The following is a 144179-nucleotide window of genomic DNA, read 5'->3' as shown; positions in this document are numbered from 1 at the left end:
AAAGTTAACCAACTATATCCATGCCAAAAAAACTACCCAAAATCTAGTTGAGTAAAATAAGATTCATGGTTTTGGTTGTTGTTACCATTATTATCTAACTTAAGAACAAGACACTTTTTTTTCTTCTTTCTATTCTTTAAAATAGAGAAGAGTTTTCTTATTTTTAATTACAAATATTTTTTTAAGAATTTATTTTCGAAACAAGTTGTATTTGAGGATAAAATTGAAGGGTTTTTTTTTTTTTTTTTTTTTTTTTTTTAACCCTTTTTTTTAAAAATAATTTAAAATAGACATAATATTTTGAGAAGTTTTTCATTTATTAAAAAAATTATAATACTTTCATAGGGAATAAATCAACAAAACTGTTTTTTATTTGAGTTTTTAAATAGACTTTTATTTCTAAATATAATTGAAAATTGTTTTTAAGAATTATTCCTAAAAATTATTTTTCCGAGAATTTTGAGCACGACTCATATGACGTGTAACCTTTGTTTGGTTATCTCTCTCTCTTTTCTTTTATTTTTTCCTTTTGGGTTTCAGTAGATATATCCAATTAAAAAGCGTTTCTAATTAAATTATTAATTATATATAATATTAAATATTTTAATTACTACTAATAATATCATTAATGAATTTCCATTTTAGTTTGAGGGTATACTATAAGGAAAGCATTCTAAAAGTTAAAGTAGAATGATTTAAAACCAAGATAAAGGGAAAAAAAAATGGATCACTCAAAGTATTCCAAATTGTATGAGAAGGATGAAAGGAAGGGAATCATACATATATGTGTGGCATATATCCCTTGCAATATATGGTCCCAATAGAGATAAGATTAATGAAGTTAAAGAGGCAAGAGTCAAGACGAAAGAAATAGGAGGAAATACAAAGCAAAAATATTCTCGAAAGTACAACCACGAGGCCGACACCCTATGGAAAATTGGCTTGGGAGATAGAAATAATCCTAAATCATTGGCAGCTAGAAGGAATGACATCAAATCATACACATCCATTCATTGAATTAGCTTTCAAATATGACAAAAACAAAAGGGTTATACTATAATATATTATTCATTGTCTTTATCATGAAAGCCAATGCATGCTGGTCCCTACAATCTATCATTTTTGTTGACGTGACTTCTTGGCAAATGTAAGAGAAATATGAAAGATGTGTGGCTTCTTCCCCACTTCCAGCATTAATGGCTGTGTGGCTTGGCTTGCTTCCATATGTTAGCTTATTATCCTACTATTGTGGTGCCACTTCAAGCTCTTGAATCTTGATAAGGTAGACACTAAATAGGGAGTTTGAAAAAAAAAATACAATATTTTATAAATATATTTGAAAGTATGATAGTTCAAATATTATTTTTTGAAAAAAAAAAAGTTTAAATATAGGGAATTATATGGCATTATTTAAAAATAAATAAAAATAATTTTCATTTAAATATTAAATTTTGATTAGAAACAATTTATCATCATTTAAGTATAATAAAATTATCTTTTGAAAGAATAATTTCAACATAAATTTTAAAATTTAAAGTTGTTTTTTAAAATATAACTCCAAAATTAAGTGCTTAAATTAATTTTTTTTAATTGATTCATTTGGAATGTCCTAAATTTAAAAATATTTTTTGAATTATCTTATATTAAAAAATATTTAAATTTTTTTTTTTTGAAAACTACATATTTGTCAACATGATATATCTCATTATTATTGTGTGGCTGAAGGGAAAAACATTACATGTACATTAGCTTTCTCTTACTATCCAAATCAAATTTAGAACAGGGGTGGAGCCGTCCAAGGTAGGCACCACTTCTCACAAGGGAAATTGAACCAGACCAATTTAAATTTCAAATTTACATTAAAACAATTTATCATAATTTAAGTATAGTAAAATTATCTTTTGAAAGAATAATTTTAATGTAAATTTTAAAATTTAAAGTTGTTTTATTAAGTATAACTCTAAAATTAAGTGCTTAAATTAAAATTGTAATTTCTAATTGATTCATTTGGAATCTCATAAATTTTAATATATATATATATATATATATATATATATTATATATATATATATATATATATATATATATATATATATATTTAATTATCTTATTTTAAAAAATATTTTTAAAAATTTTCAAAACTGCGTATTATACTACCATTCATATTTTATTTTATTTTTAAATTAAAAAATAATAATACAAGCAGAATCTCTTGGTACAAAAGGCATAAATTTACCTTATTTTTTAAAAAAATTATTTAATTTTTTTTTTTAAAATTTGAGGTGATAAAAATATTTTGATAATTCAATTTTTTAAAATCATTATTTTTTAATATATAGTTTCAAGAATTTTTATATTTTATATAAAATTTATTAGTATTTTTTATTTTAAAAATAGGAAACAAAAAGTGTATCCAAATGATGAATTGCTTTACCAATTTCTTTTACGAACTATTTTATATGAATAAATTGAGGGCTTGGATATACATTTCCCTCAATGAAAGCCACCCCATTGCCAGCAGGAATTGGGCCTGTGGATCCGGGCCCATCTACAAATTTTGATGCACCTGTGAGGGTCATTTGCAATTCCTTTGGACAATTGTTGGGCTTCTAAATTTGAGAGGTTTGCACGTGGAAAGCATATGATGGGCTCTTTCCTAATAAGTTCAGCTCCTAGTAAAGCGTTTTCTCATTATTTAGTCTGGGAAATTATTAGAAAAAGGAAAATAATAAAAACTTAAAACTCAAATTCTCATGTTTATATACATTTGAAAACATAAAAGTACTAAATTATGAATGTTTTGGATGTAACACCCCAAAATAAACTTTAGGGGTAAAATAGTAAATTATAAATTAATTAATTAATTAAACTAATTAAAGATAAAAAAAAGTCCTTTTAAAATTAATAATCCTTAGTATAAATTAGATTTTCCTCATGTTTTCTTTATTTAGAAAACTCAATTAACAAAAAAATCAGAGAATTTGAAAACGTAAAGCTAAATGTTTGAAGATCTAGAGTTTGCAGTTCAGATTTTTTTCAAGTAAATTCTAACCATAGATTAATATATTATATTTGTTAGTTAGTTTTGAACACATTAGATATTCTTTAGAAAATTTTAGTTTAGATTAGGGTTAGTTTAGTTAATTTATTTTAAGATCAAAAAATTGAAATTATGAATATAGGTGTTTCATTGATGAAAATAGGGAAATTCGAAATTTTTTTTTTAGATCAAGAGATCTAAACAATGAAATTTTAAAAATTAAATGAGTAAATAAATATATGATTATATGTGGTTTAAGAGATTGAAAAATAATAAGAAAAAAAATTGCATGTTTTTCGATTTTGGATTTGAGGCACTGTGTTGGGGTGATTAAAAAAAAAAAAAAATGTAACGGTAAGAGGCAAAGGGTGATAGTGGAATGAATTAAAATAATAATAATGAGTAGAGTTGGTGGGGTTGTTAAAAGTACATGGGGCATTTATAATAATAATAATAAGATGAGCATTTTGTTAAGTAAGAGGGGACATTGGGATTAATAAGAATAATGATGATGATAATGATGATGATGATGATGATGATAATAATAATAATAATTGTGTGATTTGGATGCTTGTGAGTAAGGTACAGTAGAACTGTTTGGATGTTGTGGTGTATCGAAAAATATAGTAATAATAATAGTAATTGTTTTTAATAAAAGTTGTAATTTAGTTTAAGTATACAAAATAAATAAATGATTAGAATAGGATTTGTAAGAAATATGAGTCTATAAAAAATTTGGAAATTCATTAAATTATATTATTATTGTTTAAGAAGTTGAAAATAATATTGGGTAGTAATAATATTAGCATGAGAAAATAATTAGGATCCCTAATACTAAATAAAACATTTTTAAGATTGTCAAATTTTTACCTTTAGATAAATATGTATGATATTATGTTAGGTGATGAGTAAATTCGTCAAGCTAAATACTTCAAGTTTTTGAGCGCTTCTTCAAGGTAAGAGAAATTAATATAGATTTTTATAAAAGAAAATAATTTTCTTTTTATATTGTATTTTGAAATGTGGAAAAAATATTATTTTTATCTTTACGCATGGATCAAATATGTGTTTCGTATGGAAAGTATATTTGAGAATTTTCTTTGTTTATGAAAAATGAAAAATTGAGGAGATATGATATTTTGTTTTGTAAGTTTGAATTAATGAAATAAAGTATTTCACTCTGAATTATATGACCCTAATCAATGGGTTATAATTGTTAACATTTTTTGCCATAACCAACGGGTTATAATAGTTGATATTATATGACCCTAGTCAATGGGTTATAATTGTTGACATTTGGTTTGTTCACCTTAAATGGAACAAATTTGAAACTAGTTACTCAATTGTGAAGTCTCACCTAATTGGGCACCATTTGTCATATGATAACCAAAGTAAAGATATTTTGAATGTATTTGATTTAGTTTTGATGAGAAATTGTTTTGAAATGGATATGAGAAAGTTTTGTTGAAAAGTTTGAATGTATTGGTATTTTGAACTCAAAAGTTTTTATGAAAATAAGTATATGTTATATTTCCTATTTGCAAGCACGATTGAAAATGTTTGATCCATGAAACTGTATTAATGTTCCTTATTAGGCTTTGAGCTTATCCCCCTTTGTTGATAATCTTTTAGGTAATCTCAGTTCGGGCGAGGAGTGACCGTTAGGAGGAAAATTTGGCTTTATTAGAACATTTGCTTAAACTCTTTTTATTTTGGACATTTTTTAGATGTTAAAACTTAATTCTCGTTTGAATTATTTTTGAGTTTGGAGTTATTTAGACAATAACACTTTTGTTGATGTATTAGTTTTTTTATTTATTTAAAGTTGATACTTGGAGATTTTAGAATTTTGTCCTACTACTCTAAACAAGAATTTGGTAATTGGTAAATTTTCAGCTACAATACAAATATTTATGTTGTTTCCACTTTGAGCCTTTGGGCTTGAGGTGTGAAATGACCATCATGCCCTTAGAGTCGGTTTTGGGGCGTGACATTGCATCCATTGATCTAGCCATGATAGATGGTAATTGAAGTAGTCCAAACTAATTAGATTACCCAACAAAAGAAACCAATGACTTACAAAATTAATAAGGGAGATATTGTAATTATCTTAAAGAACAATGTCTTATATTTTAAGAACTTATTTGGATAAATTAAGGATGACAATAGGAAGAGTTACTCCCATCCTGATCCTGTCTCGATTATTTAGAACAATTCACATCCCTATCCAAAAATAAAAAAAAAAAAAAAAAGAAAGAAAGAAAAAGAAAAACTTGGATGGAATGAGCCAACAAATATTCCATACATGTTTCACCGTGTTTAGTTTTTTAATATATTTTTTATTAATTTTTTTAATTAAAATAAATATAAAAAATATTATACTTTTTTATAACTTATTTTTATGAGAAAAAAATTCAAAAAATGAAAAAAAATTAAATCAACTTATTATATATATAAATAATTAGTTAAGGTATGTGGAAAAGGTAATATCCAAATCCACTTGAACCAAGTTTTATTTTTTAAAAAGAAAACATTTCAAACTTATCATATCAGGGAAGAGATAGAATGGATATTTACAAAACAACTCCATTATCATTCAAAAAACAAATTTTCTAAAATTTAACACATGAAATATTTTTATGGGAAAATTGTGTTTTAATTAAGCTTTGGTCCATATAAGTTGCATAATTGATGGAGAGGATATAAAATATGAAGAGACCTATATACCATTCAAATTTCTAACTCAAATTCTTTTATATTAATGGGTATCATACTTGTTAAATAAAAAATGCCATGTCACTAATCTTTAAAATCTGAAATAAAGACCGGTCACCACCCCTTACCCCTTTCTCTCCCTCAGCTCCGACGTCTTCTAATTTGTTTCTTTAGCAGCCGAGGATTGTAAGCAACTCAGAAATGGAGAAGATCTCCTCAAAAGTGGCATGTCATATGTCTTAAAAATCTGAATTTAGAATCTACTTGTTGGGTCAATCGTCCAGAGAGAACAAATGGGTATGGTCGACAGAGAGAGACGGTGAGCTTGGGGAAGAAGATTCTCTGATGATGATGCAATTTCTCCAGAATAGCTGTTCTTCGGATCAAACGTATCTTGAAAGTAGAGAAGATGGTTGTCATGATTGTGAGGTTGGTCCACCACACGAAATGGAGAAAATGAAGAACTCGGATAAAGATCTAAAGCAACTACAAGTGTGGTCGTGATGATGGCAGTGACCTAGTAACATCCTATGAAGATGAAAATATGCTAAATAGGGTATATGGCCTTTTGGAGTAGATATGTGGAGTAAGTATATTTTCTAGAATTCCAACCTAGGTTTATGGAGGATTGAGTGCGTTTTTATTAGGTTTAGGGATGAATTGTGACATTCATATTTGTGAAAATTATTCTTTTATGATCCAAAGCACAACCCCATTAATTGTATGATTGAAACTCCTTTATGTTTGAGTAGAAAATTAATAATATGATGACCTAGTAGTTATTTTTTAATAATATAATGACTAGTAGTTGAGGAATAAATTTAGACTTTAGTTTTTCCCCATTCTATTAACCAAAACATTGCAAATATGGTTAACCCATGTATGAGCAGACGTTTAGGTGTTGTTATGTCCAATTTTTTTCACTGTACAAGCTATTTACACTAAGTGTACGAGGGAAATATGGTAACTATACAAGGTTGTACAAGGGTACCTATGTTAATGGATTTTATTTATTTTTTAATTAAAAATTGGCTTGCTCATTTCCCTTTTGTAAGGATGGGGAACATTCCTCACAAACATTCCTTGATCACACACTCATCCCATTCAATTTTTTTTATTTTATTTTTTTTACCTCATACATGTTGATTGGATGACCTACCACACTAATGATGAATATGAAGCTAATTTGGGTTTAACTTTTCTTCTTTTCCCTTAGGCATCACTTTGGCACATGGTTAACCCACCCAAATGCACATGTTCAGTTCTAGCTATGTCGAATTTTTGCCACTATACAAGGCATTTATAATAAGCGTACAAGGAAAATATGCTAATTTTATAAGGGTGTAGAAGGGTACCTATCTTGAAGGATTTCAAATCTTCATTTTCCATGGATCAGAGACATTCGTCACACATATTGGTTGATCAAGTGCAACTTATGCATTTATTTGACCTCATACATATTCATTTTACCACCTTGCATTCATAAACGATGATTAGGGATACATGGTTAGGTTCGATTAAAACATTTTTACCTCTTTTCCTGAGGTGTGACAATGAAATCAGAGTTAAACCACCCATATGCACACATCGCATTAAAGGTGAATGTAAATGTGCAAGTGTACAAGACATTTACACTAAGTGTACAAGGTACGTGTGTTAATTGTATAAGGTATACAAGGTATCTATCCATAAGGATTTCAAAGGTGTAGACCCTCAATTTTGTCCCTCGACACTGACATTTATCCTTTGGGTGTCACTTGCACCCATCGTTCTCATATGGCACCACTAGGGCCCCTTTTGGGCTTAGTCGATGTCCGAGCCTTGTGTGGGCTTGTCTGTGGTCCATTATGGTGCGTATGTGGTTCATTTTGGAGGTTCATAGTGGCCATTTTCCTAGTCGTTCACATCACTCTATAGGAAGGAAGTGGGGTCATCCCGATGTTTTAGCTTAGTTGGAGTTTATAGGGGCATGTTGAGGTTCAGAGCACTTGGGCTTGTTTTGATCATATCTCCCTTTTCCGAACTCAGAATTGCATACCATTTTTTTTCATGGATTCCTCACTCTTCCAGGAACATTTTGTCAAATTTTCAAAATTTTTTGCAACCTGTTCGACCAGTTGACATCCGGTTCAGCCGGTTCATTGAGTCAGCCGGTGTAAAACACTGATTTTGGTAATTTTGGGACCCAAATCCTACATGGCTCAGGCCCATAAGCTCCATATCGGTTTTTGGAAATGTTGTGGGCTCATTTTGGGCCTTGGTTTGGGTTCCTTTAAGCCCACCACGAATCCATATGGATTCTTGGTGGTGAAGCAAGCTGAAAACTAAAGGGAGTGGGTTGGCCTCGTAAGTGCAAGAGAAATAATGGGGGGTGTGTTTTCCATGCTGATGGAGGGGATTTCGGTGCTGAAGGGGAAGGAACCCAGGAGGCTCAAATGCTGAGAGGGGTATGAGTATAAAAGGTGAAAAGATAGGAGAAAAATAAAAAGGAAAATGAGGGCACTTTGGAGAGGGGATATTTTGGTTGGTGAGAAAAACAGAAGGTCAAGGCACTTTCTGAGTTAAGAGCGTGGGGGAAAGCTTCAGCACTGTGGTTATTTTGAAGAGGAGAGCTACAACATCTCATTTTTTGGAGGTCATCATCGGCATACACGGATCATATCTGGTGGAGATTCTGAGGTAAGTAGGCTGAATTTTTTTTTACCTGCAGTTTATTTTCATTTTCTTCATATGCGTTTTCTCCTTCTGCATCATCTTTTATTTCCTTTGATATGAAGATTGTATCGCTTGGGTGTGGGTAATAAAGGCCACACATGATTGTTGTTGATTGGTTATGAATGGTTTAGAAACTTTCTGACCAAATTTAAGATTTTTCATCAACCGGCTAAACCGGTTCAACCAGTTCAGCGCCATAGCTGGCTGCCTCTATCAGCCATGAGGAACCCCTAACCTTTCTTTGTCCGGTTCTCACTTATCCGGGCTCGGAATTGAGAACCATTTCTTTTGATTGTTTCCTTATTCAGTTAGAAACTTCCTAGCCAAATTTGATATTTTTTATCAACCATCTGTACCAGTTAGGAACCGGTTCAATCGGTTCAGCGCCATAGCTGGCTGCTTCTGTCAGCCATGAGGAACCCTTGACCTTTCTTTGTCTGGTTCTCACTCATCCGGGCTCGGAATTGAGAACCGTTTCTTTTGTTTATTTTCTTATTCAGTTAGAAACTTCCTGGCTAAATTTGGGATTTTTTTTTATCAACTGTCTGAACCGGTTGGGAACCGGTTCAATCGGTTTAGTACCATTGCTGGCTGCCTCTGTCAGCCATGAGGAACCCCTAACCTTTCTTTGTCTAGTTCTCAGTCATCCGGGCTTGGAATTGAGAACCGTTTCTTTTGTTTGAATCCTCACTCATTTAGGAGTTTTCTAGAAAAATTTGGGAATTCTTCTCAATAGGTTGTACCAGTTGAGAACTAGTTCAACTTGTTCTCCAGACTTTAGGTAGCCCTCGATTTTGGCATTTTTCGAGCCCTTATCCATTGGGGATCAAACCCATTTGCTATAAGGCACTTATGAGCCATCTTGAAGGTTTGAGTCAGTGTTTGATTTAAGTTAGTATGGGAAATTTTGAAGTTATGGGTGGTGTGGTCTAGATGAGTCTAGTTCGATTTGTATGACATTTGGGGAGTCCCTTACCTCATTTCAACCAGCTATCTTCCTTTTTGGCACAAGCTTTGATGCTTGATTTTTGAATACATGTTGCATGGCTGACTCACCCTCTGCTGTAGCACATGGCTAGGGACCACATGTATGCATCATTGGTTTTGATTGTTGAATCATATGCATGCATGGTGCTTAATCTTGAATGTTTGTTATGTGTTTATCTGTGTTTGGCTGACCTTTTATGTAGCGCATGGCTGGGGACCACAGGTACGCACCCATTGTTTTGGTTGGTTGAATTTATATGCATGCCAAATACCAATTAGGATTGTGTGATTCATGACATCTATTTAGCCTAGGGTTTCATCTTTGACCCATATGCTCCCACATACCCAATTCATTAGTAGAGACCGAGTTCCGGGCCTAGAGGGGTGCTACCTCGCATGAGGTACCTTCCCAATAGGTAACCTAATCCCCGGACCTAGAATCTAGTTTTCGTAGACCGCTTTTTCCATACTAGGGTCATTAGGGGTTTTTGTTCTTACTTAATTTTCCCCATTTTAAAAATAAAAATAAAAAGTAAGTGGCGACTCCATACAACACCGTTCCTCACCGGGGGCGGGTTTTTCAAAATTGGAAAACTCAACTTTTTCATTATTTCTTTTCATTTAAAAGTGAGTTGCGCCGGTCAGGTGGATCGGGTGAGGGTCCACAAAAGGTATATGAAGAAGTCGCTTGCTCATTTCCATTTTCCAACAATGAGGGACATTCATCACACACATTACTTGATCACACACTCATCCCATTCATTTTTTTGAATTCGTACATGCTCATCATAATACTTACCACAGTAATGATGAAGAGGAATGTAATTTAGTAGCAATTTTTTCAAATTTTGTTAACTCATGCCATTGGAACATTGTTCGCCCACCCATATGGATTTATGTGTTGTAGGTGTACGGAATTTCTACCATTGTACAAGGCATTTACACTAAGTGTACAAGGCAAATATACTAATTGTACGAGGGTGCATAAGGGTACTTGTCTCGAAGTTTTTCAAATGATTTTGAGGAACTGACATGCTCATTTTCTTCTTCGGAGGATGAGAGACATTCCTCACACATATTAATTGATCATGTGCAACCCTTCTATTTATTTGACCTCATATATGTTCATTCCATCACCTTGTATTCATAAATGATGATTAAGGATAAATGATTGGGTTTGATTTCATTTTTTATCTCTTTTCCTGAGCAATGACAATGGAATCATAGTTAACCCACCCATATGCACACATTGTATTATAACTGTATGTAAATTGTGCAGGTGTACAAGGCATTTACACTAAGTGTACAAGGAACGTGAGCTAACTGTACAAAGTAGATCTTGAAGGATTTTAAAGAATTTAAAAAAACTCGCTTTGTCATTTCCCCCTTAAATTTCATTATCAACAATTCATAACTTCTTATTTTGTTTTATGTTGTTTTAGTATTGTTTTAAAACTAAAATAGCTTGCAAAATTAAAGACCAGAGTACCATTGCATTCAAGACACGTAAAATAAGTACAATGTGTAGCTTAGTCGCACCACATTTCAGCATACCTAAAATATATTCGATATGGCATGGCATGCAATATGTCAATGTTATTTATAATTGATTGTAAGACTAACAATATGTAATGCTAATTTCAATGTTATTCCTTACATAATTCAAATGACAATAGTTCCTTATCCAATCAATATGTTTTTTTTTTTTAAAAAAAAAACACTTCAACCAAAATCCCTGTACAATTTCCATATAATTACATTCAGTTTTGAACAATAGCTTGCCTATTAGATGACACTGTTAACCTCCACACCTATCTGCACATTACAAGTAACACCGTGTTACCTAAAAAATCAAGTCCCTATAGTTGAGGTAGTAATATATGACATACTTCTATTATTCAACTTCATTTTAGTTGTGATTATCTCCATAATCAGTCTGAAGTCCCAATCTTCCCAAAAAGTGGCCAATTTTAATTTAAATCAGTCTTAACTTATAATCTATGTATTCTGCATAAATACTACCAAATAACACATGTAAAAATTTTACATCAATTTGTTTGTCTTAAATAATGTACAACCATCTGAAATTAGCCTTGTCATATCCAATTTAACAATCCCTATCATTCCGCCATAAATCGATGTTGATATGCATTATGTGTGGAAAACAACAATCTGCCCATTATCTTCAGTCTATACTTCTTCAACTTGCCCTGCATTCATTCAAGTTTAAAAGACATATAAACAAATGTTAATTAATTTGGCCATGTAATGCTAATTTTATATAAATGAGATTATAATACTTTCGTGCATCTACATACCACATCAATGGATTTGGATAATCCCCCCATTGACCAATAGTCCATGAATTTCATAATAAATATTCTACACCCATGGCTAACACACAATATTACGATAAATTATTCATTATGTCTAGAATGACAATTATAATATACTTAAAATACGTTGCAATCAATTTAAACATAATTCCGAACTGCAACCTAAACACTCACTCATTTGGCTAGGCTGGTACGTTTGGTGTCACAAAATTGAACGCCTTGAAGACTATATCCACTACTTCCTTCTTGTAGCCAACAAGCCATAGAACAACCTTCACCTGAAACAATCAAACAAATTAGATTCAAACTTTCCTTCTTATGTACAATGCAACGAAGTATATGCAACTACAAGCTACTTTACCAAAATTTGTTGTATTCCACTCATATAGCTCATTTTCCTTCTTGGCCGAGAATCTAGGAGCTGGACTCTCTTGTTCTATAGGTCATATACATATAGTGTCCAATGGTTCTTTACAAGAATTGATAGGTAGACCTGTATTATTCGACTTACAATGAATTACAAAAAATATTGAGTTAATGAGATTACAATATTACAAACATTAAACAATGCAATCCACCTCACCTCATTAACATTCTGGTATGAAACATCTAGGGGAAACAAATGTGGCTCAAAATGGGATATTAATGTTTTTCGCGTCAAATGTTTGGCATTGAAGCGCATGACCATTTCTTGCATATCATATGAAAATAGTTAAAGCTTTCAAATTTAGCAAAACTTGTGTACATGTTAAAACAACTAATCATTGAAATTCAGTCCCCATAAAAATTCTTTATTACAGCTATGTATGGCAAAAAAAACAGTTTTGTCTTTGATACATCTTTGAATTGCAGCATCCTACAATATGCATCCACGACCTAAGACAAAAAATTATTAATATGTAAGCAATATTAACAATCACCAATGATAAGTTGTTATGTGAATATGAAACTTAAAATAATGCAAAATCATGCAAAAATTGTGATATTAACATCATTTCCAATCCAGTTGTCTCATTCAAAAGAGACGAGGTTGCCTCTACTTAAACTCATGTCATGCATTGCCACTAGTTCCTCACTGCCACTAGAAACATATATGTTAGGGTAATACAAATTTTTTTAGGTTCATACAATTGAAATTGGAGTCATATATGGTTCAACATACCTTAGCTCTAAATCCCCATCAAATACAACTGCAATTGCTTGTTTTAGGTCCATCTTTATGGCAGACTGTCCGGTTTGTGGTTGGGCTATGAATGGTGACAATAGATTGGGAGCCATCTAATGCACTCTTCTTTGCCTTTCACTCCTCTCAGATGGGGCCAGAATCGCATAACACAAATGAAAGTGGTCATGGACGACTAATTCTTCATCGTCTGTTAGTTTGGACTAACAACCAATTAGTTTAATGAAGGACACTATAATATTAGTTATTTTGTAAGAACTGTTGCAATTATGAATGTCCCCTAGAATGTTACCATTAAGTTTTGACTTTGACCCTCTGACCTCCATATGAAAATTTGGGGTTGGCTATCGAATTGATGTGTCTGATACATCTTTTGTGCCATACCATGCCATGTCATACTGGGAAGAGTTTGCATGTTGCTTAGCCATGGGAAAGGCATCGGATGCATACCCAGAGTGACCAGCAGCACTCGAAGGTACACTTCTTTCCCTTCGGGTCCCCAATTTATGCATCAGCCCATGCATGACACCAAGTTGCTGTTGTATACCCTTCTAATATGCCATTATTGCTCATTTTGCTTCATGGTGCTGCTCCCAGATTTCCTGTCACATGTCAACCAAAGTCCACCAGACTATTCAATGTAAAACTCTTCAAAAAAAATCTTTAAAACCCCCAATTTACAATATTTCGACTAGTAAACCCAATTATAATTCCATTGAGACAAATTGAACTCATAAAATAACAAAAAAAAAATCATGCGTCTAATACTACTTGTGGGCCTACTCTCGACATCCACATGTGTAGGTGGCAATGATGATTCATTGAACCCCTACAATTGAGAACATGACGCTTGTTTAGAACACATAAACCTTTACGGTGTTCAACTTGCATGTCATAAAATTACATTTCTGCATGCATATAGACTATATGGCTACTAGCCATGTCTAAAAGTGTCAAACTCCCTAATCTCAGTAGCTAGTCGTTGCTTTATCAACTCATCTGACCATGCCGAGAAGTGGGGCATTGTCATAGGAACATGGACGGAAGGAATCTTGAATTTCATGACATAATGAAGTTGTACCATGGAAATAAACATATGTGCAATCGTAACTTGGGGCTACTGATGTTAACAATTAAAAAGTTACCAAGTAACACATGTAAAAGAAGTGCAATACCTGTAGAAAAAGGGTGCAACCATGTACCCAGACACTATTACTTTGCTTATATCATCTTATACCCTCTACAAGCTGGTCAATAACAAATTAGTCCCAGTTAACATCGTTTCTAAAACCATCTTCATGGATGGTATGTCACTAGTTTCGGCATCCATCAATCCTTGAGGTGGGCACCAATATTGTCGCACAAGCATTGTAAATGAAGTATATTTGAAACTCCTCCCTGACAAGTAAGTTAAGGAGTCTCTCCTCACATGTGCAGAGTGTATTGAATGGATTATCAGATGGGGTTGATGAAATTTATAGAATTCGTTTGGTTGTCGGGAGGCCGAAGACAAGCCCCACATCAGTAGAGGTAAGATCATATCTTTTGTCAGCGAGATGTCTATGTGTTTGAATCCAATGTTAAAATGATGGATCAACCATAGACATATATTGTGTCATATCTCCTTACATTTTATGTTAAGAAGACCTCCAAACTGGAGATCTCAAACCACTTCCAATTTCTCATAAGGTAAGCTGTTGCATAGTTTGAGGAATCTTGAAAATGAACATCGTGTTAACAACCTGGTGTCCTGCATTAAAATTGTTGGAGATCATTAGTCTCAACTTCCATTAACTTAACTACAGTTTCTAATTGAGTACTATGAAGAAATAGTATAGGTTTGAATTGTAGTGGATATTTTACTCTTATGTTAAAATCAGATGGTGACAAACTCTACCTCTTCTATGCAACCACTATGTGATGATAATGAGAGCAATGTTGGAGTGGTTCCTATGAGAAAAAACCTAGGATTGTGTGGAAATCCTTTGATAAGGAAATGTGGAAATCCTAAACAAGCATCACCACAAACATCAACCTCTGAACAGGGTCAAGACTTGGAGCGTGCCAAAGGGTTTGATAGGAAAGTGGTGTTAATGGGATATAGAAGTAGGCTAGTCTTTGGACTGATTATTGGATACATCTTTACCACAAGGAAACATGAATGGTTTGTCAAGACTTTTGGAAGAAGGCAACAAAAAAGAAAAAAAAAAAAAAAAAAGAAAAAAAAGGGAAATTGAATTAGTGTTACTATATTATTTCATTCCCTTTTTATTTCTTTCAAATGTGGAAGAATCAGTGGGCTAGTATTAATATATTTGGAATGGTTAAAAAGCTATGGTGATTTGCATGTAAGAAGTAATGTAACTAGCTTGTCATTTTAAAGTATTATTTGTAAAGTGTTGTTGTGACACTAGTAGCTTAGACATGAATTTTACTAATCAACAAAAAAATATAAACATCAATATGAATACATATTAATGCTCAAGAAAGCAATACAATTGAATGAAAAAACAAACAATACCAACTATGAGAAACTAGAGCGCAAAGAAGTAATTAAGGTGCTACTGAAACTTCAATAATGCAGTGAAGCTAAATCCTCAATAACAACCAACAACATTAATACCATCACAAACAGTACTTAAAGAACCAACAATATAATTAAAGAAGAGTTTCATTTTATTGACCTTTGTATACCAAGAATATATAATAATTTTACAGATAAAATTGCCTAAGTGTTTGAAGTCTTTTTTACTAGACATGTGATTCAACCGCAAGATTATATCGTGTAGTTATCATATTTAATCTTACTTCAAAGAACTCTGAATAAACAAGAGTATATAAGTTTTGCAAAGTCATGGAATTAAATTTTGAACCATATGTTCTAACAAATTACAGAATAGATGTCTCCTTACAGTTTGTCCTGATAATAAGGAAATATATATTTTTTTGTTTACACATGCTTGAAATAGCTTACAAAGGTAACCAATAAATTGAAGTTGCGCTACAAACTTGAATTAAACATGAACACTTTTATATAAATTCAGGTGCTCCCCTTGTTTTTCTCACCATCCACAAAAGCTAATGGAAAAGGAGACAACTAACAAACATGTTCATGTGGATCAATAATTTATTAGTGAATGCTCATGTAATACACAATCCTTAACAGCCAACAAAAGCAAGTGTCTTAAGTAGGTTAAAATCTCAAGTTCTTACAAAATTGATTACATAAAAAACATGAAAGAGTGCATTACCTCCGTAAAGGCCATTGAAAAATGAAATTAGCCCTGTAGGCTTCAACCTTGCAACAACTGCTTACTTGAAATCTAGTCTATTGTAGTTATCTCCCACTTGGAAGAACTCATAATAAAGGGAATGGTCATTTAAACAATTGTACCATTCATCAGTCTGACAAATTTGGTAATGACACACCATATTAAGATTTCTAAGGAAAAAATAAATGAATAAAAAAAATGACAATTTAGGATAGAACTTCCACTTTGAAAGCAAACACTTGTATGAACTACTATCCCCTTGGCAACTTACCATAATTCGCATAATGAATAAATTACTATAGAATAACCATAGGGGCAAATTGCGTAACAAGTATATCTCATTGAAGAGACCTTGAAAGACAGTTTTTATTACATGTTAAGACTTTGTGACAACTTCGAATAGTTGTAAGCAGAACGTGATGCGATAAGAAGCAAAAACCAAAATGTGGAAATAATAAAGGACATCGTGTCTCAATGTGTGGATGACATCATATACATGTGAACATGACAATCCGGACATTTGCCATGTCATACATGTACACGTACGTTGATGCATATCCACAACCAAATAAACCTTCCCAATAAACACCTTAAACGTCCCCCCTAAATAGGACAACACACTAATCAAACCAGACCTCATGATATTTGACATTAGTTTTTCTTCTGTTTTCGGTCCAACCACGCTCTTCCATTTTTTTATACTACGCATATGGGTGTCCAACATGCCTATAAGCTTATCCATGTGCATTAATAATAACATATAAATTGTTTGGTGGTACTCATCTTTTAACCACACATTGAAGGACTCTACAATACTAGTTGTCATTTTATCCCAAGGTTTTTAAGGAACTTTGACATCGCCCAATGCTCAGGATTGTTTTCCGCAACCCATTTTGCTAAGTTATCATTGAAGCGCACAAGTTTTTCAAATGCCTCGTTGTAGTCTACATCTAACCTAGCATACACAATGTTGTCCAAAAGCAACAAAACATCTTCTTTCTCTTTGTTTCCTCTAATGTTTTGCCTATTTAAGAAGCTAGAAAACTTTTCCTTCACACGTCGATAACAATATGCATGATTTTCTGTCCCGAAGAACTCGGAAACACTATACAAGATTCCTTGATGTCTACTTGATATAACAACTACTTCTTTACCATTTAAGGCCCCCTTTAATTTTTCCAAGAACCAATACCAGTCCTTATAATTTTCTAAACTGACCATACCAAGGGCTAGAGGGAACATTCCATTGTCTACATCATATGCTATGGTGGATAAAAGAGCTCCCTTATATGGACTGCTTAGGTGGTAAGAATCAATAGCCAATACCGATCAACACCCCATGTTGAGCCCTTGAATTGAAAATGCATGGACAATGAACAATTGCATGAAGTGACCTTCATGGGAAGTGTACACCGCAATAGTTCTATCACACCCCAAAACCCACTCCAAGGGCATGGCGATCATTTTAGAGCTCAAGCCCAAAGACTCAAAGTGGAAATGACACAACATTCGTATTGTAACTAGAAATTTACCAATTACCAAATTCATGTTCAGAGTAGTAGGACAAAATTCTAAAATCTCCAAGCATCAACTTTTAAAAAAACTAATACATCAACTAAAGTGTTATTGTCCAAATAACTCCAAACTCAAAATAATTCAAATGAGAATTAAGTTTTAACATCTAAACAATGTCCAAAATAAAGAGAGTTTAAACAAATGTCCTAATAAAGCCAAATTCTCCTATTAACAGTCACTCCTCGCCTGAACTAAGGTTACCTAAAAGATTATCAACAAAAAGGATGAGCTCAAAGCCCAATAAGGAACATTAATACAGTATCATGGATCAAACATTTTCAATCATGCTTGCAAATAGGATATATAACATATACTTATTTTCATAAAAACTTTTGAGTTCAAAATACTAATACATTCAAACTTTTCAATAAAACTTTCTCATATCCATTTCAAAACAATTTCTCATCAAAACCAAATCAAATACATTCAAAATATCTTTTACTTTGGTTATCATATGACAAATGGTGCCCAATTAGGTGGGACTTCACAACTGAGTAACTAGTTTCAAATTTGTTCCATTTAAGGTGAACAAAACCAAATGTCAACAATTATAACCCATTGACTAGGACCATATAATATCAACTATTATAACCCGTTGACTAGGGCCGAAAATGTAAGCAATTATAACCAGTTGACTAGGGCCATATAATCCAGAGTCAAACACTTTATTTCATTAATTCAAACTTACAAAACAAAATATCATATCTCCTCAAATTTTCATTTTTCATAAACAAAGAAAATTCTCAAATATACTTTCCATACAAAAACATATTTGATCCATGTGTAAAGATAAAAATAATATTTTTACACATTTCAAAATACAATATAAAAAAAAAATATTTTTTTTTATAAAAATCTGCATTAATTTCCCTTACCTTGAAGAAGTGCTAAAAATTTTGAAGTATTTAGCTTGATGAATTTACTCCTCACCTAACATAATATCATACACAATTATCTAAAGGTAAAAATTTGACAATCCTAATAATATTTTATTTAGTATTAAGGATCCTAATTAATTTCTTATGCTAATATTATTACTACCCAATATTATTTTCAATTTACTAAATAATAATAAATTAATTTAGTGAGTTTCCAAATTATTGTAAAATTCATTTTCTTTCCTAATCTTACCCTTACTATTTATTTCTTTATATACTTAAATTAAATTAAAACCTATACAAGGAACTATTATTATTATTATTATTATTATAGTTCCCATAATCCAACAATCACTTAACCACAATTCCATCCCCATACCTCATTATATATTATTATTATTATTATTACTTTCAAAGACCCTGCAACACCATTACTCCAAGCCACCAACTACACCCATTATTATTATTATAATAATAACACTTTTTTCTTCTTCTTTTGTTTCTTCTTTCCTGGACATCCACACTCATCCTTGGTTTTTTTTTCTTTTTCTTTTTTCTTTTAAACCATTTGCTACACGACACAGATCTCCATTGTTGTTATTATTATTTTCTTTTCACCATTCCAGAAAATCATGCTACTCTTATTTTATTTTTTTATTTATTTTCTAGATCTATTCATTTGAGTAATCAAAATCTATCAATCTTCATTAATAAATCAAATTATTTTCATAAAATTTTAATATTTTTGACCTATAAATTAAATTAAACAAACTCTAATCAAAATTGAGATACTCCAAATAATATCTAAAGTGTTCAAAACTAATTAATGAATATAAAATAATAATTTAAGGATTAAAAATCTTACTTGAAAATTTGATCTTCAAAACCTAAACCTCCAAATCTTCAATCTTATGCTCTTTAATATTTCTAATCTCTATGTAAAAGGGTTTTCTAAATAGAGAAGGTAGGAAAAATCTAATTTATATCTAGGGGTTTTAAATATGATTTTTTTTTTTACCCTTATTAAATTACTTTAATTAATTAATAATTTCTAAATTACGATTTTACCCCTAAATTGGGTTTGGGGCATTATAAGTTCTAGGGTTTATTTCCCCCAGCCTATGGCATAACCAAGGCAAAAACGCGTAGGACTCATGTGGAGCTCCATATATGCACTCTTTTGCCTTCTCTTTAGGGTGTTGTGCTTGGTTATATGTCAATTGAACTCCATGATCACGCTCAAAATCCTTGCAAATTTGAAGGGGAAAATATTCTGGAGTGGTTCTAAACACATCTTCAACAACAACATCACCTCTCTTTGAAGAAACCCTTACCTTAGATGAACACTCATCTTGAGCTATATGATTATGATTCACTTGGTAAGTATGAACTCGCAAGATTACATTCCCCTAAACAGCGTGAGCTGTTATCTTCCAAGGACAACCTTCAACCGAAAACTTTATGAACATGTGTAGGTAAAATTTTCTTATACTTGTATTCAATCCTTCCACCTAATGACATCTGGTATATTGCATTTTGAAACTCCTCAGCATTTTTAAATGTATGTCCTGACCCTAATATTGCCTCACGAAACTGATTCGATTCCAAAGGAGTGTACTCACTATTTGCACAACATGATGCAAAACCTCTTGATAGCATCATAGTATTAGGAATTGCATCGCATGATGCATTAGAGGAAGGAAACGTGAGAGGTGGACCTCTACATTTACATACATTAACAAAATTAGACTACATCATGCGTAAAAATGATATTCACAATATTTTAAATAGACATTCATGTTAAAGTTCATTACCTAAATGCCAACTGTGTATTCGGTATATTTGTCTCAGTGGCTTCCACACAAGGCAACTCTACTATATATACATTTGCAAAGTCATCACTGTGGGAAATCATGTTATCCAAGTCATCCTCATCTTCTAAATCTTGGATGACTATGGGGTTGAACTTGAGGGTGTAGTGCATCTTCATCACATCAAGGGAGATGTCGAATTTCTCTAAGACTTTTTGAGTGAATTCTTCAAATGGCATTCCTTTATATATGTGAATACCTTTGCTTCTTCAACCCACATATTCCCATTGCCCATCATTTTTTTAGACAAGTTTGCCTCCCATAAAAATGTAACAATATGTCGTATTTGTTGCATCCATCAACCTATTCAAACAAAGTACAAATTTCATATTGTTGAACAAACAATTATGCATATTCAATGTTATCCAAAAAGTTTTTTCGTCTCATAAGAGGTATTGTTCCTATATGAATTGCTACCACCAACAATTAATCACCAAGATTTATTGTTCAAACAAAGTGTGAGGCCTATTTTTTTTTCATTCCTTTAACTTGAAGCCAACGACAAGTAATTAAGAAGAAACATGTGAAATGGAAGGTTGAAAAGAAAAGGATGCAAGTCAAGTGGGGATGCTGCTGGTGATCATGATAAAATGAAGATGTCATTTGTCTGTACCTGCATATGCACCTATCTTTAATATGAGTTTATAGGGTTTTTTAGGCGGATGATGAAGCAAGTAGTGGCACTAAAAAGGAAAGTGGGTAAGGTGCAAGTGCAAATGTAGAGAAATGAGAAACTTCAATCTTGACTGCCAACACCTTCCACCACAAAGCATAACCTTATACACAAAGGAAATAGTAGAGAGTGTAGAGAGCAGGGTCACTCTCTTTCTAAAAATTAATGAATAATGCATTAAAAAAACTTATATTAAAAACAACAATTTATATATACAAAGATTTAACTTTAGCTTATGTCTTGAAAAATCATTTTTTTAGTGATGAGAAATTTTGAACTATTTAAAGTTTTATAATACCTTAAATTTGCCCACAAAAATTTCTATATAATCTTAAAGAGTTTTTGCATCTTTTATAAAAATTCTTACTATGCTCTGATTTATGATTTTAAACACAAAAAATAGCTAATAAATATATCCAAACAAACCCTAAGTAATCAACATTTATTCATATCAACCATAAATTATGAAAGTCAGGAAAATGCATGCCTTTAATTTATTTCTTGTGGAATTGCACATAGCTTCAATAAATAGGGAAAATAAACAATATAGTGAAGTTTGAACTTATGACTTCCTAACAACTTGGCCCTTGATACAAAGTTAAGCTACAAGGTTGATTCAAAAGTTTGTCGATGTTAGGTAATGATGGGGTAATAATGCACATCAAGCTGATTTGAGCCAATTCCATAGCTTAAAATGCTATTAGAGCCTTAGTTGTAAGGAGGTCATGAGTTCGAACCTCAACATGTTTTTTTAATATGCTAACCTCCCCAATTCTGCATTCCATGCTGCTTTCACCTCAAAGGAATCTAAACAAAGCATTTCCAATGACCCATTCCCGTAACCAAACAACTTTGCTAGGTTTTATACCCCCTCCTTCCACATCCCAAATAAGCAACTGTTCAGTCTTCTTTACATTGATCATAGTAGTGATAGAAAAGGTTAAGAGATAGACAACCTCTTAGAGGAAGGGACTTTTATCAAAAGCAAGGAATCTTGTGTTAGTGAGAGCTTTATTTGAAATGCTTCTATCCCTTGCATCCATCCCAATTTTGTTGACTTGTATTCATAAATGATTTAATGGGTGGAAGGACGAGAAGTTAAAGTTTTGAATGAGGGCATGGACACAAGATATATTAATGTGATAAAGAATCGATATATTGAAAAACATAATTATTGAAAGAGAGATAGGCAAATCAATTCCAAATCATGGTTATGTTAAGGTTCACATTAGATACTTATTTTTTTTTTTCCTATGTGGTCTTTAAATCGTTTGGATTTTATTTAAGTTATAACTATGAAAATGAGTCTTTCAATCTAGGGATTTAAAATTAAACAGAATTTAAATTTTATAAAGTATAACTTCACTAACTATAGTAGAATTATCCCATGTACTTGCAGTGTTCTTTGATTGACATCTTTTATATATTCTTGTTTGCCTATAAATAAAAAAAAAAAAACAAATAAACCTAGAGTAGAATTTTAAAATATTGATAGGAGTAGAAGTGGAGGAATTGTAAGAATTGAGGCACAAGTGCATATTTGGTTATCTTTGAACTGATCACTGATATATGAAGAATCAAGTGAACATTAGCTCCAAAATTAGAGTAGGAAAGTTGTTGTGGGGAAGTGGTTTGGGGTTGTTAGGTTAACATTAAAGGGCAGTTTTGCTAGATAAAGGCCTTGTACTAATGATGCCCGCCCACATCAAATAAGCATGCTGAAATGGAGATGTTAAGATGGATAAATGACTAGAAAATGAATATGTTAGTTGAAACCTAGATGCATGCATCTATTCAGGACAAGATGAAAGAAGATCATATGACCCTAAATTTAGAGAGGACATGACCCTCAATCTAGTTTGATGGATAAACATGATTTGTATAGCAGAACAATTATAATTGATAGATAAACACTTGCTGGAGTTCAGTGCCTAACTTTTCATTAGAACTTTATTTTCATATTCACATGTTTGTCTCTAAAAGTTGTTTGAAGTTTGTTTTAGTTTGCACTATTATGTTTATTTTAATGAAGAAATGTCAATTCTGCCAATTAAATTTGTTGTGTGCGGTGTAGTTACAAATTAGTGTTGATGAGTCATGTAAGTTATCTATTCCTTCACACAGGACATAGGTTTATGCTCATATTCAAGTAAATGTGAGCTAATGTTGATTGAATTTAATCCCATGACCCTAGTTGCCAAGGTTGAAGGGTAAAATGGTTATTTTTATTTTTATTTTTATTTTTTATTTTTAAAGAATATTGGCACATTGTATTTCTTGGTGCCATCATAGAATTCCATTTACATACTCACTATATTCACGCGCATAAATAGTTTCAATTTATGTCATGAGGAGAATGATTCATAACCACTCATAAAAGACAAATAACAACTAAGCCTGATTATCTTGGAATAGAAAACGAGGCAAGCTAGAGAGTATCACCAATAAAACAGGGTACAGATTAATACTACTATCCAAAAATTAAGTAGGGATAGTGCATAATTTTGAAACATTCCATCCCCAAAATTTTGTTGACCCATTTGGAAAAATCCATCAGTGTAAAAAAGAGGAAAGCCAAGCACCCAAAATTCACAAGTCACCTATCTATCCCAGCATAAAAAACACTACAATAAATAAGAACTATTTCCATTTAGAGATGGGTTTGCAAAAAATATTAATAGCACCCTAAATTGACTTTGTAAACTGAAGGTTAACAGAAAACAAGAATCTCTCTCCTCATACCAACGACGATTAAACAAAATGTAGGATTAAACAAATCTAGGGTGAGATTTAGAGAACCTATTGACCTCAAATATCCAACAACGGTTAGCACGGAGGGCAACACCGATGGGGATCAACAAGGGAACGATAGACGACGAATTGAAATCGGGAGAGAGATTAGGGCAATGTATTTGGGTTGAAATCAAATGGTCGGAAGAGACGAAATGAAGCATAAAACGAAATTGAAGAACCTACTACCTCAAATATCCAACTACTTTGGCATAGAGGGCAACGCCGGTGGGGATCGACGAGGGCAATGTATCGATAGGGATGAAAAATGCCACTATCTACACTTGAAATCAAATGGCCAAGAGAGACGAAATTGAGAGATAAGGAAATCGCTACAGAGATTAGGGCATTCTTTGGGCCTCAAATGAAATGAAAGTGAGGGAGGAAATCGGGAGAGATGAAAAACACCACTGTCTGAAATGAAATGTTGGATAGAGTAAAATTAGGGCAACATAAATGGAATTCCAATGTGGATTTTTCTGATTTTTTTTTTTTAATAGCCAACAAAGGGCATTTTCAAAAAGTTAAAAATTTCTTATCCTTCTCAATTTTCACACTTTCTTTGGGTCTTGAGCTTAAATTTAGAACTTATATAGACCAAAGCTTAATTTTTTGGCCCAAAACACATTTTTCCTTATTTTTATTATGAGCAAATGCAACGCACAATCTTTCCTTCCTTTGTTTACAAAATATTGACTTGTTAAGGGAAACTTTTTTTTTTTTTATCATCAAGAAATAATATTGTTGTTAACTCTATCACTTATTAGAGAAAGAGTAGGAAAATAATTTCACAATTACTTGCAATTTTTTCTTATTTTCCTTTGTATATATTTTCCTGTCCCAATCCATACTTTTTTAGTCTATTTTCTTTTTTATTTTCTCTTTCATATTTTTTTAAGTTTTTAAATAGAACATAATTAATTATGTTTATTAATTACATGAGAATGAAACTTTAAATATTCATAATTTTTTATGAATATTTAAATTTGTTAAAAATTAATTTTTAAGTGTTAAAGTTGATTTTTTTTTTAAATATTTATTTGAACCCAAATTTTTCTCTCCGAGCGATGGAAGGCAATACGTGTTCGAGAATGGTGACCTGTTTTTTCCATGAAAAAAAAAACAGAAAAAAAAATTAGAAGTTAGAAAGGAGAGAGAACCAAAAAGAAAGTTGGAGAACTTCAAAAAAGAAAAAAGAAAAAATAGAAAGAAACGTGATATATACACGCATATATCCAATATTGCCACTAATTGTTGCTCCACGCGTCCCCATGGCATCATGCTCCATTGCCTATTCTAATATATATATATTCAAGACTCCACAAACCATATGCTGCACCCATTTTTGTTCACTAAAATTCTCATGGAGGGCATCCGTCCCACAACACACCGTACGGGACTCAACATTGTGACACACTCCATGTCATACATCTCCATGACATCTTCCCAAAAACAATGAAAGCTAACTTCAACATCCACCCCTGCACATGACAATGTATTTACGTGTTGCCCCCTAAAATGGGGATAGTAGATTAATAGTTCAATAAAATTTGGGTTTGGTTGGATAAGTGACATGTAAACTCAAAGGTAATACCTAGCACAATTTGGAACACCAAGAAATTACTTCAAATCAAAAGAGAATTAAAAAATAGCTTATTGATAAGTTTAGTAGAAGGGGAAACAAATCTCTAACTATAAAAAAATAATAAAAGAAATAATAAATAATATTGTTTGGAAAAAAACTTTTAAGATAAAAGTTGTTAAATTTAAGGAACCAAATTTCTTGAATTAAGTAACTAAATATTGAGATTTCAAAATTCAATTCTCTATCTTCACTTATAAATAATGGTGACTTTCTTTGACAAAGGGAATTAGTAAAACGAGACCAACAAAATGACTCACACAAGAAAGGAGATTTCACACAAAAAAAAAAAAAAAAATGATTTTATAAAATCTCTCTACAAGTCTAACAAATAGGGCAAAAGTATTACACACTTATTCTTCCCTATTTAATAAGTTTATTTTGGAAAAGTCATTTTAAGGTCTGGATTGATTTTGAAATCCAAGAAAACACTTTTGTTATCTATCTTCAAATTGTGATTAAAATAAAAGAATAAGAGAAAAGAAAAATTCTTTTATAAAGAATAATATATTTGAATCATTATCCCATGATGATAAATTTTGATAAAATTTTAATTCATATTTTTTTTTATTGTTTTTTGTTAATTTTACAAGACTTCACAAAATTTGTAAGTAAAGTTTCTCCAACGTTTGTTAAGGTTGTGTTCAACATATAATAAGGTTGTTGGACTTATGTCAAGGTTGACTTATGCTTCTATTAAGGCTATTTCTCTATTTTATGTCAAGGTTGTATATAAAATATATATAACAATTTACAATTTAACTTGTTGCCAAAATTAATCCTCATCCAAGTTGAACCCAATTGAATCCAAAACCAAATCAAATCTAAAAATCTAAATCCTTTTTTTTTTTTTTTGTTTAAAATTATAAAGTAATTTCAATTAGATGGATACATTATATATATAGATATATAATAGCCTATACATGATCTCATACTTTTCAAATTGTTGTTCCTACGTGCATGTCACCCAACTTATTGCAAGTAGAAAAAAAAGAAGCAATATTAGTTTTAACTTTATGTTTAAAAATTTATAAGAAAAAAGAGAATAATAATAAGATTGTTATTTCCTAAATACTAACAAATAAATCTATAAAATATCTCTCAAAAAATAATCAATCATTTTGTTGAAATAACAATTTTTTTTTAAAAAATTATAGATTAATTTTTTATTTATTTAATTTTTACTAGTTGGACTCTTTAATGGGTTTAGTTGTCATTGTTGTAGAATTTAAACACCCATTAAACTGAGTGTATATCAGTCATTACATAGAGCATGAAATAGAAAATCTAGACTACAAAATTATTTTAAAAAGAAAATATAGAAATAATTATTCAAATTTCTCTCTAATTTTTCTCATAAATTAGCAATAGTAGTAAACATGGTGGGTTTTATCAAATATGAGTATCCACCTTTCTTCAGAATTTATATCGAGTCATTTATACTTTGATTTTGGTGCCTAGGTTTTTAAAACATGAAATAGCATAAATAACCTGTTCATATCTTACTTTTATAAGGATAAAAAATAAATAGATTACTATAACAATCTATGATAAATTAGTTGATGATTAGAGTTAACACCACGCTTAACATCTATTACCTCATGTTGCAATGGTATCACTACCTCATGTTGAAAGGGCAAGGAAGGCTGCAAACCTCTCAAAAATAATCACAATAAGGTTTAGAAAATTTATACTTGAAATAGAAATCAAACTCTTTTGGGAAGAAGATGCTACAACCTAGATAATGCAACAAAAAAAAAAAAAAATGCACTTCCTCTTTTCTCTATTCAACTATTTTGACTAATATGTGTATGGTTATTTTAATGTTCTTTGGAGAATATTAAAGAAGTAAAGCTCCAAGTTAAAGTTGCTCTTCCTATAAACTATAATTTTCTAAGACATCATTTTATTTTCAACCATCTCATGCACCTACCATCTATTTATAGTATAAATTTTTAAGAAAAGAAAAAATATATATTATATAACTAGGAAGAGTCAAAATTAGATTCAAAACATAGGCATGAATAGAAAAAGCAAGAGATTGCTAAACATCAAAATACATATTCAAAACGACTGGGTCTTCCCTTCGATTTTTCCGTGACGTCAAGGTCATACTTTTTTTCTTAAGCTATATTTCTTTGTGCTATTTTTCAAAATACAACCAATGACTAAGAAGAAAGAGAACTTTTTCCTAAGAAAGTTACAATTGCTATGAGGATGTGAAATTATGTCTCCAACCTATGATAGGAAATCAAGTATTCAACAAAACAAGTTATTACAATAACTCATATTTGAAAAAACCCGAAAATCCAATAGGGTAACACCTAGGGGAGAATAGGTGTATTTAAAAATTAAAGAATAAAAAATTTATTTGTATATTGTAACTAACTTTTTCCTTACAAGAAGTTATGGATTATCAATTTATTCAATAACTGACAATACAATCAAGATAATAAAAAAATAAGTAACAAGACATAAGGATTTTTTACATGGAAAACCTTCACACTAATTATGGAAAGAAAAAACCATGAGGTTTAAGACTGTTAATTTGAATCCATTATATAAGATCAAATTATACAGATTTACCTAGTCGTTTTACCCTAAAGACTTACTCTCTAGTACTTATAACTTGATCTATGTTTGCGATGTAATAACCTTTGATTGCTCTAGTGATTACACTTCAACCTCGTTGAAGGGATGAAGATCTTTAACCCAAAATTCAAAGCTTGAATCCTTTGAATGAGAGATCATGACTTATGTGGCACGTTAGGATTTCTCCTTTATGAAACATTTTCTAAAGAAAATAAGATCTCTAACCCTTGAAGGGTAATAGGGAGGTGTTTATAGGCAAATAATTTGAAAAGGTTTGGTATTAATAGGTTTCTCAATGAGATTTGCATGAAATTCTAAAAAATAGCTTTCAAACCTCGATATAAAATACATAAGCGCTTGAGCTCACTTAACCACTGCTTGAGTGCACTTAACCGTTGCTCGAGCGCCTCAGGTGCTTGAGCTGTGCTAAGCGCTTAAGCGATCACAATGCTTGAGTGCTACTGCCTACTCAAACGTCTACTATTTCATTTAAAATCCATAAAAAGTCAATTTTCATTAATTCAAAAGATATCGTTCAGGGCTCTTTATATCTTTTAAGGGCTTAACTTGCCACAAGTTAAACCTTTTTAGAAGTACCTATGGTTTCCTAGTTAGGCGAACAACACCCCTTGATCTTTAATGGAGAGCAAGTCATCATCTAAAAAGACTTCTATGACCAAATATTAAAAAGAATAAAATTGCCAACAAATAAATAAGACTCGTTGTCCTAATAGTATTAAAACTAAGAATCATACAGAATAATAAATCAATAAGATATAATAGTTTAAAGTGAAACCTAGATAGAGATAAAATGGTCTATATCAAAAATCCCAAAACGAGAATTAAGAGAATAAAAAATTCTAAAGAGAATTACCCATAAAAAAATATAGATTCTAGAAAGAGAAAATTGAAGGAAAAATAAAGAAATAGGATAACAATGGATGCAAAGAGCTAAGAATATTGGTAGCCAGATGAAGGCAGCCATGGATTTTAAGGTTTGAAAGAGGATATGGAAAAGAGATAAAGTATCAGGCTTGAAAAGTGTAAAGAGGGTCTATGATTTACTTTGTTGAATGGTAACAAGGCTAGAGGCATTTCATACCAAAATTTATTAACCAGTTGTGGTGACATTCTTCTTCCATAAGTTGCAAAACCATGAACCAATATCATTAATGACAAATTTGATTACACTAAAACTCACACTGCATGGTCTAATTGTATTGAACTAAAAGTTAGACCGCATGGTTCTAATTGTTCACCATGGAGGTAGAAAAATAAAAGAAAAAAGTCTGAGAACAAGAAATAGTTGGTTGTAATGAAAAGAAGTAAGGGATGTAATATAATGCATATAATATTTATAGATCTTATAACATCAAGTGAAGAATTGGCCACTTCCTAAACATGCATGGTAACTCATGTAGCCTGCAGAATATTCAAAGCCTAAGTACATGGGAACCTTTCTTCAAATTTAAATTTATACGTAGCAATGCTAGGAAAATGTGGAAGCATAAAATATAACTGGAACAAATAACTTTAAGCAGGAAGATAAGTAAACATTTTCTATGAATTTGATACTAAGTGCAACTCATAAACCTCACACTAATTTTTAAACCTCACATGCACATTCCTTCGAGAATACCAACACCAAAGTAACATAAAGATGAATTTGTGCCAAAATTACATGTCGTGAGTATAACTATATATACGCACAGAATCTTTCACATCCCACATTACTATGAAAACTAAACTAGTTGCTGCACCAAAGCATATGACACCTTTGCTTACCCCACCTGCTCTGTTCATGAGCTAAAAATGAAAAAAACCACTACAAGAATTCACTTAAAATGCATTTATTATTTTTTGCAGCCAACTACTATTTCTTATAAGAGTATACAAATATAACTTATCAGTGATAGTAGAATCAGAAATATGAACAGTTTGAAGCAAAAGAGGTAACTCAATTAGTACATTTTGACAGTTTTTTCCCCGAAAATTTTGCTCAATTTTTACAAGATAGGAAAAACCACTGTCTCAATATCTTATCTAACAAGATTGTAACTAGAATGTTAAATTCTAATAGTGAATTGTAACCAAAGGGGGTTTGGTTTGACAGGAAATAATTCAAATATTTGAAAGAATGCAAAACCAGTATGGGAAACTTAATGAGTTTCTTAATTTTTACCCTTGTTCCTTCTTCCTATTACTGACTGCTTTGTTAGGGAGAGTTTCTCGAGTTTAGGCCAACATAGCAAGGAAGCATAATGCAACATTAGTCAAAGAACAAGATGATGTACACTTGTATTCTGGTGTTGGTGCATGCATAATACACACATTTGGCTTTTTTCCCCCTACAAACAAAATAATGTGATAGAAGAAAAAGAATAAATGTCCATTACTATATATTTTATTCTTTCTTACATTCTTTTGATATTTGGGGCCATGATGTGGCACCTTTGCAAATTTGGGTAAATAGACTAACAAATAAGGATAAAAAATACAACTTTCTACTACTCAAAGTTGAAAGCCATGGCTGATATATCACAAGTAATCCAAGGAATTCTTTAGACCTCTGAATTCTACCCACTAATATCTTGGAGTTGGTAGAACACAAATTCAAACCAAACAGTTGTATGCATTCTTAGCGAAGGTTGTCCTATCAATGACACCTTCAGAGTCCTCTCATTCAACACCTAAGATAGCCTCATTCTCTACCAACATAGCCTTAGAAAAATGGCAGAGTTGATAACAAATCCCAAAACTTACAGTGGCTAAGATACACAAAAGTATACTAGTAAAATTTTATTTTTAATACACATAACTAGGAAAAATGCTACTTTTATGGAAATGAATATGTTGATTTTTCTAATATAGAAAAAACTGAAATGGGTCAAATGATCCAAGACTCTGACATCTATTTCTCTCAACAAAACTTAACGTTTAAAAGAAAATACTAGATTCACACGTTTGTTTCCTAAAAATACCATTTCAAGTGATTATCACTAGTCCATGGATTCTTGTTAAGCCATGGTAATATGGTTGTGAAACAACATCAAGTTTTCTAAGGCTTAGTTTTAGAGCCACAAAGATGAGGTAGAGAAAAAGAAAATACACAAATCTTAAGTTCCAATAACATAGAACATTGAAATCCTTTTGCTTGGACAGTGGAGTTGCAATTCAGATCTCATCTATATGAGAGGAGTAATTGTTGAATGAGAAAAAACATCAGGCTTATGTTGACAACCCCTTGTTCTTATGAAACACTGACACCATTCTTGCATTAATACCTAAGACTGGTCTCCAAACTCTCGTCCACAAACATTTCGGTGCCATTGATGACACCTGATCACATTTATAAAAGTTCAAAGAAATTTATAATGCCCTTTACAAGATGTATACAACCTAAACAAACTCTAGATCTACAAACCAGGGTTTCATACCTTGAGTTTGGAGAGCATTTGGTGTAGATGTTGAACTTTCTTCTCAAAGATACCACTTTGAAGCACTTGTTTTCTGAATCTTTGAAGCTTTCTCAATTAAACCCTGGATCAATCAACCTTTGTGACACTCCTTTCCACTTTAAAGTTTTATAAACCTTTCTAAATACCTTGAAGAACTCATTGTCAAGAAAGGAGTCATTACTGACTCACCACCATGGTAACATAATGCAGTGTGAATTTCGAAGTGAAATGCTCTCAAGAAGGGGTGTCAAGTTCTTGTTGAAGTTTAGAAAGAAAATAGATGAGTGCATTTTACATAGAAATAATTGATTAAAAGGGATAAAAAGATCCCAGATCCCATATATGGAAATCTATCCTTCATTTTTTGTCTTAGAAAATAACCTTATTTATTTATTTTTTTTAAAACACAAATGCCCCTCTCAACATATTGATTATATATGTGTGTGTGTTTTAAAATAAAATGTTATTTTTGTAAGAAAAAAGTGAGCATTTTTGTCCAAAACAGGTATTTTTTAGATTTAGAAAAAGCTGAGGGTTAGATTCACAAAATGGGATAATTCCATCTCTTTTAATAAAACAACCCTTTTATACAGTATCTCTTTTAATAAAACAACCCTTTTTTGCCTATCCATGACAGAAAATTACGTGGCTTATATTGAGTTATAAGTGATATGTGAATGTAACTCCCTTACTTGCAATTATGATGAATTATATTGCTATTACTTTTTTTTTTTTTTTTTGTCTTATAATTTTATGTCAAGCTAAACTTATTTTACGTCAATGTTGATTTCTCTAAATTCAACAAATGTCATTGTTACTTACACTTAATTTATATAAGTCATTATTTCCTATTAAAATAACTTACAATGACATATAATAGTATAATACCTTTATGTCAAGAAATCATTTGTTAAGATACGACTTTTTTCTTGTAGTGATCCAATTGAGCTTTGCCCTAGATATAACCTGGAAAGTGACTGCATTTTGACATCCAATTGAATTTCACCTTGGATTCAACTAGGTAAGTTACTACATTTTGACATTGGATTGAATTTCTTTTCGACATTGAATTCATTTTGATATGATGTTTCTCCCCATTTTGACATTTGAATTCTAGACCCAAGTGGTTCAAATTCAATGGCTATAACCTTTTTGTTTTAGATCCAATTTGTATGTGCCCTCTCAAATGTTGGATTCTTAACTTCCTATGCTTTGATTAACATAAGGCTGGCTTCATAATGAGTTTGGGAAGTCCTTCAAAATTTAACCTTAAATCACTCTTTATAATTCTCTTTCCTCATTCCTTATGCCATGCATTCACCCATTTACTTTTGTTGCATCCTTTTCCCCTCATAAACATGGGATTTATCTCAAATTAATACATGTTAGACACATGTTAGGTTCTTAACAATAATTTGAGGTTAAGTTGGATGAGTTGAGTCTTTACATTGAATAATTCCTTCTATCTTGCACCTTGTGAGTACAATTTAGAGATCAAATCAATGAGAAATTAGATTTTAAATGCAATATTGAGTTCTATAACCCAAGTTGATAGTGGAGGACCATAGGGCCTAAAAACCCTAAGATCACAATGAAGTGAAAACCTTATTCTCTCTGAGTCCTATTATCGAGATTGGACTATGAAGGCCCCAATATTGAATTAATAGAAGTTGAAATTGATTATTTATTCAATTTTCTAAATAGTTTTCTTAAGTTTAAACTATATTTCATAACATACATTTTCATCATTTAGGCTAAAATTTATATTGTGAAATCACTTTAGGGTGGTATCAATAATATACATAAGTTGATCCTTGAGGAAGATACTTAAAGTATTACAAAGCAGTGATAAGTCTCTTTTGTTCTTTTTGACTAGAGTTATCATACATCAAGTAAAGTATTGGGATAACAGAGATCTTGGTGGGTTAGACAGGTTAAGGGGAGAGAAGATATATTAGTTGTTTTCTTTTAAATGAATGGAGGACAAGATAATAGTGATCAAGGAGACCGATTCCAAGCGGAGTTTGAGAGTCAACCCACATGTCTTCCAATTTTCTTCTGAGATTTTTTTTCTCCATAACACAACTTGAAGTTTCTAGGTTGCATCATAGACATGGTATCTTTCCTTTAAACTTTCACTTATTAAAAAAATAAAAATAGAGCTAAGAAATGCACAAAGGTTGGTTTCCAATCAGTTGGGGAGGATATTGGCTTCCTTAGGTTGAGCGGAGCTACCCTTTTGAGAGCCACAATTGAAGAATAAGTATCTTTACACGAGTCTTTAATAGAATGAGTGACTTTGAAAGGAATAAGATAGATTCTAAACATTTATTGCATAGTTTTCTATCTTAGGTTATATTGATGCATGTCAAAGATTTTCACTCAAACATTAGGGAGTTTTTTATTTTAAGGGTGCTGTTTTAAATTTGATTTAAGTGACTTGTGTATTACATTCAATTACTAGGGAATAAGGTTTGTATGCTTTTGTTTTATTCTCTTTTCTTGCTAGGGACTAGCAATGTTTAGATTGAGGGGTGTGATTAGCACTCAAAACAGGTTTTGTGTTGCTTAAAACAAGAATTTTTATAGAGTTTTTTGAGTGCAAATCATTTAGTGGCACTCTCTAGTGAAATGTTCACTGTCAATAGTTTATATTGCGTAACATAATTTGAATATAGTTAGCTCTTTCTTTAACGATCAGAGAGGATTAAAGTGATATTATTGAAGAATTGTGCTTTGTAAATTAAAGACTCCTTTCAACTCTAACCATGCTAGTCATAATGAGATTTGGTATAGTATCTGATCTATACCTTTTTTTTTCCCTTTTTTTTTGTTACTTGCAAAACCCATAGCTTTTATGAACAAAGATGATGGAATTAATGAGAAAGATGCAAAAACTAGTACTATATTGTACCTACTATGAGTGAGTAGGCGATGTTAGTGTTTTATTGTGAGGTTTCGGTAATTGATAGATCAGTTGCTTTGATAAAAAGGAATAGAAAAAAAATATTTAAATGTGGATAATACCAGCGTTTTGATCATCTCCAAGATAATGCACTAGAGAAGATAATTTATTAGTCTTGAGTTTTATCTAAAATTATTCAGATTCTTAATATTTCCAAGGCTCTATATATAAGATGTCTCTCTCTAATTGAAGGCAAATATTCAAACAAAAGCTTTCTAGGGTTACTTGGTTTGTGAAAAACAGTGTTTGCTTTCATAGCATTCACTGTGGTACTCTGGGAAGATTCTGTTGGGTTTTTCCTCATGTGGAAGGCTCAAATTAAGAACCCAAAATTTAAGGCCTCTTAGGCCTTTATATAAAAGGGCTAGAAAAAGAATCCTTTTACTTCTTCTTCTTCCAATTTTTCGCAGCCACCAGAGGTAGAAGAAAAGAGAGAGAAAGGGGAGAACCACCATTTTGAAGTTAGAGAGAAAAATTTAGTTTTTTTTTTCACTGCCCAGATTTCATCAAAGGTCCGATCCCGCTTTGTCTGTGGGCTGATCGACCTGAAATTTAGAGGAGAGGTTCGTGACTCATTGATCTTCATTCGGAATGGTGGAGATCGGATTTGGAGATCCAGACGGTTGTCTTTCAGTCCGAGAACAGAGCCTCCATTTTGATGCATTTTCAATCAGGACAGTTTTGATCATGAACTCTGATCAAGGTTAATCCGTGGTTCAATTGAGCCGATTTTTGGAAAGCACGTTCAGAACTCATTGGTCTTCATTTTGAATGGTGGAGATTGGATTTGGAGTTTTGAAAAGTTATATTTTAGTCCGAGAACAGTGGTGTATTTGGTGAGATCTCTCCATTGTTTTTATGCAAAGTTGTTGAAATTGTCAAGATCAATTTGTCTTGAGATATGGTTGATGTATGCCTCTAGTTTTATCTAGAGAGAATTGTGTAACCCATTAATTATATTAGTAGAGTTTTTAAGTGGCCTAAGGGTCTCGTGGTTTTTACTTCTCATATTGGAGAAGGTTTTCCACGCTAAAATTAGTGGTGTTCATATACTTGTTGATTGGGTGAATTCTTGTTGTTCTATTTGATTGATTCCTATTAGGTTCTCACAAGAGGGGATAAAACCTGGTTGTGCATTCTTTGTGTTTATCCCAACAAAGTGGTATCAGAGCATTGGTTCAAGATAATCTGTGCCTTGTGTAGAACAATGGAAAGCAATACAAGTAGAATGATTACTCTGAATGGCTCCAATTATCATGTTTGGAAAGGAAAGATGGAAGACTTATTGTATGCGAAGGATTATTATTTGCTTGTGTTTGCTTCTGAAAAGCCAGAAAATAAAACTGATGTAGAATGGAATTTACTTCATTGACAAGTTTGTGGTTATATCAGACAATGGGTAGATGATAATGTTCTCAATCATGTTAGTGAAGAGAAAAATGCACAGAGTCTATGGAACAAGCTCGAACAGTTATATGCTCGAAATACTAGTAACAATAAATTGTTTTTGATCAAGAAGATGATTAGCTTGAAGTATCAAGATGGAACTCCTATGACAGATCACTTGAATACATTCCAAGGTATTATTAATTAGTTTGCTAGAATGAATATCAAGTTTGAGGGAGAGGTGCAAGGGTTGTGGCTTCTTGGTACATTGCCGAACTCGTGGGAGACATTTAGAACTTCTTTGTCTAACTCAGCCCCAAATGGTACTATGAATATGGATTTGGTTAAGAGTTGTATTCTGAATGAAGAGATGAGAAGAAAGTCACAGGGTTCTTCTTCACAGTCAGATGTCCTAATTACTAAAAAGAGGGGGAGGAGTAAAAGTATAGGTTTGAAGAACAGAGATAGAAGCAAAAGCAAGACTAACAAGGTTGCCCCATGTTGAGTGTCATTATTGCCATTTGAAAGGGCATATAAGGAAGTATTGTTGCCAATTGAATAAAGATATGAAACAAAGGAAAGTGAAGGAAAAGAAGAATGGCAATGATGGTGAAGATGATCGAGTTGCCACTACCACTTCAGATTTTCTTATTGTTTATGATAGTGATGTTGTTAATTTTGCTTGCTAGGAGACCAGTTAGGTGATTGATAGCGGTGCCTCAATTCATGCTACACCTCGGAAAGATTTCTTTACATCCTACACATCTGGTGACTTTGGAAGTGTTAGGATGGGTAATGATGGCTCAGCTAAAGCCATTGGTATGGGAGATGTGCGTTTGGAGACTAGTAATGGTACTATGTTGATTTTGAAGAATGTCAAACACATTCCAGATATCCGCATGAATTTAATCTCCACAGGTAAGCTTGATGATGAAGGGTTCTGTAACACCTTTCGTGATAGTTAGTGGAAGCTCACTAGAGGTTCTATAGTGGTAGAAAAAGGAAAGAAGTGTTCCTCATTGTATTTGATGCAGGCAAGGTGTGGACCCCGCATTTCGGCTCATGCATTTCCCACTCGATGGCAAACTCGATTTTACTTTGAAAATGATTTTATATTGGTTAAAAATGACTTGGAGTCGCCACTTATTTTTGTTTTATTTTTTTTTAAAAAAAGGTAAACAAAATAAGAAAGAAAAACCCTAAGTGTGACTCATTGCTTTGGAAAAAGTGGTCTGTGAAAAACCGGATCGGGTTCGGGGGTCAGGTTACTTATCGGGAAGGTACAGTAAAGACTGTAGCACCCTTCTAAGTCCCTAAAGTCGGGTCTCTACTAATACAATGAAACTGACGTGGCAATCAATGAGAAAGTCAATGGATACCCACCTAAATCATGCACAATATGAGAATCAAAACACGTAATAGAGATTGGCTAGGATGGGAGTGGATGCGTACCTCGGTAATGAGCCATAATGCGCTATCAAGAAACAGGATTAGTGCACAATTAATGAATACAAAATATAGCTCGTGTATATCGGAGTGCAAAACGAAACTCAAGCAAAATACACTAAACACAACAGTTGACAAATCGAAAGAGATCGAACATAAGGCCCCCATCAAAGCCTAATTTATTACTCATGAACTAGTCTCACAAATTCTGTGTTTTAGGATTAAGGAGAATTCACTATTGCTTATGTAAAAATCAAGAAGAACAGAAGATTATTTAGAAATCGAAATGGAGTTAAAAACTATTTGAGTGAAAATTGGGTTTTTGGAGCTTATTGGAAAATTGGAGTCTTGGGAATTAAATTTAAAAGATTGGACCTTCGATAATTAAAATGTAATTTGCCAGAGAAAATAAGAAACGAACTTTAGGGAATGGAATTGTGAGAATATGAATTTTAAATAATAATAATGATAATAATAATACTGCGAGAATGTAGGTTTTGAAAGTTGATTTAACAATAATAATAATTATAAGAAATGAACTTTATGAAATTAAACTGTGAAAATATAAATTTTGAAAGTTGAATTAATAGTGATAGTAGTAATAATGATAAGATTTTGAAAGTTGAATTAATAGTGATAGTAGTAATAATGATAAGATTTTGAAAGTTGAATTAGTAATAACGATAATAATAATAACAACAACAATAATAAGGTCTTGAAAGTTGAATTAATAATAATAATAATAATAGGATTTTGGAGAGTTTTGGATTAATAATAATAATAATAGGATATTGAGAGTTTGGATTAATAATGATGGTAATAGGATAATATTAATAATAGGATTTTGAAAGTGTGAATTAATGATAATAGTGATAATAAGATATTGAGAGTTCGAATTAATAATGATAATAATAAAATATTGAAAGTCTGAATTAATAATAATAGTAAGAATAATAATAAGAATATTTTAATTGAATTAATAATAATAACAATAATCGTAATATCTTAAAAGTTAAATTGATAACAATAATAATAGTGAGATTTTTAAAGGTTGGGTTAATAATGATAATAATAGTGTGATTTAGAAATAATTATAATAATAATAATAAGGTTTTAAAAGTTGAATCAATGATAATAATACTAATAATATTTTAGAAGTTGAATTAATAATAAATAATAATAATAAGATTTTGAAATAATAATAATAATGATAATAATAATAATATTTTGAAATGATAATAATAATAGTAATGATAATAATAATAATAATTAATAAGGTTTTGAAATAATAATGATAACAAAATTTTGAAAGTCGAATTAAGGATAACAATAATAATAATGAGATTTTAAAAGTTAAATTAATAATAATAACAATAAGGTCCTGAGGGTTTGAATTAATAATAACGATAATAATAATAATAATAATAATAATAATAAGATTTTGGAAGTGGAATTAATAATAATAATAATAATAATAAGATATTAATGATAAGATTTTAAAAGATTGGATTGATAAAAAAAAAAAATAAGAATAAGATTTTGAAAGTGTAATTAATAATAATAATAATAATAATAATAATAAGGTATTGATAAGATTTTAAAGGGTTGGATTAACAATGAAAATAAGAATAGGATTTTGAAGGTTTTGAATTGACCATGATAAAAATAATAATAACAATAAGAATAAGATTCGAAAAATTGAACAAATAATAATATTGACAATGATAATAATAATAATAATAGTAATAATAATAATAATTAATAATAATAATAGCAATAATAATAATGAAAGTAACAATATCCATCTCTATTAAGCCCAAGTCCATAGGCCTAAGCCCACTAATAAGCTCCATCTCCATCAAGCCCAAAGCCATAGGCCTAAGCCCACTAATAAGCTCCATCTCCATCAAGCCCAAAGCCAATAAACCTAAACCCATGTCCAACCATTAAAAAGGGCCCAACTCCATCAAGCCCAAACCCATCAAGACTAAACCCATCAAGCCCAAGTCCACGCCCTCCTCAAGCCCAAACCGAGTCCACATCTTCTTCCTCACCTCTGGAGACGGCGACGGAGGAGATGGAGGTGAGAGAGGCAGCGCCGGAGGGCCTCAAAACTGTCCAGGCTGCCTGCTGCTCCGCGCCGCCTTGTTGCCGCATCGCGCGCGTGCGCTGCCACTGCCCGCACCGCCAGGCTGCCGAAGCTCCACGCCGCCTTGCTGCCGCGTCGCGCGTGTGCGCTGCCACTCTTGGCGCTGATCCCGTCTCTTGGACACGCGAAAGCCACTGCTGGACTGGTGAGATGGGATTCGCGTACCCATTGATAACTTAGAGAGTGGATCCGCAGAGAGGAAGATATAGAATGAGCGAAATGGAGAGACTTTAGAGAGATGAAGAGGTGGTGATAGAGAGAGGAAATGTGACGATATGCATGGGACTTTGTTTGCATGGGGATTCAAGAATGTATGAGAGATGAGCATGAAGATGAGTGGAGGGGGGGGGGGTGCTATTGACAGCAGAGACGGCTGGCGGTGATGGGGAGTGACCTTGATGGAGAGGTTGGGAAAAGGTTGGGAAGATGGGTTTGATGGAGGCTCGGGTGTGGGCAAGGTCGAGTCCAGTGTTATCATGTGGGATAATGGTACCAATATGGGCAACTAATCCAACACGGGCAAGAGCTTCAACATGGCGAAAGCAAAGAAACAAAGAAAATAGGAATGAACACAGAGCCTGGAGCGTTTTACAAGCATGCCATACCCGTTTTACTATCTCATTCATGAATCTAACATCCCATGGATTAAAATGGAGGATGCTTGCTGAGGTGACACATTAAAATATAACAAACTCTTTACAGGTCAAACTGATAATCACCAAAAACACAGCAGCTCCACAAGTAGGGTTAAGCTCACGGAGAACAAAAACAAGGAGACATTGAAATATGAAGGAGCCTTGAAAAAAAGCTATGAATGGTGATACCGGGAAATACCTGTCCTCCCTTTGCGGCCACCAGGCTCCCTTTTCCTCCCGATCTCTGTATCTCTCTGTCCCCGTCCTCCTTCTTTTTGTTCCTCTGTTCGTGTCTTCTTCAGCAAGCCAACCCATCAATTTCCTGTTCCTTACATCAGCAAGCGTGCGGCCTCTGATGATCAGCATGGCCTATGGTATGCTCGGGCAGCTGATTTCCCGGGCATAGGGAAAAGGGGCCCCCCACTTACCTCAGCTGCTGCCCGGCTCCTCTAATGTCATTTCTAAAAAAAACTAACCCCTTGGCTCTTCAAAGGGGGTCTACACAAGGGTAATTGATTCCAGTATCAATGCAATGAATGATGATAGCACAGTTGGGCTTTGGCACAACAGACTCGGTCACATGAGTGAGAAAGGCTTGATGATTTTGGCTAAGAAGAATCTTCTTTCTGGTATGAAGAAGGGATCTTTGAAAAGGTGTGCTCATTACTTAGCAGGAAAGTAGACCAGAGTTGCATTCAAAACACACAACCATACAAGGAAGCCAGGTATGCTTGATTTAGTGTATTCTGATGTGTGTGGTCTTATGAAAACAAAAAAACTTGGTGGATCTCTATATTTTGTGACTTTTATAGATGATCATTCAAGAAATATTTGGGCGTATACCTTGAAAAAAAAAGACCAAGTGTTAGAAGTGTTTAAGCAATTTCATGCTTTTGTTGAGAGACAATCTGGTGAAAAATTGAAATGCATCCGGACTGATAATGGGGGTGAGTATTTTGGTCCTTTTGATGAGTATTGTAGACAACATCGTATTCGACATCAAAAGACACCTCCTAAGACTCCTCAGTTGAATGGGTTGGTTGAGAGAATGAATAGGACACTAGTTGAAAGGGTGAGATGTTTACTTTCACAGTCACAGTTGCCAAGATCCTTTTGGGGTGAGGCTTTGAATACTGTTGTACATGTTCTCAATCTTACACCATGTGTTCCTTTAGAATTTGATGTTCTGGATAGAATTTGGTCAAATAATGAAATCTCTTATGATTACTTATGTGTCTTTGGATGCAAGGCTTTTGTGCACATTCCGAAAGATAAGAGGTCTAAGCTTGATGATAAGATAAGACCTTGTGTATTCATTGGCTATGGTCAGGATGAGCTTGGTTACAAGTTTTATGATTCGGTGCAGAAAAGCTTGTAAGAAGCCGAGATGCTATGTTTATGGAAGATCATACCATACAGGACATTGAGAAGACTGATGTAACAGAGTTTCAATATAGTGATAATCTGATTGACTTTGATCCAGTTCAGTTGACACATCTTCCTACATAGGTTGAAGATGAAGCACATGATGACCAACTTGACATTGGTGATGTTGAAACTCCCACACAAGTTGAGATGGATGATGATGTTCATGAGCAGTCACCAGTAGCAGAGGCTCCACTAGATATTCCACTCAAGAGGTCTATCAGAGACCGACATCCTTCCACACGGTATTCTGTTGATGATTATGTATTACTAACTGACGGGGGAGAACCTGAAAGTTATGAGGAAGCCATGGAGGATGAGAATAAGATAAAGTGGGTTGATGCTATACAAGATGAGATGAAGCCATTGCATGAGAATCATTCTTATGAGCTTATCAAGTTGCCAAAGGGAAAAAGAGCTTTGAAGAACAGGTGGGTCTACAGAGTGAAGCAAGAAGAACACGCTTCACAGCCACGTTACAAAGCTAGATTGGTTATCAAAGGGTTTAGTCAAAAGAAAGGTATTGATTTTGATGAGATTATTTCTCCTGTTGTTAAGATGTCGTCTATTTGTGTAGTTTTGGGCTTGGCAGATAGTCTTGATTTGGAGATTGAGCAGATGGAAGTTAAGACTGCGTTTCTCCATGGTGATTTAGACAAAGAAATTTATATGGAACAGCCAGAGGGTTTCATAATAAAAGGAAAAGAGGATTATGTGTGTAAGTTGAAGAAAAGTCTTTATGGCTTAAAGCAGGCACCGAGGCAGTGGTATAAGAAGTTTGAATCAGTTATTGGGGAGCAAGGCTATAGAAAAACCACTTCTGACCATTATGTATTTGTGCAGAAATTCTCTGATGACGATTTTGTTATATTGTTGCTCTATGTTGATGATATCTTGATTATTGACAAAAATGTTTCAAGAATTTATAAGCTAAAGAAGCAGTTAAGCAAATCCTTTTCCATGAAGGATTTAGGGCCAGTAAAGAAAATTTTTGGTATTAGAATTGAATGAGATAGAGCATCCAAGAAGCTGTATATGTCATAGGAGCAATATATTGAAAAGGTGCTTGAAAGATTTAACATGAGCAAAGCTAAAGTGGTTAGTTCTCCTCTAGCTAGTCACTTTAAGCTAAGCAACAAACATAGCCCTTCTATAGATAAGGAGAAGGAAGACATGAGAAGTGTTCTATATGCCTCAGCAATAGCAAGTTTGATGTATGTCATGGTATGTACTAGACCAGACATAGCTTATGTAGTTGGTGTTGTTAGTCGCTTTCTATCTAATCCAGGAAGACTACATTGGGAGGTAGTAAAGTGGATTATGAGATATTTGCGAGACACTTCCAAGTTGAAACTCACTTTAGGAAGTGGGAAACCAGTACTTATTGGCTACACTGATTCAGATATGGTAGGGGATGTAGATAATAGAAGGTCTACTTCAGGTTATTTGATGATATTCTCAGGAGGTGTTGTGTCTTGGCAATCAAGACTACAAAAATGTGTTGCACTTTATACAACAAAGACAGAGTACTTTGCAGCAGTAGAAGCATGTAAAGAGTTGTTGTGGATGAACCGTTTCATACATGAGCTCGGGTTTAAGCAACAACGCTATATGGTATACTATGATAACCAGAGCGCCATTTACCTTAGTAAGAATTCTACCTTTCATGCAAGATCGAAGCACATTGATGTGAGGTATCATTAGATGAGAGATGCTCTCAATGATAATTTGTTTGAACTTGAGAAGATACATATCGATCACAATGGCTCAGATATGTAAATGAAGTCCTTACCAAGGGAGAAGCTTGAAGTTTGTTGTTCAATCGCGGGGATGGCGAGTCCCTCCACATAATCGAAAATGGGGAGATTTGTGGGGTTTTTCCTCATGTGGAAGGCCCAAATTAAGAGCCCAAAATTTAAGATCTCTTAGGCCTTTATATAAAAGGGCTAGAAAAAGAATCCTTTTACTTCTTCTTCTTCCGATTTTTCACAGCCACCAGAGGTAGGAGAAAAGAGAGAGAAAGGGGAGAACCACCATTTTGAAGTTAGAGAGAAAAATTCAGTTTTTTCTTCACTGCCTAGATTTCATCAAAGGTCTGATTCCGCTTTGTCTGTGGGCCGATCGACCTGAAATTTAGAGGAAAGGTTCGTAACTCATTGATCTTCATTCTGAACGGTAGAGATCGGATTTGGAGATCCGGACGGGCGTCTTTCAATCCGAGAACAGAGCCTCCGTTTTGATGCATTTTCTATCTGGACAGTTTTGATCATGAACTCCGATCAAGGTTAATCCGTGGTTTGATTGAGCCAATTTTTGGAGAGCACATTCAGAACGCATTGGTCTTCATTCTGAATGGTGGAGATTGGATTTGGAGTTTTGAAAAGTTATATTTTAGTCCGAGAACAGTGGTGTATTTGGTGAGATCTCTCCATTGTTTTTATGCAAAGTTGTTGAAATTACCAAGATCAATTTGTCTTGAGATATGGTTGATATATGCCTTTAGTTTTATCTAGAGAGAATTGTGTAACCCATTAATTATATTAGTGGAGTTTTTAAGTGGCCTAAGGGTCCCGTGGTTTTTACTTCTCATATTGGAGAAGGTTTTCCACACTAAAATTAGTGGTGTTCATATACTTGTTGATTGGGTGAATTCTTGTTGCTTTATTTGATTGATTCCTATTAGGTTCTCACAAGAGGGGATAAAACCTGGTTGTGCATTCTTTATGTTTATCCCAACAGATTCCTAATGGAAGGCCAATCACATTTTCCACACTACATAACTTGCAAGTTAGTGCATTGATTAAATTTATGCAAAATACTTGTGAACCTGGAATGCATATTTTCCAACGTATACAAATGTTCAAACTGAATATAATTACACCAGGTATAACATGGAGGTCCTGGAGTCTTCAAAGCTATGATTACTATATCCAAAGGCACATCTTAATGAGTTTTTATTGAGAATAGAGATATTAATGGAAATCTTAACTTGTTGATATGATTATTTAGTTTCATCTTTACTGGCTGGTGGTTGAAGTTTGCATTTTGACGTTTGAGTTGCAAGCATTTTGGTTGCACATGAATAAGATATGCCAATCGGGTATGTATCATCATCCTCAGGGGTAGGCTGTTTCCATTTTGTTCCATCAAAACTCATGTAGACATGCTTAGCTTCTCCTTTCTGAAGCTCAAATTGGATCCGATCCACCTGAATTGGGAGGTAAAAAGTTAAACAGCCAGACCATGTTTGGCATTTCAAAATGCATCTAAAAAGGTTGCCTACATTATATCTTCATTATCATCATGAGTATCATTATTGTATGACAAAAGATTTAACTATCAAAAGAAGGTATCATAAACTAAAATAAGGTATCTTGGTTGCTATGAAATGAAATTACTTACCATGAAATTGAAGAACATATAATTGAAGCAAAAATTGTTTTTCCATGACCAAACCTGTTTTGGACCTGGCTTTTAAGTAAAAGTCCCTGGTTCTGTATGATGGTTCAAGGAGCATCATGCAACCACTAATATTTTGATAAAAAGTCCAGGAATTCATATAGTTAACCCTTAGTTGATAGCTGTGTTTCTTGCATCCTATCAATATATTAAGCAATTGAGCTTAAAATGGCAATGAATTTCATAACCTTCATGTAATGTAAAATGCAGGGCCACATAAGAAATGATTGGAATTATTATGGAATACAATACTACCTAGTAGAAATTTGATAAAGATCACTAGTTATTTTGCACTAAAGTGGATGGATTGGATAAAATATGTTACTAACTAGTTCAAAAAGAAAAATCTTTAATTATTTAAAGGGTTTGTATGGCTTCCAAGAAAATTTATTTCCTAAAATTAAATATTTGAGAGTTCTATATATGTAGTTAATAGGTGTACAAGAAGTCTCCCAAGTTACGAGAAAAGTGAATCATTTTGTTAAATAATGTATTAGTGAAACCCAAAGATTGAGAAGAGAAAAAAAAATTAAAGCTCCTTTTTATTTAGAGAAAACTCTCGGCAATTTTTTTTTCAAGTTTTTATATGAAAAATTCTATAAAAGTAATTTGAATATTCACAAGGCAATAGTGGTATAAGAGCTTTAGAAGATCTTGCAAGGAGACTCAAATAGTAACAAGTATGCATTATGGACTTCCTCTGTATACAAGGATTAGTGTGACATTCTGTGGAGCGATTTCTTAGGAATCGTGGAAATTGATTATAGAAGGTTATGAAGAACCTCCAAAAATGGTAGCTAGTCATCCTGCCCAGAGGAAAAGCAAAGCAGTAACTTTCTTGGAGATGCTATACCTAACAAGGGGTACGTACAAAACATTTTTTTTTTGTTTGACAATGAAATTATAGGGAAATATGATGGAAGAAATTGTAGGGAAGTGAGAACGTAATATCTATAACTTTCTGTGTATGAACTAACCAATTCCTATAAAGCACATGAAAAAAGAATGATGAGTAGATTTTTGGAGTACATTAATCCTTTGAAACAAGCTTTTCAATCAATACTAGACCTATCAGAAAAAAGGCATGGATAAAGGAAAAGGAAACAGTAGTAGTAAGCCAACTACCGTCAGCAATTTCAGGCCTGAAGAGGGACTTCCAAGACTAATTATGGTCATGGAATAGTTGGAAAAGGCAGAAGCAACCCATGCATTAGAAAAGGAATCCTAAAACCTTACTGTTATATCTTCAAGAAGAATAATCATGAAACAAGCACCATAAGAAATATAAGATATAGTCACAAACCTTTAACAGGGGCTATAAAAAATTGAAGTTAAAATGAATATATAGTTATGACCAAAACATGTCCCATCTAAAGGGTTTGATATGATGTAGGCAAATTTTAAGTGAGGGAAATTCCTACTAAGGTCTATATATAGCCACAACCATGATAAAAATGAGTCCAAAGATAAGATTTTGAAGCAGTGTCCTTGATGCAACCATAGGGAAATTATCTATTATTCTATGTTGCCGTAATTTTTCATATTGCCCTCGTATATATGTTTCAGAAGTTGTTTAATTTTGGACACATATATTGACATATTAGGTTTCTCACTCCAATAGATGCCATAACACCTACCAACAAATCAAATCTTATTCAAGACATCTTCTTCACCACCAAGACATTAAATTATTTTTAAGTTGTTAACTTAAAATTTATTACTTGATATTATTTTAGGTACTAAGGATGTTTGATAAAATTAACTTAAAATTTATTTTAAATCATCAAATTTACATATTTATTCTCATTAATTTTAATAAATATTTACTCTATTTAATTTTAACTAATTTTCACTTCTACTAATCTTAGGCAATATATTTGTTGGTTAAAAATTCATATTTAAAATATAATAAAATGATTAAGATAACTACAAAATATTTGCTATAAAAAATGAGTCCTAAATGTGGAGTTATTGTCCTAAAATATACTTTCACTAAACATGAGCAAATAAGGTAAAAAAAGATTTGAGATTAAAAATAATTTGATTATTTTGACTTAATAGTTAATGTTAATCTTGACATTAAGTTGTGATGTTAAGTTCTTTTAGTAAACATACTTAATCTACTTAATGACTTAAATTCATTTGTTAAATTATATTAAGTCATTAAGTTGATTTATCAAACACCTTTTATGTCCTAAGATTTTGTGGGATTCAGTTTTATTAGGGCAATTTTTCAAAGGGCTTGTAAGAAAGGGTTTGAAAAGTAAGCCCTAAAGTATGACTTCTTTGATCATTCTTTGCTTTGTTAGTGAGTGTTTCTTTTACTCAATATGTTTGATTAGAATCGACAAAGGGACTGATTCTTGCTCTCTCTACATCATTGTCATCCATGGCATCAAAGACTTGGTTGGTGGTTCAAATCTAATTGCAACCATCATCAAGATGAAGAGTCTTGAGCCTTCTAAGCAGCTACCAATTATTGTTATCTAAAAATTTAGGTGTCAATTTACGTCTATTATGGAGCACACTAATTGCAATGAAGGAGCACACTAATTTAATATTTTTTAGTAATTTTCTCCATTCAATAATTAATATTGCAATAAGAATCCTTGTTTCTAGGATTCATTTAGGCATATAGAGCTGGAACATTATAAAACATGTCCATGCATAAAACTAACCTGAGCCAGTCGAGTCCCATGGATATCTAGAGGAAGAAAATCTTCCCCATGCCAGGCATCTTTAAATCCAATGACCTCAAGAAGTCGATCATCCACATAAGAAGCAGTAAATTTTCTCTGGATATTGGAGTTAGCCAGAGTTATTAAATTAAACTTTTAAGCAAGGAAAGGTGAAGTTGTCTTGATTTAAACCACATGAAAGTGACCTTTGCTTATCTCTTCTTAGGAAAAATAAATTAAACAGTCAGAAGGGGAACTCACTTTTTGTTTTTTCTTCTGATTTGGTAATCCCCAAGGATCTAGCCCACCAGGAAAACTAGGCATGTTAAGGCATACAATTGACTTGATGCTACACACAAGAAAAAACTAATTCAGATGATTAATCAACTATATAATACCTAAACAACTCATATAAAATCTTCACTGAGTTAAGAATTGGTGGCTGACATCATATGGATTAAAAACAGAAGGGAAAAGTGATAAAATGGTCTAACCAGATGTTACAAATAGGGACCTGATTCACAATTTATGTGTCAGGTAGTACAACCAAATCTTTCTTTCTTATTGGCAATAAATTTAATGTTAGAAATGTACAACAGCTAAGCTACCAATTTAACTCAAAACCTGAGCTCATTAAATGAGGGAAATAAATAAATAATGGAATCCAAACTCTAGACAAGGCAACCTATTATGGGCTTGCACCAGAGCTCCATAACTGGGGGGAAAAAAGTAATGGCATTTGAATCGGAGACACTTAAAAATCAGGGGTATGTTACCATGTCAAGGTATCAATTGACCCAAGCATAAACTACTAGGTGTTGAGCTGATAATGCATATCAAGCTAACATGGGTAAAATCAAGGATATGTTACCATGTCAAGGTATCAATTGACCCAACCATAAACTGTTAGGTTCTGAGCTGATAATGCATATTAAGCTAACATAAGTCCTAATGATGACTAGTAGCTGATGACATAACCATGTGATTTATGTTGAGGAAGCTATTCGGTGTTCATGAGATGAAGAGTCATAGGGTGACTAAGGGGATTTCAAGATCTCTCAACTTCTAGTTTTTTTTTTTTGTCAACGAAACTCCACATGGGAGAGCATTTTCTCTATTTGGCATGACCGCCATGAGTTGATGTTTGTGTTATCATCACAAGAAAGTCAATTGTTCACTATTAGGTTTGTGATAGAAGAACTTGTTTGGAGATTTTGGATTGCCTATGTTGGCCATAATCATTTTTGGTTTTTATTGTTGGGATTTGTGACCAAGTACATTGCTAGTTTCTTTAGCTATCACCAAGATAGTTTAACTGTGCTCAAAGATGAGTTTCAATATATGACCAACTTTTCTCCAATTAATTCTCATTAAAAAAATCATAAGATCGTTTTACCTGTGAGGAAAGTCTAATTTCTTCCACTGACGTTGATCCTTGATTTTAATACTTATAGGTAGAGTAGCATTCCTGCATTGAAGTTATATATTTGTCTCACTTTGTAAAACAATTAAAAAAAATGATGTAGCTAATGGAAAGCAAGAGTGCACCATTTAAAGTTCATTATAAAATGATATACACAATACTAGTGGAAAAGCTCTCTCAATATTCTCAGAACTTACCATAGAAATTATCTTGACTACTCCAAAATGATTATGAATCATTCATACTTCAAGATCTATGATATTAATGAACTTAAGGCATGAATTATCGTTATCATTAGGAAGCAAAAATTTAACATTTTTGTTAAAAATAATTAAGTTTTTCTTCCCACCATGTCATACATGAGGAGAGGGAAAGTTTCTTGATTGGTAATTCACAAACTTTTTTTGCTTGCTATTTACATTTGAATAGAGGGAAAGTTTCTCGTTTAGTAATTCACAAACTCTTTTGGCTTGCTATTTACATTTGAATAATGTAAATGTGATACATTAATATTTGAAGTGTTGAAAGCTTGGTTAATTTATTAAGCTCCTAATTTAACTAAGAAATTGAATTGTTAGGTAATGGAACAATCACAAGCAACTTGTTCCTATAAGTAGATTAGCAAATTTAGATCGTGGATCACAAAGAAAGGGTTGAAACCTCTAGTTAACTAGAGCTCTGTTTTGGAATTTTTTAAAATTTTTTTTTTTTCTATCAATCAGCTTCTTAGAAGAGTATTGGATTGGGAAACTGAACAGAATAGATCAAATCAGTATGCAGAGTAGGTTAACAGTAATATACTCTTAATTACCAATGTTGATGATCATCTATATGGACGGTCTAGGTGGACATTTTTACTAACTGAGTTTCATATTGCTTTCCATTGGAGTGTAGAATCATGCACTTGATGTTTCCAACTTTGTTTTATGTTCCTTGCCTCCCAATATTTTTTGTTTTGCGCTTTTTTTTTTTCAAATTTGTTACCATGTTTCAGTTCCTTGAAATTTCTCAAATTTGTCATACATTTATGTATATTACAAGATAGCCTCTGCACTCTTTTTCCCATATGGTTCTTTGCTCCTTTTCTTATTTTTTATTTTTCACTTTTCTATCAAATAAATTGGTTTAGAAGCATTGGATTTGGGAAATTGAATAGGATAAATCTGATAAGGAAAATAATATTGCAAAAGTTAGACCTCTTGAAATGAGATTCTCAACTCCACAAATTATGGGAAGTATAATCAATGAAGCAAAATTTGAAGGATATTAATAATGATGGATGTGGAAATAAAATTCCTTATTATTTTCTCCTTAAGTTATGTAATCTATCTTCTAGTTTTTTTTTTCCCTTTTTTTTTGGATATATATATATATATATATGTGTGTGTGTGTGTGTGTGTATGCATGCTAGTAATTTTATTCCACATTGTGAGAGATGCATTGTACTTCTAAGGGTCTTATTTATTTTCAATTGATTTAAGATGTTTCAAGGTTGATAAACCTTGAGGTATGTGCGTATTAGAAGTTATTAAGATTCAAATGACTTGAAGGTAGTGTTCAAACATACTTTAAGACATTCAAACTCTCACCATGGGACGTTCACACATCCTCCTCGGCATTCAAATATTCCCCCATGGGGTGTTCAAAGGTTAGATACTTTTCTTGTATTTTTTATTTTGTACTTCATCCTTTCGAGGGCAATATGTAAAAATAATGTTATAATTGTTTCCCAAATCTTAGCCCTTGGTTTTTGGTATAAATACTAAGTTCTAATATTGAATAGAGAGAACATAATAGATCAGCCATCCCTATAGCATTGGTACTTCATTTCTCAATCTTTTAAGAAAATTCTAAAAAAAAAGAAAAACTAGTGATCTAGAGGATGATGATTTGAGTCACTACCTCAATATGGTCTTTGAAGTGATCTACCAAGGAGCATGGGAGAGTGCTATGTTGAGGACCTATCAGAAAATTATAAAAAATCCTAGAGAGTAGTATCTGTTGAGGTAAATTTGTATACCTTCTCATATTTAGTACATTGTTTTCGGTCAATAGAGCATCATGATTTTATACTTGGAGATTTCTAGATGGTTTTTCCACGTGTCAACTATGTGGTTGAAATTTCTTGTGCATAGGATTGATCAACTCATAATTAATATATTTATGAAAGAAGACAAAAATACTGGTTAGATTAATTATAACTTTTGTGGCTATCTTACTTGGACTACCTATTCACTCTCCTCTAGGTAGTTTTTTAATGGTATGAATGAAAAATCATCATATTCCTTCAACTTTATCTCTATATCTGAGCTTTCCCCTTGAAATATCCCTCACTCAAAATGGAAACCCCATCATTGTACACTCAAAACAGAAGTCCCACCAATGTACATGTTGGAATTTGTATATAGGTGAATGGTAAGTTTGTTATCCCAACTATTGACTAGATGGATTTCTAGGGCTGATCGAGGCTAAACTTTGACTCTGTCTTTAAGACAAATTTAACCCGATCAGGTGCTTATGTACATGTGATTGTCTTCTAAAATACAACAATCACTTTATTGTGATAATAACACTCAAAATCACAAGAAACAACGAATCATTTGGTGATTTGTACTCTCTTGAATATGGAAAAAAAAAACTTCCTAGAAAAAAACTTAGGAGAAAAGAAAAGACTAAACTTGAAGGTAAGAAGGACTTGAAAGTTTAAGAGACTAGAGAGGAGAAAGAGTGGAGAGAATGGATGAATGAGTGAAATCTAAAAAGACAAGGGGGTTTATTTATAGATTTTGTTGGTGACTATTAGAAGACATGTGTCTTTAAGGCACTAGACACATCTGTTAAAGGATTATGTCTTAGGACACTAGACACATCCTTTGGAAGAGATTGTGTCTTTAAAATAGTAGACACATCCTTACGAAACAACATGTCTTCTAAGAGAGAAAAAAAAGTGTCCTAATTTCACCTATATATAAATGTCAATAGTACAAACTGAAACTAATCTATAGTCCAATCAGTCCATCAATGTGCTAATTTTATTTCAATCAATCTCACTCCTTCAAATTATCTTTTTGGCATTCTCAGGTTCAACTACCATAAGAAGTCTTGTTGTCTTTTACCATATTTCTAGTACTAGAAAACTATTGAAGGAGATTAATGATAATGAATGGGAGGCCTCAACCAAACCCAAATTCAATCATGGGTTATTCAATCATAATTTCTAGGTTCAATGATCAAAAAAGTGTTTTGTCTAGTTGAGGGAACCAATATTGTCTTCCAGGCATGAAAATCACTAGAAGAACATCAATGTCTAATGACAAAAGAATAAGAATTCCATTTAAAAACTCAACTTGCATTCCTTAATTAATCAAGGATCTCTGTTGATATAAGAATATCAATGATAATTCAAGCAGATGTGTGATAGTTTGGCAGCCATCAACCAACCATTATTTGTCCTTTAAAAGTTGATTCATTTTCTAGATCAGGAATCGGAGTATAGTGATTTCAGAGAAGCCATGCTGATGAAACTGCCTTACCCAACATCATAATCAAGGCTTTCTCAAAAAGCATGATTGTGAGGGAAGAGGATGAGGACGATGTCATTTTACTTCACAAGGGAGAGGGTTTGCACCTGTGAAGAGTGAATGCCCTAGAAACAACCTTGACAATGCTAAGTCAAAAGCCAAATAGGGATGAGCACCAGAAAAACAATCTTCTTAGGCAAACCTATAGAAAAAACGAAGGTAAACTAATTTGTTGAATTTGTGGAAATGCTAACAATATGCTATAAAGTGTTGGCATAGGTTTCATTATGCTTTTCAAGTTAAGGATGCCACCCAATACTTGTCAATCTGAGTTTGAATGAAGAATTAGACTCAAAGATCCATGGAGATTTAGGTACAATGACACATGACTAATAACATAGGTAAATTTTACAATATATGGATGAGATGTTATTTACATTGTAATGGAATATTTCTTAGTATTTTTCATATTGGTAATAGCTATTTGGATATCGGGCATAGCAATTTGAAATTGAAAGATGTGCTCGAAATTCATGATCTGAAAAATAATTTTTTTATCAATTGGACAGTTAACAAATGATTATGCCTATATGTTTGGGTTCTTATATAATAGTCTTGCTGTGATAAGGGATCTCATTCAAAGAAGTTTTGCAGAAGGGCATAAACAAAGGCAACTACATGCTTCAAATGAAGGCCATCTTATAAATATGGCATCAAGGCATGAATTATCTTTACTCAAAGCTTTTGAGAGCCTTCCAAGATAAGAAAATTATTGACCAAAAAGTGTATGAAATGCTAATTATTTTTAGTTAACTACTTAAAATTTATTTTTTATAAACTTAAGTTCCTATTGTATGGAAACACATTTTTCCCAATTGTTAATATTTCTAGTTGGATAAATAAACATTTTGTTTGTGCCTATTGTAAAATGGAAAAAAGTTGAAAACTTTCCCTTATCACTATTTAGAATAATTTCAAGTTTCACTTTGGAAAAATTTAATTCCCATTTATGAGAACATGTTCTAGTTGCTTGTAGTAAATTTTTAAGTGTTATGTAGTGTTTTTTTGATGATTACTCTCATTATACTTGGGTTGTCTCGATTTAAAAAGGCAATCATAATTTTGTAAAAGCTTTTGTAAGTTTCAAATGATGGAAAATATTAAATTTTTTCAAAGTGAAAGCATAACATGAAACTATAGTTAGCATATCTGATGAAACTTTTTTCTTTTTCTACTAATCCTAGAACATTCAAGCGTGCTCTTAAAATTCCTCATCAGTTCTCGAAAGCAGAAGAAAAAATTAATACTTTGAAGAAAAAGAAAAAAAAGAAATGAAAAGAGAAAAAAATAACACTTGGGTTCTTGTTCCTCAACCCATCTACACTCATGTGTATTTTAGTGGTAATCTAATGGTTGACAAAACAATTTTGAAAATGCATAGGCACTCTAGTTCACATTTGTTTCATTCTTGTTATCCCAAGGGTTCTCTTAATCGGGTTTTGATGATAACAAACCATGATTAAGTGACTAATTGGTTTGAATGGTAAAGAATCTCTGGTATAAATTCGGAAATTCATCAAAGGACCAAATGGATACAAGATCAAGACTTTTGGAAGAATTTTGATCATAGGAAACAAATGTAAGATGAATGCATGGGTGCACTTAGGTTTTTCATACCGTTTCATGCATCTTTGAGAATTCGGTTTATCCTTTAAAATTTCAATTTCATTAAAAGCTGAGTTTTATCAAATGTACCTTAGGCAAAACATTTTAAAATTGGCACATTAATTCACCTAAAGACCTTGCCTAAGTGTTAGAAAAGAAAGGAATTGAAAAAGAAAGGTTTTCAGGGCCAAAAAGCTGAATCAGTCAAGGCTCTGGCCAACCGGCTCAACCGGTTGGGGAATCGGTCAATCGGTTGTCCTTGTTCAGTCGAGGGGTGCCAAAAACACTCTTTGTCATCTAGTAGCTTCCTCTTCTCGGTTAAGGTTCACCCCTTTCCAGTCGATCTCCGATCGATGTAATGGTAACCTGCCAAAGCATTAAATGCTCCAACGGCTAGTGATCCGGTCGACCCCCAGCTCGACCGGTCTAGGCTACCTTTTGTTGTTTTTGGCTCCGAGTTTAGAAACCTATAAATTGAGAGCTCCATTTCATTTATTAAAGAGAGAACACTTGCAATCAATTGTCTACCTACTTGGTCTTAGCCTAAAAGCTCTCATTTCTTTCTTAGTGCATTAAAACCATCACTTGCATATTTTTTTAGTGCACTCTTGTGAGTCATCCTAGCTTTGTTTTGTATTTGAGCTATCTTGGAACTAGGTTGAGGGTTTCCTTCTTGTAAAACTTGAGTGTTAAAGACTTCAAGAGGTTTGAATCTTGAAGGGATTGTGTAAGAGCCCATTGGAGCCGGAATCCAAGTGTAAAGGATTGGAAGCTTGGTTGAAGCTTCAAGCTAGTGGAACCCTCACTTGGTTAGGAGATTGAGGAGAGTGGACATAGGCAAGGAAGTGCCGAACCACTATAAAATTCGAGTTTGAATTCTCTAACTCTATCTCTTTATTTCTTGTTTATAGTGTGCTTGAATTTGTTGTATTGAAAAAGTTTTTGAAAAACCCAATTCACCCCCCCTCTTGGGTGTTTTTCTCCTTTAAGCATAACTTTTATTTTCTCAATTCTTATTTGAAGGATATTCATTTTTTTAGATATCTTTTAACAAGTTTCTTCACGAACTCACTCAAACTACCCTATTGGAAGTAGAAGAATTCTTATATATGTTTTAAAGTCACTCCAGCCAGTTTAGCAGGCTGAACAAACATCCAATGTTTACTCTCTCACTCACTAAGGGGAATGATACCAAAAAATGAGTTTCATACTTCTTAGCCTACCAAGAAGACATATTTAATATATATCACACAAAAATTAAAATAGTAAACATATAGCCGCATAATTATTGCACTAAACTGAATTAAAATGTCATAGAGGAAGGAGAAATGTGTATCAAAACACTTACCTTGACCAAGATTTAAAACCAGAGGAATCATACCATTCTTGAGCATCCAATCCTGATACAAATATGATAAAGATTTAACATACATAGTTATGATATATGTACGGTGTTAACCATTTTCTTTTATTGCATCTCATCTCATGAAAAAGGATCTCAATTTTACTTCCAAATCATAGCTCGATTACTAAAATTCAAAATAATCCTAAATGCTCAAGGCTATACAAAAAATTAATGAAAATAAGGTAAATTAAAGAGTGATTGATTGACTCTTTTAGAAGCCTAAACACCCATCCCATGTAAAAGACACTATAGTAAATTAACAAATCTAATATGAGTTTTGCATCATTGAAATTAGGGGTTGTAAATAAACGCAAGTTTAGATGATAACATAGAGTTTTAATGACTTAATAATGAAAAAGTAAAGTAGAAGTAAAATGGTGACATAAGCTTCACCACATATTCCTATATGACTTGTACTTTTACCATGAATGGCCAACTTGCTAAGAATTCATGCTATGAAAATCGACATTTCATACTATTTTAACCAAGGCACTAGCAAGTTGGTTTCTACCTAAATAAATGAAATGTAGATCAAGTAGATATTTAACTTCTTATTGAACTGTCCATTTACATTTGTTTCCCAATCTAAAATTGCTTTATGTGCAATGTTGATGACAAACTTCATTATCAAAACAAGGTGTCACAAGTAATTTCTTGGTTCAAATGCCCTTTAAACCTAACAATATTCTCAGTCAGATAATCTTACATATTTAGTGTGCCTTTTCTCTAAACTACGGTTAGGATTAGAAATAATCTAGCTAACATTTTCCTCCATATATCCGACCAAGTTATTCTCTACAAAAATACGACAACCAAAATCCATTATCAACTGCACAAGCCCATTTCTACATATGTAGATAGTCTTTCCAGATAATCCTAATTCAAGCATCTCAAACTTGTATATACTATGTGTATGTATTCTTTTCTTCAGAAAACATAATTTGGCAAACCAACTTATGGGTAAGCAACATTAAAGCACATGCAATGTGTCATATATCAACGAACTTCCCCAAAAGCCCCTCATCAATATTAATGAAAAAGGTCACCGTCTTTCTGTAAATGGTGATTCTTATCAATCTAGGTGTCAAGCAGCATTCTAATCTCCTTTTATGAGGTGTCCACGAGGTTACTAAATGTTAAATATGTTTGAATGTAATGCGCTTTCTTGGAAGTATTCAAATAAACATTTTCAAGGACATCTTGTAAGCCTTTATAAATTATTGAAAATATGTTTGATATATTAAATTAGGTAGTTGGTAATAGTTGAGAGTTGAGCAGAGGATAGAATTCTATAGAAATATTGTAATAACTAGTTTCTGTAATCAGATAAAAAAATTGAAGTTTAGTCTTCCTGGAAGAAGAGCTTTGCATTTTTGCAACTCAGACGGTTTCTTTTTTCTAATTCAACAAATTTAGTATCAGAGTGGTTGGATTTCTATAAAAGAGCATTAGAAATCGAGAACATTGAAAATGGTGTCTAGTGGAGGAGAGGGTGCTTGAGTTTGAATCTCTATTATTCCAACTTTTAATAGAGAACATTATGGATTCTAGGAAGTGAAAATGAAGACTTGACTAAGATCATAAAGACTTTAGGGCACTATTGAAAATAACTACGGGTGAGATCAAACTATTTGAAGGTAAGAAGAATAATCTTGAAGTACTGAGGATGAATGATACCAAAGCCCTTTGAAGAATCCAAAATGGAGTCTTTTCAAATATTGTTTCAAGAATAGTTGTGTCAATACATCCAAGAATGCTTGGGAGATAGTGTAGCAAGAGTTTGGAGGCAATAGCAATAAGTATCAGACTTCAATCCTTGAGAAGAGAATTCATGACTTTCAGAATGAAAGATTTTGAATTTGTGAAAGACAATTTTTATAGTGTAATTGAGATTGTTAATCAAATGAAGACATATGGAGAAGATATATTTTTTATTTATCAAAAAATAGTACACAAATTTTAATTATTTTTTCAAAAAAATATAAGCACATTGTTGCTGCAATTGAAGAATCAAAAACCTTTCTAATTCATTTATTGGATATCTAATGAGAAACCTGGAGTCTTATGAGTGGAGGAGATTATGATTTGTAGGCCAATCAGTTGGAAGTGCCTTCAATCAATGCTCTCAAATAACTCTCAAAATTTTTCAAGAAAAGGTGGTAGAAGTACTAATCGAAGGAAGGTAGATTCCAAGGAAGATAAACCATAGTTCAAATAAAAGGGAAGAAGGCATCATGCTAGTAGGAGCATCAAATGTAAACATGTTAATTTAAGAACACAAAGATCAAACCATCCACACACAAAGGCACTTGAGGTTTTAATGTCCAATTCAGCATGCCTACAACCATAAATGAGAAAAGCTATCCCATTATACTATAGAAAATATTATAGAGGATAAAAATCAAATACAACTACTGAATCTTGAAACATTACATTTTTCCTCACTCTTCATATCTATACCCTAAACCACAAGCCCCTTTGGTACATTGACTATTTCTTATTCTTTCTGACACCTTTACCTACCTTGTATAGTCTTCACAAACTCATCTCCATCTCACAACCCTTTTCCCATTATTTAGAATATTTATAGGGATATTCTTAATAATTTTCTTATTTTATAAGGAAATATAATATTACAATGACATATGAATGTAAGAAATGTTTTTTATGATATTCATTACAATAAGAAATTTATATTAATTAGAAAGTTAAGACACTTTTCAATAAAAGGTCATAGTGAAGCAGAAATAACTTCTAATTCTAAGTTTTCTTATAAAATTTGTAAGAAAGTAAATCATGCTACCTCTAACTATTGGTATCATGGGAAAACTCAATGCTATTATTGTTAGAAGTTTGGGTATATTTAGAAATACTGCAGATTCAAGGCAAACAATCAAGAAAATTTTACTTAAGAAAAAAATGATGATGATGAGAAGTGTTTTTTTGCATGTCAATCTGCCTCTCATGAAAAGCATAATGTTTGGTATCTTGATTGTGGTTGTAGTAATCACATGTTATGAATGAAAAAATATTTCTAGAGATCAATACTTCAACTACCTGCAAAGTAAGAATGAGGAGTGGTGAATGAGGCTGTTGTACAATCAAAAGGAAAATAAAATGTTGCTGTTGAAAGTAAGAAAGGATAAGGATATATTCATGATGTTTTTCTTGTTCCTGACCACCTTCAACAAAACCTTGTTAAGTGTGGTTCAATTGATGGAGAATGGTTACTATCTTCACTATTGAAATGATAAATATTATAAATATTAGCTTTGGAAGACTTTTTGTTGGAGGATTTTTGTGGGGGAAAATGATGCTCTCAGAGATTTTACTTCTTGATGAAAATTTCATTTTCATCTTAATTGGTGATTTTAATGGATTAAACTTGGATGTCCTTCAATGGGGGTTTCCAAAAAGTCATTCTTAGCTAGATTCTCTAACTAGGGGAAGACCCCTTTGATAAAAACTCTATGGATACAATGTTTAAGCTTTTTGTGCACTTTAGGCTCCTTTGATTGCCATGACAACCCGATGAATTATTTCTGTTCTCATTTCTTTTTAATTTTAGTTTGTTGATTATAATCTTTGTATATATTTAACTTAGTTTGAACTTCATTTTCAAATTAGAAAAAAATTTATGTTGAGTTCTTTATTGGTGACAATGTTGGATGACAACTTTAAAGGCATACATAGGAGGATTGGGAATATACACACACATCTTTGGAAATGTCATACAACACTTGGGAGGCTTACCTTGTGACTATAGGTGGGAGAAATGGCCACACCAATATGAAAAACTCTATTTTTTCCAATAACAGCATCAACCAAGTTTGGATTCTTGAGTTTGAGGAGACCCCTAATGCCTAGATAGAAAACCAAACCTTAATCCATTTTTCACAAAAAAAATCTTTCAATGTTGCATTGTCCAATCCTTAGAAGTGATAAAAACATCATATGCGAGCTTACTTCTTTTTTTGAAGCCCAATAGCAAGGGGCATTTTACTTATCCTCATTACTTAATGTGTAAAACCAAGAGGGATTAGTTGTGTCTTGCTCCTATGAGCTACCATGGCATTAGGGATGAGACTACCACATTAGAGGATATAAGGGAAGGCCATATGGACCCAAATGTTTTGAGCAACCACATTGCATCATGTTACATGCATTCATAGAATGAAGAAATTTTAACTGATATGCATGGCCTTGAGGTTTTTTATTTTCTTGATTGTGAAAAAACTTTGCAAGCAATAAGCTCTATGCTAAAATTAAACCATTGGCTATATCCTTAACCTATTGAGAAGATAAAGAGATAGATCTAGAGCATTCACCAGGCAAGGTTAAAAGATTCCTCCACAATAATAACCACCACTCAACAATAATAACCACCTCTTAACAATAATAACAACCTAACAAGAATCAATAAAATTTAACCAAAAAGAGGACACCAAATATAACGTGGAAAAACCCTCTAAATGGAGGTAAAATACCATGGAGAAAATTTCGTCCACTTCAATAAATTTTTGATACAATAATTAAGTCCTCAGGTTTCTTCACCTTGAAAACTTATATAAGTATCTCAATGCTTGAGGTAGGAATCCATAACCCCAAGAAACATAAATAGAAAGAAATCAAGGAGAAAACATACCACAGGGACTTTCTAAAAGGTTGATGAAAGAACCTGTAACTTCACCTTGAGCCTTAGAATAGTGGCCAGAAAACAACTCTAATTTTCTTTCATTTTCTCAATCAAATCTCCATTATCTCATAATACTAAATACTTGAAGCTATTTATATATCTATATTTGGGCTTAGGGAATACCCAAATATCAAATAGCCTAATATATGGGTTCATGGGTAGGACAAACATAACCCAACATGACCAAGGTCCTCTTTTTCTATTATAAAGAAGAGCTAAGGCAAAAATCATGGGGTGTTAAAGATCTTGAAATAGTGTACTTATGGGACTAACTAGCCCATGTTTTTGAAGAAACAAGAGAATCCACAACTCTCAAGATCATATTTTTGAAGAAACAAGACAACTTTCCACACTTATTTTGGACTCATTCTTATAATTAATCTAAGTGCATAAATAAAATGATCGACAAAATAATAAGAAAGTATACTTAATTGTTTTGTTTGCTTTACTTTTTCTTATTTAATTATGGTTTATTTCTTTTATAGCACTTCATTGATCCTTTTAAGCCATCCTTCTACCTTTACTAATTCCATGGGAGGTTTCCATTCACCCTTCTTAATTTCTACTAATTATCAAGTTGTCTCATACTTCAACTATATATCTATTAGTTGAAAACACTTGGGACAATGTTAGATTCAAGTTGAGAGGGGAGGGTGGGGGGTTGTAACACCTCATTGTTTGAACTTATTGTCATACTTAGTTAGAAATTGGTATTATTCCATGCGTTTCACAACATAAATGATATGTTAAGACATTTCATAGAACTTTTTTTCTTTTCATGATATTTTTGTTTGGGAGATTGAATTGAATTTTCAATACACTTAATACTAAAGGTTAATGTTTTAAATCATAGGATTATATAATTGCACTCAACTTTAAAACCTACATGCTAGTGATCTATAGAAGATTTCTTATGCTTCTTTGACTCACACACAATGGATCTAGTATTTTTTTTGGTAGGTTACCTAAAAAGCCAAATTTGAACATAGTAAATTAAGGGGAATACATATTTATGAATGATATTAGGATTGGTTTCAATTTTTTTTTTTCAAAAAAAAAAAAAAAGATCTTTAAGAGTTCCCTTTAAGTAACTAGGCTACTCACCTCAAGAAGCATCGAGTATTTATATCTAGAATAGGAAATTTTAAAAAGTGCTGCAAATATAGAGCAATGGATGATTAGAAACTCAAATATGGGTTTAAGGGGGATCTTTAACCCTGGTACCCTATATCATCTTATTGGGAGTTAGTGACATCAATGCTCATTACGTGGGTTGGAATATGTTGATGCCTAAAAAAAAAAAAAAAAAAAAAGGTTGCACAATTTGAATTAAAACCATTAAAACTCCATGTTTAGAATGCAAGAATTAAGAATCAAGGATTGACATACTTTTAAGCTAGCTAAGTTAACATAGCAAAGGAAATATAAAAACTCTTGTATAGGAAAAAACTAGTATAGTTTATTAGTACCTATGTGATTATTTTATTACTCAATGATTGATGATGGAATCTGAATTCAATTTAATCACCTAAGGGGATCAAATTGGGAAAATATTTTGAGTATTGATCTTAGGCCATTTTTTTTAGAGTTATATAATGAATGATCCAAACCAAGTCCTCCTCAAATTGTCACCATAGGAGATGTTTCCTTAGCTTAGAAGGAAATCACTCTAGAATACTTAATAGGGAAGAAGCAAGGTAAATTCTTCCTCACAATTGGTATAGGTGGAGGATGCACCACATTATATGTTATTTGGAATGCCCTTGAGAGGATGTATGCCTCATAGTTCCAAGCTCAAATCATGTAAATGTATTTGTAGTTGCAAACATCTAAAAAGAGAAGCTTGCACGTATGTGATTATCATTTTAAAATGATAACTCATTAATCATATTGCATCTATAGCATAACTCATAATTGATTATGATTTGATGCTAGCTATTTTTTAGGGCTAGGCCCTAAATATGATCTTTATGTAATCTTTGTGACTAACCAGTTAGATCAACCTTCATTGGAAGAAGTACACCTATCACTTCTTATGAGTGTCAACAAGATCATTATTGTTTTTTTTCCCTAACATTATAATGTACAAGAAAAGAAAGTTTAGTTAGAACAAACAAAAAAGGAACTCCAACATTGTCACCTCTAATGGCAACAACTTTGAACATTATCTTACACAAGAAAAGGAAGTTTAGTCAAAACAAACAAAAAGGAACTCCAACATTGGGACCTTTAGTGGCAACTTTTCTTCAAAGTCTAATAAAAGAAGATGATGAGGATGAGGTAAAGGGAAACAAGAAGGAAGTTATTTATGGAATTGGTTTGGATATAATTCTTCATCGTACTACTACCAATTTGATCAAAATTATTTGGTTCATAGCAAGATGACAACCATGATCACATCATCTTCTAGTGTTAATGATCAAGTTTAATACATTTGATTGGTAATGGTTACCATATGAGTAAGCGTGACATCTGTGTTTTTCATTGGGAGCTTCTTTATAGTTGTTTTATTTCTTTTTTGCCAATTGTTATGGAATTTTAATTGCTTACAAGAACATATATGAGATTAATAGGTTGAAAACTCAACTTAGGGGAGAGTTTGAAATGAAAGACTTTGAAGCTGGGAAGTGAGTACTCCACTAGGAGCTTGCTTCAAACCTTTAAGTGTTTTATCATTACATACCAAGGAGAAGGTAGAACACATGCCACATATTCCTTATACTAGTGTAGTTCGAATTATGTATGCTATAATTTATACTAGGTTAGACATTTCATATGCAGTTAGTGTGGTAAGTAGATATATGTATTACCTATGAAAGACTCATTGATAAGTAGTGAGTGGCTAGTTTGATATTTGAGAAGGGTATTGCATGTTGACTTAGTATACAATGTAAATAGTGACATTTTAAAGACAATTATTGGTTTTTGGTTATGTTGATTATGACTACATTGGAGACTTGGATAGAAGGACTCTAATAGGGTATGTATTCACTCTATATGGTAGTTTTAATAGTTGGAAATCAACCTTTTAGTACAATTTGCTTTATCAGTAATTGAAGAAAAATACATGGAAGCATAGAAGCAATGAAGAAGCTATTTGATTTAGGGGTTTGGTTGGCAATTTAAGCTAACATTAGGAGTTATAATGAGAGCCAAAATTCCATACATTCAACTAAAAATTATATGTTTCATAAGAGGACCAAACCTATTGATATTAGAATGCATTTTATCACATATGTGATTACATAGGGTGTTATTGATATGAAAAAGATCTCTACAATGGATAATCTAGTAGATATGATGACTAAGCTCATTTCTATAGTTATATTTGAGCATTACTTGGACTTAATTGGTATTGGTATCCAAATGCCCTTTAATGGATGTAATAGCAAAGTAACATGAAAGACTTTTGAGTTTGTTTGAATCTTAGATGGTAAATGTTGGAAAGTATCATAAGTTTTATTTTGAGTCAATTTATAAGTCATTGATGTTTTCCTAATAAGACATATTCATGTAGATGTCTTTCTTATAATCACAAAGGAAACATCCTATTGTAATTTTTCTTTTTCAAGTAATAGGTATCTTTGACAATTATACAACTAATTTCTTATATGAAATATCCATATGTAGTTATATATATAAGATGACATTTTGACCAAAAAAGAGATTCTTTTTTGGTGATTGGGATTTTGGGATTTGTAAGCTCTTAGTTTGTACTCTCCTCAATAATAATGGAAGTTCTTTGTTTTTACATGTGAGTGTAGGCTTTAGGACAAATCACATAAATTATAGTGTCCTTCATGTATAGGTGTGTGTGTGTGGTTTTATTTTATGTTATTTTCTTCTTCCTATTATCATCCTTGTTGTGGCTTATCTCATGGCCTATTAGATGAGTAAGTTTTTATGGAACAGCTACATGGTTTCACTTGATCAAGGGTGACTAGATCATGCTTGTTATTCATGTTAAGACTTGTATGGTTTAAAACAAGCTCCAAAGGTTTGGTTTTTAAGAACTATAATGTGTAAGAGGCTACTCTTTATTTCTCATATGGAAAATGCATCGAAGATCATCTCTAGAAAAAGAAAATGGACAAAGTTAAGCCAATTACCACTCCTTTAGCAAATTGTAATAATATTTCTATTCATTATGGAGCTCTTTTTAATGTTCCAACTTTATATAGAAGTAATGTTGAAGCCTTTCACTATGTTATAATCACAAGGTCAAAAATCATGTTTGCACTCAACAAGGTTACCATTGCATGCATGCTCCAACCATAAAACATTGAAGTATAGTTAATGAACACTAAGATGTTTGAAAGGGATAATTCACCATGGTATTCTATGAAATATAGTGCTCCTAATTATGGTATTTGCTTATACAATTGTGTATTTTTGGGAAACAACATGGTTTCTTAACAATCAAAGAAATAATGTGTTGAATCTAGGTGCAGCATAGAAGCTAAATATTATGCCTTAACATCTAACATAGTTAGGTCATAATGCATTCAATTTTTACTCTTTGAAAGCATTTCAATGCGTTCAACTCTCACTATATGGTGTGACAACATAAGTACTACTCTCTTTATCCTAGTCCAATTCTTCATTCTTGCTCAAAGCATATAGAGATCAATTTTCATTTTGTTTAAGATCAGGTTATGCAAAAGTCCCTTGATATATATTTTATTCTTTCCTTGAATCAAATTGTTGATATTTTCACTAAGTTTTTACCCATAAAATGGTTTTTGTTTTTTGAAGAGCATACTCTCCATCATGGATAGGTGGTTTTACTTGTGAGGGGTTGTTAAGGAAACGAATTAGTAGCACAATCATAATTAGTCACCTTGACTTTAATTATTTCTACCTTTCTCTTAGTTTTGTAGGTGTAAGTAGAGTCCTTTATTTCTTCCTTATAAGTTATTGTATCATAAAGATCATCCTATAATTTCTCTTGTGATCAATTCCTAATATTACTCCATGTAATATGATAAGTACAAGTATGTAGACAACTTTAGACTTCTATAAAAAAAAAAAAAAATCACATTCTCTTTTTCTTTTAGTTGGGATTATAAATGGATTGTCTTGTACATATCCACCTATAGACAATATAGTTAGGATAGAGCCTTTGAAAGCATGATATGATGTGGGTTTTGATAGAAACAAAGTATAGAAACTCTCAGGAAGCAATAGAATGTTGAGGAATCTGAAGTGATATATTTTATTAAGCTTCAAAGCACTTATTTATACAACTAGCTTAAAATAGAAAAACATAAAAAATAGCAACAAACCTGCTACCTATAGATACTTCCTAAAGAATAGAAACAAACCAACAAATACTTCGTAAGGAATAGGTAAATCTTCCACATGACTAACTTATTTGACTACTTCCACTTCAATCTACTCAGTTCCATGTTAGTAGCTCATAGGACATGTCATTCAACACTCCTCCTTGTCTCTGGAGCTGCAGACTCCAAGCCTTTGCCTCAAGAACTCATATCTAGCTTTGGGAAGTGGGTTGGTTAAGATATCAGCATTTTAACTTTCTGTTTTGCAATAGACCAACTGTATTTCTCCCTCCTATATCTCTCTTAGGAAATAGAGTTTCAGCTTGAAATGTTTTGTTTTGCCATGGAACACAAAATTATTTGCAATTGAAATTGCATCTTGGTTGTCTACGAGTATTTATGTGCTTTCCTTTTGCTCCGTAAATAAGTCAGCCATCAATTTCCTGATCCAGAGAGCCTGATTCATAGTAGCAACAACAACTACATATTCTGCTTCTATTATGGATTGAGCTATGACTTCTTTCTTTTTGGAACACCATGAAAAAATAGTAGAACCAAAATGAAACAATAACCTGAAGTACTTCTCATGTCATCAACATAACCTGCCCAATCACTGTCTGAATAACCATGGAGAGTAAAGTTTTTAACTTGACAAAACCTCAGACCATAGTCAATTGTACCCTTGACATATCTAACAATTCTTTTTGCTGCTTGAAAGTGAATTTCACTAGCACAATGCATGTACCTTGAGAGTAAACTTACAACATTCATAATATCTGGTCTGGTTGCCGTTAGGTACATCAAGCACTCGATAATGGTCCTGTAAAGCCTTTCATCAACTTTTGCAGCTCCATCTTCTTTGCAAAACTTCTCATTTTGATTCATTGGAGTTGCACTTGGATTGCACTCTCCCATCTTGAACTTTTTCAAGATTTCCTTGGCATATTTTTGTTGACATATGAAGATCTCATTCTGCTTTTGTTGTACCTCCATGCTAAGAAAGAATGTCATCCTTCTAAGATCAGTCATCTCAAAAACATCCTTCATTTCCATTTTGAAATTGTCAATTTACTCCATACTGCTTCCTGTCACAAGTAGATCATCAACGTATAAAGATACCACAAGTGTTTCATCACAAACCTTCCTGAAGTATAGAGTAAATTCACTTAGGCTTTTTGTAAAGCCTAAGCCTAACAAATGTGAATCAATCTTGTTGTACCAGGCCCTTGGTGCCTGTTTTAAACCATACAAGGCCTTTTTCAACAAATATACTTTCTCCTCCATTCCTTGAACAATAAAACCTTCAGGCTACTCCACAAAAATTTCTTCCTCCAAGTATCCATTCAAGAAGACTGATTTGACATCCATCTGATGTATATTCCAGCCTTTTTGAGTAGCAAGAGCCAACAACATTCTTATAGTGTCCAATCTAGCAACTGGGGCAAAAGTCTCAGAGAAATCCACCCCAAACATCTGAGCATATCCTTTGACAACTAGTCTTACTTTGTGTTTGTTTACAAAACCATCAGAATTGAGTTTGGTTCTATAAACCCATTTGACTCCAATTGCCCTTTTGTGTGTCGGTTTGTCCACTAGCTCCCAAGTCTGGTTTTTTTCAATCATTTTAAGCCCCTCCTTCATTGCATCCATCCATTTTTTATCAGCTGCAGCTTCTTCATACTCTGCAGGCTCTATTATAGCAACATTACACCTCGGATAGATGTCAGAGAGTGATCTGGTTCATCTGACAGGTTCATCATCAATATTGTCATTCTCTTCCTAAAACTCAAGGTCCTTTTGGAACTCAAGATTCTCTTTAAACTCAAGCTTCTTATCATTATCCCAGTTCCAACTTTCTGATTCGAAGAATTTGACATCTTTGCTAACTATTACTTTGTTGTTTTCTAGAAGGTAGATTCTATAGGCCTTTGATATTGAGCTATAGCCTATAAAGATCCTAGCTTCTATTTTCTTATCCAATTTGTCTTTCTTAACATGTGGAATATAAGAGAAACAAAGACAACCAAATGTTTTTAAATTTTGTAGCCTTGGTTTATAGCCATACCATGCTTCAAATGGAGTCTTTTGTTATAAAGCTTTTGTTAGCAGTCTATTCAGTAGAAAGACTGATATATGTGCAGCAAACACCTTTTCATTTCCATAAGTGTTCTATTTTTCCTCTCAACGACTCCATTTTGTTGAGGGGTATAAGGTGTTGTAAGCTGGTGCTCAATGCCTGCATCCTCACAAAATTTGTTAAATTTCTCCGAGGTGTATTTAGTTCCATTATCACACCTAATCACTTGCATTATACATTTACTTTGATTTTCAGCCCAAGCTTTAAACTTCCAGAAAATGTCAACAACTTCAGATTTAAATTTCATGAAATAAATCCAGCACATTCTTGTGTGATCATCAATGAAAACAATATAGAACTTACTGCCATTCAGTGATGGTGTTCTCTGAGGTCCTCCCACATAAGTGTCTACTAACTGCAACTTTTGAGTAGCTTTCCAGGCCTTGTTTTATGGGAAAGAAAGTCTTATTTGTTTCCCGTACTAACATGCTACATAGGTAGGAGGCTTCACTTCTAATTCATGAAAGCCTTCTCCAAGATCGTTCTTCTTCATAAAGAGAAGGGCGGTATGATCCAAATGCCTATGCCAAAGCATTGGATTGCTTTCTTCTTTTGTGAATTGTAGCCTGCTCTTCTTTCATCAAATCTAAGGCAAAGCTTTTGGCTTTCATTTGGACTATAGATACCTCTTTGCCTTGTGCATCAACAATCATGCAATGATTGTCCTCAAACAACACCTTATAGCCTTTTTCCAGCGGCTGACCAACACTGAACAGATTTTGATTAATCTCAGGAACATATAAGACATTAGAGATTAATTTCAAACCTATGTGGCCTTTAATTGCCACTATTCCTTTGCCTTTTACTTCAAGATATGCTCCATTTCCAATTCTAACTTTGGAAGTAACGGTTTTTTCAAGTTCCTTAAAGAGCCCTTGATCATAAGTCATATGGTTTGTACAACCATTATCTATAAGCCAAGTTTCTGGGGAGCAGCTAGTGGCAAAGCATGATACCACAAATAGTTGCTCATCTTGAAGTTCTTCCACAACAATCTTGACTTCTCCTTGCTGTTATTGAGATTTGCATATTCATTCCACATGCCCTAGTTGACCACACTTGTGACATTTTACATCCGGCCTCCACCAACACCTTTTTTTGTGGATGATTGGATTTTTTACAGTAAGGACATGGTGGAAACTTTTGAGTGTTGTTGCTACTATTATTGTTGCTTTGCATCTCTTTCTTGTCAGTATATATGGCCTGAAATGCACCCTCCACAGATCCTTCTTGTTTTATAAGCCTCCTTTGTTCATGAGCCTGTAATGCATTCAACAGCTCTGCCAAGGTGATACTTGACACATCTTTTGAGTTTTCTAGAGATGATATTGTAGTCTCAAACTTTTTAGGAACTGTTATAAAAATTTTCTGAACTATTCTAGAATCAGAAAATTCAGTACCAAGAAGTCTTACTTTGTTAACAATACTAAGAAGTCTGTCGAGTAATCCTTGATTGTTTCTGTTTCTTTCATCCTTTGCATCTCAAATTCTCTAATAAGGTTTAGCACTTGCATACCTTTGACTCATTCATTTCCTTCATATTCCTTCTTCAGGAAGTTCCATATTTCATTTGCTGTCTTCAGTGTCATGATTCTGGTGAAAATTGTAGATGAGACAACTACAAATAGACTAGTTTTTGCCTTTGATTTCCTTTACCTCCTCTCATTGTGTAGTTTTATCTGAGCCATAGTTGGATTGTCGGACAGGGGAAGAACTTCATATTCATCACTAAAAACTTCCCACATATCACTAGCATCAAGGTAGGCTTATATACAGACAACCGATACTTGATAATTTATTCCATCAAACACTGGAGGTGGCCAGTGCACTCAGTGAAGCTTCTGAGGTCATTCTAGATATCGCTTTGGATAGGGTAGATGGTGGTGTATAGGTTCACTCACCTCACAGGTTGCTCAAGAACCTGGCTCTGATACCAATTTGTGGGTTTTGATAGAAACAAAGTGTAGAAACTCTCAAGAAGCAACAGAACATTGAGGAATCTGAAGTGATATATTTTATTAAGCTTCAAAGCACTTATTTATATAGCTAGCTTAAAACAAAAGAACATAAAAAATAGCAACAAACCTGCTACCTATAGATACTTCCTAAAGAATAGAAACAAACCAAAAAATACTTCCTAAGGAATAGGTAAATCTTCCACATGATGAACTTATTTGACTACTTCCACTTCAATCTATTCAGCTCCATGTCAGTAGCTCCTAGGACATGTCATTCAACATATGATGTAACAAAATAAGTTTTCATTAATAAATTTATTTATTATGGTTTTTAGTTCCCATTTCTATCCTTAATTGCATTAATAGTTGTTTGAGCATTCTACATGTATCACTTGCATTGTAAATGACTTGGGTGCATTAAGAGTTGCACAAAAGATCCAAGTCATGGGTTCCATAGGTGTAAGTAGTCCATCACGGGTTCATGGATTTAAGCAATCTATTAAAGATTATAGTGCATGACCTCCTAATTGGAGGGATGATTTTGTCTTGGTGATCGAGATGGATTTCCTATTATAAGTGCACTAATATATTGCATGGGCTCTCAACCTTGACAGAATATTGAGCCAATGGCTTTGACCAATGGATGAGACCCTAAGGTACTCATATATTTCTTACAGATTGGGTCACTATTGATTAAGGTAGGAAGCAACAAGTATTCTCAATAAAGGCATCATCATATCTCATGTGTTTGGGATAGTGTGTCCCCTTGGGTGATCCTAAGGATATGTGATAAGGAAATCTATGCTCATAGTAATTCCTTAATTGGAATTAGACTTATGCTCTTGGAAAACTAGAGTATGTTAGTTGATCACATAATAGGAGGATTAGAGACTCAAGGGTTAGAGAGGTAACCTTGAGAGGCTGATAGCATCCACTTCATTAGATTGTAGACATTAGTTTATTAGAAGTTTGCTTTTAGTGGATAGTAGGTCATGGAACTGAGTTTATATCTCGTTGTAATAGCCCAGGATACTAAAGTGTAGTTGACTCCCTCTAATAGGATGTTGAGTCAACTTCAAATTGGATTCTTATGTTCTTAGGGGTTTGTATTTTCCTATAGGTCCTAGTGGTTCTTGTTTAAGCTCATGTTCCTTAGTGACGTATCTATTGAGAGACATTTGGGTTCCTTATTCATATGTGTGCATAAGTAAAAATGTAAGGTTACACAAGAACTTATGAGTGATCTATCTAGATTGAGCTAATTAATTTATTCTAGTCTAACAATCCTAATACATTAATTAGAACTTAGTGGGTTGAATTAAGTGACCTAACTCTAAGATGGGCTCAAGTTACTTAAACCCATGAGGAAACCTATATAAACCCTCTTAGGGATTTAGGACTTCGACACTCTAAACATTTAGTTGTCCAAAGAGGTACCTAGCCTTCACCTCATCTAAAGAGGGTTCCACATTCTCACGTGCTGGATCCAGGAAAGAGACTAATTGGGTGGAAGACCTATTGGTTTTTAAGATTAGTGACACTAGTCTCTTCATCTACTAGAATTGATATAGGAACATCTGGATCATAGGTAGAGCATTTAAACTCTAGATTTAAAGTTTTAATATCTATTTTGCATCTGTTGCATAAATCTAGATATCCTTAAGACATATTTTGCATGCACATATGATCTAGGTGTTATCCCAACAAAAGTGAAATAATAAACTTCTATAAAGGTTCTACATGTCATACAAGCAAGATAATGTCTTACACAAATCCTCATATAAAAATTCCAACCTATTAATTTTTAAACATTTTCTATGGATAATATCAAAGATTATCATACCTCAATACAACAAAAACTCAACATGAAAGGACCCATCGCCATTCCAAGGTTTTTTTTATTCTTTCTTTTATCTTGATTTTTATAGAAAAAGAAAAATGGATAAAATCTAAAAAAAGCAATAAAAATTCATTGGTTTCATAAAAAGAAAAAAGAAAAAAAAAGAACTGTTATTATGAATCTTGAAATAGATTGTATGACTTTAGACAAAAAAACAAATAAATAAATAAATCAAATCGAAGGTATTACCTATGATAAAATAGTTCCAAAATCTTGCATGAAGTTCTTTGTCACCTCCCTAACATAATGACATTAAGGAAATGGTATTAACTTAACAATTAATTCTCATCCATTTCAAGAATTAATTCAAGTATTGTTCATTTCTTATTAATTATATTTTTGAATTATAGATAATTAAGAAGAAATCAATCCTTATTGATGTTACTCATTCAAAAAAGATATATTAGTTTGTCACATCAAGAGACTAAAGAATATGTTTACAACAAATTCTTAACGTAACTAAAACATAAGTCATAGTCTCTCTTACATATGCATGACTCATAAAATAGATGAGACTTTTGGCTATAATAATAGATGAAGTAAGTTTAATCCTATATTAGTCTTTGCTCAAAAGAATGCTCACATTTGTGTAAAAATATACTTACTATTGAAATACAACCAATTGCATATGAAGTGCATGCATGCACTATGCACATACACGCACATAGATATATATCATATAATAATAGGCATAAAATGACATGAAAATTGTTTTTATCCATTGAAATATGTTTTTTAATTGTTATAATAGATTTATATTAGCTTGGAAATGGTATTTTTAAAAGGGTTTATAAAACCTATCAATAAATTTACGTGTAAGCTAAACATGCTATATTAGAAAACATATGGATTGCACTTCATGAAATAATGAAAAACCATAACAAGCATAAGAGTCATATGAATAACACCAACATAGATGAGAAAAAAAGAAGAAGAAAAAACTAAATAGATAGGAAGGAAAATACAAGCTCACCACCTAAGAAGAAAACACTAAGGGATACAGATTCAATCACTACCCAAAGTAGTTCACAAGGGATATAAAGCAAGGAAGCAATCCTCTGTTCACAAAATCTACCATTTTTTTCTCCAAAGTCACTGTCCCTCATCCATCATCTTTTCTATCTTTGATTTCCAATCGCCATAACTTGGAACAGTCCTCTAAGAATGAACAATTTACACAACTATATTTTATAGGTAAGTTATAAAGTCTCACTCAGATCATAAATTCTACTGTAATATGCTTAAGAAGTAGAACTTTTCCAATTCTTGAGTAGCACTAGACAATTGGACCTTTATGTGGAGAATTGAACATCACTTCCCTTTTAGAAATGAAGTCCCTTAAAATGTGTTTGAATCCTAACTCAAATACCTTTAAATTGGTATATAGTATGCATAAGAATTTTCATTATCCTAGTACCATATTTACCTCAAATATACCTTTTTAAAAGCAGTTTCTACTTCTCTTTCATCTCATATGCTTAAAATAAAGAGTTAGAGCTCTTTTTTAATTAGGTGTTCGATTATAAAATGGGACACTCTTGTGTCAAGTTCTCTTTGTTGGAGAAGACTTGTCCTCAAGTCTAGGTCATTTTTTCAACATGGTAAGGATAAAAATCAGAAACATTGAAAGCTGTTGAAACACCATAGCTGTTAGGAAAATCAATCTTCTAAGCATTTTCATTAACCTATTGAATTACCTTAAATGAGCCATCTACCTTAGGTTAAAGTTTAGAAACTTTGTAAGTGGATAATGTTCTTTCAAAGATTAACTTAAACCATATCATCTACTTTAAACTCCATGACTCTTCCTTTTTCTATCAGCATTCTTCTTGTGCCTCTCATTTTGCTTGATAATTATGTTTTGAACTTGTTCATGTAGCTTTTTGATACTCTTAGCTCTTTCTTCAAAATTCTTACTAACATGATCAGTAGCTGGAAGTGGATCTAAGTCCATTGGAGTTATGGGATTTTTGACAACATACCACTTTAAAGAGAATGTAGCTTGTTGTTTAATTAGGGGATCAATTGGAAGAAAATTAAATTGGAGCCAAATTAAGATCCATTGTCAAATTTTCTTACCCATGTAACTTCTTAAAATATTTCCTAATCTTCAATTAGTCGCATCAGTTTGACCATTTGTTTGGGAATGGTGAGACATGCTAAAATTTAGACTTGTTCTAGCTTCTTCTAGAGGGTACACAAGAAATAACTTAAGAACTTCGTATCTTGATAAAAACAATGGTTTTTGAAATGCCATGAAGTTTCACAATCTCTTGAATATACAAATTAGTTATATGAGTTTCATCTAAAGTCTTCTTGGATGGAATAAAATGAACCATATTAGAGAATCATTTAACAACCACTAAGACAGAATCATTGTTTCTTTGAGTTCTTAGCAAACCTACAACAAAATCCATGCTAACATCCTCCTAAGGAGCCTTAGACACTAGAAGTGGAGTGTATAAACCAGTGTTTTGGTTGTGAATTTTGGTTATAGGGCATATTTTGTATCTTTTTACATGCATCTCAACCTCTTTTCCTATTTTTGGCTAATAAGAATGTTATTGAACAATAACAAGAGTTGTCTCTCCTAGAGCAACCACTAATCCCACTTCCATGAGCTTTTTCGACACATACTCTCTTAGATAACACTAAGGAATGTATGCATAATCTATTAGTCTTAAAAAGAAGTCATCTTACAATACAAACTAACCATAAGATCCTTTCTTTCACTCTTCCCAAATTTGATCAAAATAAGGGTTATCCTTATAAAACTCTTTTATCACTTCAAAACCTATAGTTTGCACCTCCATTGCACATAATGAGTGTTTTTGGCTTGAAACATCAACCACTAAGTTTTGATTACCAAACTTATGCTTGATTGTAAATCTGAAAGCTTAAAGAAACTCAACCCAAGAAGCATGCTTGCTATTAAGCTTTTATTGACTATTAATGAGCTTTAATGTTTCATGGTTTGAATACAAGAAAAATGGCTTAGGAAGGAGATTTTGGCTCCATTGATCCAACGCTTGAAAAATGACATACAACTCCTTGTCATATGTTGAATACTTCATTTAGGATTAATTTAATTTCTCACTAGAGAAAGCAATTGGTTTACCTTCTTGACTAAGTACAACACCCCTAGCCATATTAGAAGCATCACACTTTACTTCAAATAATTTAGTAAAATATGGAAGTGAAAAGCATGTGCTTTAAATACTTTTTTCTTCACAACTTCAAGACTCTTGTTGCTTCATTTGTACACTTGAAAATATCTCCCTTTAAGCATTTAGTGATAGAAACAACAATAGAACTGAATCCCTTGATAAACCTTTGGTAAAAAGAAGCCAAACCATAGAAGCTTTGAATGTCATGAAGTGCCTTAGGTGTCGACCCATTTAAAATTGCTTCCACCTTATAAGGATCCATCTTGATTCCATCTTTAAAGACCATATATCCTAAAAAGACAAGTCTATCAATAAACAATCTACACCTTTTTAGGTTGGCATAGAGCTTTTGGCTTCTCAACTTGATAAAAATTTGATGAAGATGTTCAATGTGTTGCATTTCCTATTCGCTATACACTAGAATATCATCAAAGTACATAAATTTTTTTTTTCCATGGAAGGTTTTATAATATGATTCAAATGTAGCATGAAGTTACTTAGAGCATTGGAATGACCAAACAACAAAATCATCCATTCATAAAGTCCATCTTTGATCTTGAATTTTATTTTGCATTCATCTTTGGGTCACATTCGAATCTGATTATAATTGCTTCACAAAACAATCTTAGATAAGATTGTAACACTATAAAGTTGATCAAGAAGATCATCAAGACGTGGAATGAGAAAATGATAGTTAAAAACTATCTTATTTACAACTCTACTATCAACACACATACACCAAGTTCCATTTTTTTTTGCACAAGAATAGCAGGTACTATACATGGACTCATACTTTCCCTTACTAATCCTTTAGTTAGTAATTCTTCAACTTATCATTTCAACTCATCATGCTCTAAGGCTCATTTTTTATGCCACTAATTTAATTGGAAAGACAACACCTAGAACAAGATAATGTGGTGGTGAATGTCCCTTAAAGGTGGAAGACTAAATAGAATCTCCTTTAGGATTACATCTTGGAATTGTTCAAGAAGTTGTTGCATAATGATGGGTAGGTCAATATAGTCAAGATTTTCTTTTATCAATTCTTTTTTACATTTAGTTTTAGTGAGTGCATTATTCATCCCAGCCGCGCCCCCTTGCCTTTTTTAGAAAGTTTAGGAGCTCCTCCAAATTATAAGGACCTAAAACAATTTTAATCCCATCCTTGACAAAATAGTAAGTGTTCTTGTATCCACCATGAATGGTTTTCCTATTATATTTGTAAAGACACCCAAGAAGTAGATGACAAGCATCCATAGCAACATCATACCATATTTCATATGTATAATTTTGTCCAATAGAGAAAGAAATAAGATAATTCTTATCTAGATTAATTTCACTTCCTTTTAGAAGCCAAGACAATTTCTAACGGCAAGAGTGCTTCTCTATTTTGAAGCCTAGTTTCTCCACCATTTTAGTAGACACCTCATTCACAAAGTTGCCTTTATTAATGATGACATTATAGACCTTGCCCTTTGGAAGTGCATCTGGTGTCAAAAATATTTTTTTTTTGTAGTTAATCCACCCCTTCTTCATGAACAACACTTGAACTTCTTTGAATTACAAGAGATTCTTCTTGATTTTCATACATGACTTCTTCTTCTTCTATTTGGGTTTCAAAGCTACCTTGGACATCAACTTCACTCTCTTTATCATTTTCTTCCTCCACTAGGGTGAGAATTATGTGATTGGAACATTCTAAATCTATATGTTTATATCTATGACACTTAAAACATTGACAAGAATTAGCTTTCAACAAGCTCTACAATCGATTATAACCAAATCCATCGTCACCCTTCAAAGCTATTTTAGATGTGGTTTTCATAATTGGATTAGCCTTTGCATTAGAGATATGTCCTAGCTAAATGGACCATCTTGTGGCATAAGCCGAAACTCGCTACTCTTTACTTCCTTTTGTTGTTTTTCTACATTAAGAGCAAGTTTGCACACATTATCTTCTAATAAGGTTGTAATTGGATAGCACTACTAATTTTAGGCTTCAAACATCTAAGAAAACAAGCTATGGTTTATTCTTTAGGTCAATAAGATCACATTTCATCATAAGATGGTGAAACTTTGCTATATGTTTGATTACTACTCAAAAAGAGCATATTTTAGATAATAATTCTCATGAATTTTACATCTTTTGAGTAGTAATTAAGCCTAAAACACTCAATTAATAAGTTGTTACCCTTGTAAGAGTTACTAACAAGCTTTATGAAGTTTTAGAGTCATTTCAAGGTATGATTTTGATATATTGGTGATAAAAGAGATGAATCAAATTAAGAGAACAAATAATGTTGATGATGATCCAAATGCATAATAGAAGAAGCGATGCAATTGGTTTGGACCGGGATTTGGAGCTTATTGGAGGTAGCTAACTTAGAGTCAAAAGAAGAAAATTGAAGAATTGACAAAGAGGAGCTCAAAAACCAAATGTTGTAGATTCGCATGATTGTACGAATTAGATTGGAAGCGGAATTTGTACTGGAGGTTGAGGAGGATGTGTAAGTTGATTTCGCATGAACATGCAAAAATTTTGCACAACCATGCAAAATGGTCCAGAAAGTTGTTGCTCCTATTGCTCAATTGGTTTCACACAAACATGTGGAATGCTTATTTTGATGCTAAACTTTAGATTGTTGAAGGGAGAAGGTTCCAGATGACCCTTTAGATGATGCCAAGTGTCCACTTGACCTTGGCATATAAATAGGAACTTGAATCTCTCATTAAAAAACTTTTGGATACTTTGGATTGTAGATTTTTCTACAAACTCTTTCTCTTAATAGAATTTCCTATTTTCTTTCATTTTCCCTCATTTTCTCACTAGCCAAACATGCCTTATGAGACCAAATCTCCAAGCATGAGTCGCTAAATCTTGTTTTTCTCGAAGGAAGAAGGATTTAAAGGCAAGAATTATGGTGAATTAGAGAAATGAGTTTTAATTGCAAAGGTAATTTGATTTAATTGATTGATCAATTGAAATTTAGGAATTTTTTTCTTCAAATTATCTTGAATGACTATTACATTGCAAACTAGGTAGATTCATTAAATTATTAAAGCTATATTTAATGAGATTGCATAGTTGCATTGTATGAATCATTGGAAGATGATTTAAGATGAATTGAATATATAGTTTAAATTGATCTCTTGGATTAAATGACCTAATTTGAAGAGAAATTAGGTATAGACTTATAGCTAAATCTAAAATCAGTTTAGATGAGAATTTAGGTTTTCAATCTAACTTGATGAAAAATAGATCTGAACATCTATTCACCATAGATTTTGTTTTCTAGAAAATCCTAACTTCAAGAGTTTATTTTCCTTATTAATTTCCTTTTATTTTACATTTTATTGTTCTTTTCAATTTGAAGTCATTGTTATTTTGAATTTTCATTATGAATTGCCAATACAATTTTACTTGATCACAATTATTTCTTTCTTCCCCATTCAAGCCTTAATCACTGGAAATAATCCACCCTAATGGACGACACCTAAGACTGTTATACTATCGTAACTTTGGCTAAAAACCCTTTTTGATCAAGTAAGAGTTACTTTAGCATAGTTGAATTAGGTTATAAATTTTGTTTTGATGCGATAAACGATGAAAAATTAATCAATCAATGTTCTACATGCAACTCCTTTTATTTGAAGTTGAGAAACTTAAGGAAAACATCTTGCCAATAATTGTCTAGCAAATATTTACTCTTGAGTTCCCTTTTCATCTTTTGTGAAGTCATAATTCTTCTCTTGCCAATAAAGAGGCATACTTTCTCAATTTGATAGCAACAAAATTTACCCTATGAACCTCTGAAGCTTCTTTGTAGTTAAACACCTTTTCCATGATATGAAGCCAATCAATAAGCTCACCTGGCTTCATTATGCCTTTGAATTCTAGGATATCAACTTTAATATCAAAGTCTCTTAGAATATTGTGATTCCTTTGTACACAATGAGGAGGAGAGACTTCTCTCGAATATTAGCTTAGGTCTTTATGAAAAGGATTAATGTTTTTATCTTTATTGCTAGGAGCCTCATCCTCTATATTACGATTGGATTCATTATGCCTAACAGCCTCACAACATTCTAAAAATTATTGTAGTTGTCACACTTGTCTCCTTAATTCTTCCACCTCAATGTCATGAACAACCCTTTCATGAGCAGGATGTTATTCAACATTTTATGTGCGATGAAGATAACAAACCATGAGAACTTAGAACCTGCTTTGACACTAATGACACTAGGATGGATGGAAAAAGAAAAGAACTACATAGATAAGAGGGAAAATACAAACTCACTACCAAAAAAGAAAAAACTATGGAATATAGATTCAATCACCACCCAAAGTAGTTCACAAGGGATATAAAGCAAGGAAGCAATCCTCTGTTCATAACATCTACCATTTTTTTTTCTACAAAGCCTTTACCTCTCATCCATCAACTTCTCCCTATTTGACTTCCAATTGTCATAACTTAGAACAACCCCCCAAGCATGAACAATTTCCATAAATATTTTCTAGGTAAGTTATAAAGTCTCACTCAAATCACAAATTCTACTATAATATACCTAAGAAGTAGAACTTCTCCAATTCTCGAGTAGCATTTAATGATTTGACTTTTCTATGAAAAACTGAACATAACTTCATCTCTAGAACTGCAAATGAAGTTCTGTAAAATGCATTTGAATCTTAACTCAAAGACAGTTAATGCAATATATAGTATGCATAGGAATTTTCACTATCCTAATACCAAATATACCTATTCAAAAGTAGTTTTTGCATCCCTTACATACATGATTAAAGTAAGGAGTTGGAACACTTTTTTAACTAGGAGTTAGATTATATAATGGGACACTCCTGTGTCAATGAATGACTTAAAAAGCTCATAGAGGAGGAAACAAAGATCGACTAACTAGACATGCCATTCTCCCAATGTAATTTGAGAGAGGACTAGAGTAACCACCACTAGACTTGCCATGAAGCTAGCATGGAACAAGTGCATCTAAGTTTGTGAACACATGAATGATACTATATATGCAAGAATGTGAAAATGCATATATATTTGGGAGCTTCATAATGCCTAGTCAATAGAGCACATTGATGGCAGCAACATGGTTTGATTATGTTTAGTTTTGGCATAAGAATATATTGTTTACTAGAGACATGGATGGTTCAAATGCAGAATAAGTTCCAAAGGCATAGAGGCACAAGTGGCATTTCCATATTGTTAATAGTTGATTAACTATGTCAACATCACATGATGACTAATCAACTTAATTAAGTTTTTAGTTGAATAGCTTAAAGATTCCATAAATGTTGGGTTCAACTTCTGCTTCTACACTTAGTTGCTTCCACCATGTGTAATATCTTGAAGTAGTTTTATGCAATATTTTCATAATTGAACTAGTCATTAAACTGGAAATGTTACTCAGTCACAGTTCATTGGTCAAGTCGATTGTTCAACCATAGTAGAAATTACTGTCTACATGACATCATAAATATATAATTTAAGTTGCATTGAAATATATATATATATATATATATATATATATATATATATATATATGAAATGAAAATCTTAATAATATTTTATTTTTTATCTTTATTATTATCAAATCAAATCATGATAAGAACAAGTATAAATGTATCAATATTTTAAATTTTATTGAATAGAACTTGTATAATATTTAAGGGTGAATATATATTAGGTAGAATGAAAATTCTATTATTTAATTTTATCTTCATATCAAAAGTTATTTATCCGACTATTTTATAAAAGTTAAAATTCAAAATATGTTTCTAGATTTAACCAACCTAATAAGAAGGTAAATCTCTCCCCATTCAAATAATGTAGTATCACTTATCTCTTTGTTGGTGACTTGCAAATACATGACTAAGCCACATGTGGTTCCTTGTTACAGACTCATATGTTATCTTAATTTCTCCCTCCCGTCATCGAAATAAATCCATCTTAGACTAGGATTTAGAGAATGGAAACATCAAGAAACTCTAGTAGTTTCTTAAAGACAAGTCTCTACTATGAAAGAGGTTATAATTTAAGCATAAGATTCACACATTCTATAATAAGGTATTTATAATATTATTTATTTTATTATATTTACCTAACACTTGTGAATATTATTCTTGAATTAAAAAAAAAATCTTAATAGCTAAATTCTGGCAAGTATCACTAATTAGAACTAATTCGCTGGAAATTCAGAATTCCAACTTTAAAAAAATTCATATGCTTATTTTAATATTAAATGTTTAAGTATTTTTTTTGTGCACAAAATTGTTCTTGATCTACAAAGCATCAATTTATTTATAAAATTAAAAAGAAATTCAATATGAAAAATATTACCTTGAACAGAATCTCTTTTTCAGAAAGTTGTTTAATATGAACAGTATTTGGTAGCTTAAGTCCATCTGGAATTGCAATCCTCATTACAACTTTCCAACTGTGAATAGACCCAACTACATTAGCAACATAGTTACTAATTAATAACATGAAATGAAGTTGTTAATGATGATAACTTTCTAAACATAATTTTTTGTAACTAAGTTATGGGAAAACATAATCACCAATAGCTCATATGAAAACAAGGGACATGCATGTTTGAATAAAGAATATGGGACATATGATATAAGCATATCATTTACAACCAAGTTGAATAGTTTTAAGAATTCTCAAAATTATTACTTAAATTTTTTTCATGTTTCTATAAATCTGCTTATTGTGTGTAGTGCACAAATAGGAGAGAGAAAAATTTTCATTTCATAGGCATTTAGAAAGAAATGTTGCAGTTTCTTGATATTTTCTACATATTTTAAGAATTCTGAACACTATTGCTTTATGCCTATAAATCTTCATACAACTTGTGAGTGTGTGTGTGAGAGAGAGAGCTTCTTTTGCATTTCATATAAGTTTTTTTGCAAGAATAGTATTGCAGTTTATTGATATTTTCAACACATTTTAGCTATGTCTGACTCCTAGAAAATCCCAGGAAAAGAAAAAAAATGCTAAAGAAAATGATATTCTTATGTTTGGTTTTGCTATAGAACATAGGAAAGAAAGTCAACTATAATTAAAATTATTAAGAAATTTCTATATTTTTAAATTATTTAATCTTTATATAGAAGAATTAAATAAATGAAAAAAGTTTGAAGTAATATATCAAAATAATTTATTGACTTTAAATCTATTTTAATTTCATTTATTTTTTCCTTCCTCTCTATTTTCTTTTCCTTGCATTTTCCTTCAAACTTTCTAGGAACCAAACATAGTTTAAGAATTCTAAAAATTACTCCCATTTTATTTTATTTTATTTTTTTATAAATTTGAATGGTATGTATGTGTTGTGTTTTGTGTGTGTGAGATAACTTTACTATTGATACAAGATGAGTTTTTTTGTATCCACTTGACTAGTCCTGAAATAGGAGTTTTTTTGGTAGCCTAAAGTCATTGCTTACACATACTATATATTGAAGTCAACATGACCTTCAGTTAGCATTTTCTCGTATGATGCATCCACCCTTCTTTTACTTAAGTTCTTTTTTTTTTTTTTTGTAGTCGACGATATTTAAGATTGTGATAAAAAGTTCAAATATCATTTCTGATTGTTGTAAATTTAGCACTAGACTAGCATTTTTTTTTTCTAATTGAAACAAAGCTAATATGCTTTATAGGTATTCAAAGTAAAGGCAAAATGGCATGCATAAACCATAAGAGCTTTAGATTAAGAAATTTCAAAATGGTTCCACAATCCCATATCAAGACCAAGCACCTTCAATGCATATAAGGTCCTATTTGACACTACCATATTCTTTTGCCAAAACATCTAGTCCTATGCTCTTTTGCTAGAGCTTTTAAACCTCAAATTTTTTTTTTTCTATTTGAAGCGTTTTCTTATGTAATAAAGAAAATATAAAGCTCTTTAGGGCCTACTTTAGGTAATTAAATTGGTAAATAAGCTCAAAATTAAAGGATACACCATAAATATCATCTCCACATACAACACCCAAAAAGTTTTTTATTAACTAGGTTACTTCAAAATTTTTAAAGAATGTTGATGCACTAACATGAAAACATTAGATCCATATACAATGCCTTCAACATGGTACATTAAGAGTCATTTGTTAATATCCCATAATTTGTTTCCAAAATAGCCTTACATTGATGGGGGCAGATGTTAAGGACTAACAATTGGCTCATCAAGGTTCATATTATGACTCATTTCAGTATATGAACCTCTCCAACCAAAAAAATGGGGGAAAGACAAGTAAGGTGCCACCTAGTAGCTTATGAAGATTAGCTATGAGTGTTGTATTGTTGTGATTTGAGTATTAAGGTTGGCATTGGGGGCAGCATATAATGTCTGCTACTCCAATTTATTGTGCTCAAAATGTGAAAAAAAAAAATGAAAGCAAAGAGAAAAAACCTTTTCTTCTAGCATGGTATCAAAGTAGGTTCCAAGCCCTAACTCCTACTTTCAAACCTTATTTTGATTGGAGAGTGTCATGTGATCATTTTTCTATTCAAGTTACTCCAATATGTAACATAATGTGCATATGCTATGTTTGGGTTGTATTTATCTAAAAATTAGTTTTTTGTTTTTATGTTTTGAGTGGTTGTTATGCTTCCATTGGGAGAGATTTACTCTTAAGTTGAATTGCTTTGCATCTAGTTTTGTAAACTGCCCACTGTACAACAAAACAACAGAATAGAGAAATACAAAGTGAGAAAATAAAATAAACGGGTTCTTTGTTTTTTGGTTGATTGTTTTTTACTCATCTGTTTCCAAGTGTTACTATTCCATTTTCTTTCAGTATCCATCCTTTGTTTTTTAGGGTGAAACTACAGCTAACAGAACTAGTATCAAAGCCACCCATTTCATGAATCTACCTCTTAATCTAATCTTCGAACTACCTTGTTGTTTCTAGCTTCTTGTTCCTAGATTTCAAGGTGTCTCCCTGACATATAATACTATTCTTTTCAAGCCCTCTTATTTCTTACAACATGCCTCTTGTGTATGGAATTTTAAGAAATTTCCATTATTTTGGAGAGGGAAGATACTAGGGTTTCTTTTCATTTGATGACCCAAATCCAAATCCATAATATAGTTGAATTGGTGGTCATTGAAGCAGAAAAATCTGAAGGCAAACAAGGAAAGAGAAAATGAAGAGCAAGTGGCGTTGTTTCTATGCAAACAGATTTTATAGTTAGAAACCCTCAATCTTGAAGTAGTAGGACCAAGGATTTGAAGAGTAGATGAATGGCCAGCACAAGTGTTATAAAGTATGAGTTCTCAACCCTCTTCTATTCCATTATTTGAAAGAGAAAATTATGGTTTTTGGTGCATAAAAATGAAAACATTAATTATTGATGTCTCAAGATGTTTAGGATTTGGTTGAAAATGGTTTTGATGAACCTGAAAATGTGACTCTACTAACTCCGATTGAAAAAGATTAGTTGAAAGAGTTGAAATAAATGGATGCAAAAGCTCCCTTATTTATTCAACAAGGTGTTGGTAAAAGCATCTTCAAAAGAATTATGAGACTTTCAAAAGCTAAAGAAGACTAGGACATTCTTCAATAGGAGTTATAAGAAGATGGAAGAACTCAGTTTGGAGGAGAATGAAACTCTAAATGAGTTCTCTTCTAGGTTTATAGAGTTAGTGAATTAGATGAAGTCATATGGCGAAGAAATTAGTGACAGAAGAATTGTTGAGAAACTTTTTATCAGACTACCTAATAAATATGACCCAATGGTGGTTGTGGTTGAAGAAACAAAAAATCCCTCACTGCTCAGTGTACAAGAGCTAATTGGGTCTTTAAAAACTTATGAATAGAGATTGTTGAGGCCTTTTGAAAAATTAGTTGAAAGTGCATTCCAATCTAAATTAAGCATTAACTCTAGAAATGTTGAAAGGAAATATACAAGCAATGAAAATAAAAGTGATTCATCTAAAGGTGGTAGAACTAAACGGGGAAGAGTAAGAAGAAGAGATAGAAAAGGTAGAGCATGCAAGAAAGTTCACTAACAAAGAAGGCTTATCACTCCCAAAGTGTAATATTTATATATATAAAAAAAAAACAGTCATATTGAGAAAGATTGTTAATTCAAAGGGAAGCCTTAATTCTTCAATTGTAAAAGATATAGGCATGTTAAAAAAGATTTTAGATTTAAGAACAATCAACAAGCAAGCCGTGTTGAGAAAAAAGAGCTGATGAAAACATGTTTTATGCTTGTCAAAGTGTTGTAGAGCAAAAGAATAAAGTGTGGTTCCTTAATAGTGGTTGCACAAACCACATAACTAACAACAAAAATATTTTCCTTGACACAGATATAACCATCAACTCACAAGTCAAAATGGGTAATGGTGATTTAGTGAATGTTAAAAGAAAAGGCACAGTTGGCATCCAAACTAAAGTAGGAACTAATTACATCAGAGAAGTTCTTATACTAGCCTTGGAGCAAAATTTATTGAGTGTGGGACAACGAGTAGAGCATGGGTACAAACTTCACTTTGAATAAATGAGTGCACCATTTATGATAAGGAACAAAGAAGAAAGTTAGTGAAGAAAATAAAGATGGAGAAAAAAAGAAGCTTTCCAGTTGTCTTCAAATATGTTGAAAACGTGGCTTTGAGAGTGGAAGATTTTGAAAGCTTGGTTGTGGCATAGAAGATTTGGGCACTTGAACTTCAAAAGCTTGAACATGCTCTGTCAAAGGAAGATGGTATAAGGATTGCCTAATACCATTGAAGAAAAGAATGAAGTATGTGAAGGTTATGCTCTTGGAAAGAATCATAGACAACCATTACTAAAGGGAGTTGCTTGGAGAGAAAAGAAGGTATTGAAGTTAATTCACACTAATATATATGGGCCTATGTCTACACCTTCTCAAGGCAATAACAAGTAATTTGTATTCTTTATTGATGATTTCACAAGAATGACTTGGGTGTTCTTCATGAAGCAAAAATAAGAAGTATTCTCTATCTTTAAAAAATTCAAGAGTTTCTTTGAAAAGCAAAGTGGTTGCTACATAAAGACACTGAGAAGTGATAGAGGAATGTAATATACTTCAAGCCAATGTGGTAATTTTTTATGATGATGAAAGGGTTGAGAGACAGCTTACTATTGCATATACTCCTCAACAAAACGGAGTAGTTGAAAGGACGAATCAAACATTGTAGTGTATCTTTTGAATAGATGCCCAACAAAAGCCTTATTGAACAAAAATTCGATTGAAGCATGGGGTAGAAAAAAGCCATTTATAACACACTTCAGAGTGTTTGGGTGCTTATGTTGTTCACAAGTATCAAAGGAAAGGAGGAGTAAGCTAGATGAAGCAAGTGAAAAGTGCATCTTCATGGGTTATAGTTCATAATCAAAGGGTTATAGGCTGTATAATTTGAAAACCAACAAGTTGATCATAAGCAAAGATGTTATTTTTGATGAAAAAGCTACTTGGAATTGGTAAGAAGGTAAAATTAAGAAAAAAGCAATTCTTATTGATGAACTTCAAACAAAAACACTTGTTGAAAATGAAAATGATAGCACCTCAACTTCATTGCCTCAAGACTCCCCAAGATTGGTTCCATTATCTCCTTCAACTGATTCTCCAACTCAAGCTTATCTTTACCATCCTCAACTCCAAGAAAAATGAGGAGTTTATTATGAGAGATGCAGGTTTTGCATTGTTGAACCTCAAAGTTTTGAAGAGGTAATAAGAGATGAAGATTGGAAGAAAGCAATGGAAAATGAAATTGATGTCATTAATAAAAAGCAAACATGGCAACTGGTTGAAATGCCAAAGACAAAGAAATCATTGGGGTGAAGCGGATTTTTAGGGGTGAAATGCCATTTTGATGGTAGAGTTTAAAGGCTTAAAGCTAGGTTGGTTTCAAAAGGCTACTCACAATAGCCGAATGTTGATTTCCATTAAAAAGGTTGGTTGTTGTACCAATTTGACATAAAATCTGTATTTTTGAATGGAAAGTTGGAAAAAGAGATCTATGTTGAACAACCTCAAGGCTTTGTTGTTGATGGTGAAGAAAACAAAGCTTACAAGTTGAAGAAAGCCTTATATGGTTTGAAACAAGCTCCCCATGCCCGGCACACTCAAATTGACAACTACTTCATTGAAAATGGCTTCATTAGAAGCAAAAGGGAGCCTACACTCTATGTGAAGAGCAAAGGTAATTCTGAAATCCTTATTGTTTCTCTATATTGATGATTTGATTTTTACTAGAAATGATGAGAAGATGGTTGAAAATTTGAGAAAAGAAATGATGAAAAAATATGAAATGGATGATATGGGATTGTTTCGTTATTTTTTGGGAATTAAAGTCTATCAAGAAGAAGATGGAGTGTTTGTTTGCTAAAAAAGGTATGTTGAACATATCCTTAGAAATTTTGGCATGGTTAGTTGCAATCCTATATATCTACTCCTTTAGTTGTGAATGAAAAGTTGCAAACGAAGATGGAGGAAAGATGGTTGATAAAACTCACTTTAGAAGTCTTGTTGGAAATATCCTGTATCTCATTGTAACAAGACCAGACATCATGTTTGTAGCAAGCTTGCTTTCTAGATTCATGCACTCTCCTAGTCATCTACATCTTGGAGCAGCAAAAAAAGTCATGAGATACTTGCAGGGCACGTTAAAGCTTGAAATAAAATATTTCAAGAATATTGAAGTGAAGCCAATTGGCCATTGTGATAGTGACTGGGGTGGCTGTGTTGATGACATGAAAAGCGCATCAAGCTATGTATTCTCCCTTGGTTCGGATATAATATCTTGGGTCTCAAAAAAGCAAGGTTCTATGACTCAATCCTTTGCTAAAGCAGAGTACATTTCAGCTTCATTGGCAACTTCTCAAGTCATATGGTTGAGTAGAATTTTAGAAGACAACAAGGAGAAACAAAATGAAGCAACATATCTACTTTGTGACAACAAATCTGCTATAGTCATTGCAAAAAACTATGTTTTTCATAGTAGGACTAGGCATATTGCAGTGAAGTACCATTTTATTAAAGAAGCAATTTCAAATGGTTAGATTCAATTGATGTATTGTAAATCAAAGGAGCGGCTAACTGATATCTTCACTAAAGCATTGCCTTTGGCGAAGCTTGTTCACTTCCAAAAGCTTTTGGGTGTAGAGGAACATCACTAAAGCATTGCCTTTGGAGAAGCTTGTTCACTTCCGAAAGCTTTGGGGTGTAGGGGAACATCACATTAGGGGGAAGAATTTAACATGATGTGCCTATGCTGTGTTTGAGTTGTATCATGTAAAAATTAGTTTTTTGTTTTTATGTTTTGAGTGGTTGTTGTGCTTCCACATGGAGAGATACACTCAAGTTAAATCTCTTTGCATCTGGTTTTGTAAACTGCCGCTATACAACAAAACAACAAAATAGAGAAATACAAAGTGAGGGTCCTCTGTTTTTTGGTGGACTGTTTCTTACTCCTCTGTTTCCGGGTGTTACTCTTCCATTTTCTTTCAGCATCCATCCTTTGTTTTCAGGCTGAAACTACAGCCAACGCAATATATCATTTATTTAAAAGACTTCTAATGGTTGTCCCATTGCTAGGAATCAAACTCGAGATAATATCAGCTATCCAAATTACTATAAAATTGAATGAATCCAATTGTATATTTAGTTACACACAGACTCCTACATTGGCTCACTTAGGTACTACGATCTTTTTCTTCTCCTACATTGATAAGCTTAGTGATTTTTCTAGGAGCCACTCTGGTCCCTCAGCTTTTGTGAAGAATACACCATTAAGTATTGTCATTTTTCTTCTCCTATATTGCTTAGATGTTGGTTGGGCATTGAAGTAACTCATGGCATGAAAAAATTGATCATATTAAGAACAATCAACTTGTATATATTCCAAGGAAACAATGTTAATAACATGAAAAATGCACATTCTCTTAGTGACATTCAATCTCAATTACCTGTCTATTAATATCTCATCAGCATTCTGCAACTTGGGCAACAAAATCTCTGGCTTATAATCTGTCTCCGTAACTTGCTTTCCCTTTAGGTTAAGAAGCAGTTAACTCAGAGTCAAAGCAAATATTTTCAGACATAATATAAATATGGTCAAGATATAAACTTATCAAGAAATAATTATTGTTTTACCCATCCAAGCGAAACTGAAATGTTGACTTCATTTCCCAAAGGCACCATGGCAACTAGTGGATGGGGAAGGCCTTCTCTGTCAGAGAGTGCTCCAAGGACCCGATTAGCAGTAGCATCCCCACCAAAGACCTGGTGAGAGACATATGAATTAAGTAAAAACCAACCGGATATCAAACTGAAACCTTTCTTATTCATAACCCAACCTACTAGTATTCTTTCTGGCGTCTGTAAGAAGTTTAATCTTGGAGTGCTAACAACTTGATAAAAGTCATCGAATGTTTGATGGGAAGCAATTTCTGAAATATCACAGACCTTAAGATCGAAAGTAAACATAATGTCAGCAAACTGTTCCAAAAATGAATGTTGAGGATGCTTTGAAAGATTACCAGAAATTGTTGAAAGATGCTACGACGTGATGTAATCAAATCCTCCCCCAGCTTTGGGCTGTCTTTGGGATTGATCATCAACAATACAAGTTTTTCAAAGTTAAACCTGCAGTGTAACCAACACTAGTCTTAAAATATTCAGCAAGGTTTTTATTCTAATATCTTTGAATAACTGAATTGAAGATACTAGTTGTACAACACAAATGTCTCAAACCAACATACATAACACTTGAGATGCAATATAGTTTTTCCTAACTTGAGGTGAGTTGCACTCAATGAAAAACAAAATTGAGAATGATTTAATTAATAAATGGAACTTGAAAAAAAATATTAGCCCATGTTCATGAGTAGAATTTGAAAAAGAAAAACAAAATATTGAAAATGGAAATGATGAAAGAAAGTAAAATTTTTCTTGGTTTCAAGCTTGAATAGGAATATTATTTAAAATTAGTAGTAAAAAATATTACTATTTAATATTATTTAGTAATTTTAATTAGTGATAACATAAGATTAATAACTTTGATGAAATTTAATTACAATTAATGAAGTGATATGATGACATAAGATCAGGTAAAATATGACAACATTAGATAGGGAATTCTTTTTTTTTCTTTTTAATATAGGGTTTGATTTGAAAATTTGTTTGTTTTTGGAATTACGTAAAGAAAATCAAGGAAAACTAAAAAAACAAACCATAAACAGTAAGATTTAATGATTTTAATTAGTAAAATTTGAAGTTAATTAAATTTAATCATTTAATAAAAATTATTCAAGATTAATTAGGAAGTAATTTTTATTTTTACTACTTGAAAATATAAAATTATTCTAATTGGTGATATTTTGAGGTTAATTATGAATAATATATTTAGCAAAATTAATTTATGTATAAAATCTTAATTAGGATTGAGAGCATTTTAGGAATTTTTAATAAATTTAATTCTAGAAATTTGAAGATAATTAGAGTACATTATTTAGAAAGTTTAATAAAAATAAATTAAATTTTTAATACAAAAACATTTAAAAAGTTATTTAAGATAGCTCAAATGGACAATGCAAATCTTGAAGGGTATTTTAGTCATTTTTTTCATCTATTTAACAATGATATCCTTATTCAACCAATAGTCAATCTTGAAGGCTAGTCAACATTTATCAAGTGCTAAAATCAATTAGTTTTGATAGATGTTGTCCAAACTATTTATAAACCATCAATTCAACTAGTCAAATTCATAATCTAAAAGATTGTAGATTTTCAATTTAAAATTTAGTTTATTCCCAAAATAACATGGTTGTTCAAATTTCTCCAATAAAAATTTATTTCTACTTTGTAAGAATAACAAACATTTAATTATGCATGAAAAATATTTATATGTACACCTTATTTTGTAAAGCAACTCATAGATCATAAAAACAACTAAAGGGCAATTTTTACTAAGGGATTGATATTTTATATAAAATTGAAGGGTTTATTTCATTCATTTCCACTGGGATGAGTGTAAATATACTAGTCATCATCGGTTTCAAATTTTATTAGTTAGCATCCCTATAGATACATATATATATTTCATACATAAAATTTATTTTAAAAAAAATTCTCTAAAAAATAAATGAAATAAATTTATAGGTATCTACACAGTATCTCAGGGGATATGCATGTGAAATTAAAGAATTATGAAGTTACCAAAATGAACAAAAACCAAATATTAACATATAGGTATAGATACTTACTCTTCTCCAATGATGTACTGAGCCATGACGTTTGCCAATGTCATTCCAGCTAATGGGAGACCATCACACTTTTCCTCAATTTCATTCTTCATTCTCAGCAGAAATCCGTTCTGTTCAGGGAGATGAACTCCCTTACCATCGACAGGAACAGACGCAAGCAGCTTCCAATTAGCCTCATTGGAAATGGGCTGCATGTGATATAAATTTTGGGAGCCTACCATCCTCTTAGCCACACCGGGGAGTCTGGTGGTGATGATGATGATGCCGTTTCTGTCTTGTTTTGATTCATTATCCCACCCTAATCTCTTCTCTAACCTGGAGTACCATTCCAGGTTTATATCATAAATTCCATCAAACACTATCAAATACTTTCTACTCCTCAATACTTTGCAGACTTCCTCCAGTAGTTTCTCTTCACTGTAATTTTTGTAATTCATACCTCTATGCTGCTCATCAGAGTTCGGCTTCAACATAGCTTCAAGAATGTTCTTATAATCTTTCTCTCCTTCCCGCATTTTCAATGGTAAGTCGATCCAAATTCTATAATCATTCACATGGATAGAAAAAATCTTCCTCGCTACCAAGGTCTTACCCGAACCCCCAGGCCCCACGATTCCAATTTTCCTAGTTATTCCTTTATCACGGTCACTTGCGTCCACAAGCAAATGCTCTATCTCCTCGCCTTGTTTATCAATTTCTGGTGGAATTTGATCAATTGATAAGGATGAGGAGCAAGACCATGAACTTGGGGCAGGAAGGGAACTCTTGGCTTGGGATTCGTCACTTGTACTCAGAAGCTTTTTCTTGATGGCAAGCAACTTCCCTCTTGTTTCAGAATTAAACTGGAGTGCTGGCAGAAGGCAGGGGTCAAGCCACGAATCTTTCTTTCTTTGCATTTTGCGGTTCTCCAAGGAGATTATGCAGTTGGCCAATGTGAAGTTTAGTTGGTTAAGACAATCCTTCATACAGTCTTGTGAACGTGTTATCTTCCTGTTTTGCAGAAGTTTTCGAATTTCTTGAAAAGAAGAATGGAAAGGGATCTCATGAGGCAGGTGTTCGTCTTCTGCTTCTCGCAAATCATCCAGGAATTTGTTCTTCAGGAACTCTAGAGCATCTGCAGACATTCTGATATTTACGCAATAAGGGTTTTGTTGTTAGGGATTTTGTTTCAACTGATCTCATAATCCACACCTACATATTATTAGGATTTTGTTCTGCAAATCAAAGGATTTCTTGTGATCCAAGGAAATGGAAAAGCATCAAAAGAGGGGAATTAAGTAAGGAAAAGAAAAGGAAAAAAGCATAAAGCCAAAGCAAAGAGAGCTATATGTGAATACATACTTTGTCCAAAGCCTTGTAACGGACGCCATGCCATGCTTCTCAATGAATTTAAATTTCTTCTCCTGACTGCATAACTCGTAAACAGTAACAACCTTAAAATTAAAAATATATAATCAAAGAAAAGGTTCTACTTGAATTCCTAACAAGCAAAAGGCTCTCTATCTAGATGTGCATGTTTGAATTGGTTGTAGATTATATGATGGTTGTGAGCTTTGTTGACATGCATGATTATAGTCATCTCACATATATTTTTAACAACAATATTTTTTAACCATATATGATGGATTATTTGAAACTTGTATCTCAAGAAAGGAATTTTTATGTTTGAAGAAACAAGAGAAGCATCACCGAAAGAGGAATTTGTGTGTTTGGAGGAAGTATCAAGAAAAGAATTGAAAGGATAAGAAATAAACAAAAAAGGGTTTATGCTTGTGAAATATATACCTATTTCTTAGAGAGAAAGACTTTGTTATTTTTATTGAAGGAAAGAAAAACTTAAAATGCATCATAAATATACATACATGATATAATGTAGGGCATTAAAGAATGGAGATAGAAGACGAACATTCACACTATTTTAGATTGTTGGACTATGAGGGCTAAACACATACAAACTAGGGAGAAATATTAAGAGAAATTAAAAGTGTCTTCAAACACTTTATTTCAACTATCATACAACCTCATATTTATAGATACTCACGCCTAATATAATAGAAATCCCTAAACATAAATATAAGAACTTTTCAAAACTCAATTACTTAACTATGAAAATTAAAATTTACCAATCAAATTACGAATAATCTAACGGAATTTTTAAAAATAAATCAAATATAATTGTTGGGAACTTCCAATAACTCAAATTTACTTTCTAATATGCCCCCTTAAATTTGATTTGTTCCAACTAGTTTATTTAGTGTTTTCAAATATTCAACTAGTATAAACAATTTGATCATGAGACTTTTAAAACTTCAATTGCATTGCCTTTTTTTTTAATAATGCTTTAATAAAATGATATCTTGCATCGATGTACTTTCTTTGATCATGAGACATTGGATTCTTTGACAATTAGATGTAATCCATGTAGAATGTTGTCCATACCCAAAAGAATGGAACCTAGTGTTTGTTAAACCCCAACCTTCTCTTTGATACTTTAATGTCGTACTTTTCTTTATCAATTATACAACTTATAAGTTTTGTAACTTGAGTCATAGCCTATGAAAATATATTTCCACTTTTTTTTATATCTAACTTTGATCTATTTCTGTTTTTGCGAGGTAGAATATTACCTTGGTTTCTTCAATTGTTGCTTTAATTCTAACCAAACCCTTTAAGCTAGAGAGGAAAACATTGGACTCCTAACCTCAAATAGAATTGTTCAAAATACTCTTGAGATATGGCCAACCAAGGATGTCAGTAAGTTGTGTGCAAGAGGAGATGTAACTGTGATAAGGTTGCCTCATGTTACTTTTTCCTAAAGAAAATAATAAAAATTCATTGTGCTTAGACTAAGCATGAAATTAAAATTGAATTAACTGGCACGCAGAGAGAGAACACTAACATTGTCATAAAATAACTATAGAGGTATGTTAGGAGAGAAATTGTTATCACAAAGTGAAGTACCACTATTGATCGTCATGTTGTAAGTTCTCTCCTAATCTTAATAACTACCTAGAGGGATGATGTTTGGGGGGGAAAGTTGGTGAATAATTAGTCCAAACAACCTATCATTTTTTTTTTTGTTTAATTTCAACTAAAGTTAAAATATTTTAGTCATTTAAGGAATGAATATAGAAATTCTAGTACAAACACGAACACTAGATTTAGGTTGAAACATTACCTATAGGGTTTTCCAAAAACTCTATATGGGTCTTATAACTGTAATAAAATCTATTAAATAGAATGGTATTGTACACACTTTTACTTGATGAGGATGCACCTACTTGTAGGAGTCTAATACCGCTCAAAATTTACACAAATAAATGAGATGGAGTGATACAATATAGATTGTCAACCAATGGGATTAAGCAAATAAATGAATTATTCTTTCTAAAAGAACCTCTTTATTGAAATAAACTAAATTATTGCATTTATTTAGACTAGAAACTAAAACAAGATTCTTTTTAGACTCATGTACATAAAGACAATCCTTGAGTTCTAGATGACATTTATTATCTTATATTAGGGTAACATATCCCACGACCTAGACAACTATCCTCGCATTAAAAGCTAGAGTTAGGTTCATGTCCCCTTCTTTCAATCTCCTCCTTACTTGAATCCCCCATAAAGAATTACAAATATGGTCATTAGCCTCAAAATCTATCCATCATGCATTGGTGGAATCCACCACTAAGCAAGATTCAATTAAAAGTAAATGGAATGTACTTTCCTTTTACTTCAGGTAGTTAAGACATTCCTTTTTCCAATGACCCTTCTTATCATAAAGGAAGAATTTTCCCTCTCCTTTCCTTTCCTAGTCTTGGATTTTCCTATTTGGTGTTTCCATTTTTGTTGTTCTTTTCTTTGTTAGAAAAGCTTGAAGATGCCTTTACTAGTACCATATAAACACTCCTTTGATATTTAAGAATCACCTAAACCTTTTGGAGTTCTCATCAACTCTATCAAGTTCATCAACATCTTATTCATAGAATAGTTGAACTTGAAATGCTTGAAGGGATCTTGTAATGTCTTTAAGATCATGTCAACCTTGGTCACACCATCCATTTAAGCTTTGAGGATTTTAATCTTATTAAATAGTTCAATCATATGCATCATATGATCTCTAACGAGAGTTCCTTCTATCATCTTGGTGTTCATAATAGTCTTAAGGGTAGCTTCTCTAGATTACTTGTTCTTGTCATCAAACATATCTTGCAAACTAAAAAGAATCTCATAAGTAATGGCAAGCTAGAGACATGTGTTGCTATTGCAATACATTGTCCAATGACCCAAGTATAATGCATGTGGCCTCTTTATCATCTCTTTACAACTTCTTATGAGCATCCATTTATTCCTATGTTGAATATTATTGGGAATGGGTGGAGAAAACTCATGAACTACCCATTTAAGCTTCTTTAACGACACTTTATCTAGGTTTTTTTTGCTCGATAACTCAAACCTTGATCTTGAAACACTCTCGATGGAAATGGAAAAGACGGTGGAGGCCATGACTTTTTCTCTCTGAAAGTGGAAGACAACTCTCTATAAAAAACCATGGAAACCCTAACCCCTAAGGAGGTATTTATAGGGTACCCTAATAGGCTTAAGTGACTTAAGCCCATTAAGGGCTTAGGTCACTTAATCTAGTCCAAAAAGGGTCTTAATAGATTAATTAACCTAAAAGGGCCTATTAATTAATTAATTGGCCTAATCCAGAAACCTTGTTCACTTACTCTTGTGCAACCTTGTGCAATTCCCAAAACACTCTTATGTATAAAAGTGAACCTAGAGCTAATTCGACCCTCATAACCCATGCCAACAAGGTATATAAACTCAAAGCGAGCACTACAAGTACCTATAGAAGTGCTGGCTCCCTCATAATCCAATTATAAAATTGATCAACATCTCACTATAGAGAATCAACTAAACTCCAACATCCTATGTAAATAACAACAAGAAACTATGTGCTCAACTTTGTGGTATGCTATCCATTGTGTTTAATCTCCCCATGAACTGGTGTTTACGGTCTAATAACATGACAACTATCAGCCTTTCAAGACTACTAATTATCCTTAAGTTATAAATCCTTCTATTGTGCGTTCAAATGACATGTCTTAGCTCTATAACACCTAATGTCAAGTTCCACTTAAAGAACTACTATGACCATAGTTTACATGAACATACCTCCTTAGGATCACCCAAGGGGATACTTTATCTTAATCTCATGAGATATCATGATACGTCTATTGAGAATATCTATTGCTACCAACTTCGATCAATAGTAACCTAATCCATAGGGAATATATGATTAGCTTATGATTTCACCTAGAACTCAAAGTCATTGCTAACTTTAACATAAACTCAATATTCTCTCAACGTTAAGAGACAACATAATGAAGTAGCTTAGTGAAGTCATGACTACTTGACAACCCTAAGCTATGACTCACCATAGGTCTTGTCTAATGTGCAATCGTACACACTAGTGCACTCACCAGGGGAAACCCATCTTGATAACCAAGACCAGTTGTCTCTCTACTAAGGAAGTGGTGCGCTATAGCCTTTAATAGCTTGCTTAGACCCATGAACCAATTGTGAACAAGTCATTTATTTGCCATGAACTTGTGACTGAAATCTTCTATGCAAGTCCTAATGCACCTAAGTCACGAACTATGCAAAAGAGACAAGCTAAGGTGCTTACAAGATATAATACATGGAAATAGGATGGATAAAAGTGAACTACAACCTTATTAAATAAATAATAAAAAGTCATATGTTTATTACGTCATGTCATGCTTTTAAAGGCTTTATCCTCAAAACCTGGAATAGCACGGAGTATTTGATTGGCCCAATCGTAATGCATGCAGTAAGTGTACCCATAACAGTCTTCTAAGTTCCATCATAAGCTCAATAGTTTGTGTAGAAGTCCAAAATTAAATGGAGAAAAACCAAGAGCAATGGTTGTAGCCAAAGGACATACATTCAGGGCAGGGCTGTTGTCCAGTAAGACTGACAACACTCGATGGCCTGAACATGCAACACTGCTATACAAGGGATGAATGTGATCCGATCCCTCCGGGGGCAAGTCGTCATTAAAGACCACAATACATGTGGCTCTGCCAGTAGCCAAAATGTGCATAAGCCCCTCTGAGGTAGTAGAGATGTCAATCTTGATTTGATTGAGGGCTCTGACTAATGCATCTCTATGCATATTAGATGAGGCCAAAAAGCTCCAAATGGATATGCGAGCCTACGTAGCACGCAGCTGGTGCAAAATCTCGTCATCCTCTCTCTGAAGCTCCTCTTTGGTGGCTATTCCAGCAAATGGCCTATCAACGGGCAGAGGCTAGGCTACTCTCCCACTCCGTGTAACTATCTGAACATCTCTGTGAGCAGGCCCGTATCCCTCAAGGAATAGAATGAAAGGTGTCATGGGTGGCACATGTTGCAAATACGCTGGTGATACTGAAGGTTGTCTGGGAATCCAGTCTAGGGTCAATTTTAATGGCCTGAGGATCTGCTGGTCAAAGGTATATCCAATGAATTCTGAATCCACATACAAACTGATCAGTTGAGGAGCCTTTCCATCCCATCCCATCATAAATATCTCATCATTTGCAGACTCAATCAAATGTACCCCTCCTGGGGATGGAGGTATGACTCTAGTATCGTGAGTGGGGAGTGGGTTTGTGGTCACACCAGGTCGTCCCAAGTCAACTAGGCCTTGATTAATCAGATCTTGAATAGCATGTCTCAAAGCTGCATAACTATCTATGTCATGACCCGCCCTCTAGTGGTAGGCACAATAAAGATCTGCTCGGTATCCCGGTAGGGTTGATTGTGGCGGTGGTCTAGGCAGTAATGGAGCAATTAGTCCCCCATCAACTAACCTCTAAAAGGCTCGGTTTAGGGGCACCCCGAGCTGTGAGAACTGTCTAATGGACCTTGGTGGAGGCGGTGCCCTATACTGATGATGGGATTGCATAGGTGACCTCTAAGCCGCCTGAGTGGCGTATACTGGTTGCGGTGGCCGGTGTAGATAAGTAGACCCTGCTGGCCTAGTAAAGACAAATGGTTTGTACTGATCATGTTGTACTATTGGATAAGAAGTATCTAAAAATTATCTCTGAGTCTAAGGGCATCGTGAAGACCTATGGCCCATTATGCCAATAGTACCAACATCTGATGGTCTGGGGCCTGACCTGGGTTTCTTCCTCTTTGAGTCTGAAGGGGAAGAGTTTGCCTATAATCCCCTGGCTATAGCATCCTCGATGCCATAGAGGGCTTGTACCAATGAGCTAAAATCAGTCTGAGGAAAACCCATGAGATGTCTAGCAAACCGGGGTTGAATGTTGTGCATAATCATACTGATCTGATCTTGCTTTGAAGGTCTATCAATAATCTGCGTTATCTTCTCTCTCCAACAGGATATGAACGAGGTAACTAACTCATTTGACCTCTGTCTAAGGGCCTCCAACTCTCTTTGTGATACATCCACTACTATGTTAAAAGAGTATTGTCTGAGGAACTCCTGTGCTAAATCATTCCAGGTCCTATGCCATGAGGGGTCTAGTGAAGCAAACTAATATTGCGCGACACCACCCATTGACAGGGGAAACAACATAATCATTTGTGCCTCATCTAGTCTGTGCCCGTGTATAACAGCATTGCACAACTGCCAGTGGATACGGGGGCACCCTATTCCCATGTATCTCTCAATATCTGACATATGGAACTCAACAAGAAATGATGCAACTAGCAAATCATCATACCCATCCCAACTCATAACTCCATCTGAAACATGCAACAACCTCATCATCTACTTAATCCTATCAATGTGGGCCTGAGTATGATTTGTAACCTGTGTAGGTTCCATAACAGAATGTGGCGTAGTCTCAGTCTGCCCATGTAGAACAAATGCCCCAGCCTATGGAGTTAATTGAGTTGGTGGTGGTGGAGGTGGAGGAACCGTGTGGTCCTGCTATATGGTACGACCAGATGGTGGCGGTGGTAGTATAGTAGAGTCATGTGGGGTGCTCCCCTGAATATGCATTGGCTAGGCCTGGTGCCCATCAATCTTTTGTCCCAATCCTAAGATAACGTCTCTGAGCGATGACATAGTGTCTGTGATCTTGGCTAGCTGGTCAACAGTAGCATACTGGGGGTCCATATCTCTATGAACTGATGGTTGTCCTATTTGTCTGTACTGATCTGATCCTCTTACAAGTCTACCTCCAACCCTGATCCAAACTCTATAACCCAGGTTGTATTCTCAATTAACAATTTTGTAGTGAAAGGAAGGGTATCAATCCTGTGACTATCAAACTTGAAATCAAACCACTAATGTAATCCCACAACTGAATCCTCTAAGGGAATGAATTGTCATATGATGCCAACAGCTAAACTAATACATAGCCCCATGTGTAGGGACAGAACTCTGACATGGCAATATCCTAAGGGTAAGGCAACTCTATAACTAATGATAGGCGAAAACATGACCTAAAGACTAGATGACCGCACCCATAGGGAATACACAACCTAGGGTCATAACCAATAAACAAAGTGACACACTGGCCACACATGTATCCATGAAATCCAGCTCAGGGTTATACGGGTCTTCATTGCTCGGATATCTGTCATCTCCATAGTGCTCCTAAACATCGATATAGCCCCTATGTTAGACCTTACTCCAAGTCTCTATCTTGGTCAAAGGCAAACAATTGGGAATGATTCCCATACAACTCAAGAAACCAATGAGGGACGGTCGACCAAGACTAGAAACTTGGATGTAAGGGAATACATGTGCATCCCATAAAGACAAGCAATAAGCAGTCATGCAACAGATAGTAAGTCATGCAGTAAAAAGTCATGTGTAAAGAGCTGGCCTACCATAAAATCTACACACATACTAATCATCTATGCCTATCATGAACCACAAGACCAAGCACTACCAACAATGAGTGAACATGCTACAACCAAACAGTTGAACACACAGGCAACAACAATTCACAAGTGTAAGAAAAATGCTAACCAAGTAAGTGATCATCAGTCATCCAAATGGCCCAAAAGTCCATTGGTCAATGAACCATGTGCTCCAATATACCCAACTCAAGTTCAAGTTTGATCCTCTTATCAAACCAGACATTCTGGGTTCGATCCCCAATGGAGTCGCCAATTTTTGGACCCTCCCCCGATCCACCGACCGGTGCGACTCGTGATTAAAAAAATAATATATGGAGAAAAAATGGTTTATGAGTTTTGGAAAATCAGTTCCCAATGAGTAATGAGTTTGTTTGGAGTCGCCACTTACTTTTTATTTTTATTTTTGAAATGGGGAAAATTAAGTAAGAACAAAAACTCCTCAATGACTCCAGTTAAGAAAAAACGGTTTGCAAAACTCAATTTCTGGGTCCAGGAATCAGGTTACCTATTAGGAAGGTACCTCACGCGAGAGAGCACCCCTCTAGGCTCGAGGTTAGGTCTTTACTAGTGAATTGGGTACATTGGAGCATATGGGTCAAAGATCAATCAATCCCCCCAGGCTACACGGATGACAAGACTCATACAATCCTAGATGGTATTCGGCATGCATAGGAAATTGACAATCAGTACAATGATGCGTACCTAAAGTCCCTAGCCATGCGCTGCGGAAAATGGTGAGTCAATAAGCACAAGCACACAACATATGAAACCTCCAAATCTACTAAAATTTAGTAGTATTTCTACTTGAACTAAGAGAATTTTTAGCCATGAACAAACCTTATATATGTAACCTCCAATCTCCACCAAACGGCCACCAAAATGCAGCCATGAAACTTCATTACATGGCTAAAATTTAGCTATTGCAATCCCATTGATTTTTAGCTAGGAATTAACATCTTTTCCACTTGAATTTCATCTACTAACAACCACAAATTCCATAATTCTCCATAAAAAAAAAAAAAAAAAAAAAAACAACTGCCTAGAGATCAATTATAGGCCATTGAATTCATGAAAGTCACATGCATTTTTTCATTAAAAAAAATTCATCAATTCAAATATTTAACAGCCACCACTTTCACTCATTCTTACCATTAAAAAAAATAATTCAGGCCTCCAAAAGTCTCACCATGTTGCTGCCACCTTTTTATTGAAACTTACCAATGCGGCATGAACTTCTACCCCAAATCTCCATGTCCAACCTTGAATTTTAGTCAATTACATCATCTGAAACTTTAGCAAATCTATACTTCAAATTTCAGCCATGATTTTCATTAAAATTTTTAGTAAATAATCACTCGAATTTCAGTCACGGTTTTCATTAAAATTTCAGCATTTCTCTACTTAAACTTCCATAAAATTCAGCCACTTTATTTAGCAAACACAACCACTAAAATTCAGCTGTGAATATCCATTAATGTGACCACTTTTCTCCATTTTTTCTCTAAGAAAATTAGCCATAGAAATTCACACACAAGGCCACTATTTCCACAATTTTCCACAAAAATTCTGTCATGATAATTCAACCATTTATATCCATTTTCAGATTTTCGGCTGTTGAAAGTGCCCACTTTCCATTTCCATTATTGGAGCATGCAAGAAGCTTACCACCAAGGCACGCACACACAATGGATTTGGCCACTACTAGATCTTTTCCAAACAAATCCCGTCTTAGTCCAAGTGCAAACTATTGAAAGGGAAAGGATTCAAATCCTATCCAAGAGGCCAACAATGGCCTTGATCCGGGTTTCTTCATGTAGGTGAAGTTGTTGAGGTATCTACACCTTGTAGACCCACTTGCCTACCCACTACCGGTTCGCAATGTTTCCGATTCAAGCACAAAAAGATAGCAAGTTACAAAGAAAACAATCAAGCACAAAAAGCTGACGATTCTCTCTCAGATATGATAATTTGTGATCATCCACTGTCCAAAACCACCAAGACTAAAAAAACAAAAATGAGGATCAACAAGGGGTTTCGAGGCTTTGAGTCTACTTCAAGTGAAGATGAATCAAACAAGAGGCCACCCAAGTATGATCCAATCTTAAATGGCAAAGAAAAAATGTGCACAATTAAACACCCTTCAAAAGAACCAACAAAACCCAACCTAATAGTAGACAGAAAACCAAACAGAGATGAAAAGGTAGTAGAAACAGAGAAAATAGTGAATTGTAGAGAGAGTCATATAATATCAACTACTATAACCCGTTGACTAGGGCTGAAAATGTCAACAATTATAACTTGTTGACTAGGCTTATATAATCTAGAGTCAGACACTTTATTTCATTAATTCAAACTTACAAAATAACATATCATGTCTCCTCAATTTTAGATTTTTCATAAATCAAGAAAATTCTCAAATATACTTTCCATACAAAACACATATTTGATCCATGCGTAAAGATAAAAATAATATTTTTATACATTTCAAAATACAATATAAAAAGAAAATTATTTTCTTTTATAAAATTCTGCATTAATTTCCCTTACCTTGAAGAAGCGCTCAAAAACCTGAAATATTTAGCTTGACAAATTTACTCTTCACCTAACATAATATCATACACAATTATCTAAAAGTAAAAAATTTCACAATCCTAAAAATATTTTATTTAGTATTAGGGATCCTAATTAATTTTTCATGCTAATATTATTACTACCCAATATTATTTTCAACTTCTTAAACAATAATAATATAATTTAATGAATTTCAAAATTTTTTATAAACTCATATTTCTTCCAAATCTTATTCTAACCATTTATTTCTTTTGTATACTTAAACTAAATTAAAACTTTTATTAAAAATAATTACTATTATTATTACTATATTTTTCAATACCCCGCAACATCCAAACAGCCGTACTGTACGTCACTCACAAGCATCCAAATCACACAATTTTTACTATTATTATTATTATTATTCTTAGGCCAGTTACAAGCATCCAAGTCACACAATTCGTACTATTCTTACTATTATTATTATTATTATTATTATTATTATTATTATTATTATTATTATTATCATTATTATCATTATTCTTATTAATCCCAATGTTCCCTCTTACTTAACAAAATACCCTATTGTAGACCCTCCATTTTGTCCTCCTATCACATGTCATATTAGGTATTTGTTCGGTACTTTGCAACAATTCCCTGGTGGCCCATTATTACTCATGTAGCTTATCCTTTATGAGCTACCTTGGAGACTTTGCTTGAGGGATTTATATAATCCCATTGTGACTTTTGGCAACCCTAATTTAGACATAGGCTCACTTAGGCACCTTAGGCTCACTTAGGCACCCTAAGCCCATTTAGGTACACTTGGCCCATTAGACACCACCTTAGGCCCACTTAGACACCTTAGGCCTGTTTAGGTACGCTTGACCCATTAGGCATTGATTACTACTTAAAAAGTGTTCTTTTATAGCTAATTATAAACTCTTTTAAACACTTTTGAGTAGTGTTCATTACCTTTTAACTCAATTGGCACATTAAGGACCCTTGCAAGTGTTACTAATCAGTTTTTGGCAAGTTTTGGTGTTTTTGATAGCTTTTTATCATTAAATCGAGCCAAGAATAAGGGAGAATTGTGTATAATCCATGGAAAAGCAAGATGAAGCTCAAACACATGAAGAATCCAAGTTTTGGAGAGCTTCGTAGCCTTTGCCAAATCAATCAAGTATGCAAGGAAGAGAATCAAAGAAGAAATCTAACATCCAACAATTTTGCATGGCTACGCGAAATTTTCGCAAAGCATGTGAAATGCCCCAAAAGAGTACAAGTTGCAGGACAGAGAGCAAGACTTTGAAGAATAAATTTCACACCCTTGCGAAATTTCGCAAGCCTTGCGAAACTGAGAAGAATGAATTTCGTTTTGTAATTTTCAGATATTTTTGCACCGACTCCGTTAGATTTTTATCTCAAGATATTTTGTGTAATTACCTATTTTCTCTTTATAACCAGCTAAAGATATTTTTAGATATTTAAGATATCTAAACAAGGGGTTAAAAATATCTCTCTATATATGTCTTAAAATATCTCTTTTTGTAATATCTCGGAATCTCGAAAGAAATTCTTGAGAGCACTTGTACATTTTTAGTAAGAAATACACAGAGCTTTGCTCTGCCTTACCTATTCATTTTGTTTTTATTTTCTTTCTAGCCAAACAACCTCTGATGATGTTTTCTTAGAGGATGAGTGGCTAGGTTTTTTCGTTTCTTGGACTGAAGGAAGCTAGGTAAGGGATCCGGATACAAAAGTGAGAGTTTTCCTTGTTTTAAATGAGGAAAGTTGTAACCCGTTAATGGTTTTTATTTTTTAGTTTAACTTAAAATCCCTTAAAATCACCCTGGGCCAACACTTGGTAAGCTTTTCGGACTCCTGGAGATCCATTAGTTATCTCTTGCAAGCCTTTGAAGGGTAATCCAAGGTTAGGATCACCTTGAATGGCCAATACTTGGTAAGCTTTTCACGGTGAAAGGTGATTAGTTATCTTTTACGAGCCATTGAAAGATGATTCACAGTGAGAGGTCTTTAGTGTTTGAAACCATTAATGGGAAGCAACTGCAGTCTTTCAAGGACCAGTGGGATCAAAACTTGATTGCTAAATACACACCGGTTCGGGAGATAACCATTCTTTATGTTATTATCCCCAATGCGAGGAAAAGATCTGGAATCTCCCCTTTTTGTTTAAGGAACCTAAACCTAGTGACCTAAAACTCCAAGAAACCTTTTCTTTGTAATTAATCTCAATTACTATTTTTGGTTAACTTAAAACCAACCTTTTCAACCAAAGATTATGTTTTCTTTTAAAGCTAACTCATAAAATAAAAAGCTCCATTTCAGTACTTTAACTAATATCACGTGTGATATGAAAATCCATCCATGTGGACGATCCTAGAACCACTATGCTATGCTAGCTATGCTACCCTAGTATATGGTGAATTAGGTTACTAAATTTTGTTGATAACTCTTGTCTGAGGACTGAATCCAATAAATCATCAATTGGGGACAAATCAAATGGCGCCGTTGCCGGGGATGGTGCCATTTCATAGTGATATGATCTTTTCAGAACACTTGTGATCTTCACCGCAAGTTTGGTGATTTTTCTTTTCTTTTACTAACTCTTTTTATTTGTTTTTATTTTAGTTTATCTTTTATTTAGTTTTTAGTTAACCTTAATAATTTTTTTTCTAGAATTGTTTTTCTTTGTTTTTGTTTCAGTTATTGCTAGTTGTGCCTGCCCTATTGGATACGAGTGAGTGAGAGAAGACTTGTGAAAATCGAAACTCCTCACGAAACAGAGTTGGAGTTGTGTGTGAACGTCATGGAGGCTACACCTAAAGATTAGCATAGTCAACATGCTCAGGATGAGAATTTCAACACATACCGATCCATGAGGGACTGCATGCATCCACCTCGTATGAGTGCACCGTTATGTATAGTGCCACCTACAGAGCAGCTAGTGATCCGACCACATATTATGCCACTTCTGCCTACTTTCCATGAGATGAAAAGTGAGAATCCCTATGTGCATATCAAGGAATTTGAGGTTTGTAATACTTTCCAAGAAGGAGGAGCGTCAATCGACTTGATGAGGCTCAAGCTATTTCCTTTCACTTTGAAGGATAAGGCCAAGGTCTGGCTTAATTCTTTAAAGCCAAGGAGTATTCGAACTTGGACTGATTTGCAAGCTGAATTTCTCAAGAAATTTTTCCCGACTCATAGGACCAATGGCTTGAAAAGGCAAATTTCAAACTTCTCAGCTAAAGAGAATGATAAATTCTATGAGTATTGGGAAAGATACATGGAAGTTATCAATGCTTGTCCTCACCATGGCTTTGATACATGGCTATTGATGAGCTATTTTTATGACAGTATGTCTTCCTCAATGAAGCAACTCTTAGAAACTATGTGTGGAGGAGACTTCATGAGTAAGAATCCAGAGGAAGCCATGGATTTCTTGAGTTATGTGGCTGAAGTTTCAAGAGGATGGGATGAGTCGAATGCTAGAGAAGTGGGAAGAATGAAATATCAACCTAATGCTCCTAATGTTAAGGCTGGGATGTATACTGTGAACGAAGACATCGATATGAAAGCAAAAATTGCAGCTATGGCAAAAAGATTATAGGAGTTAGAAATAAAGAAGATACGAGAAGTGTAGGCTATTTCTGCAACACCAGTGCAAGCTATGCCGTGTTCCATTTGTCAATCTTTTGAGCACTTGGTGGAAGAGTGTCCTACGATTCCAACTGTGATAGAAATGTTTGGGGATCAAGCAAATGTTATTGGATAATTTAAGCCCAATAACAATGCTTCATATGGAAACACCTACAATTCAAATTGGAGGAACTATCCGAATTTCTCTTAGAAGCTAAAGGCATCCCAGTACACGCAACCTGGCCAAGCACCCCCGCAAGCCTTGAATCTTGAACAAGCCATTGTGAATCTTAGCAAGGTCGTGGGAGACTTTGTTGGAGACCAGAAATCCATCAATGCTCAGCTCAGTCAAAGAATGACAGTGTAGACAAAATGATGGATGGGATGCAAAATGATCTATCTCATAAGATAGATAATCTCTAGTACTCAATCTCAAGGCTTACCAATCTCAACACAGAGTAAGAGAAAGGAAAATTTCCTTCTCAACCTCATCAGAATCCCAAGGATATCCATGAAGTGGAGGCCCAAGAAGGAGAATCTTCATTGGTGAGAGAAGTCAAAGCAGTGATCACTCTAAGGAGTGGTAAAGAGGTTGATCTACCTACATCCAAACCAGAGCATGAACCAAAGAGTGGAGTAGAGAAAGAAAAGAGGGAGGAAATCAAAGGAAAAAGAAAATGGAATAGTACAAAGAAGGAGGACCTTGAATCTACAATGAATGAAGAACCAGAGAGGATCATCAACCAGGAATATATAATGAAGAAACACACGCCTCCACCTTTCCCCCAAGCTTTGCATGGAAAAAAGGGAATCAATAATGCATCAGAAATTCTTGAAGTGTTGAGACAAGTGAAAGTTAACATCCCTTTGCTAGACATGATCAAACAAGTTCCGACTTATACAAAATTCCCGAAGGACTTATGCACTATAAAAAGAGGGTTGAATGTAAATAAGAAAATCTTCTTGACTGAGCAACTAAGTGTCATTATACAGTGCAAGTCTCTAGTGAAATACAAAGATCCGGGCTGTCCTACCATCTCAGTGATGATTGGAGGGACTTGTGTGGAGAAAACTTTGTTGGACTTGGAGGCAAGTGTGAATTTGCTACTCTACTCTATCTACTAGCAATTGGGACTAGGAGAGTTGAAGCCAACATCAATCACTCTATCTCTAGCAGATAGATCTGTGAAGATTCCAAGAGGCATGGTTGAAGATGTCCTAGTTCAAGTTGACAAATTCTACTACCCAGTGGATTTTGTTGTTCTTGATACTAACCCAATTGCCAAAGGAACTAACTGTGTTCCTATTATATTTGGAAGACCATTCCTAGCTACATCAAATGCTATCATCAATTGTAGGAATGGAATTATGCAACTTACGCTTGGCAACATGACGATAGAGCTCATCTTCTATTTGTGCAAGAAACAATTCCATCCGAAAGAAGAAGAAAGACCAGAAGAGGTGTGCATGATTAACAACTTAGTGGAGGAGCATTGTGATAAAAAAATGCTTGAAGATTTGAACGAGATACTTGGGGATCTTGATGAAAGGTTACCTGAACCCTCAAATTTGGTTGCTACTTTCCCCCCTTGGAAGAGGAGGAAAGAAATTGTGCCTTTATTCAATGGGAAGGAGACACAAGAAGCTGTTAAGGAGGAGCCCCCAAAGCTTATTCTGAAGCCATTACCCACGGAGTTGAAGTATGCATACCCAGAAGAAAACAAGTAGAGCCTTGTTGTTATTTCTTCATCTCTTACCACTACTCAGGAGGATTGTCTACTTGAAGTCCTCAAGAGATGTAAGAAGGCGATAGGGTGGCCAATTTCTGATCTAAAAGGGATCAACCCTTTAGTTTGTACCCATCATATATACATGGAAGAAGAAGCTAAGCCAGTTCGTCAACCCAGAGAAGGTTGAACCCTCACATGCAAGAAGTGGTGCAAGCTGAAGTGCTTAAGCTACTTCAGGTCGGTATTATCTACCCCATATCAGATAACCCATGGGTGAGTCCTATGCAAGTCGTGCCAAAGAAATCAGGGATCATGGTGGTGCAAAATGATAAGGGAGAAGAAGTCTCTACACGCCTCATTTCATGTTGGAGGGTGTGTATTGATTATAGAAAGTTGAATGCTATAACAAGAAAAGACCACTTCCCGTTACCGTTTATTGATCAAGTGCTTGAGAGGGTCTTTGGCCATTCATTCTATTGTTTCTTGGATGGCTACTCTGAGTATTTTCAAATAGAAATTGATGTTGAAGACTAGGAAAGACCACTTTCACATGTCCATTCGAAACCTACGCATACAAAAGAATGCCTTTCGACTTATGCAATGCACCCGCAACATTCCAAAGATGCATGTTAAGCATTTTCAGTGATATGGTGGAGTGTATTATGGAAGTCTTTATGGACAATATCACCATATATGGAAGTACGTTTGACGAATGCTTAATCAACTTGGAAGTTGTTCTGAACTAATGCATTGAGAAGGACTTGGTGCTTAACTGGGAAAAATTCCATTTCATGGTACACCAAGGGATTGTCTTGGGTATATTATCTCAAAGCAAGGCATTAAAGTGGACAAAGCAAAGGTTGAACTTATTGTCAAGTTGCCATCGCCAACAATTGTCAAAGGAGTAAAGCAATTCCTTGGCCATATTGGGTTCTATAAGAGGTTTATCAAAGATTTCTCTAAACTCGCAAGACCTCTTTGTGAACTATTGGTAAAGGATGCTAAATTAGTATGGAATGGTCGATGTCAATGGAGTTTTGAAGAACTGAAGCTATTTCTTACGATCACTCCAATAGTGAGAGCTTCCAACCGGCAATTGCCCTTTGAAGTGATGTACGATGCCAGTGACTTTGCTATAGGAGTTGTTCTTGGGCAAAGAGAAGATGAAAAGCCCTATGTGATCTACAATGCGAAAAACGTTGAATGAATTGCAAAGAAATTACACAACCACAGAGAAAGAATTGTTGGCTGTAGTTTTTGCCTTAAAGAAATTCCGTGCTTACCTGGTGGGGTCTTTCATTGTGGTTTTCACTTACCACTCGGCCTTGAAATATCTGTTGACTAAGCAAGATGCAAAAGCAAGGCTGATTAGATGGATTCTCTTGCTTCAAGAGTTCAATCTTCAGATCAAAGACAAGAAAGGAGTGGAGAATGTGGTAGCCGACCATCTGTCAAGGCTAGCCATCGCACATAATTCCCATAGTTTGCCGATTAATGATGATTTTCCAGAGAAGTCACTCATGTTGATAGAAGCCACTCCTTGGTATGCTCATATTGCTAACTATTTAGTTACTGGAGAAGTTCCAAGTGAGTGGAAAACACAAGATAAAAAGCACTTCTTTGCAAAAATTCATGCCTACTATTGGGAAGAGCCATTTCTATTCAAATATTGTGCAGATTAAATAATTCTAAAGTGCGTCCCTGAACAAGAGCAACAGGGAATCCTCAGTCATTGCCACGAAAGCGCATGTGGAGGCCACTTTGCTTCTCATAAGACAGCTATTAAGGTATTGCAATCGGGTTTTTGCTAGCCATCACTTTTCAAAGATGTCCACACCATGTGCAGAAGCTGTGACAAATGCCAGAGGCTTGGGAAGTTAACACGTAGGAACATGATGCCTTTAAACCCCATTTTAATTGTTGATCTTTTTTATGTCTGGGGCATTGACTTCATGAGACCTTTTCCTATATCCTTTGGCTACTCCTACATCTTGGTGGGAGTAGATTATGTTTCTAAATGGGTTGAAGCGACCCCGTGTAAAACCAATGATCATAGAGTTGTTCTCAAATTTCTCAAAGAGAACATTTTCTCTAGATTTGGAATACCCAAAGCCATAATCAGTGATGGGGGTACTCATTTTTATAACAAGCCATTCGAAACTCTTTTAGCCAAGTACGGGGTGAAGCATAAGGTAGCTACACCTTACCACCCTCAGACTTCTGGGCAAGTTGAGTTAGCAAATCGAGAGATAAAAAACATACTGATGAAGGTGGTGAATACGAGCAGAAGAGATTGTCTGTTAAGCTTCATGATTCACTGTGGGCATACAGAACAAATTACAAGACCATTCTTGGAATGTCTCCTTATCGCCTAGTCTACAACAAAGCGTGCCATCTCCCCATGGAAGTGGAATACAAAGCTTGGTGGGCAATCAAAAAGCTCAACATGGATTTGAGCCAAGCCGACATGAAGAGGTTCTTAGACCTTAATGAGATGGAGGAACTGAGAAATAACGCCTACAATAATTCAAACATTGCAAAACAAAGATTGAAGAGGTGGCATGATTAGTTAGTCTCCCACAAAGAATTCCAGAAGGGACAAAGAGTCTTGCTATATGACTCTAAGCTACACATTTTCCCAAGAAAGCTAAAGTCAAGGTGGATAGGTCCTGTTACTATTCAACAACTGTATTCAAGTGGAGTAGTGGAACTACTCAATTCCAATAGCACTGGGAGTTTCAAAGTCAATGGCCATCGTCTCAAGCCATTCGTGGAGTCTTTTTCTCGAGACAAGGAGGAAATCATCCTCCATGAGCCACATCAAGCTTAATAGGATAAGTGGTTGGATGGACTTAGTCTGTTGGAAGACATTAAGTCCATATTTTTTGTTATAATGTTTATTTAAAGTTTTATTGATTTAATACTTGTTTTAATTGTGATTTCTTGTTTTAATTTATTTTTTTGTGAATTAATTTAAATTTTTAAGGATTAATTATTGATGAATTTCAAAAATAGATGGGGAAAAGCTTTAAAAATTGTATGGAGGATGGGAAAGTCAGAAAAATAGAGCAATTCGCACACCTTGCGAAAATCTAAAATCTCATTTCGCAACCATGTGAAAACCAATTCGCACACCTTGCGAAATTTTGTAGGGCATGCGAAAAAATTCACAAACCCAAAATTGCCTTGCAAAATCCCATGGGAAATTAAAAAGGGTGTGCGAACCTAGTTCGCAACCTTAAAAATCCATTTCGCAAGCTCGTGCGAAGTCTAAAAGCCCTTGTGAATTCCAACAGTCACTTAAAACTCTATTTAAAGGCCCCCAAAGCCTGTTTTCATTTCGCACACCCCATTCCCCATTGCAAAACCCTCCACCACCTTGCAAGCTTCCATCGGTTTTCTCTCCATTGGACGCCCTGTGGCTAACCATTTGAAGAGGCGACCTACACCTCCCACCCCATTTCAAACATGGTGCGCATTAGAGGAGGCCATACCAACCCTTCATTGTCTAGCGAGCCGTGGCCAAGAGCCTTCTCTCCTCAGGATTTGACATTTCAGGCCCCCGAGGCCCCGACCGTTCCATCTTTTGAGGGTGGAGTGCCCTCTAACCCTCCTCAGCACTGATACGAGACATGGAGACCACCGACTTCTCCACCCCCTGAGCCATCAGTATGCCCCACTCCAGCTAAGAGGGCCAGGACCTCAAGCCTTGGAGAGTCGTCTAGGCATTCATAGCATGATCCTCGAGCCCCAGCCAATTCTTAGAGTCCTTCCTGCATCTCACTAGAAGCCATCATTAAGAGGTCTATGGTCACCGCGCCGCCCATTGAGGGTAATTCAGATTGTAGAGTCAGACCATTTCATTCCAAGCTTTATTTTGACCTCGAGGTCATGCGATAGCAGCCAGAGCTTCGGGATTCATTTGGACTGCTCCAGAGGTACCATCTCGAGCGCCTTATGACTTCTATCAATCCATGACTACTCAAGGCGCCTAGAGTCTTACCGCCATTCACTTCAGCATTGATGGGCGCCAAGGTATCCTTGAGGCTAGACACATTGTTGACTCTCTACATATTCCATACTAGCCAGTGGATCCAACACATTTTCGGGAGTGGTCCCCTATATCTCAGCGGGACATGGTCCGCATCCTATCTAGGGGGACTTATGGAGATTCAGTCCTTCTACGTAAGGAGCTTCCACTTGGGATGCTCCTAGTAGATGTGTTATTGCGGTCCAATATTTTTCCTCTTTAGCATCTAGTGCAGAGGCGAGAAGCCATCCTGGATGCTTTATTCAGGATATTTGAGGGCTTCTATTTCGGGCCACATTACTTGATTATGGTCGCTCTCCTCCACTTTGAGGAGAAGGTTCACTGGAAAAACCTACAGAGAGCTGATACTATTCCACTATTGTTTCCGAGGCTGCTCTATCACATATTGGAGCATATAGGCTATCCTACTGAGCCCCACCTTGAGCGCCGCCACCATTGTCGAGAACATTTCATTCTCGAAAAATGGACACAGTTGGAGGGTTATTCGGCACCTCTAGGAGCTCCACCCAAGCCAGCATCTCCAGTGCCACCACAGGCTGAGGAGGCATAGCAAGACGACCTTCCCATGGAGTCTGCACCACCTGACCCTATACCACCTATGCCTAAGGCCACTTCTATTGCTCCTCCTGCTACTCCTCTTGTTCCACTGGCTGCACCTTCTACATCGGAGGCCTCCATCATCATTTCTACCACAGAGTTTCGTGCCATGGTACATTTGTTCCAGACACTGACCATTACACATAATGCTTTATTTCGGCAGATGGCCGACATACGTGCTCAACAGGACCAGCATACTGCTATCCTTCATCAGATTCAACAGCATCTGGGACTCCTACCACCACCTCAACCTGACATTCCTAGACCATCAGAGCCCATAGCTCCAGCTGAGAAGACCACCAGAGCCGATGTCCTGATCCAACCCACTCAGAAGGCAGCCACAAATCCATCATCTCCACACAAGGCCACCACAGAGCCATCATCTTCACATGATCCTTGATCATCTCTTTATTATCTTATATTTACTTATTATATTAGTAAACATAATTACGTGTTTTGATGTTTTATATTCTGGGATTGGATGTATTACATGATCATATCTCACATTGTACTTTCTTGGAGTAATATATACACATCATTTTTGTATATACTTGGCATTTTCTACTATTTCCTTTACTCATTAATCTTTTGTTGTTTGAATCATGTGGGTTCTCCTATACAACTCAGACTCCATGTCACTCAGGAGGTACCACTTCCTCCCTTTATTTACAATCACTCTTACCACATTGAGGGCAATGTTGATCTTAGTTCGGGAGAGAGTTAAGGAAGGAAATTTTGTTAATAATGTTAGGTTATTTAGTACTTTTTTCTTAATTTTAAAATTTTTGCTTAATATTAAATTTTTTTTACTCTACTCTCCATGATTATTAAGGAAAAATTCTCAAAATGAAATGGAAGAAATTGAATTTTTACATTTTTACTTGAATATTAGAGTTTGTATTATGCTTATTGAAGTTGATGAATTATTGAAACTCCTATTGATTTCAACCTTATTTCTTCCACTTTAATCTTACTACACACTATGCACATTAGGTTCCTTTTATAAGATGAAAACCTATTTCACCCCCTGAACTTAGGAAAATTTCGACTTGGTACCTTTAACCTCATTTTAATAGTGTTGGGACACCATATAAAAGGCCAATGAGCCTTTGAAAAAAAAAAAAAAAAGAACAAAGTGTTGCGCTTGCCTTGAATCCCGAGCAAGGTTCGAGGGGTATATGGCGAAAGTCTTTAAAACCCGATGCCCTAAGCCTTGATTGGTTGGGAGTCACTAACCTCAATGCTCATTACAAGGGTGAATAGGTGGAGTTTAACATATTGTAGGTGCTTAGGTATTAAATTCCAATCTTGAAAGATCCTTAAAGCTTGATGCCCTAAACCTTGATTGGTTGGGAGTCATCGATGGATCCCCGTTACATGGACACTTTAGAAAACAATACCTTAAGCATTGCACACCTACAATGAAAAAAAATTGTGAAATAAAAGAGGTGCGTTCTTAGCCTATTGGAGGTTGGTCAGTTTGCTAAAGTTTGAGAAAGAACTAGGTTGGGGGGGGGGGGGGGGGGAGGGGAGGGAAGAGGGGAGATTAGTTCAACATACTATATTCAGAAACTAATAAGCTTAACACATAGATTTTTGTGGAAGAGTAATGATTGAGCCTATGAGAGTGGAAATCCTTTTAATACTTAAATTTACATAATGCCTAATCTTTCTAAATTGTGACCAGGCAAGATATTTGATGACTCTTGTTGAAAGTTGAGTTTTGATTCTTTAATGTCCCATGAGAGAGTATGCTCTACATCATGCCACTTGAAAATTTTTTGGAGTGATCAACATGATTTTGTAAATTATTTTATTGTTTATTTTTTCCTTATCTCTCCTTCATTGTTAAGGGACTAGCAATATGTCGGTTGGGGGGAGTGATTATTACTCAAAAAGTTCTCTTTTATAGCTAGTTATAAACTCTTTTAAACACTTTTGAGTAGTATTTATTACCTTTTAACTCAATTGGCACATTAAGGACCCTTGCAAGTGTTACTAATCAGTTTTTGGCAAGTTTTGGTGTTTTTGATAGCTTTTTTATCATTAAATCGAGCCAAGAATGAGGGAGAATTGTGTATAATCCATGGAAAAGCAAGATGAAGCTCAAACACATGAAGAATCCAAGTTTTGGAGAGCTTCATAGCCTTTTCCAAATCAATCAAGTATGCAAGACAGAGATCAAGGCTTTGAAGAATGAATTTCGCACTTTGTGCGAAATTTCGCAAGCCTTGAAAATTTCCTCCTGTGTAATTTTCAGATATTTTTGCATCGACTCCGTTAGATTTTTATCTTAAGATATTTTGTGTAATTACCTATTTTTTTCTTGTAACCAACTAAAGATATTTTTAGATATTTAGGATATCTAAACGAGGGGTTAAAAATATCTCTCTATATATGTCTTAAAATATCTCTTTTTATAATATCTTTGAATCTCGGAAGAAATTCCTGAGAGCACTTGTACATTTTTAGTAAGAAATACACAGAGCTTTGCTCTACCTTACCTATTCATTTTGTTTTATTTTCTTTCTAGCCAAACAACCTCTGAGGATGTTTTCTCAGAGGATGAGTGACTAGGTTTTTTGGTTTCTTGGACTGAAGGAAGCTAGGTAAGGGATCCGGATACAAAAGTGGGAGTTTTCCTTGTTTTAAATGAGGAAAGTTGTAACTCATTAATGGTTATAGTTTAACTTAAAATCCCTTCAAATCACCTGGGCCAACACTTGGTAAGCTTTTCAGACTCCTGGAGATCCATTAGTTATCTCTTGCTAGCCTTTGAAGGGTAATCCAAGGTTAGGATCACCTTGAATGGCCAATACTTGGTAAGCTTTTCACAGTGAGAGGTGATTAGTTATCTCTTACGAGCCATTGAAAGATGATTCATAGTGAGAGGTCTTTAGTTTTTGAAACCATTAATGGGAAGCAACTGCAGTCTTTCAAGGACTAGTGGGATCAAAACTTGATTGCTAAATACACACTGGTTCGAGAGATAACCATTCTTTATGTTATTATCCCCAACGCGAGGAAAAGATTCGGAATCTCCCCCTTTTGTCTAAGGAACCTGAACTTAATGACCTAAAACTCCAAGAAACCTTTTCTTTATAATTAATCTCAGTTACTATTTTTGGTTAACTTAAAACCAACCTTTTTCAACCAAAGATTATGTTTTCTTTTAAAGCCAACTCATAAAAGAAAAAGCACCATTTTAGTACTTTAACTAATATCATGTGTGATATGAAAACCCATCCCCGTGGACGATCATAGAACCACTATGCTATGCTTGCTATGCTACCCTAGTATATGGTAAATTAGTTTATAAATTTTGTTGATAACTCTTGTATGAGGACTAAATCCAATAGATCACCAATTGGGGACGAATCAGGCACCATCTTAGGCCCATTTAGGCACCTTAGGCCCACTTAGGCATCCTAGGCCCACTTAGGTACACTTGGCCCATAAGGCACCACCTTAGGCCCACTTAGGCACCCTAGACCCATTTAGATACACTTAGATTTATTTTCTTGTTTTCCTTCATTTATTTATTATATTGATTGATTTTAGGATTAAGTGTGTTTTGATTTATTTTATATCATTTCATTATTATCATTATTTGTATTTTGTTTATTTATTTTATTTTATGATTGTGTGAAAGGAATTTTTTTATTTTAGGTGGTTTGAATTTGACACTTTGATTATTATTATATGTTGCATTAGTTTAATTTCTTTTATTTATTTATTAAATATGTCTAATATTTATTTATTTATGTATTATACCTTTTATCTATGTATTGATATTTTCTTATTCGGGATTTAATGACTTCTTGAAATTTTAGTGAAAGGAATGTTGACTTTGAATGATGGGAATGGTTTCGACTTCATGGATTCTTGCTTTAATTTTTGATTATTTTTTTTTTATTATTTGGCAGGAGGAAACTTGGGGAAAGTAGAGCTGGAACACGTCCTTAAGGATGGAGAATATTTTTGGGAATGTGACTCAGCAGCACGTGGATGCTTGCTAGCTCTCTCCGGGCTGGTAAGTGGTTTTTTCCATGTAGGTGGAGTCAATGGGAAGGTGCAGAAGACACTCATGGAAAGGGACCACACCGGTTTTGGAAGGCTGGATACGGAGCATGAAAGAAGAATATAAATAATGGATGAATGAGGATGGTTTTGGGGGGAAGATATAGAGAAGGATTAGAATTTTTTTTGGAAAGGAAGGAGGAAGACACACAGTCTGGTGGATGAATGAGGATGGTTTCTGGGGAAGATACAGAGAATGATCAGAATTATTTTTTGGTAAAAGAAGGAATGACGAGGGGAGAGACGACAATCTCCAAAGGAGCGTGAGAATTCAGGGAGAAAAAAAGGTGCAGCCGCACCATTCTGGGCAAGGAGGAGAGATCTCTACAAGAGCGGGCACCATTCTGGAGTGTGAGAAAGGTCCAACCACACCATTGAAAGGGAAAAAAAATGTGCAGCCACATCATTGAGGGTGATCTCCACAAGAACGGGCACCATTCTCGAGCATGAGGGAGGTGCAGCACACCATTGAGAGGGAAGTGATAAGATTTTTCTCTCTTCTTCGAGGGTTGTTGCGGCTTCTTCTGGGGATTCTACGCAGGCTCCTCCTAGACCCTCCCCAGTATCTCATTTGATTAGGGCTACACCCATTTGTTCGATGAAGGCAACCTCATTTGTTCCTCCAACGACAAAAGCGTTCACCTCCTCCTCGACAGTTACACTGGGTTTTGTTTTATATCGGCCAACCTTTACAACCACGAATTCTTCAGCGCGAACATCAAATACTATCGGAGTACATGACCGGCGTGGTGGTAGTTTTCTGTATATCGAATGGAGATGTGTTCGAGAAGACGCACGATGAACTAGACTTCGAGTTCTTGGGGAACATGAAAGGGAAGCCATGGAGGTTTCAGATGAACGTGTACGAAAATGGATCAACTTTTCTTCCATGACCCATACAACTTCATGATGGAGATGGTGTAGTTGCAACAGATAAAAGTGGTGCAACCATGAATATCAACATTATCACCCCCGTCCTCCTCAGTGTCATAGTATCTTCATCATTGTGAGCGGCAGATGAAAGCAAGTATGCGATAAGTGACAGAAGTAGGAGGAAAACGAGAGAGTCTTCCATCCAAACGGCTGCATATCAGGTTCTGGAGTGCGATCTTACACTGCCAGTGTCATGGCTGCACCCTGTGCCATACCAACCGTGCATTTCCGGTGATCACCAAGCCACAACCTCAGTTTCTTTGCCGTCGGTGTGCCCTCTCTTCGGCTCCTTGCCTTATCCTTTCTTTTCCCACTCTTCCTCCACAGGAAGCACCTTCAATACGCATCTCTACCTAAAGGAGATTCACCCACACGGTTGCCACTTTGGGAAGCATACCTTCCATGCACCTATCCGGCTAGGTAAGCTAATTCTTCTCTTATATATTTTTTTTTAATTAGTCAATACAATTAATACAACGTGTTAAAGATTCTCTTTGAATTTACTTTAGTACATTTGTAAGTCATCATTAAATTTGAGTTATATTTATTTATTTATGTGTTATTTATTTATACATTTGTTAATAAGATTGATTTTATAGGTTAAAGATTTAGTTTTAAAATCTATTTTGGTTGGTTTTTAATTTAACTTTAGGTTTAAGTGCTCTTATAAAATTTTAGTTTGTTAAAATAATTGATCATATGTGTTAAGGATTTGATTTTAGATTTGCCTTAATTAGTGTTTAATTTATTTTAAGCTTAGATTTCATTTTAGTAATGTAAGTTTATTTAGAAAATTGATTCCACATGTTCATATTTTGTTTTTTAGTTATATTTATTTATTTATGTGTCATTTATTTATCCATTTGTTAATAAGATTGATTCTATAGGTTAAAGATTTAGTTTTAAAACCTGTTTTGGTTAGTTTTTAATTTAAATTTAGGTTTAGGTGCTCTTACAAAATTTTAGTTTGTTAAAATAATTGATCATATGTGTTAAAGATTTGATTTTAGATTTTCCTTAATTAGTGTTTAATTCATTTGAAGCTTAGATTTCATTTTAGTAATGTAAGTTTATTTAGAAAATTGATTCCATGAATTCATATTTTTTTTATAGTTTTATTTATTTATTTATTTATGTGTTATCTATTTATCCATTTCTTAATAAGATTGATTCTATAGGTTAAAGATTTAGTTTTAAAATCTATTTTGGTTAGTTTTTAATTTAACTTTAGGTTTAGGTGCTATTATAAAATTTTAGTTTGTTAAAATAATTGATCATATGTGTTAAGGATTTATTTTTAGATTTGCCTTAATTAGTGTTTAATTCATTTTAAGCCTAGATTTCATTTTAGTAATGTTAGTTTATTTAGAAAATTGATTCCATGAATTCATATTTTGTTTTTTTTAGTTTTCTTTCATTTAATTTGATTCATTTTAATTATTTTAGGTGCTTTTATAATTTTAGGTCATTAATAAAATCCATTCTATATATGAAAGTTCATGCCTTTAGTTTACTCTGATTTAGCTTCACTCATCTATTCAGTTTAGGTATTTTCTATAATATTAGTTCATTAATAAAATTAATTCTATGATTGAAAATTCATGCTTTCCTTGATTTAATTGGGTCCATATTAATTAGTCTAGATGCGTTTGCGTGTTTAATCGATCACGTGCTAGTTCTTGATTGTTATTCTCAATTGATGTGTTTCTTGAATACTAGTCATTAATTTTTGGTGGATATCTCATTAACTTATTTTATAATAGTTTATTGCTTTAATAGTCTCTTGTAAAATTTACTTTTCAAAGGCCATTGGAAAATCATGAAGATTGGCCTCTACCCTCACCTTTATCATTATCACATTTAGGACTACAAGAATAGGAAAATTGCGCCATGTCACCTACATAGATGAGCATTTGGTGAAGTACATGATGCAAAACTCCAAGAAGGTTTGTTACTCTTTGGATTTGGAGTTGTCTTTCTTAGGATCAATGTCCTTGGACATCTATGGAGAAAGATCGCATTAAGGCGTATTCAATGCCTTTACAATTGATAGCCTTAAGTATTTGATGCTATGTGCTAGACCAAATATTTGTTTTGTTGTAGGAATAATGAGTGCATATTAGTCCATTTCCTTATTAAAGCTTTGGGTGGATGTCAAACATATACTCTAGTATCTTTAGAGAATGATGAATTATATATTTGTGAGTCTTTGTGATGAGTTGGTACTCTTTTCATACCAGGAAATTGGACTTCAGTCTGGTAAGGACTTTTGTAAGTCTACCTCTAGGTATGTGTACACTCTAAGTGGTTTTTTGTTGTTTCTATAGCAAAAAAGAAAGCCTTTTGGTTTATGGGTAGTTTTCTTGGCTATATCGTCTAAGATTCTATTATGTGATAACAATGAAACGATGGTATGTTCTAAAGAACTAAAGTACCACTAGAAGAGGAAACACATAGAGGAAGTGTTACCTAGTTGTGAAATAGTATAGAAAGGTGATGAGACATGGTACATTTTTTTAATTTTTTTATGGTGCCTAGTCTGTTTTTAGGGCTAGTGGGATTTTCTTGGAATTGAGCCATTAAAAGGAAGACATGATGTAACAAAGTTAGACTTAAGCATCCCCTTGCTATCTTTTTGGTGTATTGACATTGATTTGAGTATTTAATTCATATCTCTTACATTGTACATGACATGAATGCATTAATGTTAGGATAGAGCCCTTAAAAGCATGACATGATGTAATAAATTTGGAATTCATTATTTATTTAATGATGTTCCAGTTTCACTTTTATCTATCCTTATTCCATGTATTACACTTTATGAGCATTCTTCCCTGCATCTTTTGCATTGTACATGACTTAGGTGCATTAGGAGTTGCACAGAAGATCTAATTCATGGGTTCCTTGCTAATAGATGACTTGTTTACAACCGGTTCATGGGTCTAGGCAACCCATTAGAGGTTGTAGTGCACCACCTCTTAATTAGAGTGATGACCGGTTTTGGCTATCGGGATGGGTTTCCTATGGTGAGTGAACTAGTGTGTGTATAGTTACACATTGGATAAGACCTATGGTGAGTCATGACTTAAGGCTATCAAGTAGCCATGACCTCACCAAGTTACTCTATTGTGTTGTCTCTCAACCTTGAGAGAATATTGAGCCTATGCTAAAGTTAGCAATGACTTTGATCTATGGGTGAGATTGTAAGTTGATCATATATTCCCTATGGATTGGGTCATCATTGATGGAAGCCGATAGCAATAGGTATTTACAATAAAGATACCATGTTATCTCTTGGATTGAGATAGTGTGTCCCCTTGGGTGAGAACTAACATTCTTATTAAGACTAGAACTTATAGGGAAGAAAATAGATTTATAGATGGAATCAAATATGCAATATTTACAGATAAAAGTATTCCGTTATTAGGGAAAAATCAATATACTTCTAATGTCGAATCAAGGATAAAACTAGGACAAAAATAAAGCATTGGGTTGAACTCTTCTTTGGTGTCAAGGTAATAGCTATGAATAGTCATCGACTCTCGGGAAATGGTAGAAGAATGGGACCTATTATGGGACATACAATGCATTACAGACGTATGATCATTATGCTTCAATCGGGTTATTTTATTCCACCTCCTAGAAAGAAAAGAACTTAAATCAAAATACTTAATAGCATGGTGATACATTTATACAAAACTTCTACCCCGAGCACACGCAATAGAGTTGTAAATGGTAAAATGAAATCCAATCCACAAAATAATTAGATCTATGGACAACATCGTTGTGGTAAAGGTCGTAATGCTAGAGGAATCACTACCACAGGGCATGGAGGGGTGTGTTCATGGAAACTATGGCCGTAGTATTTCCTTAAGTGGAACATGACATAGGCTCTTTGAGAGCTAAGATATGTCAATTGAACACACAATAGAAGGATATGTAACTCAAGAATGGTAGAGGTAGTCTTGAAAGGCTTATAGCTTTCACTTTGTTAGACAACAGACACTAGTTCATGGGAAGACTGAATATAATGGATAGTAGGTCATGGACCCTAGGACTTGGTGTCTTGTTGTTATTTACATAGGATACTGAATCAACTTCATAATTGGATTCTGAGGGAGCCAATACTCTATGGGTCCTAATAGTCTCTTACTCTGAGCTCATATACCTTGTTGGCATGGATTATGAAGGTTGAATTGTCTCTAGGTTCACTTTTGTGCATAGGGCATTTTGGAAATTATGCAAGGTTGCACAGGAGTAAGTGAACAAGGTCTCTGGATTGGGCTAATTGATTAATTAGTAGGCCCTATTGGGTTAATTAATCAATTAGGACCCATATTAGGCTAGATTAAGTGACCTAAGCCCATATGGGCTCAAGTCACTTAAACCCAGTTAGGATCCTTATAAATACTCCCTAGGGGTTAAGGTTTACATGACTTTTTTCTTCCACCATCTAGAGACAAAGAGAGCCATAGCCTTCACCCTCCGTTCCTCCCCATCGGAAGTGTGCTAAGAACAAGTTTGAGTCATTGGAGGGAAAATTATGGGTTTACGAGACTTCCAACAACTTCAAGATCGTCTTCAACACTTGGAATTTAAGGTTTGAGAACATCCAAACCTAGAAGTTAGTACCTTAATCCTAAAAGATCATTTTTTTAAGAAATTGGTATTGCTTCCATTGCTTAGATCTAAGATGCCAACAACCCAAGATTGATCCAAGTCTAAAGTTTTAAATAATCACTTTTGCTACCATGAGAAGTACTTTAGTGAGCCAAATGGATATCTTAGTGTATTGAAAATTCCCCACTGGTTCAAAGTAATGCGAGAGGAGATTAAGATCTTAACCCAAAATTACACATATGATTTGGTTCCTAGGCCTTCGAATGCTAATATTATGGGTTCCAAATGGTTGTTTAAAATGAAGTGAAGGAGAATGGAAGAAATAGAATAAACCACGATTAGTTGCTCGAGGATTTTCTAAAATACCAAGTTTGACTTTAGGGAGACCTTCAACCTAGTTACAAAACATACTATAATAAGATTGATCTTCCTACTAGCAATGATATTAGGGTGAACAATGCAATAATTAGATATCAAGAACACCTTCTACATGAGTTTCTAAAGGAAGAATTATTCTTGGAACAACCTCCATATAGAAGTATTCATGGAACAACCTCCATCTAGACCCTCCATTTTGTCCTCATAGTACAAGTTATTCATCGTACTTGTTACCCCTCACCTTTTATTTTCATGCAACATGTGCATAGGATCCTTTTTTTGTTTAGCTATTTATTGCGCTCCTTAGTAGTTGGTTTATTACTAGATTTTGGCACTGACTCTTAGGCCACTTTTGGAGACATTTTGAATGGATTTTTTGGATTTACAACATGAATTTATTGGCATCCTATGTTCCCATAAAGTTTCAACACGTTTGAAGCTTGTAAAAGTTTTTTTCAACAACCAAAGACCTTTTTTCTTTGCCTCAATTGGTCTAGAGAAACGGTTCATTCACTTATAACCAATCAAGGAACTTGTTTAGTCAATTACAGCTGGTCGAGCAACCGATTGAACCAATAAATTGATTAGTTCATTGTCTTTTACCTTTTTGAGGCCCTCTCGGCCCCTATTTGACTCTTATTTATTTATATTTTATTTTTTTAGGGAGTTACCATGGGTATTTTGGGAGGGATTTCGAGAGCTTTAACCTTGAGTTATTGTCTCTTTGGGTTTGGTTTTAGTTTAAGAGAGTTTTAAGTGAAATTGAGTTTTAGAGGAGATTGTGACAAATGTTGAAATCTAGACTAATCCTTGACATATATAAATGGATCTTAGGGGCTTATTTTGGGTGGCTCATTTAGGGAGGCTTCCTTACTTGTTTTTGAGGGGAAAGTCTACCCATTTTTCCAAAGGAGGTGAAGTTCTTGGAGATTTGAAGAAACCTTGCTTCAAGGAGGGGTTTTACCTTACTAGAAGCCAAATGCTTGTACTTATAAGGAGATTTCTTAGTAAGTTCAGTTTGATTTTGTTTTTATTTTCTTATTTTAAGTTTATTTTAATCTTTTTTTTTTTTTTTTTGCTTCTTGAAATGATATGTGTATTAGGTGTGGATATTTGAGGCCACATACTTGATTATTGGATATTTGTTCTTCTTCTATGAAGTTTCTTCTTCTTTTCTCCACTTTGTTCATCTTGATTGCTTAATGGGATGCTTAATCTTTGATTTATAGTATTGGTCAATAGTTTTTCAAGCTTTATTTGACTTGATTTTAATATCTTTTAGGTACTTTTACCATTTTTTGAAGCTAATTGATTAAATCTTGATATGTGGCTTATTAGAATTTGAAATCCTTATTTTTTTCTTTTGATTTCTTTTTGTGTGATTCTATTTTCCCCTTTATTTTAATGATTTTTTTATTAATTTTAAAATGAAATTTGAGAGCTGTAAAGTGTTTGTCTATTTGTTAAATATATTTTTCTCTATAAAAGGCTCTTTGGAGCCCTATTTATTGCCCTTTTGAGTTTTATTTGCATATTTGGTTATAAAACCCATCTTCAAAACCTCTTTAGCTAAATTTCAAGCATCTTTCCATGGTCAATTTTGTGGCTCAAGGTCAAGCCTCCTTCCATGAGCTTTGGTCTTACCAACATAATATTGAGAAAATAATAATTGCTATCTTTGTTTTTATTTATTTATTTATTTATTTATTATTATTATTATTATTATTTGTTTTTGAAAAGTTTTTAAACTAATTTTTAAAGGATCATTTTCAACCTTTTTGAACCCCCTCTCATGGTCATTTGGTGCTTTAGATTATGGTCATTTTATGGTTAATAATGGTTGCCACTGCTTCATGTCATACATGACCTGATTTCTCATGGAAACATACATCTTCATGGATGTTTTCATGTGCATTCAACACTTTTCTCCAAACATGAGTATTAATTTTGCTCTTAAAGCCTCTTATGAGCTCAAATTCATACTCATTTGAGAGTTGTGAAGGAGTATATGCCCTATAGTTAATTTATGGCTCATTTCCTTGGTCTACATCACTCATTTTTCTAAACTGATGATTTCTATATTTTCTTGATTTTTAGAAAAATGACTAATCTTGAAAATCTTACATTAATGGGATTATTTCTAACCCTCATGAGCTTTTTTCCATGATCAATATAAGGTTGGGATGTGATTTTGTCTATGGAAATTAATTTGGGCTTATGGAAAAGCCCACATTCTTTGATTTCTAAACCTTACTTACTTGTTGTCTTGTTTTTTACCTCTAAAGTATTTTTAAAAATATGAACCTTTAGGCTTGTTCTAAAATCATTTTTAGCTTTGGAATATATTTTGTTCTTCTTAAATATATCAAAGATTTTTTATTTTTTATTTTTAATAAAAGTTTTCTTCCAAGCTTGTTGAATAAATAGTTTTTCTAAGTGTCCAAAATTTGTCTTGTTTTTAACCTTCAAAACATTTTTTCAAATTAGTCCTAGCTTGAGGGTTTTAATTGTTTTTTTATTTTTTATTCTATATTCTAGACTTTTTAAGTAATTTTTTAGGCTTTGGTTTTGGTCGAAAATCATTTGTTAAGCCTATGAATTAATTTCATCTTTCCATGGTTGTTATGTTAACCTAATATAGAGTTGTCAAATGTTCTTTGAAATCTAGACTAACTAGTGCATGTTTGGATCCCTTAGCCTTTTAGATTGTGTTCTAGACACCTTGAATATATTGTAGAATTCTTTTTATTATTTTATCTTGTCTATAACCATTTTATTTAGATGTATTTTGTGAATGCTTGTTGATTACCTTATTTTTTTATTTCTTGTATATCTTGTTAATTCAATCCCTTTTAATATGTTTTTAACCTTTTTTGACCCTTCATTTGCATCATAGACATTTTATATATGTTAGATAAGCTTTCCCCTGTAGCATTGTCATCTTTTAATTATATTTGGATTTATTTTGTGACTACATGTTTCTTGTCTAATTGGTGTATATTGGTCCCCTTTGATGTAAGTTTAGCCATCTTTGACCCTTAATTTTGGTTGTGTACATATTTTATATATTGTTGATGTTTGCATTGATATTAGATCACTTCATATGTTTGTGAACTAAGCCTATTTTCCTTATGTAAGCGTGTTGCCCCTATTTTGGGCAACATTTAGATACGTTTCCTTCCTTCTTTGTTTATTTAATTCCTTTGATACGCATGCTATGCTATGAGTTTTCTTTTCTCTTACTCTTTATCATCATTGCCTTATTGTATATTCATGTGGTTGTCTCTTGATATCCATGGTCTATTACTCAATTGTCTTAGTTCCCTCTACTCATTTAGTAAAGACTATTGGGATAAACCTCTTAAGAGCATGATACGATATAATAGATTTGGAATTCACTATTTATTTAATGATATTCCATTTTCACTTTTATTTATCCTTATTCCATGTATTGTACTTTATGAGCATTCCCGCCTAGTATCTCTTACATTGTACATGATTTGGTTGCATTAAGAGTTGCACAAAAGATCTGAGTCATGGGTCTCTTGCAAGTAGATGACTTATTCGCAACTGATTCATGGACTTAGGCTATCTATTGGAGGTTGTAGTGAGCACTGCCTCTCAATTAAAGGGATGGTTGGTCTTGGCCAAGACTTATGGTGTCATGATGTAAAACTATCAAGTAGTCATGACTTCATCATGCTGCTTCATTACGTTGTCTATCAACCTTAAAGAAAATATTAAGTTTATGCCCAAGTTAGTAGTGACTTTAATCTATAGGTGAGATCCTAAAGTGATCATCTATTCCCTATAGATTGGATCATCGTTGATGGAAACCACTAGCAATAGATATTCTCAATAGAGGCACCATGATATCTCATGGGATTGATATGGAGTGTCCTTTTGCATGATCTTAAAGAGGTGTATTCATATAAATTATAGTCATAGCAGTTCATTAAGTAGAACTTGATATAAGTTTTTTGTGAGCTAAGATATATGAGCTGATTATACAATAGAGGATCTACAAATCAAGGATAATAGAGGTAGTCTTGAAAGGCTAATAGTTTTCTCATTGTTAGACTACAAATACTAGTTTATGGGGAGATTGAATGCAATGGATAGTATGTCATGTACCTGAGCACTTTGTGTCATATTATCATTTACATAGGGTACTAGAGTGTAGTTGATTCTTGGTAGTGGGATGTTGAATCAACTTTAAAATTGGATTTTGAGGGTTCAATTTTGTCCTATAGGTCCCAATAGTCCTCACTTGATTTTAAATACATTGTTGACATGGTTTATGAGGGTTGAATCAACTCTTGATTCATTTATGTGCTTGAGGGAGATTTGGTAAATATGCAAGGTTGCACATGAGTTAGTAAATGGAATCTTTAGATTGGACTAATTGATTAATTAAATGGACTTATGGGAATAACTAGCTAATTAGGACCCAATTTAGGCTTGATTAAGTTACCTAAGCCCATGTGGGCTTAAGTCACTTAAGCCAAATTAGGAACCTATACCCATTAGGGTTAGGGTTTCCATCACTTTTGCCATTCACCATCTAGAGAGAAGAGAGAGTGATCGCGTGTAAATCCAGTCGGGTCATTTAATCAAAAACATTTATAAAACCTATGACCTCATACTAGTGTAGCAAAGCTACTATAGTATAGTGGCTCTAGGGTCGAACTCTGGGATGGGTTTTCATTCTACTAGTGATATACTCAAGATTAAAAATTGAATTTAATGATTTCCTTTATCAAAACTTAAAGTTTAAAAGAAAATAAAATTTGTTTTGAAAGTGTTTGAAACTAAATTAACATAAACTAATTAAAAATGGAAGAAAGAAAGTTTCTCGGAGCTAAGGATTGCTAGGATCAAGTTTAGAATGCAAAGTGGAAAATTCCGGATTTTTCTCCTCGCATTGGGGATTTAACCTATAGTTATTTCCTGAATCGGTATAGGTTTAACAATGAAGATTTAATCCATAAAAATCAATATAAATGGTAGTCAAGGTCCATTAATGGCTTTAGACACTATGGGTCTTCACCTTGAACCACTTTCCAATGGCTCGTACATGATAACTAATGGACTGATATGGATCTAGCATTAAGCATCATAGAGACCTGAAGCTTACCATGTATTGGCCATTCAAAGTGATTCTAAGGGATTTAAAGCACAACTTTGGATTTAAAAGCCATTTATGAACTTCAACTACCTGTATTTAAGGCACGAGCATTTTCCACCTTTGCATCTAGACTTTTCACCTAGCTTCCTTCACTCCAAGAAACCAAAAGTTTAGCCTCTCATCCTCTGAGAAAACATCCTCAGAGGTTGTTTGGCTTCCAAGAAAAAGAAAATAGTAAAGAGAAAAGGAAAAATGAGAGAGCTCTGTATTTTTCTAAGTGTAAAACATAACACGTATCATCCTCCTTCAAGAGGTGATTTCCACCCCTTATATAGTCTTTACAAAAGCAAAGCTTGTGATTAGCTTGTTACAAGGAGAAGGAAGGAAATTACATCAAAAAATACATAAGAAAATATCTAAAGTGGAGTCGACAAAAACAGAGGAAAATTCGCACCACGCATGGGGTGTGCGAGTTTCGCACACCATTCGCACAGCTGAGGGGGTGTGCGAGTTTCGCACAAGCCTGGAGCAGTTGTCTTCCGAAGGCCATATCTTCCTCGTTTCAGCTCCAAATTGTACACGGTTTGAAGCGTTGGATTCTTGACTTCCTGAGCTTTAAAATGGTATATAGCATGTAGAAAATGGACTTCGGGAAGTGCTCCAAAAGTGCCAAAGAAGACTGAAGATGCTGTCCTCTATTTTCCTCTTTGCTTCTCTTTGCTTTTCTCCTTTGGTTGGCTTGTCTTAATGATCCAAAAAGCTATTAAAACACTAAAACTAGCCACAAATATGATTAGAAGTCATTGCTAAGTCCTTAACATGCCAATTGGAATAAAGATGGAGAATTACTACACAAAAGTGCTTAAAACATAATGACTTAAAGGTGTAAAATAGCACTTTTTGGGTAGTAATCAAAGATCCCTAGCCTCCACCCTCTTAAACTACCCACCATTTGCATACTAAGGAACGAGGTTGAGTCATTGGGCAAAAAATTGTGGATCTATGAGACTTTTTGGACAACATCAATTTGATTCTTTATCAATTGAAATTCAAGGTTTAGAAACATCCAAACCTAAAGGTTAGTATTTTAACCCTAAAGATCAATCTTTTAGAAAATTGGTATTGCTTCTATTCCATATATCTAAGATGCCAATAGAGACATCTTTAGGGCTTAGGGGTGCTACCCTATGGTAACTTTCCAATAAGTAACTTGACTCCCAAACTTGGACTTTGTTTTTGTAGACATGTTTTTCCTTCAAAGAAGAGTCACCCTATTTTATTTCTTATTTTATTTTCCCTTAAAAAAAAAGTAACGACTCCAACTTTTTCAAATATTATTTTTCACAATAAAAAGTGAGTCTTGTTATTGACTAGAAAGACACGTGAAAAATGAGGATCCACATTCCAAGAGTCATGAACCATGATTTTTCTGATCATGTCTATAGATTGAATCATCCTTTTTATGGCCTAAAACAAGTTCCAAGGGCTTGGTTTGATGGATTACCCCAATGTCTTCTCCATCTAGTTTTTAATTATGGCAAAGCAGGCTTACCCCTTTTTATCCTTCACAAAAGTCAGTCCATTGTTTTGATACTTATCTATGTTAATGATATTATAGTTATGGGCAATGGTAACAACATCATTAGTGATCTCATTAACACCCTAAGTAGAGAATTTTATCTTAAGGACTTAGGACCCTTGCATTATTTTTTGGGATTGAAGGTCAAATATCTTCTTGATGGGTTGGTTGCTTCTCAAGCAAAGTATACTAAAGATCTCCAAGAGCACACTAAAATGATGAAGTGTACTCATATCAATACACCCATGGTTCCTAAGTCCACCATCACTCCATCTGATGAACAACCTATTGAACCTACAGAATATAGGTAACTAGTTGGATCCCTTCAATGTTTAACTTTTACATGACCTGATATTGTGCATGCATGCAACAAGCTTACCATCATTTTTCCCACTAAAGCTAACTTGTAGGCTATTAGACGTATACTTAGACATTTGAAGGAAATAGTGGATTATGGAATCAAATCTTTCACGCGAAGTTCACTTAAACTAATTGGTTTTTGTGAAAGTTCTTCATGTAATTGGTTTTTGTGATGCTGCACTGCTACAAAAATGATTTATGGTGTCACTTTTAAAATAATGACACCATATGGCTAAAAATCCACAAAGGTGACACATCACATAAAAATTTTCAGTTAGGATTGATGATATTAATTTTAGGTTTATAGTGTCAGTTTTCGAAAAGTGACACCACATTAAATAATTTTTTTAAAATATTATAAATTAATGGGCCCACTTTGAGAATAATGATAGTATATAAAAAGCTCATTGTTTCCACATACCTACAATCCCAAAAAATCTCATTCTATAACCCTAACCAAAATTTTCTTCTACCTCTTCTCATACCCATAGTTAACACACAATTGCTCTTCTTTGCTTCATGGACTCTCAGGTAACCTAAAATCTTTTAGATCGATCATTTTCATTTTTTTTTTATTAATGTCAAAATCTTTATTAGCACAATTGATTTATATTCATTGATTTGGTATATTTATAATGTGGATTGTGGAAATAGTGTTTTTTTTTTATTGAGTTGTAGGAAAGTAAAAATTAGGTTTAACATTCCACCATATCTTATGTTTCATTGTTAAACTCATAAACCCCAAAATGAATGGAAATAAGAAAAATGAATGATTTTTTTAATATCTTTCATACTTAGAATGAGAGATAAACATTTTACGACATCAAATTTTCTTTTGATTTTACAGGAAATTTCTTTTGATGAGACTTTCTATTTGTTTTCTATGAATATTATAGTATATTATGATGAGAATATTGATTGGTGATTTTTGAAAAATATTCTAAATATTGTCATCTCCCACAAAAGGAAAAATGAAATAGTTTCTATGTCATGTTGGAGTCGGTTTGGAATGTTGGAATTAACAATCAGAAATTAATTTAATTTTTTATTTATTAATGTAAATGATTTTTTTTTAATTTAAATAGGAATTAAAATTTTTATAATCATAAAAATGATCAAATCTTATATTTTGATTTTTTTTTCTATTCTTTTACATGGTATTATGGTTATTATCTCATCTTGTTCTATTCATATTTTTTATATTCTTAAAATATGTTTTTTGTTTTTTGTTTTTACCTTCTTTTCTTATTGTTTTTATATGCATTGACCAAAATTTAGAGTAATTTGAGATTGATGATGAAATTTCCCTTTCAAGGTTAGAAAATTTCTATAAAATCTTTTTATTACATAATTTTTTCAATTCATTCCATAAAACTCTTACCTTTTTTGTTTTTTTTGAAGATGTTTGATAATTTTCTTTTGATTTTCTATTAAATTTCCTTTTATTGGACTGTTTGTTTATTTTCTAAGAATATTATAGTATGTTGTGATGAGGATATTGGTGATAATATTTGGAAAATAATTTTTAAGAAAATTATTCTCAATGTTGTCATCTCCCACAAAAGAATTTTAAAAATATGTTTTATTTTTGTCTTCTTTTCTTATTGTTTTTATATGCATTGACCAAACTTTGGAGTACATTAAGATTGATGACAAAATTTTCCTTTCAAGGTTAGGAAATTTCTATAAAATCCTTTTATTACAATTTGTTTTCTCAATTCCTTCCCTAAAACTCTTCATTTTTCATTTTTCTGAAAAAAAATGTTTGATAATTTATTGATCTAAAGAATATTAAAAGTAAAAAATTTAAAATATTGAATATTTTTTCCTTTGATGTTTTTATTTTTATTTTTTTATTTGAACATATTTTTCAAATCCATATTTTTTATTAATTATTTTACTTCAAAAAAAGAAATATCAATTGGAGTTATAACTGAAAAATCAATAATTTTTATGAAAAGTTCTTTAATTTTCTCTCATACTAATTTTCTCTTAACATTTTTTAATAATGAATTAGGTTTTTTGTCTTATATACACAATTTTCATGCTTGTTATAATATCATGTCCTATCATATTAGTAGTTGAAAATATTTTTATATTATTTTACTAAAATTTTATTTTATACAATTGAGATGAAATTTAATGGACATTGTTATTTCACAAAATGAACATTAAAAAAAATATTGAAATTAAGAAAATCCTTCCAAGAAATAAAAAAAATATAAAAAGAATTAGATGTTAAAAATGATTTTTAAAAGCATAATGAATTATAAAAAAATAAATTTAAAAAGTGTAGATTTTAAGTGGAAGATTAGTATTTTCTAAAATTTTAGATTTATATTTTGATTTTGTAGTTTTGATTTATTTTTTATTTTCTTGAATTGTTTTTATTTGAGTTCAAATGTAACTACTTTGTTAAGAGATTCATTAAAGAGATAATTGTTGATTCTACGGTTATTACATTAAAGGTTTTAGTCATTTAATGAATTGTACATAGTTTCATACTTCCGATTATTGTGATATTAATGTTATTCTCATTTGATTTCAGCTTGATGACAAAAGACATATTCTCAAGTAGAATTTGATTAAATTAGAGAAGAATGGATTAGTTTTATGTTGTAACTAATCATGAATCATGTTGATGTATTATGATCATGCATGGTAAGTCCCTTAATTGTTATATGAATTTTCCATTGGTATTGTATATCATTACTTATTCTTCACGAACTATTTTTATATTAGAATCAGAAAAAGAAAAAAAGAAAACATTAGTACTTAGATTTGTTTATTTTTTTATAACATCACATTTTTCTTTTCAATAAGATCTCTAAAACTCATTAAACTATGAAATACAGGTATACACACTTGGGAGGACAGTATGAAGATGAAAAAGAAAAGAGAAAGAGGCAACAAGATTCGGGTTTTTTGATGTGACTCTTATACTATACATTATAGGACATAAATGTTACTTTATTTGGAATTGAGAATTTTGGGTTTTTGGATGCAACTCTTGTGTCATTTAATGGTTAGCTGGTTTTATGCATATGAAATGCAGGTATACATGAATGTTGGGATGCTTAACATTTCTAAATCATGTTTTAATGTGTATTCACTTTTTTTTTTTTAGTTTTAGTGGGTTTGATGCGTTTAATGTACTATCGTTTTGTGAACATTTGATATACAAATATTACTGGATTATGTATTGTATTACAAGTGAATTCACAAGCCTTATGAAAATATAAGTTAAATGTAATATGATTATTATATTTATGGACAAAATTTACACAGGTTGATCTTATTTATTAATAAGCATTACAAAAATCTATAGGCTAATCAACAAAAAACAACCATATCTTCTATAATCATTTATAATGATGTGACACCATAACTCAAAGGTAATGCATTTAATATGACACCATAACTCAAAGATGATGCATTTAATATGACACCTTATATATCTCATACAACTCTATATCAAATTAAACATCACTAAAAATATATGGTGTCGCTTCTGAATGTGTCACCATTTATCTACTTTGGTGTTGCTTTCAAATACGTCACCAATTGGTACCCTCTATGGTGTCAATGGATAAGGTGACGCTATGTTGTAGCGACACCCTATGTTTATATTGACTTATTATAAATGTCACCATATATCTTTTTCCTTGTAGTGCTGATTGGGTAGGATGCACAAACATAAGACGGAGCACATCTGGGGACTATATTTTTCTAGGACTCAGTTGCAAGTCTTGGTCCTCAAACATCAACCTACAATTTCTAGATCAAGCGTAGGGGCTGAATATGATCCTTTGTGTCTAATGCAGCAGAAATAACTCCAATAGGTGAACCTCATCAGCTTCTATGCGATAACCTTAGTACACTTCACTAGACAATAAATCCCGTCTTGCATACCCGCTTCAAGAATATCAAGTCGGACAACCATTTTTTCCGAGATAAAGTTGTAAGCAGAGTTCTTATTGCACGTTTTCTTCCATCATCCCTACAAGTGGTTGATGTATTCACAAAGGCACTACCTAAGAACTCATTTCAAGTTTTTCGATCCAAGCTAGGAGTGCACAAGTTACCACTCTCTAGCTTGCAGGGGAATGATAAAGGAAACTATCACCTGCAATCTGTTGATAAAATTAGGAAAGAAGCACAGAATCTAAACGTGTTGGGCAGCCGAAATGGATAGCAGCAGCATGAATGGAAAGTGCTGAATATTAAGGCTGGTCGGAAATCATTATTTGACCTTTTTGTATATTATTCCCTTCTGATTTATAAAGAAAGTGTAAGGTCTACAACACTGTAAACATCCATAAATAATAAAATCAGTCAGCGTGTATGGATGCAGTTCACCCTTCTAGAAATTCTTCTCGTTTTGCATCTTCCAGTTGTGTGTCTTGTTTTAGAAATTCTTTTGGTTCTTCAAGGATTAATGAGAAGTTTTTAGACAAAATACAAAGCAAATTATTAAGATATATAAACAAGCAACATAAGGATATCTATCTAAATAAATCCAGTTATACTTTTGTTTCCTCCCATTAGATGCACTCACTCTCGAAAGGTTGAAATGATAACTAAAATCCAGCAGCTAAGTACTCGACTCTTAATGGAACCTCTCCATCTCCTTTGTTATTTCCTGAAAATCATCCGAATAACAAACAAATTAGGAACATGCCCAAAAAATGTAAAACCACATTGAACTAGAAGATGCACTTCCTACTATGTTTCATAGCTAAAGATGTATATATATATACACATAGACACACAGACACACTCAAGATTGCATATATGTATGTATGTATCACAGCAATCCTAATTCCTGGATGATTAAACAACTTTCACCTAAATAATCAAAATCAAGTTTATTGATAACTATGAATAATAGGACAAACCGAAATGATATACAAGTTGAGAATAATCACTGACAGTGATATCATATAAGCTATTAGAACATTTTAGAAAACATACCAAGTGAAGACATTTATAGTCTAACTCTAATTAAACAAATGCCCAGACAATAAGTAGGATTGATGGAGCAACAGCTCCCACAAGTGAAACTATACTAACTTTTGCCGCTACTTAAGACTCAATGTTTTTGACAAGTAAAGTTATATAATAAGGGTTAATTTACTGCAAATGTATAATTTGCAGTAACAATTCAGTAATAGTTAAAAATATATAATAATGTAAATAGGACAATAATAAACAAATGTATATTCATCCAAAAGTAGTATAATTACTTTTTCACATACTTCAGTTGAATCTTTTACCCATATATAAACATTCCAATTTTCTCCATGTTACTTAAGCTTTCTCTTTATATATTAAATGAAATGACTTGATCTTTCAATAAATTGAAAGAAATTTGAATAGTGTTTGAGATCTGTCACGTATTTCGATCATTCAAGTCCTGACTACAGATCTTTTGCCACTATCAGTGGGGCGGAGCTAGCAATTTAGTTTAGGAGGGACAACCTTTTAAACAAATATGAGCTTTAACCCAATGATCCAGAGTTATCATTTTTAGGGGTGCAGTAAGAAGTCTGAGGCTCGAGTCTAATGTGGCAAGCAGTGTAGTATATATATCAACGATGAATATGTATGGCGTTTGTGGGAGGAAACATAAATTTCAAAATCACCAAAAATAAAACTTATAACTCAAATTCCACTCTAACTTTCTCTACATCCGAAACCATTCATGTGCTCTTTTATCTCCAAACCCACGCAAAATTGTAGGACTATACAGATTCTATGCATATATAATAACAATAATAATAATATGCATGGAATTAAAGAACCTTACCACAAGTTCATTTGCTAGTCAGTAGGAAGTCCAATAAACTAGAACGCAGAGGAACATGAGGTGACTTTCAAGACCTATACCTCTTAGGCCTAGTCGAGTAGTATAAGAATTTATGACAAATTTCAACATAAATCAATTGACTTAATTGAAGATAAATTTACTGAAGAGAAGTTTAACAAATTGTGGACCAAAGTACTAATTTTCAAGAGGTCATATAGTAGTGCAACTGTGACAATATTATGGAAACTTTGGCAATTATTAACCAAAATTCATGAATGTTTGCTGAGCATGTCCCAGAACACAGAAGTACCAGTTACTAGAAAAAGTGCTTCTTCCATAAGCTTTTGTAACTTCTTCTATTATCACTACAAAAGAAAAAATTAAAAAAAAAATTAAAAAAAAAAAATTCCTTTGTTTGAATACAACGCATAATAGTGTCATACGAAATAATTCTAGGAAATAGGAACAGGCTCTTGCATGATACATTAGGCACACAATAAAACAACATAGATAAGTCAATAATGTTTTTAACTTGCAATGATGGTTTCTTGTGTAGATCTAAGAGAAAAGAAGAACTCTAAATTCAATCCCAACCCTAATTTTCTTGCTTGCCATGCCCCTTGAGGGCTCGATCTCCACTAGTTTCCAGAAATGTGGAACATTCTCCCTTACAATTTTTTCCTTATGTTGCTATTAAACACAACCCAAGACACATAACTCAATAGCTGTTAATTCTTGAATGGTGCTTGGACTGATGGTTCCAGTTGCCCTCAAACCAGCTTTAGTAATGTCTTCCAATTACAACAGTGTAAGGTAACTCTAATGGTTGAACAAGTTAATGACAGATTAAGAAAACGTATCTGATGGTAAGAAATAAACATATTAACACCTGTTTTCAACTCTACATATGGTTATTACAGGTCTTCATAGTAAATAAGGTGGAGTATTTACAACAAAAGGTGACATGAAAGTGTGTCCAGATATTACATTATGCCTAGCTACAAATATATTTGTATTCCATGGACCTGAAACCAAACTAAAATGTGTATCAATCTAAACTATTATAAATCTAGCATCAACAGCATGAATTCAAGCTGAATCATAAACAATATTTAATGAATTTAACAATAGCTTTGAGCTAATATGGAAAATAGAGACAGCAACTATTAAAGTGTAACAATTAAAATCAAAGAGGTATAACTGAAAAATCCTCATACCTTTGAACTTTTTGTGTATATGTAGAGAAGGTTAACAATACTCTGACAGCTGGATCACTAGGAGTTATCATCTGAAAGAAGAAGAAAATTAAGTGAGCAATGCTGTTAAAGCTGGCACATAACTACATAAAGTAAATAGAATGCATCAAAAAATAATATATCACAATAGACAGACAAACTTTTGGGCTGTTGAATGGTAGTTACATGAGTGGCTGACAAGCAGTAAGGAAAAATTGGCTTAAATTCTCTATTAGAAACACCATTGGGTTTCTTATGAGGATTAAACAGGAATAATTTTGAAGCTTTGTTTTGTGTCATTCCTAACTATTGGACTAACCAAGTGTGAACTCATAAAAAACAGATACACAAATAGGAAAAAGAGGCTTGACACTTGCCAAGATGAGGAGGTCATCTTACCTTCACTTTTAAATGTCTTAGATTCTTGCTGAGCCAAAACGATAGGCGGTTTTAGCAGAAGCACTCCCAGACCGATTTCAGGATTACCACCATTTTCATAATAGATGAGATTCCCATCTGGGCACTCAGACAAAGTAGAAGGCTCTTCATTTTGTAGAATATCATAAAGGTCCTTCTGGAGTTTTTCAACAAATGTTAGATTACGGTATTGAACCAGTGACCTTTTTCTCGATGGAACGCTAGAGTTCCAATTATTTGAGCAGGGGATTGAACCTACAAAACATGTTATTTAATTAATACAGATTAAAAAATTTAAACTTATAATTTATTCTACTTGGTGACTAACTTTAGAAATATTAGTTTTATTTGGAAGTACTTAAAGAAGAGAATGCTAATTAATAACTTAAAGATTAAACTTGACCAGGCAATTCTGCTGGTTGCTTCTAGTGGTTATGAATTTACATTTTTTTTTTTTTTTTGATCGAGGAAAAAAAGGACCATCCCTTCCTCTTTCATTACCATCTATTTTGCATATTTTCCTAAATAAATTCTAACTAATAGTATTGTGAATGTAGCTCTCTCTCTCTCTCTCCCTCAATTCTATTCATTTCTTGAATGGATTGTACCTGAATATTATGAATGTAGATCTCTCTCAATCAAAAGCTTAGAAGAATAAGCTACTTTAAAATTAAGTTAAAAAAGATTCCATAGATTATGAATTTCACACAATTCAGTTTCCATGAATATCCCACAATCAAACAATTCAATTTCCCAATGATGGCCACTCACAATGCAAGAAGTGAATTGTATATGCAAAACACAACAAATTAACTTGGGTTCATTGAGGATGAATTAATAATGCAATTAAAGTTTTCTATAATCAATACCTTGAGAGAGTATATTGGATTTTTTATGTTGTCAATTGATATGATTTGAAAAAAAATGGAAAAAAAAAAAAAAAAAAAGAACTGAGGTTTATATATTTAGCAAGAGATTATTTTTTATCCAGCTTACTCAGCAGCTCCGTGTGGCTATGATCAGAGCATGATATTGAAGAGGACCCCGAACTACTTCTATGGCTTGCGTTATCTCCCAAACCACTTGAATATGGGTCATCATATCTTATAGCATTCTCTTTAGTATCTGAGTGGCTTTCATTATGAACCATAATATTGGGGTGACTCACAAGTGTTCTCTCAAGAGGTAACTTATGTTGATGAGGATTTTGAGTCCTGTCTCTGGCATGGCTAGTCATAACAGCAAGAGCATGCTTGGGAATATAGTCTTCAAGAGTCCCCCTAATCCTCCACCTTGATCCACATGCATTGCACAATACAGGTTTCTCAGGGGGGCCATTTCTCCAAAGGGGAGTTTCTGCAACCATTACTCAGGACCATTACAAATGTAGATCAACATTGACAAAATTTGAACACCATGAAGATGCTTCTTTTACATTAAAAATAAGAAAAATAATCATCTTCATCTGGGTAAGAAATGTAGTACAAATCAACATCCACTACAGCCCATACAGTTAACAAAATATAGAACAACATTTTTATTCAAATTGTAATGAACTGTAACAGAATTCTTTAGTAACCACAATGCAAGACTTAATTTCATTTTAATTATTTTTCTGTCTTATTAGTAACCTTTTCAATTTTTCAAATGTCACACATTGTATTTTGCCATTTAATTGGCTGAAGTAGTCAGTTAAAAAATTAATGAATTTTAATAGGGTCATGCACACTGGAATTATGGCACATCCATTTTCAATTGTTGGATTGATTGAAAATTAAATCACATCAAATCTTGGCATTAAACCTATAATTAATGGTCACACTGTAAAGAGCCTGGCCCAAGTTCTCACCTAGCTATACTTATGCTCATGGGAAGTACAGTATGCAAGACCTACTGGAGGCCTGCTTAATATAATATTTTGTTAATCAAAGTTAATTTTTAGCATATGCTTAGCTTACTGAGTGTGTGAGTGATAATATAATTTGCATTATTAGAGATATATGCAAGTCATTAGATATTTATCTAAGTCTTATAATATTTAGAAGGGCAGTATAGTAGTTTCTCTCTTTTAGGGCATTTTAGCTGGAACTAGTTGTATGTACTTTCTTTTTATTTCATGTTGTTCAATAAATAGATTACATTTTTCGTATCCTTTCACAAAATTCTCTAAAGTTATCATGGTATCAATGCAAGATTATGATAATCCTCAGTTTGATCATGCTTGCATTTCTTCTTTCTTGATTATTTGTAGCCTATAGTTTCACATCTTTCTTTTTTTTGGCAAAAAAATCGGCACAATTCCTTTTCTATGCATTGGTACTCTAAAGAACATTCAAATCATAAATCAAAATCGTGAGACTTTTTTTTTTTTTGTTGGATTTGTATCATTGGGAGCAAGCTAAATGCTTATTGGGCTACCTTCGATATTGTTTCAGGGGCAAAAATTAGGTTTGAAGTTAAGAACCTATGCAGCATGGAATTTTGGTAAGACAAGGTGTTGTCTTTTCTTTTAAATTACTTTGCTCCAAATATATGCCATGAAAAATCTTTTGGTTGGGAAAGAGATGAGAGTTTGTATACCTAGCGATCTTGTTATGTTGTCTAACACTAAGGTAGAGAAGTAAAATGAATTTAGTTGGTACTCGCCAAACGAGTTATTCAAAGATTATTAGTTTGATTGATAACTTGTTCATATTTCAATGGAATGCAATATGCAAGAATTCCTACTACTAAAGGAATTTAGGACTATTTGACAAATTCATAAATATATGTTGTCTAATTTTGATAAATGCTATCAAATAGAGGTTGATATAGAAGTACCAAACAAGGAGAAAAGAGCATTAAAGAAGTTTATAAAGCCATGACAACATTCCGAGGCTGACTTGAATTTACAAAACTTAAGATACTTCGCACTTATGAACCTCATACCATTTATAGAGAAAAGCAACGGCTCATTTAATTTTTAATGGCTCTTTGACCGGACTTTGGAGAACTGGTATTGTACTTGAAGTCTCCTATAGAAAATGGACTCCCTTTGACTAATCAAACATTTCTAGGTGTTCTACTTAAGTCTCCCTCTACCTCATCACAAAATCTCTAGGATGATAGAGCTGTTACCAACGAATGTGATCTTAATTTAATGTAGGCAAAAAGGACATGGAAAAATGTACTATGTTATTAAAGAAACAGCAACAAGAGATGCCAACAGTGAAGCAACCTCATGTAGTAATAGTTGTTACATCAAGGATGAGGAATCATCTCCAAATCCCACATTATCACTTATTCTGGAACAATTATGGATGACAACAAGTTATGAATGAAAAACTCTTTGTGATACATAAGAATGACTCATGGTAGCTGGTGTCTCTTCCTTTAAAAGGGATATACAGTTTCCTTCTCCATGTGTTTCTCATAATCCTAAGAAGAAATGTAGACTCAAAAAGGCATTATATGGATTCAAGCAAGCTCCTTGTGCTTGTTTTGAAAAATTCTCCACCTTGATTAGTTTTACTGGTTTTCATCCTAATATATTGCATTTTTTGTTTGTCTTACTTAGCTTTACTCTATGTTTATGAAATAATTTTTACCACAAATAATTTTGCTAGTTTTGCTTTAAAGTTTGAGTTTCATAGACTTAGGGCAGTTTCAATTTTTTTTTTCTTTTTGATATTGAGGTTTGCTATTATTCTTGAGGTTATATTCTTTCTAAATCTAAATATGTTAATGATTTCTTTCAAAGATCTCACATTACTGCCACTAGGACATTTGAAATTCTTTTAGAGCTTAATGTTGATTATACTCCATCAATGGTACTCCTTTAGCTTATCTAACTTTATATTGTAGCTTGTTGGAAGATTGATCTACCTTATAGTTATATAGCTTGATATTGCATATGTAGTATACATTGTGAGTTAGTTTGTCTCTTTTCCTATTACTATTTATCATGTATCTCGTATTTGTATTTTACAATACATTTAAGGGACTCTATATTTGAGTTTGTTACCATCTTCAATATCCAGTGTGGAACTCTCTTTTAGTAGAAAAGCAAGAAATGGACAATTAATTACTTCCCAATCCTATGAAGAAGCCAAATAGCATGCTATGGCTTTTACTATTGTTGAGATCATTTAGCTTCCTTGATTATTGGAGAAAATAGATGCTTTTCTTTTTTTCACCAACTCCTATTTGTTGTGATTATAAGAGTGATATCTGGATTGCTCATGATGTTATCTTTCTTTAGTGTACCACGTATATTGAGATTGATTCCTACAACTTGTACTATTTTTCTTCCCTTTGTCATATTTCTCTGTGAAACTAGAAGACTTTATGAAGTCTTATGATCTATTCCAAGTTTTCATTATCTTCTTGGAAAACTCTCAATGCCTTGTACTATAACATTGTAAGTTTGGGAGGAAGGGGAGTAGAGATCTATACATACTGTTTTATTCCATTTTTTTTATGAATGGCTTGCGCAATTTCACATCTTTCACCCTTTTGCAAACCACTCCAAAGTTATCAGGAATATGTTTGTATTGCTCAAAACCTAGCATGATATTGACTTTTACTTTGAAAGCATCTTTGATTCACACTGATAAGTTGCACCTCTTTAATGGCTTACAATTGTCTTAATTAGAGGCATTCTTTTAATCTTCACCCCTTAATTCCCCAAGTTTGAACTAAATCAATATGTTTAGAATTTTTTTATGTTTAGTGTGTTTTGCTATATTTCTAGTAGGTATTATATTTAGTGATTTCTTATTCTCAAGAGTATGCATAATAAGCATCGAAGTTCAGAGCATGAGAAAAACTCAGAGGATATCCCTAGGTGTGAACCCCACCAGTCTTCACCCCCTATTGCATATGGTGGGAATAACACAAGCTAAGAATGCACCAAACATGGCGCACCCCATCAATGTGCACATCTATGGTTTGCACTCCTCCAACTCCTGAAAGCAACAATCCACTTGTGTCCTACCATTCCAATTAACCAAGCAAGTCCCTATAGTAAAACACCTTACTCATCAAGTTTATGTCACTTAGTTAACTCCCTATAATTGGTGATACATTTTGGCTAGCAATATCCAGAGGTGACCAAGACTTTAGTGTTGTTTGCAAGGACGTAGTAAGGAAAGAAGTTGGAGTTTCTGGTCATCTGTTTGGCCGTGATTATCATCATAACTAGGCAAAATTTTCATATTTTTAGTTGCATGATTAAAATAGATTAAGTGGTTTTATTATCTTTTTAATTAGTATCAGTATGATATAGTTTTTGGATGGTTGTTGTGTTGGGATGATTGTGCGTTTTATCTTCTTACTCATATCTTCTCACTCTCAAAAAGTTGAAATGAAAACTAATATCTAGCCACTATGCAAGCACTCAATTCTTAGAGAAACTACAACTCCTTTGTTATCTTTGGAAAGCATCAAAAATGGAAAAAAAAAAAAAAAGGCAAGTTCCCAACATGTAAAACCACATTGAACTATATTTAGTGGTTGTTATATTGAAGTTGCATTTTAAGAAGCATTCTTTCCCTCCTTCCACCCTATAACACCCAAGTTGGAGTTGGCCCAACATGCCTGGTACTTTTACTGTTTGGCACTATTATGATATATTTCATGACGTCTTGATGATCTTTTGTGATTTCTTGGTCCTGAGAGTATGCACCATAAACATCAAAGTTTCATAGCATGAGAAAAAGTCAAAGTAAGGAGATTCCCAAGTCTACACCCCACCAGTATGAACCCTATTGCAAAATGGTAGAGCATAATACAAGCAAAGAATGCACAAAAGATGGCACTCCACCACTCCACCAATGCATACATATGTTGTGCATACTCTCCCTGCTATTGGAGAGGAACAAACCACTTGCATGTGTCTGCCAGTCAGATTCTCCAAGTCAGTTCCTTGGTAAAGCATCCTACTCATCTAGATAATATTTCTTTATTAACTCCCTATACTTGGGGACACATTTTAGCTTGCAATATCCAGAGGTGGCTAAAGTTTTAAATTAGTGATTGTTGAGGACTTGATAAGGAAAGAAGCTGTAGTTAATGGGTACTTGTTTGGTTGTCATCATCAACACAACTTAAATTTTTTCCATTTCTTCTTTTATTTTTTAGTGCATGATTAAAATAGGTTATATAAGTTTATTATCTTCTTAGAATTGCTGAGATATGGTGGTTGGACTATTGTTGTGTGATGGGATAAATACATGATTGTGATAGACTTGAATAGACCTAATTGGATTATCAATAATAGAGGGCAATTGATTATATCCATATTTACCCCTACCAATTCATCATTGATGATTGAAGATGGTAGCAATCACAATGAGAAGGGAAAGAAAAGTCTTAAATTCAAATCCTAGCTTAGAGACTATTTTTAGTCACTTGGCATGCAATTGCACCCTCTGACATAGTCGTTCTGTCTAATCCTTAGTCGTTCCATATTCAGTTGACAATGATCCAAATACTACTGTAATTCTTAGGAGTACAAAGGGCAAACCATTATCTATACCTTAAAAAATTTGAGTTAGTGCATAAAACATTTCAAGAACTGAATTGCATTATGGATGTCAACTGGTGAAATTGTATGATGGATTAAACCTACAATCAAGAAAATTTATGGGAACGATGTGTAATGAAGAGTTCATGAGTAAGCACCCAGGAAAGTTCCCAACCTTAGGATGCTTATGAAACCAAGAATAAATTAGAAAAAGGTGAAAAGAAAACAAGAAAAGACCAAGTGCCTAAGGTAGAGGCAAGTTTAATCTAAGTGAGGAGATGGGTATAAGTGCTCATTTGGCCTCCTTGGGACAGGGGTACAGGCCATAGAATTAAAGAAATTG

The 144179-nt window shown here is 33.4% G+C and overlaps 2 protein-coding genes across 3 annotated transcripts; both read right to left on the bottom strand.

Moving 5' to 3' along the window:
• Positions 1 to 44535: 44535 nt before the first annotated feature.
• On the bottom strand, positions 44536 to 92491 carry LOC117926490. Of its 2 annotated transcripts, XM_034845591.1 has the most exons (12): positions 91286 to 92491; positions 89561 to 89666; positions 89382 to 89486; positions 89175 to 89303; positions 88988 to 89070; positions 81384 to 81480; positions 72047 to 72095; positions 55828 to 55879; positions 49267 to 49338; positions 48132 to 48219; positions 47871 to 47987; positions 44536 to 44941 (listed from the first exon to the last, which is right to left on the bottom strand). In XM_034845591.1, the coding sequence occupies exons 1-12, from the start codon at positions 92407 to 92409 to the stop codon at positions 44735 to 44737; spliced, it is 2229 nt and encodes a 742-aa protein (XP_034701482.1). In that variant the 5' UTR covers positions 92410 to 92491; the 3' UTR covers positions 44536 to 44734. The 2 variants fall into 2 exon arrangements, with proteins under 2 accessions (XP_034701482.1, XP_034701483.1); XM_034845592.1 differs by lacking the exon at positions 49267 to 49338.
• A 41959-nt stretch (positions 92492 to 134450) lies between these two features.
• Positions 134451 to 138697, bottom strand: LOC117925964 (GATA transcription factor 26-like). The gene is made up of 3 exons (XM_034845062.1): positions 138328 to 138697; positions 137314 to 137586; positions 134451 to 134512 (listed from the first exon to the last, which is right to left on the bottom strand). Exons 1-3 carry the CDS (start codon positions 138695 to 138697, stop codon positions 134451 to 134453), a joined length of 705 nt encoding a protein of 234 aa, XP_034700953.1.
• Positions 138698 to 144179: the final 5482 nt, after the last annotated feature.

Source organism: Vitis riparia, chromosome 12, assembly GCF_004353265.1.
Source record: "Vitis riparia cultivar Riparia Gloire de Montpellier isolate 1030 chromosome 12, EGFV_Vit.rip_1.0, whole genome shotgun sequence".
NCBI lineage: Eukaryota > Viridiplantae > Streptophyta > Magnoliopsida > Vitales > Vitaceae > Vitis > Vitis riparia.
Note: the sequence above shows the minus strand (reverse complement) of the source record. Positions and strands in the feature narration are given on the sequence as shown.

Excerpts from the sequence above, each read along its gene's own strand:
- LOC117926490 (XM_034845591.1), bottom strand. The coding sequence starts at position 92,409 with ATGTCTGCAGATGCTCTAGAGTTCCTGAAGAACAAATTCCTGGATGAT. Across the intron at positions 72,096-81,383 it reads AAAAAGAGATTCTGTTCAAG|GGAGGTGACAAAGAACTTCA; the intron begins GTAATATTTTTC and ends TCATTATGTTAG. Across the intron at positions 55,880-72,046 it reads TTGGAACTATTTTATCATAG|GATTGGATGCTCAAGAATGG; the intron begins GTAATACCTTCG and ends TATTTGTATCAG.
- LOC117925964 (XM_034845062.1), bottom strand. The coding sequence starts at position 138,697 with ATGGTTGCAGAAACTCCCCTTTGGAGAAATGGCCCCCCTGAGAAACCT. Across the intron at positions 137,587-138,327 it reads TAGCCACACGGAGCTGCTGA|GTTCAATCCCCTGCTCAAAT; the intron begins GTAAGCTGGATA and ends CATGTTTTGTAG. Across the intron at positions 134,513-137,313 it reads TAAGACATTTAAAAGTGAAG|GAAATAACAAAGGAGATGGA; the intron begins GTAAGATGACCT and ends GATGATTTTCAG.